Source organism: Rhincodon typus, chromosome 23 (genome assembly GCF_021869965.1).
Source record: "Rhincodon typus isolate 14 chromosome 23, sRhiTyp1.1, whole genome shotgun sequence".
Taxonomy (NCBI): domain Eukaryota; kingdom Metazoa; phylum Chordata; class Chondrichthyes; order Orectolobiformes; family Rhincodontidae; genus Rhincodon; species Rhincodon typus.
In genome coordinates, this window is record NC_063354.1 from 15,895,847 (window position 1) to 16,010,875 (window position 115,029).

Sequence of the window (115,029 nt, forward strand, 5' to 3'; positions counted from 1 at the left end):
GGCCCGAAACGTCAGCCTCTCTGCTCCTATGATGCTGCTTGGCCTGCTGTGTTCATCCAGCCCTGCACCTTGTTGTCTCGGATTCTCCAGCATCTGCAGTTCCTACTATCACTGAACTTGTTGATGTTGTTTTGACCTGCTCCGTTACTTTTGTGTCCAAAACAGGAAGTCAGTTTGAACGATTCCCCCGAGACTACTGTCACATTTAGGATAGATGGTCAAAATTCAGGCAATTACTTTAAGTTCAGTTCCAAGGCTCCCTGGGCAAGTGCTTCTGGTTAGAGATCTTCCTGAATTTGCAATCCTCTTTAAAAATGGAGTTGACAAGAAATGGCCATGAGCATAAATGAAATACTTGCTCAAGATGTTCTCTTTATGGATCCAACTAATTTCAGGGGTTTGATAGGAGCAAAAAAGCAAAGGTAAGCACAGGCAGGATAAGGCTAAAATAAGGATAATGATAAGGCTCGTATAATGATATTGGATATCAGTGAAACAGGATCTGATGGTTTATATAAAGGGTCAAGAGATTGAAGTGAGGTAGATGTTACTGCCTATTCATCACGGCACTTAAAAACCCAACTGAAGTGAATGAATAAATCTCACTGCCTTCAGACTTTAATCTGTGCATCTAATTGACTGTCAGCTCTGGAACTGCTTCAGATTGTTATATGAGATAGTTGTTTTCAGTGATGTTAGTGGAGGCCAGGATGTAAAGAGAGTGTCTCTTCTGTTTTCATAGTATCGTGGAATCTTTCATGCCCAGATGATAGGAGAGGCATTGCTTTGATTTAATGCATCATCTTGGATACGATGCTCAGAACAATGTATCAGCCTCTCAGATCTGCAGAGTGTTTAAACTGGATTATGTGCTAAAACTCTAAAGAGGAGTTTGAACTTCTACTGAGGTGATAGCAATACAACTTAGCCAAGACTGACACCCAACTGGTAGGTCTCTGCTGTCTTCTCTGATGGTGTGCCCAAAATGGATCACAAAGACTAGAGAGATAGTAAATCAGACTAGGAGGAGACAACAGACCACATTAGCAGAGGGAGTAGGTGTGCAGTCCCTCCGGGGAAATACTGACAATGGGTCAATAATAGGAAGCAACACAAAGAAAATGTCAAAAGTTACTGCATTGGGGTTTGTACACTGAAATTCATGTCAGTGGAAGGAGAATGGGTGGAAGTTAGAAGAGTCTCAGGGTCGTGGAGATGTACGGCACAGAAACTGACCCTTTGGTCCAACTTGTCCATGCCTACCATATATCTGAAATAAATCTAGTCCCATTTGCCAGCATTTGGCCCATATCCCACTGAACCCTTCCTATTCATGTACCCATCCAGATACCTTTTAAATGTTGTAATTGTACCAGCCTCCACTAATTCCTCTGGCGGCTTATTCCATACACGTACTGCCCTCTGCATGTAAATGTTGCCCCCTTGTTCCCTTCTAAATCCTTCCCCTCTCATCTTAAACCTGTGCCCTCTAGTTTTGGACTCCCCCACCCTGGGGAAAAGACCTTCTCTATTGACCCTATCCATGCCCCTCGTGATTTTATAAACCTCTATAAGGACACCGCTCAGCCTCTGACGGTCCCGGTAAAATAGGCTCAGTCTATTCAACCTCTCTCAAACTCTCCAACTCTGGCAACATTCTAGTAAATCTTTTCTGAACCTTTTCCAGTTTTACAACATCCTTCCTATAGCAGGGAGACCAGAATTGCATGCAGTATTCCAATAGTGGCCTAATCAATGTCTTGTACAGCTGCAACATGACCTCCCAAATCCTATACTCAATGCACTGACCAATAAAGGAATGCATACCAAACAGCTTCTTCACTATCCTATCTACCTGAAACTCCACTTTCAAGGAACTATGAACCTGCACTCCAAGGTATCTTTGTTCAGCAAACACTCCCCAGGACCTTACCATTAAATGTATAAGTCCTGCCCTGACTTGCCTTCCCAAAATGCAGCACCTCACATTTATCTAAATTAAATTCCATCTGCCATTTCTTGACCCATTGGCTCATCTGATCAAGATTCCGTTGTACCCTGAGGTAACCTTCTTGGTTTAAGGTGAGAGGGGAAAGATTTAAAAGGGTGCTAAGGGGCAACTTTTTCATGCAGATGGTGGTGTGAGTATGGAACAAACTGCCAGAGGAAGTGGTGGAGGCTGGTACAATTACAGCATTTAAAATGCATCTGGATGGGCATATGAACCAGAAATTACAAACTTGGGAGAAGCATGAGTGATTAGGAGACTTTAGTGGACAGCAGCTGAGAAAGGTTAGGAGCTGAAGCATTGAGACCCATCTGTGGGCCCAAATTGCAGAGTAAATTGAGAAAAAGACAAAACAAAATTGCAACTGGAGTTCTGTTCACTGACAAGTATGAAAGCATGAATTTGCAGCAAATCATCCTCATTGTGAAGACAAGCCTGGTGTAACAAACCTGTAGCTACATAACACAGAGCATAAACACAGTATTATTTGAAAGCTGCTCAAAAGAAAAAGCCGGAAACAATTTTTTACCTCTGCTCCATTTTCTGTTTGACTTCATGTGACTAGAAAACATTAACTCTCATTTATACAAGCTTATCAACAGAAATTTGAAGTCCTTTCCCTTCTAGATAAAGTACTGTCTACCAGATACAGTTTTTGAAGTGGAGCACCGTTTTATAAGAAATTTTCCATGTGTACTCGTTGCCTTTTAATGATATATACAGTTCTTTTCACATTGTATCTGTCAAGCAAACAAAATCGTCAAGACACAGAAATAACAATACAGGTACTGTATAGTTTCTTACCATTTTCATTTATATCAAAAGGTATTGTTAAAAACCGTGAAGCAATCTCTTGAATCCATTGATTCCTGTTCTTTACAGCATACAAATAAGGGATGGAATTTCCTTTGATTATGAGCGGTTGAAAGATGAAACTCTGCACAAGTTTTCCAGCTTTACTAACATTCCTAAATGATACAAAGAAAATCAGAAAATAATAATCGCCTTGCATATTTGACCTAGTGACACACTAATATTTGCTAAATCCTTGAATTAGTGTTCAATCTATATATAAAAATATTGCAATTAAAATCCCATTGATACAACAGAGGTATTTCTCAACAAAATCAGCCCTGGATCTGCATTCCAGAATCCTAGCTCAGCAAGAGTAACAAGACAGAGCAGTGACAAAAACAGAAGTTGCTGGAAAAGCTCAGCAGGTCTGACAGCATCCATGGAGAAAAAAAATCACAGTTAACGTTTTGGGTCCAGTGACCCTTCCTTCGAACAGTGGTTTTAAGATAGGACAATGGTTGTGCTATACATGTATCTGATCAGACACAATTATTTTGTGCCTTAAAAAAAAAGTTAAGTTTAAATCAAGTGTGGAACTGGAGGAACACAGCAGGCCAGGCAGTATCAGAGGAGCAGGGATGTTGATGTTTCAGGTCAGGACCCTTCTTCAGAAATGGGGGAGGGGGATGGGAGCTCAGAAATAAATAGAGAGGAGGGGTGGGAATGGGGAAGGTAGATGGGTTGGTGATAGGTGAGTGCAGGTAGGCAGTGGTGGGGATTGGTCAGTGAGGTGTGAGGGGCGGATAGGTGGGGGAGAAAATAGACAGGTTGTGTCAGGTAAAGGAGGCGGGGATGAGAGGGAGGGTTGGTCATGGGATGAGGCCGGGGTGGCGAGATTTGAAACTGGTGAATTCCACGTTTAGGTCATTGGGCTGTAGGCTCCCAGAGGCGGAAAATGACGTGCTACTCCTCCAGTTTGCGGGTGGTGTCATTGTGACACTGGAGGAGGCCCAGGATGGACATGTCACCCAGGGAGTGGGAGGGCGAGTTAAATGGTTTGCGACTGGAATTTGTTGTCGTTTGTTGCGAACAGAGTGCAGATGCTCTACAAAACGGTCTCTGAGCCTCCATTTGGTCTCACCAATGTAGAGGAGGCCACCTCGGGAGCTTCTGGGCCAGATGCAGGGATACTACCGCTGCATCACTCAGTCGTAGAGTCATAGCAATACATAGCACGGAAACAGACCCTTCGATCCAACTTATCCATGCCGACCGGATATCCTAAATAAACGTAGTCTCATTTGCCAGCATTTGGCTCATATCCCTCTAAACCATTTCTACTCATATAACCATCCAGATGCCTTTTAAATGTTGTAATTATACCAGCCTCCACCACTTCCTCTGGCAGCTCATTCCATACACGCACTGCCCTCTGTGTGAAAAAGTTCCCCTTAGATCCCCTTTTAAATCTTTCCCCTCTCACCTTAAACCTATGTCCTCTTGTTTTGGACTCTCCCATTCCTGGGAAAAGACCTTGTCTATTTACCCTATCTGTGCTCTCATGATTTTATAAACATCTGCAAGTCTACCCCTCAGCCTCTGATGCTCCAGGGAAAATAGCCCCAGTCTATTCAGCTCTCCCCTATCGATTAAACCTTCCAACCCTGGCAAAATCTGTATATCTTTTCTGAATCCTTTCAAGTTTAACAATATCCTTCCTATTGCAGGGAGGCCAGAATTGCTCACAGTATTCCGATAGTGCCTAACCAATGCCCTGTATAGCTACAACATGATGTCCCAACTCCCATACTTAATGTACTGATCAATAAAGGCAACATACCAAATGCCTTCTTCACTATCCTATCTACCTGTGACTCCACTTTCAAGGAACTATGAACCTGTACTCCAAGGTCTCTTTGTTCAACAACACTCCCCAGGACCCTACTATTAAATGTATAAGTCCTGTTCTGATTTGCCTTCCCAAACAGCACCTCACATTTATTGTAATTAAACTCTGTCTGTCACTCCTTGGCCTATTGACTCATCTGATCAAGATCCCATTGTACTCTGAGGTAACTTTCTTTGCTGTCCTCTACACCTCCAATTTTGGTGTCATCTGCAAACTTACTAACCATACCTCCTACGTTCACATCCAGATCATTTATATAAGTGATGAAAAGCAATGGACCCAGTACCAATCCTTGTGGTACACCATTGGTCCAGTCTGAAAGCCAACTTTCCATCACCACCCTCTTTCTTTTACCTTTGAGCCAAATGACCAGTTCTCCCTGTATTCAATGTGATTTAACCTTGCTAACCAGTCTATCATGGGGAACCTTGTCAAAAGCCTTACTGAAGTCCATAGAGATCATGTCCACCACTCCGCCCTCATCAATCCTCTTCGTTACTTCTTCAAAAAACTCAATCAACTTCATGAGACATGATTTTCCACGCACAAAGCCATGTTGACTATCCCTAATCAGTCTTTGCCTTTCCAAATACATGTAAATCCTGTCCCTCAGGATTCCCTCCAACAACGTGCCCATCACCGATGTCAGGCTCACCGGTCTATAATTCCCTGACTTTTCCTTACCATTTTTCTTAAATAGTAGCACCACGTTAGCCAACCTACGGACTTTCAGCTATGGCTGTTTATGATACAAATATCTCAGCAAAGGGCTAGGCAATGACTTCCCTAGCTCCCCCAGAGTTCTAGGGTACACCTGATCAGGTCCGGGGGATTTATCTACCTTTACACATTTTAAGATTCCAGCACCTCCTCCTCTGTAATATGCACATTTTTCAAGATGTCACTATTTATTTCCAAGTTCTCCATCTTCCATATCCTTCTCCACTGTAAACACTGATGCAAAATACTAATTTTGTGTCTGCCCCATCTTCTGCAGTTCCATACATAGGTGGCCTTGCTGATCTTTAAGGAGCCCTATTCTCTCCCTAGTTACCCTTTTCATTCTTAATGTACTTGCAGAATCCCTTTGGATTCTCCTTATCCCTATTTGTAAAAGCAATCTCATGTCCTCTTTTTTACCCTCCTGATTTCCCTCTTAAGTATACTCCTACTGCCCTTATACTCTTCTAGGGATTCACTTGATCTCTGCTGTCTAGACCTGACATATGCTTCCTTCTTATTCCTAACTGAAACCTCAATTTCTCCAGTCATCCAGCATTCCCAGTACCTACCAGCCTTGCCCTTCACCCTAACAGGAACATACTGTTTCTGGACTCTTGTTATCTCATTTTTAAGGCTTTCCATTTTCTAGCCACCCCTTTACCTGCAAACGTCGCCTCCAATCAAGTTTTGAAAGTTCTTGCCTAATACTGTCAAAGTTGGCCTTCCTCCAATTTAGAACTTTAACTCAACCATTCTTGAGAGCATCATAGAAATTTTACTAATCAACCACATTCAGGTATATTATTAAACATCCCTGCAGCAGCTGGGACAATGAACTGGGCCTCCTAACTCAGAGGTAGGGACAATACTGCACCACAAGACCCCTGAAGACATTTTATACCAATGAATAGTTAGCACGAGCTGTCAATTGCTCCTTTGCACAAATAATATCATTTGGCTCGAACAGCAATTGAGATAATCATAAAATGGGGTGTGAAGAAGGGCTGCTGTGGTGCAGGGGTAATGTCCCTACCTCTGGACCAGGTGGCCTGGGTTTAAATCCCACATGCGCGAGAGGTGTGTCATTACATCTCTGAACAGGTTGATCAGAAAATATCTAAAAGCGGTATAAAGGGGTCTTGTGACAGAGTGGTAGTGTGCTATAAATGTGTCACAACATGTCTAAACTAGTTCATTCAATATACTTACAAGATAAGTCAGTATCTTGCTTTTGTGACATACTGGCGATGCCCATACCTTTGATCCAGAAGGCCTGGGTTCACATCCTTTTGCTCTAGGCATTTTTCAATGACATGTCTAAACAGTTAGTTACAAGTTTCCAGAGTGGGTGTGAGTTTTATTCAAGTAAACATTGCCCCATGAAAATCCTATCCAATACTAAATAGACAAGTGAAGAGATGCTTTACTCCAAGTTTTGATCATAACATTCTGCCTAATCAATTAAATTCTAAGAATCCAACAAAGTAGAGAATGTGATTCATTGAGTATACAGTACATTTATGTTCACCTTACCGGATAGATATGACTTCAAGTATTCTCCTTCCATTTTCAAAAAGTAAAAACAACTTATCATGTATCTGATTAAATTTAATTTCATGTGGAATTATTGCATAGAAATAGACAGTGAGCATGCCTGGTGGAGGTTGATTGCAACAAGCTGCTGGTTGCCTATAATAAGGAAAAACAGAAGAATTAAATGTTTGATTAACAACTGGAAATATACTCCGTGGCTCTATTTATTGATATTTTAATCACCATGTTCAGATGAGGATGGCACAACTCTGGAACAGGTGGGACTTGAACTCAACCTTCATGGTGTAGAGGTAGGGACACTACCACAGTGGCACAAGACCCTACAATTCTGTCTATTATACAGCAATATCCAATGGGTTTCATTCTTTTCCTGATATAAATTCAGGTATAATCAAAGCTAATGAGAAAATGGAGAGTTAGCAGTACTGATTTGTGTTGAAGACTCCAGAATACTTATTAATCATATTGTTAAAGATTAGGTGATACTAATAAAGAATCAAAATACTCTCCTTGTCACCATTCTTACCTCAACCAAAAAGCATTAAGTTGAACATAAATTTCATTGTTTGGTCTTGCAGTAATAAAGTTGCTACCATGTTTGCCTACACAGGATTAGATAGTGCACTTGACAGTCACTCATTACGTGTGAAAGATATCAAGATTTTTCTGGGAGACGAGCTAGGATGTCATTTCAACACAGATTGTTACTCCTGTTTAGAAACTGACATTTCTGCCAGTTTCAGATCGTTGAAAGTTAATGACTTAATTATGTTTATTAGAAAACTAACATCTTTGAAAACCTTAAATATTATTTTTATTTCATAATTTGCTTTTTTTTTAAAAGCATCAGATTTGCTCCAATGTCTAGGCTTAAAGTTGATATTTTAACCAAAGGCAAACAATTACTCAGAAAATTGCTGAACTCTGCAATGTACACCAATTCCCCTATAGTAATGCTTTTTCTTAACTTATATTTTCTGCTTCTTGTTCATTAGAGCTTTTAGGTAATAGCTGGAATTTAAATATCCACTGGTGAATCAAATTATTTCTCCTTAACTGCAAATAACACAGTTCTGGTGTCTTTCTGTTATTAATATTTGGTCAAAGCCAGTAATGTATTTTTCTCAGTAGGCAGCTCTTACTGACACAATAATAGTCGAATAAAACATGAGCTGAAACATTTTCCTTGGATTCATTTCAAAACTTTCCACTTGACAAAATAGTAAGTGATGTATATGCAAGGGATGAGGAGAGAGACAAAACACAATAGATGTTGCAAAGATGGAGAGATGAAACATCTGAGTAGCAGACAACCAGACAGATTTGCGTAAAGGAAAGCTGGAATAAAGAAAGACAAAGACGTAGGGGGATGGCTCCGAAAGGTCAGTTTTGGGTCTGAAATAGGCATGTAGCCATTTCATAAAATAAATGTTGGAATGTTAGCGGCAATGGAGTATAAAAAAGCTGGATAGCCCTAGTGAATACGATGGAGCAAAATGGAACACTCATGTGGCCATTAGTTCTGTGCCAAATGTTATTTAAAAGAAAACTATCTTTCTAGTGGCAACTTCTTGGGATGCCACCTCTAACTTGCAACAGAACAGGTTTTTGTTAATCTGCTAGGCTCTTGGGCGGCTCAAACTCCCTGAGGAAATTGCTTGAACAGACATTAGATCCCACATTAGCACACACACAAAGGGACATAATATCTGGTTAAAACAGCTGCTGTAGAAAAAAAAACTGAGTGTAATTTCTGGCTCCTTGGGTTTCAGGACATTTGTGCTGCTCCTTGTGCCTGTTTTCACAGGATCCCTACAGTGTGGAAGCAGACCACACCAGCTCTCCAACCCCCTATCCTAGCCCTGTAACCCTGCATTTCCCATAGCCAATCCACCTATCTGCACATCTTTGGTCAGGGGAGAAGACCCACACCAGCACAGAGAGGATGTGTAAGCTCCAAACAGACAGTCACCCATGGGTGGAATTGAACCCAGGTCTCTCGTGTTGTGAGGTAGTGGTGCTAACCACTGAGCCACCGTGTTTCACAAGCAGAAAACAGGTGCAATAATGTCCAATTTCAACTGTTGAGGCCTGCAACAAACCACTTGCAAATGTCATCAGATGCCAGCTCTGCAGATCTATTCAATGCCCAAAATTCCACTAGGAGAGCAGACATGATATCTTCCACTATGTTGCACTATAGAGATGTAAACCATTGTATCACTAGTGTGTATTAACAGGGCAATGGACATCCAAACACAGGAATGCTTGACAGAAAAGAAGTCTCTGTTAGTGAACTGGATTCTAGTCAGGTGTGAGATTTCCATGAATTGAGCCAGAATAATGTGTAAGTGTCAAGGTAAAGGTCACCATAGTCTACTAGTTTAGCAGACTGCTCACTGCTTAGAGAGACTGGTGATGTTTAACTTGAGGGTCACCATGCCTCAGGCAAGGGAATGGTCGAGAAGGACAGTCTTTCATTTATCTTCAGCCAGTGCAGGAATTGGACCTACTGTGTTGGTATCACTTTGCATCACAAACCATCCAGTTGACTGAACTAACCAACCTCCATGGTTGGTGTGTATGCTCATCTGCCAGAGGGAAAACCTGTGTAGAGAACTTAGTGTGGGTTGCACACAGAGTTAACAGTACAGAATACAAATAAAGACAGGGGCTGTGAGAAGAATAATGGTCCAGTCCAAGATGGGAGGTGAGTTGGAGGAGGGAATGATCAGTTGGCACTACCTTAGGAAAATCAAGAACAAGTGCTGCAGCAATCCGAGCAGAAGATGTTTAGGTTCAAACACTGTAAAGCCATTGGGCAATCCAAGATTGGCTTTAGTCTGGGACAGCAGTGAGTAGAGGGTGGCAGAGAGGGACCGTGGAATGCAATGGAGAGAACAGCGTGTTGCAATTAACAACGAAGGCTAGGGGAAAGTGAGCAGAAAATGGACTTGTGAGACACATGCAAAACACTATACAGCTGCAAATGGAATACAGTAGGCTGAAAAACAATAGCATTTCTGGTAGGACTCTGTTCTGCTCCATTTCCATCTCTGGCAGACACAAGAGGTGTTTGTGATTTATAGATAAACGTAGCAATGAAGAAGGGCAAAAATATAAAATCTGAAAAACTGCCATGAGAGAACAGAAATACATTTTCCAACTCCTTTCCTGGAGTTGTGATCTCCTGGCAGCTTGATTTTGACAACAGCTTGTGAACAAAGAAATTGAAGCCCTTTGAAATTGCTTATTAAATCCAAAACTAGATGTTCCATCTTTTCTTCAAATCAAATCATTGTTGTCATTTATTTAGAAGCTTCTCATTTATCAATAACACGAATGCAATAATGTTACATGTCCCCCTTAAAAAAGCATTGTTAGGAAAATAAACACAGACACAGAAGTTGCTGGAAAAGCTCAGCACATCTGGCAGCATCTGTGCAGAAAAATCAGAGTTAATGTTTTGGGTCTGGTGACACTTCCTCAGAACAGGACTTTTTCTCCACAGATGCTGCCAGACCTGCTGAGCTTTTCCGGCAACTTCTGTTTTTGTTCCTGATTTACAGCATCCACAGTTTTTTTTCAGTTTTTATAGTTAGGAAAATGTTGCACTCACTTTTGATCATTAGATAGGTTTCCACCTTGGTGTGTTGAATTTGATTCTGGAACATTCTTGTTATCATTGCCTGTTTCATTTGCATCCTATGGAAACAGTTTACAAAAATCAGCTTTCCTTCAATGTTAAAGTTCAGAAATAAATTGTAACCTGAACAAGTGATGGAATCAATACAAAGTAGTGCACTGAGTATTTCATAACAAAACATTACTGTACTATTTATTTTGTAAATTCATAAAACGGATTTATTTGAAATACCCTTGATTTCAGCGTATAATATTGCTTTGTAAACTGATGCAGTGAGGTTTAATTGTTCATAATCATCTTTATAAATAAAACTGAGATAACACAGTGTGGAGGTGGAGGAACACAGCAGGCCAGGCAGCATCAGAGGAGCAGGAAAGTTGACATTTTAGGTTGGGACCCTTCTTCAGAAATTCTGAAATTTCTGGTACCAGTTGCCTGCCACTTCAACACACCACCATGTTCCCTGACCAACATTTCTGTCACAGGCTTGCTGCAATGTTCCAGTGAGCCTCAGCATAAGCTCGAAGAACAACACCTCATTTTTCACTTGAGAAGCGTGAAGCCTCTAGAATTCAACATCGAGTTCAATAACTTTACAGACTGATTCCATCCTTCCATGTTTTTTATCCAGTCCTGTTAATGACATGGGTTGCTTTCAGCACAGCCTGCCCATTCTTTCCTACTCAGCTCTCATTTTCACCTATTCAGCTTCTGTTCTGTCTTGGCCTTCTATTTATAATCTCCTCACTTACCCACCCTTTCATTATCTCTCTCTCTCTGGGCTCCACCTTCACCGATCTACTCACCACTCCCACCACTCATCCCCAACCTTAACCTCATCTTCATTAAAAGTACCACTATTTCCTTGCTGCTATCAGTTCTAATGAATGTCACTGGGCTTGAAACATTAACTCTGCTTCCTCCCTACAGATGCTGCCAGACCTGCTGAGTTTTGCCAGCAATTTCTGTTTCTGTTTCAGAATTGGCAGAGTGCAGATATTTGAGTAGTTTGGGGCTAAGGAAGAACCGAGAGGTAAACAGTGGTGTGATCATGGAGAATTTTGAAAACAAGTCTGCACTTTTTAAAGGCCTCACTTGACTGGGAGCCGATATAGATCAGCAAGCAAAGGGATAATAGGGAAATGGCACTTGGCGCAAATCACCAAAGATCCTTACATAGCACCTTCCAAACCCACAACCACTTCCATCTAGAAGGACATAGGCAGCAGATACATGGGAACACCACACCTTCAAGTTCCCCTCCAAGCCACTCACTATCCTGACTTGGAAATATATCACCGTTCCTTCACTGACTCTGGGCCAACATCCTGGAATTCCCTCCCTAATGGCATTGTGGGTCAACCTACAGCAGGTGGACTGCAGTGGTTCAGGAAGGCTGTTCCCCACCACCTTCTCAAGGCCAACTAGGGATGGGCAATAAATGCTGGTCAGCCAGCGATGCCCACATCCCACCAATGAATAAAAAAAGACTCAAGATCTAGGGGTCAGAATTTTGGAACGGCCTCAAGATTTTGTAAAGTAGAAAGTGGAAGACCTGGACGTGTGCTGTAATAGTCAAATTTATGTGGCAATGAATGCATGGATGAAAATTTCAGCAGGAGGAAACAAAGGAAAAATTCAGCATTATTACAGAAGTGGAAATAATTGGCACTCGGTTCTCATGAATGAGGATGGAGGCTCCAAATGTCAACTGTGACACCCAGCTTGCAAAGAAAGTGGTTTAATCTCAGACTATTGCTGGGGAGTGGGATGATGGTACAGCAGAGCTGGGGAATGGAGTTTAGTGTAGGGACTAAAAACAAAAGCTTTAGTCTTCCCAATACTCAATTGGAATACCAGAAATTCAGACATGCATCAACTACAACTTTCCAAACTTTACACCATCCTCCCTGATTTTCAGTAAGGACTTCTGAAGTTTGAAGCTCCTCGCCAAAACTATGAGGCCTGAAAACTAATGAGCTGATGCACTGCTGAAAGCCACATTTGGATATTCATTTGGGAATTAGCGGCAGCCATCATACACCAGGGAAAATGCCAAGTATCTGAGTGCCTATTCTGCTCCAGGCAGTCGAATGTTTTGGAAAAAGCCTTAAATAGGAGTTAAGCTTAGTATGTATTCAAATAAAGGACCAAACACATGTTTTGCCCACTTTCCTGACCTCACCAACATTGCGGACGTTGCACTGAATGTGTGATTGCACCTCATTGAACCATTTAGAACATAAGAACCGGAGCAGGAGTAGGCCATCTGGCCCCTTGAGCCCGGTCTGCTATTCAATAAGATCATGGCTGATCCTTCAGCACCTCAGTTCCACTTACCCACCCTCTCACCATAACCCATAATTCCCTTTCTGTTCAAAAAATTATCTGTCTTAGCTTTAAAAACATTCAATGAGGATGCCTCAACTGCTTCACTGGGCAAGGAATTCCACAAATTCATAACCCTTTGGGTGAAGAAGTTGCTTCTCAATTTGGTCCTAAATCTGGTCCCCCTAATTTTGAAGCTATGCCCTCTTGTTCTAGTTTCACCCGCACATGGAAACCAACTCCCTGCTTCTATCTTATCTATTCCCTTCATAATTTTATATGTTTCTGTAAGATCCCCCCTCATTCTTCTAAATTCCAATGAATATAATCCCAGTCTATTCAGCTTCTCCTCATAAGCCAACTCTCTCAACTCCGGAATCAACCTACAGAATCTCCTCTACACCCCCTCCAGTACCCAGTACATCCTTTTTCAACTCAGGAGAAGAAAACTGCATGCAGTACTCCAGGTGTGGTCTCACCAGCACCCTATACAGCTACAACATAACCTCCCTGCTTTTAAACTCGATCCCTCTAGCAATGAAGGACAAAATTCCATTTGCCTTCTTAATTACCTGTTGTACCTGCAAACCAACTTTCTGTGATTCAAAGACACCCAAGTCCCTCTGCAGAGCCACGTGCTGCAATTTTTTACTGTTCAAATAATAGTTCTTTTTACTATTATTCTTACCAAAATGGATGACTTCACATTCATCAATATTGTACTCCATCGGCCAGCCCTTTGCCCTCTCACTTAAACTATCTATATCCCTCTGCAAACTTTCAGAGTCCTCTGCACACTTTGCTCTACCATCCATCGTAGTGTCACCCGCAAATTTTGACACACTACATGTGGTCCCAACTCCAAATCATCTGTGTACATTGTAAACAATTGCGGTCCCAACACTGATTCCTGAGGCACACTACTAGTCGCTGATCGCCAACCAGAAAAGCACCCATTTATCCCCACTCTTTGCTTCCTGTTAGTTAACCAATCCTCTGTCTATGCTAATACATTGCCCATAATGCTGTGCACCTTTATCTTATGCAGCAGCCTTTTGTGTAGTACCTTGTCAAATGCCTTTTGGAAATCCAGATATACCACATCTACTGGGTCCTTGTTGTCCACCGTGCTCATAATGTCTTCATGGGATTCCAGTAAATTAGTTAAGCATGTCCTGCCTCTCATGAACCCATGCTACATCTGCCCAATGCGACAATTACTATGTAGATATCTTGCTATTTCTTCTAAGCATTTTCCCCACTACAGAAGTTAAGCTAACTGGCCTATACTTCTCCATCTTTTGTCTAATTCCATTTTTAAACAGTAATGTCACATTTGCTGCTTTCCAATCTGCAGGAACTGCCCCAGAATCCAGGAAATTTTGGAAAATTACCACGAGTGCATTTCCTATTACTCCCACCATCTCTTTTAGTACCCTAGGATGCATTCCATCAGAGCCAGGAGACTGGTCTACCTTTAGCTCCATTAGCTTGCCCAACACTACTTCTTCCATGATAATGATCATGTCTAGGTCCCCACCTACCTAAGTGTCCTTGTCATCAATTACTGGTACGTTACTTGTGTCCTCCACTGTGAAGACCAACACAAAATACCTGTTCAATGCCTTGGCTATATCCTCATTTCTCATTATTAAATCCCCTTGCTCATCCTTTAAAGGACCAATGTTTACCTTAGCCACTCTTTTTCATTTTATATATTTATAGAAAATTTTGCTATCTGTCTTTATATTCTGAGCTAGTTTACTCTCATAATCTATCTTACTTTTCTTTATAGCTTTCTTTGTGGCTTTCTGTTGACATTTAAAGTTTTCCCAATCTCCTAGTTCCCACTGGTCTTTGCCACCTTTGTATGCCTTATCTTCCAATTTGATAGCCTCCCTTATTTCCTTAGACATTCATGGCTGATTACCCCTTTTCCTACAATCTTTCCTTTGGTTGAACACTTTGAAAAATTGCTTTGAAAGTCCTCCACTGTTCCTCAACTGTCCCACCATACAGTCTTTGCTTCTAGTCAACTTTAGCCAATTCCTTCCTCATTATATTTTAGTCTCCTTTGTTTAAGCACAGGACCCTGGTATTGGATTGTATCTTCTCACTTTCCATCTGTATTCTAAATTCCACCATCCTGTGATCGCTCTTTACAAAGGGATTCCTAACTTTGAGATCATTAACTATTCCTAACTCATTACACAGGACCAGATCTAGGATAGCTTGCTCCTCGTCGGTTCCTTTACATGCTGTTCAAGAAAACTATCGCAGATACATTCAATGAACTCCTCCTCAAGACTGCCTTGACCAACCTGGTTCGACCAATCAACGTGTAGATCAAAATCCCTCACGATAATTGCCATAACATTTTTACAGGCATTAGTTATTTCTTTGTTTATCACCCGCTCCAATGTGATGTTACTATTTGGCAGCCTATAGAGTACGCCTATCAGTAACTTTTTCTTAGAATTTCTAATTTTCACCCAAATGGATTCAACCTTATTCTCCACAGAACCTATATCATCTCTCACCACTGCCCTGATGTCATCCTTAAATATCAGAGCTACACAACCTCCCTTACCTTCCTGTCTGTCCTTCCGAATAGTCTGATACCCCTAGACATTTAGTTCCCAGTTGTGACCATCCTGCAACCATGTCTCCATAATGGCTACTAAATCATACTCATTCGCAATGATCTATCTGTGCCGTTAACTCATCGACCTTGTTTCAAATGCTATGAGCATTCAGGTTAAGTGCCTTGATGCTAGTTTTTATACCTTCTTTTTGAATTCTGACAAGTCCATTAGCAATATCTCCTTAGTTTTCCTTCCTTTTAACTCCCTTCATAGTCCTCGACAGCTGTTTTCTTCCTGTGAAATGGGAACTGTGTCAACCAGTTCCTGGGGCCATCATTTTGTTTCTTTTAGTTTCTGGCACCTGCAATTTTTAACCAAAACACAAACCTGTGCCTGAAGTGGAAAAGACTGGTGTATATATTACCTTATGTTGAGTGGCTTTGTGATTTACTTGTACAGAGTCACTCCTGCCTGTGTTGTAGTTGGCTGACTGATCTTTAGCAGATTTTGGTTTGGCTGTGTCTTTATCACTCTTGCCCTGACCACTCTGGGAAACACCAGCAGCTCCGCCTTTAACATCCACTTCTGACTGAGGTTTTACTTCTCCACTTTCCTTTGGATCCTTGGAGTCCACATTACTGATCTGAGATGAAGATCCCACCTCCAGCTCCAACTCCTTCTCTGTGGCAGCAGGCATAGGCTCATCCTCCACCATGTCCATATTCTGCTGCAGTTTGCTTTTCTTTTCAGAATCTTTCTCTTCATCTTCCTTCATCATCCTTTTCTTCTTCTGTTTTTAAAAAAAATTAAAATAATTTAGTCACATGTCTGACATATTCCAAATTCAAAATAATGTTGAAAGATTGAAGAATTTTATAATTTATCCTCCTATTAAATATCAATATATGCTACTCATGAATTTGAATGGATACATTGGTGTGTGCCAAAATACTAATAAAAGTCTAATTTTCTAAATTTAAATTGGTGCAACTTAATTTCACCTATGTCAATGCTCCTTTCACGTTTTCCAATCAGTTAAGTTGCCACCATAAGCGCTTAAAGAATGATGGAATTCATGCCTTTCCAGTTGTGCATTGCACTGTGAAGATATGGCGCAGCACTGAATTTGGAAAGCCCCTGTTGCTGAACACGATATGGGTGAACACTGGTGGGTGACAGATCAGAGCTTAGTTGATGACCAGATCTTCCATTAGGAAGACATTCATTGCAGCAGCATTGACTGGAGCTGTGCATTGGCACTGACGCTGCTGAATCAGTGGGAATTTCCCAGGAAGTTGAAACATCCAATGGGAAATAACACAGAACATAGAACGATACAGCACAGGAACAGTCCCATCGGCCCGCCATGTCTGTGCTGACCATGATGCCATTCTAAACTAATCCTATCTGCCTGCACATAGTCCATATCCCTTTAATCCCTGCCTGTTCATGCTTCTTTCTAAATCCTCTTAATCATTGCTATTGAATTGGCTTCTACCACCTCCCCTGGCAGCGTGTTCCAGGCGCCCACCATCCTCTGTGTAAAAAACTCACATCTCCTTTAAACTTTTGTCCTCTCACCTTAAGCCTATTCCCCTAGTACTTGACATTTCCACCCTAGAAAAAAAGTCTCCGACTATCCATTCTATCTGTCTCTCTCATAATTTTATATCATATTTTAATCCTATATATGAGATTCTATCTCTCTGTAATACAACATGTGCCCAGCTCCCTGCTGGATGAGTAGTTTGGTACAATATTAAAGCCACTTGATTCTTAGAATATGCAAAGTTCATTGATCTCAGCTGCTGGGAAGGTAACCCTAGCCTCCGCGCCCTGCAATAAGGAGTGGGAAAAATAGTCAGCCAGAGATACCCTCAATGCTAGCTGTCCTAACAGCTCCGATTAGAAACTGAGAATGGTGCCTCACTGGCAATAACCCATATCTGAATGCATATAATTATAGAGTCGATAAGGACTGCAGATGCTAGAAGCAGAGCCTATAGGTGCGAGGCTGGAAAAGCGTAGCAGGTCAGACAGCATCAGAGGAGCGGGAAAGTCAACATTTCAAGCCGAAACCCTGTGTCAGGCACATATGCGAGGAGGTGATGGCCTCGTGGTATTATCACTAGACTGTTAATCCAGAGACTCAGACAATGTTCTGGGAACCTGGGTTTGAATCCTGCCATGGCAAATGGTGGAATTTGAATTCGATAAAATACCTGGAATTAAGAGTCTAATGATGACCTTTGTTGATTGTTGGGAAAATCCCATCTGGTTCACTAATGTCCTTCAGGGAAGGAAACCGCTATCCTGACCTGGTCTGGCCTACATGTGACTCCAGACCCACAGCAATGTGGTTGACTCTTAACCGCCCTCTGGGCAATTAGGGATGGGCAATAAGTGCTGCCTGGCCAGTGACACCCTCATCCCGTGAATGAATAAAGGAAAAAAAATGATGACTGACACCAAGCAGAAGTCAATGCCTTCAGGGGATGAAAGAAAATTGGCAAAACACGGGATGCACATTTTAAAGATTAACATGACTGTACCTTTGATTTACTTTTGATATATTCATCATCTCCCAGAGAACTCTTTGTGAAAGGAATTTGCTGTTTGATTGCATTTTGTGGATCAACTTGTTTCACATCTTCAGTAGATTCCGATTGTTTTTCTTCTGAGGTTAGCTTGGATTCAGCAACATCTTCTGTTGCTTCACTGGCACCTGGAGGACACAAACAAATAAAGTGTAGGGCACAATATTCGAAAAGACATATAAAGGTTAGACAACTTGGGTTTGAATATTATAAAGTCAACAGCTCCAATATTTAGCAAATCATGGCAATATTTTATGCAAAGAAAAGAGTATAAATACTCCAAAAGATCAATTTGCCATCTATCTCATGTCAGCTTGGCTCAGGTTACAATAATGTTAACTATAACAGCATAAGATATAGGAGCAAAATTAGGCCATTGAGTCTGCTCCATCACTCGATCATGGCTGACATATTTCTCAACCTCATTCTCCTGCCCTCTCCCTGTAACCTTGATCCCTTTACTAATCAAGAACTTATCTATCTCTGTCTTAAATACACTTAATGACCTGGCCTCCACAGCCATCTGCGGCAATGAGTTCCACAGATTAACCACCCTCTGGCCAAAGAAATTCCTCATCTCAGTTCCACAGGGTCGTCCCTTCACCCTGAGGCTGTGCCTCTGGGTCCTTGTCTTAAATTTCTCCTTCCTGGGAGATGGTGAGCAGAGGAAATAATTGAGCAAGTTGATCCTGAAGAGATACTCATCTCACTTATTAACTAAATAAAGGCAAGAAGCTTTGTGGGTATGTAGGAGCTCCAATTGCCTTCATCTGGGGCCATCAGAGACACAGACAATGACGACGGGGGGCTAAGGAGTGGCCTCTAAAAACCACAAGGCTGCACTTTCCTCCAACCTCCTGACGACCCACTCCCCAACGATCCACACCTCGTCAGAAAGGGTATAAAAAGTTCTGCTTGCCATTGTATCCTCTGAGCAACAAGCTCGACTGGAGGCCTTTAGGACCCAGAAGTTGCAGTCCTCTGATTGGTTGAGAAATTCAGCAAAATTTTTAATGAACTGATTGGCAGGCGAGGTGGTGATCTCTCCGATGCCAGGTTAGTCACTACCGAACATGCTAACCTCCACAATATTTTTTTAAATGGGAAAAAACGCACTATAGTTCTGAAAGTTGCGGTTCAGGTCCTATTTGTAGTTGCACAGTTTGTTACACTACCAAATAAGTCCTTTTTACCAACATGTAACTTTGTTAAAGTGTGGTCTTACACATAAACACATTGTGCCTCCACGAAGAAGAAAAATTTATTTTGCCCCAAACTTTCACAGTCAAGTTTTTAATGCAGTGGTAAAATAATGCATTTTCATTTTGCTTGGAATCAGTAGGTCAATCCAGTTTTATCTTTAAACTGTCAGTGTCTCACCTTCACCAGAGTAAGCAGGCTGGCTGGTATCTTGACCATGCTCACCACCTGCTTGCTCTCCACATGTTGACTCAGCTGAATCACTGGCAGGCAATTCTTTTTTTGGGTCTGCTGCAGCAGTTTGAGGTATCGAGATTTTTGACTTCTTTCTACTTCGGTTTCTGCGCCTTTTCTGTTGAAAAAAACCCATTGAGCATTTAGGAATAATCTATTCCAGAAAACTGAACAGATAAGCTAGGCATGGTGCTTCATTATGTCTGGAATGTAGGTTTTCAGACATTCGACTTATTTAAAGAATAGGCTAAGGAAATGTGGTTTACTGGTCCTTTCTCAAAGTGCTAGATACTATAAAATCAGAATATAAACAAATAAAAGGAGACCGTACAAGACAAGTCAGTGGCCAAGAACCATCATTAATGAATGAACCAATATGATTGAACAAAAATGCAGCAGCAATACTGTACCCAATACTTTTAAAAGTCCTCAGTTCAGTGTTGTTGATGCATTTGTACTGTGTTATGACTCACGGGTGTAGTGCACTAGACATTAAGTCCCACTATTCCTGGAGTCATCACAAAATGTGAAATTTGATTAAATCATCAAACTGCCAAATTTCACCTAACTATTGAACTCAGGTTAAAAGGATACATACACCACTGTTTTATCATTAGCAAGAAAATCACTATTTATTGCAGTCAGTCAGTTTTTAACCAATAGCAAAAATGAAGCAGGAATTGCTAACTTTTAACTCTACAAGTTAAACTCTACTCTTTATTAAAATTCCCATACACGTACAATAGACACACAGAAACAAGACAAAACACAAATAATACAGGTGGGGAAAGGTGTAAAAAAGCACAGTTCTGGCACTAGTCAGGATTACAGGTGACAATGAGTTATTTTCCCTCAGTTCCTTCCGATTCCTTTTGTCTCATTAGTGAGGCCACAAGGTGATGGATACACCTGTTCGTAATCTGACATTCAGTGTTTGTAGATTCACTCATTCGAAGTCTCTGAAGATATTTTGTCCACGTTTTCTTTTCAACCAACAACTTGCAGAGAGAGCAATTTACAGGGATATGATGAGTGAGAACAGCAACTTGGAGATTTTTGATTAGTTCTCCACCCAGCAGGGGGAGAGATATATTAAGAAGCTTTCTCTTTGCGAGCTAGATGGTTCTCCTGTAGTGTCCACATACAAGGCTGTAGCTACTTGCACTTGAACCAATCAGGGGGTTGTTACTGTGCTGAGCACCCCTGAACACACAGCTGATTCTGATTGGTTAGTCAATCAGAAGACTGGCTCTGAAGACCTTCTTGTGGTGCACTATCCTATCCCTGGACTGGGAGGCCCAGGTTCAAGACCGGCCTTCTCCAGGGGTGTGTAACAACATCTCTAAACAAGTTGATTAGAAAAAAGATTATCTCTAAGCAAACCTGCCCTGAACACACATACACAGAGCCAATGTGTCCAGTGTTGACCCCCACTGCTTGAACAGGGCAACATTGTGGATTCAATTCACAATGAGTTCCAGTAACCCATTTGTAAAACTTAACTAAATCTTCCACAGTTTCCTTGGTTCTAAGCAGTATTTTTCCCCGTGGGATTAGTCCATGGTCCAAAAGCAGAAGTATTCTTTACAACCGTAAGGTAAAGCATTAGTGTGAAACAGTTTTGCCATAAATTTAACTGCAACGTAAAAAGTAAAGGAGACAATTTTCACCAAATACTTTATGTGAAGAACCTTATTACTGGCCAAGGTGACATCTAGAGCTGAGATGCTGCCAAAATTGTGTTTAGTACAAGGTGGCATTTTTGTAAACTAGTTGAATCCTGTCTTAGAAATTGTCTCATTATGAAGGTGCATGATATTTTGATGTGTGGCACTTAACCTGATGCCTAATCTCCTAACACAAACAAGTTGACTAAGGGTTAACACTGATGCATCTAAATGACTGATGCATTGCCATGGACAAAGCAATGTGGAATTGACTGGGAAACTTGTGGATTCCAGTTTCTTTCGCCATGGCAACACTTTAGCCAACTGAAGTCAATTTGCCCAACAGTCAGTCCTCTTTTCTCCTGTAACATCATCCTCTGTGATTGTTTGAGACGTTGCATTCTTCTGTTTGTCCTGATAATTGTGAGATAAAATAAACTTTGGCAACATTACTCTTTTTACTGCAATACTGTAGTAACTTTCTTTAGATATACTTACAGACAAAAAAATGATATTGTTAACAATATAAATGAGTTGTTTATTCTATTTGTAAAAGATATTGGACCTGAAATTAATCTGTGGAATAATAACACAATCAAATATTTAACACATTCATATGATTTTTCTAGCAATCTTAATTTGTTAAGACAAAACAACACCTCCGTTAAAATAGCCGCAAGAGAAGGATTTCAAATCACTTGTGAGTTATATTGTACAATGTTATTTAGGCCTTTGACTCCGGAACAAAATGTCTTGTCATTCTTGTTCAATACTCACCTTCTTCTTTCCTTTACTCTGCACACCCTCAGTATTGCTGACAGCATTTTTTTGGAGAGATGAGTCTTTTTTATCTTCTGTAGTAATACATAAAAAGTCATAATCATTAAGTTCAGCTTCTGGTTTTACCCTCCGATCTATCAATCTTCCCAGCCTAGATCACAGTGGTCTGAATGCTTAACGCAATGCTCGTTACATGCATTCTGGGTGTTGAGTAAATTCTGTTCCATCAGTAGGTCTGGAACATTCATCACAATTGATGAATCCAATGGGAAATAGAATATAGGAAAAGTCTGCTCACCCTAAAATTGTTCTAGTTGGGGTTAACTTATGACCTAAAACTTATTTACTTGTAAAAGCTGGCCATGGGATAGCAGGCTCCAATTTATCAAAGGATGACTAAGTGTTATATAGAATAATGAATAACTGCTAACTGCATCTACCTGTTCTTCCAAGAACTAGAAGAATGAATCCAGGCCACACATGTATATTAGAAACAGCAGTTCTCCCTTAATCATTCCAGTATTTTGTAAGAAGTAATTAGCGGAAAGTTTACGTTATATTATCAAAACATCATGTGAGTGGCTATGCTCTTCTGTTGTAAATTTCACAATTCCTTGCATTTCTCTGAGCGGGAATGTAAAGTTCCAGAGGGAAAAACAGAAATTGCTATTAAAACTAAGCAGGCCTGCAGCACCTATGAAGAGAAAGCAGTGTTAAGATTTTGGGGCCGGGAGACCCTTCCTCAGAACATTCTGCAAAAGGGTCACCGGACCTGAAGCATTGAGTTTGCTTTCTCTCTACAGGTGCTACCAGACCTGCTGAGCTTTTCATACAATTTCTGTCTTGGTTTCTGATTTCCAGCATCAACAGTTCCTTGATCTTTATGTAAAGTTTCACCTCCTTTCATTGCTGTGACAATGTTCAATTTCTTCTGCTGATTTGCAGACACCGCTGGAGTGGAATGTGCAGATGATTTTTCCTCAGGGAAATGAGGCACATTTCCAGCTTTCTCTGGTAAAGTGGGGGCTTGATTGTTTCCATTCTTCTTCCTATTCTGTTTTTGGTTTCCCTGCATCACAGAAAATATCTAATCAGCCACTAAGTCTCAGCGTAAAATTCATACTTTAAATTTCAGTTTCAGAATAAACTTGCTTTGAACATAGGCAAAAGACAGTCTTTATTAGCTTTATGAAATGTGAAAATGTGTCTATATATGTTTTGGATTACAATCCCCAATTTAACAACTGGTGCTGATGTAGATCATTGCAGAATATGTCTCATTAGACTTCCAAAAGGTGGAAAGTTGCACGCTCCCAACTCAATGCTATAGATTTAAGATTCTTCATCATATTTATTTATAGAATAACGTAAAGAAGCAAAAAGACAAAGAAAGAAAGCATAGCACAACAATCAAATGTCAATTGAATCATAACTGATCAATTTAAAAAGTACAGATTTAAGAATACACACCTTACAGGGTCTTATAGTAATGAGACATTTTGGAGAAATAATCAGACTTGTTCTGGTACCATGTCAGGTGGAAAATGCATCCATATGGTTTAACTTTCATGCTAAAGGATGTTTGAAAATATCTAAGGGCTTTGAAGTTAGACCCAACAATAATCAATAAAGAAAGACACAATAATAGGAATCATTGCACGGAAGACAGATGAACAAATATCTGGGTTCCCAGTACTTGTAGTCCATTTTGTAGTCCAAGCTTAACATAGAACAAGCTTAACAGTTCACCTTAACTGCATGGTTACTAGGTCAATAAACCTAACAAATTCTAATTGGCAACTTGGAGCCAGGCTTCATTACGAAGCACAGGACTGAGGAAAACACCTCAATTTTGACTAAAAGCTAAATTAAAACAAATAATATAGAAGGTACTCTAAACACTAAAACTTCCAAATTGTCAATCTACCTTAAACATTGTAACACTGATTGGTTTTTCAAAAAGAGACTTGACAAAACATTGTAAATCCTGTTACATTCAGATCACCAGAAATTCTTTGTAAACATTTCTTTTTCCTCATAACTGTACTCACAAGATATGCAAATAATCACAAATCAAAAAATTAGGCTGTCAGTGATATCAAACGTACCTTAGTACTCTTTCCTGTAGATTCTTGTAGGTCCATTCTTCCTTCTGTTTCATTTTGAGGAAGTGAAGGAGAAAGTCTTTCTGTAGAAGCTGATGCATCATCAATGCTTGACATTAAGTTAGATATATTGTCATTTGCAATTTCAGACACATCAATGTCACCCAGGTGTAGAATTGTAAGCATTTTTGATGCAGGTTCTAATGAGACTGAATCTAGATGATCATTTGCTGTTGTCGATTTTGGAGGAGTTTCTTGGAATTTCTTGTTCACTTCATTGGGTAGCGATACCTGGTGGAAATTGAGATTTGTAACATTATCTCTTATAAACCATGAAGGTTGTGCTACTTGAAGTACAATATAACCACTTCAATTGTAACTTTCTATTCACGTGGAAGGGAGTAAAATCTTCCTGCAAATTGCAAAGAGGTCTCCTCACTCTGGTGTTTTATTTCCCTCCCAGGTTTCTCTGCTCCTCTCTTGTTGAGATTTGGTACTGAAGAGTTTGTCACTGTCAAGTGCCTCACTTGTTAACAAGTTATTCAACATATGGTGCCCCAAAAAAAAAATCGATATCATCCTCACTCAAATGTGTGGTTTCTAGAGACTTCAATCTTGATGAGGAATTTTGACTGATCATCTGCTCTCTAACAAGGGACATGGACGTTAACTGCACCGTTCCTATTCATGCCCACTGGCATCAGTTACATAAATAAAAATAATCATGCTCTATCTGAGCTCAGTTTGTTCACATCCTACTTCCCATTAATCAGTTTATAATCCAACTTCACTTTGTATGTCCCCATAACTGATTAACTATGACAAAGAATTCTCCCTCAAATATACTCTTCCTAAGCCACTATCATCAAACCTCTTCTCAAAACACAAGTCCAACCCTGAAGACCGTCCAATGATCGCTCAATTTCCAAACTCTTATTCCTCCACAAAATCCTTCAATGTTCTGTCACCTACTAATTCCATGGCAAACTTCCTTCAACTCCATGTTGGAATCTCATTAATTAGATTTGTTCCTCTGTTTCAACTTTTACAAAGTCAAACTAAGAGTCCTAAATAACATCCACTCTAACCGTATCATGTCACTCAATTATTTCTCTGCAGATTTTGGCACATCATCCATCCCCAATGCCTCTACCCCACAGGTCAGTTCAGCAGATTGAACAATTCATCTTTTATTCATTTGTGGGACTGTGGTGTCACTGGCGAGGCCAGCATTTATTGCCCATCCCTACTCACCCTTGAGGTGATTGTAAGCTGCCTTTTTGAACCACTGTGGTCCACGTACTGTAGGTAGACTCACAATGTCATTAGGGAGGGAGTTACAGGATTTTGACCCAGTGATAATGAAGGAATGGCAATATATTTAATGATGAATTAACTAGGTTAATCATAAACTGTTCTTGCATTCAATATGAGAAACGCTTATCTGACCACAATCCAATGGGGAATGTGCACTTTTTACAAGGATATAAAACTAGGATGATACTGTACCTTGGGACTCTTTGTAGATTCCAGAAGACAGGAACTTTCTTGAATGGAACTTTCAGAAGATGAGAGAGAAGCTGTCGCTCCATTAGCTGATGGTACGTTCTCAGAGATAACTTCAGACTCGCTTAGAGTTTCAGACATATCAATGAAATTGGAGTCTACAGTTTCAGACATGGCCAATGCAGACTCTGTTCTGGGTTGAGGAATGTGATCGGTGAGTGATGCAGATGATTCCAATCCAGAGGTTTCCTGGAATTTCTGTGTCATCTCAGGTTACACAATGTTGCCTTCCATTTCAATCTCAAAATCTAAAACTTTTACTGAAATAATATTTGAATAGATATCATAGCCTGCAATTAACATGAATGTAAAAAAAGTAATTCATTTTAAAACAATTTATGCAGAACTAATTTGAGTTTGGCAACATTTCTTTTCTTACCAGCTTATTGATTTTAATCCAAACATGGCTTGACTCTGATCAAGTTAAGTTCAACCAAAGCTAATCATTCCTTTTCAAGGAAGAGTAAATGTTATATTCCCTACCCTTGTGCCAGCATAACATTTATATTATCAATTATTTGCATTTAGAAAACACCTAATATTGCATGTAACTCTAACTTTGAACTATTGCAAAAGGGTTAGGGAATAGAATCCCTACAGTGTGGAAACAGGCCCTTCGGCCCAACAAGTCCACACCAACCCTCAGAGCATCCCACCCAGACACATTCCCCTATAACCCACCTAATCTACACATCCCTGGACACTACGGGCAATTTAGCATGGCCAATCCACCTAGCCTGCACATCTTTCGACTGAGGGAGGAAACCGGAGCACCCGGAGGAAACATCATCAATACTAGGAACTGGTTCCAGGACCACTTTACCAACTCAACATCCACCGCTGTGGTGACTCTCAGATTAAACTCACCCATCAGTCATCTCTTGCTCTAATGAAGGAGCAAGTCCCCATCGGATTGTGATGACTTGCACATAAATGGAAAATCACAGGATCTTTCTATAAAGGTGCTAAGTCAGTTTCATGATGCAAGTAAACAAATGTTCTGAATTTGAGAATTTGCAGCCTTAATTAAGTTATCCAATTACACTGTGTGATTCACTCATTGGCATTTAGTAGCTGGGAATTTCAGTAAGCAGTGGGCAGTACTGCATAGGGTCCCTCAAGGGTCAAACGAAATACCAAAACGAACGTTCCCTCACAGCTTACTGCTGGTTTACATGAGAGAGTTTAGGATGATTTCAGCATTTAAATGTGCTTGTTCAGAAATCCATTCAATATATGTTAATGATTTTCCAAATAACTGATGTTGTAATAGCTATTTACAGTTCTGTTAGGCAATATGAGAACCAATAGGAAAACTTGCACTTAATTACTAGCTACAACAACTTGTAAATGCTACCTTTAAAGTGAAAAAAGTGCCTCATGGGGATGTTACAAAGTAGGATACAACAATCAGTTACTGAAGGTTACAATGAGATGGTTACCTAAAACTTAGGCAAAGAGGTTGTTTTTAAAATGTGCCCTGAAAGAGGTTAGCATGGCTCCAGGGGAGAATTCCAAAGCTTATGGCCCAGGTAACTGAAAGGCACAGTCATCAATGGTAGAATGGTCGAAATTGGGCATGCTGAAAAGGCCAGAATTAGATGGTGCAAACACCACAATGACAGTAGGAGTATAGGAAATTGGAGTGATGGGGGGTGGGGGGGTGCAAGGATATGCAGGGATTTGAAAACAAGAATGAGAACTTTAAAATGAAGGCAATGCTTGAACAGAGAACCAATGGAATTCATTGACACAGGAGTGATGGGAGAATTGGACTTGGCGTGAGTTTTTGATTATGTCAAGTTGACAGATGTTTAAATGTGGAAGGCCACCAGAAGTAAGTCAATTAGTTAATTCTAGATCTAATAAAGCCATGGGTAAGGGTTTCAGCAGCAAATGAATTGAGGCAGGAGTTGAGTTGGGTATAAGATCATAAGATGCAGGAGCAGGCATAGGTTACTCAGCCCATTGAATCTGCTCCACCGTTCAATCAGTTCATGTTTGACCTGATAATTCTCAATTCCACTTTTCTGCCTTTCCCCCATAACACAAGATTCCTTTACTGATTAAAAATCTATCCATACCAGCCTGGAAGTAGTACAAGGAGATGGAAATGGTTGTAGAATGTGAGTTAATGATATCACACTAGTTGGAAACTCATCTTGGTCAGATATGATACCAGGGTTCCAATCATTCTGGTTCAGACTGCTGTCAAATCAGCTTCAACTTTAAGCCCACTTGCTTTCAGAGTTACCTTGAATTTGATGACATTTCCTCCCACGCCATTTCTCACAAAGACTTTAGTCCATTCTGCTAGATTCTCCATTTCTATTGTATCTGTTCTGGCAATGCCACTTAGAATCATAGAGTCATAGAGATACATAGCATGGAAACAGACTTTTTGGTCCAACTTGTCCATGCCAATCAGATATTCGAAATTAATCTAATCCCATTTGCTAGCATTTGGCCTCTATCCATCTAAACCCTTCCTATTCACATAACCATCCAGATGCCTTTCAAATGTTGTATTTGTACCAGCCTCCACCACTTTCTCCAACAGTTCATTCCATACACACACCACCCTCTGTATGAAAACAGTATCCCTTAAGTCCCTTTCAAATTTTTCTCCTCTCACCTTAAACCTATGCCCTCAAGTTTTGGACTCCCCCACCCTGGGGAAAGGACCTTGACTATTCACCCTATCCATGCCCCTCATGGTTTTATATACTTCTATAAGGTCACCCCACAGCCTCGGACGCTCCAGGGAAAATAGCCCCTGCCTTTTCAGCGTCTTCCTGTAGCTCAAACCCTCCAACCCTGGCAACATCCTTCGAAATCTTTTCTGAACCGTTTCGAATTTAACAACTTTCCTCTAGCAGGGAGACCAGAATTGAACGCTGTATACAAAAGTGGCCTAACCAATTCCCTGTACAGCTACTGCATGACTTCCCAACCCCTATACTCAAAGCACTGACCAATAAAGGCAAGTGTACTAAACGCCTTCTTCACTACCCTGTCTACCTGTGTCTCCACTTTCAATGAACTATGAACCGGCACTCCAAGGCCTCTTTGTTCAGCAACACGCTCCAGGACCTTACCACTAAGAGTATAAGTTGTGCCCTTCTTTGCCTTACCAAAACGCAACACCTCACATTTATCTAAATTAAACTCCATCTGCCACTCCTCAGCCCATCAGCCCATCTGATCGAGGTCCCATTGTACACTGAGGTAACCTTCTTCCTGTCCTCTACACCACCAGTCTTGGTGTCATCTGCAAACTTACTAACCACTTCTCCTTCGCCACACCCGTGTGTCTGAAATGTTCTCCTTTTGTGTCAGATGAGGATTTTATTCCATCGCAATTGATAGAGGCCAAAACCTTTTCATTTCCCCACTAGCATCTCCCTTCCATATTCACATAAAGATTTTTCCTCTGTCCTCAACTTTAATTCCACCAACCTCCATATTCAACAGATCATCCTTTGCCATTCTCTCACATCCAGCATGATATTACCACTAAACACAACATCCCCTCCCCTCCCCATTTCAGTATTCCAAAGAAAGCTTTTCTGTCACTCCCATCATCCCATTCCCTTCCCACAGCACATTCCCGTGCAAGTACAGGAAATGTAAAGCCTCAACTAATAACTTAGCAGTTTTCACAATCCAGGGCCCGCAACATTGCTTCCAGGTGAAGCAGTAATTCATGTGTACTTCTTTCAATTTGCTATATTGCATTTGCTGCTGATGAGGTCTCCTCCAGGAGAGATCAAACCCATTTTGGGAGACTGCTGTGTCAAATACCTCTGTCCTTTCTGCAGACATCACCCCAACCCTATCATTTACTCCCAAGGGAAAATCCAGTAAAACTGACACACTGGTTCAACTCATCTTGTATCCTTCAAAATGATGTTTTAGCATGACCAGTACTTGCATTTTTCCCTCTATAATTCTCTTCCCCACTCTACTTTGACCTCTGTTTCCAACTATCTTGCACAGTCCCAATGGTGTTCAGCATAAACTTATGGAACAGCCACTCTCCTTTCAATAAGGTATTTTGCAGCCTCCCAGAATTGATACCTTCAACAATTTCAGATTGTCACTTAGGGCTCCATTTTCTCAGACAGCAGCTGCAAGTGAATTCTCTGCTACTCTCGTTTATACTTGGATTTTGTTTGTCCTGTCACCCTCTCCTTTTGTCATGTACTGCCATCCCTTCTGCCATTCTTCATCCTGTCAAAGACTTTCCGTGGTTTTCTTCCTGTTATATCTCCAACATTTCCCAGTTCGGAAGAAAAGTCATGAGCAGAAAGGAAAAAGAATCAAAGAACTGTAGATGCTGGAAATCTAAAACTAAAACTGAAATTGCTGGAGAAACTCAGCAGGTCTCTAGGCATCTGTGGAGAGAAAGCCGAGTCAACTTTTTGGGTCCAGTGACCCATCTTCAGAACTGTTCTGAAGATGGGTTAACAGACCTGAAACATTATGAGATATATTAACTTTGTTTTCCTCTTCAGAGATACTGCCTGATCTCTTGAGTATTTTCAGTATTTTCTGTTATAATTTCAGATTTACAGCTTCAGTAACATTTTTGCTTTTTCTAAATGAAAAAAGTGGCACTGGTTGACTTTTTTTTAAATGGTTCAATGACTCCTGAATGATTAAAAATGGAAGTTTAATACTGGCACAGAAAATGAAAGTGAAAGTAAACTTTAAGAAATCCTTACTTTTCTTGCTACTGGAGTGCCAGTTCCTGTTGATCCTGAATGTTGATTTATTGGAAAATCGCAATTCTCTGCATAGGACCATTCTATGTGCATTCAAGTGAAATTAGGGTCGCTCAATATCACAAACATGCCAATTCTTACCAGAGATCTGAATGTAACTTGTGTCATTGATCTTTTTTTCCAGTTTTAATTAGATTATGCACCAAATAATATGCGCCAATCAACAGGATAGGCATGCATTTTGTTCTAAAAGACTGAACTAAGTGCAAAATGCTGCAGATGCTGAAAAATTGAAATAAACATAGCGTTAAAAAATAGGCAGCATTTTGGAGAGATAATCAGAGTTTATGTTTAGAGTCACATATGGTTCTTTTGCACTGCTCAATATCAGTTCTGAAGAAGTTATAATGAATATGAAATGTTTCTCTTTCAGAGTGCAGGTTCATAGTTCCTTTAAAGTGGAGTCCCAGGTAGACAGGAGAGTGAAGGTGTTTGGTACGCTTGCCTTTATTGATCAGTGCATTGAACATAGGAATTGGGAGGAATTGTTGTGGCTGTACAGGACATTGGGTAGGCCAGTTGTGGAATACTGTGTACAATTCTGGTCTCCCTGCTATAAGAAGGATGCTGTGAGACTTGAAAGAGTTCAGAAAAGATTGACAAGAACGTTGCCAGGGTTGGAGGGTTTGAACTATAGGGAGAAGCTGGACAGGCTGAGGCTATTTTCTCAGGTGTGGAGGTGCTGTTGTTGGACTGGGGTGGACAAAGTCAGAAGTCACACGACACCAGGTTATAGTCCAACAGGTTCATTTGAAATCACAAGCTTTCGGAACACAGCCCCTTTGACAGGTGCAGTGAGAGAGAACAGCACACAGCACAGAGTTTACAGGCAGAGAAATCAAGGGCAGAGAGATCAAAAGATCATACAACCAGTGTGAGTGGAGTGTCAGATAGTAATTCTCTACAGGTGACCAACAGTGTTAGATGGTGAGTAAAATAAATCTGTTGTACCATAACCTGGTATTATGTGACTTCTGAATTATTTTACCTGGACCCTTGGAAGCAGAGGGGTGACCTTTTAGATATTTATAAAATCAGGAGGGGCATGGATAGGGTGAAAAGCCAAGGTCTTTTCCCTGGGGTGGATGAATCCAAAACTAGAGGGCATAGGTTTAAAGTGAGAAGGGAAAGATTTAAAAGGGACCTAAGGGGCAGCTTTTTAATGCAGAGGGTGGTGTATGTATGGAATGAGCTGCTAGAAGGAGTGGTGGGGGCTGGTACAATTACAACATTTAAAAGGCATCTGGATTTTTTTTCTGAATAGGAAGGGTTTAGAGGGATATGGGCCAAATGTTGGCAAATGGGATTAGATTCATTTAGGATATTGGGTCAGCATGGATGAGTTGGACCGAAGGGTCTGTTTACGCATTGTACAGCTCTATGACTCTATTACTCTATTCTGTACTTGCAGCACTTTGTTCTTTTCTGTAACCTGTTTAAGTTTGTGTCCATACTCCTTTGTAGGAGTGTGAATTATGAGTACGAAAATCTAGTTACTGATCTTTACAATTTCCCTTCTTCCCCCAGCCTGAGCAAGAAACCTGTACTTAGCTGCATCTTTCTGACTATGGGAAGTTAGCTGGGAAAGAAACCACATAATGCTGAATTCTATATCCTTCGGTATTCAGTATTTCTGTCATGCGTACAAACATCTCACTTGGTTATCCTGACTTCCGGATAGTGCACCGAAAGTTCTGCGGATGCTGGAAATCTGAATAAAAACAGGCAGTGCTGGAGAAAGTCAGCAGGTCTGGTAACATCTGCGGAGAGAGGTTAACTTTTCGAATCGAGTATGACGCTTCCTCAGAAACTTGTTTATTTAATCTGGACATAGGCTCAAATCAGTCACCTCCTGTTACTGTTTCTATCGGTTCTCCAGCCCTCCAGTTCCTTCCAACTACGATTTCTGTTTAAGAAGCAACATTGTACTCACCAAGTGTCAATTACCTGGAATCGTTACATTTATGTAACTCACTGACCTGATTGTAGCTGGAAGCTGTAGCATCAGTTCAGACTCGGCACTCAGGGTGTTTGTACAAAGCAGCTGATCCCAGTGCCTTTTGTCTGAGTGAAGCTGATTGGAGTGTTTTATTTGACAGATGCCAGAATGGACCACAGAAAAAGCACGTTCACCTTTCATCACACAAAAAGGCAGGGCGATTACTAGGAAGCGTCACGAAATTATGATTAGCGTTGTAAACTAAAACAAACCACATAAATGTCATTTCTGGGAAACAATTTATTTGGTCAGAATATACAAAAATCTCTACTCCTCACTATTTACAGTTATCCTTGTAAATTATTCTCATCTGCATTTAGCTTGCAGCGTTAGGAGGAAACGTGGAGATTTGGAGCTGAGCCCTGCCCCGCATTAGCTGAGCTCCCAGGTTTCGATTTCCCCGATGAGAGAGGTAACTGGTGTTTCAGTATTTCAACAGAATCAAAATCGGGGCGGTACATGTGATCAATTTTGACTGCAATGCCGGTAGTTTCGAAATTGCCACAAATAAGTCGAATTATTTCTTGCAAACAAACGTACAAACCTGAAAGAGAAACTACAGAGTGCGCAAGAAAATGTTAGATATCAGTTTTACACTGTGGGAATTGAAACTACTCCCATTTACATTAATTCTTATAAGCCGTGACAATAGTTTACCTTTCTGTAATAGTACACAGGATTTATTTTACCTATCTACAATACACACGTATTAATTAACTTATCTATTCCAATAATTCTCAGGTTTTGTCTGTACATACAGTTTACTTTGATTCCACACACACACACACTAACCCCCGCCTCCAACACACACACACACACTCCACCCCCACTCTCTATCTCACACACACACACGTTGAGTTTGTATTTGCAGATATGTTTTATTTTGTTCAAAAGCACACAATTTGCAGACGGTCAATGTTGCGTTTTATAAATTCCTACTTTAGAAATAAAACCAGCCTTACTTCAAACTAAAACACAAACAGATTCTAAACAAGGCCCCACACCTAACATGCATCGTCTCACCTAAAATGTCATCTCTTCTGTACAATGATAAAACTTTTAGTTCTCTCAGGACCATGAGTCGAAAGGAATTCGGGGATTTACATATACATATTAATCAATTAAAACCTTCGAACTGATTAAAGATTTAACAGCATCTTAGGTTTGTTTAGTACATCCTCATCAGTGGTGTGAACCTTTGATCTTTTACTTATAAATTCTGTGTCTGATACTACCTCTCTCACGAACACCTGAAGAAGGAGCGACGCTCTGAAAGCTTGAGTTTTCAAATAAACCGGTTGCACTGTAACCTGGTGTTGTGTGATTTCTGACCTTGTCCATCCCAGTCCAACACCGGCACCTCCACATCTTCATTCGTTTAAGGAATGCTTGAATTGATGAGATTATTTTGGGGGGCTCATGGTATCTATGAAGCATTCCTCATAGCATCTATGAGGCATTAGAATGCAGACAGAGGATACAGAATTGTGAGTTTCTGAGAGATCTAGGTGTGCCTGGTACATGAATTGCAGAACAAAAACTTAGTATGCAGATAGAGCAAGTTGACCTTCCCTCCATCATATGGTCATAAGTGGAGATGTTTGCTGATGATTGCACAATGTGCAGCACCGTCCGGGACTCCTCAATTACAGAAGCAGTTCATGTCCGAATGCAGCAAGACTTGGACAAACATACAGGGTTTGGGCTAGTAAGTACCATGCAAGCCACACAAGAATCATAGAATCTGAATCATAGAATCCTTACAGTGCAGATAGAGGTCGTTCGGCCCATCAAGTCTGTACAGACCCTCCAAAGAGCATCCCATCCTATCCCTGTGACCCCACATTTCCCATGGCTAATCCACCCAGCCTGCACATCCCTGGCCATTATGGGCAATTTAGCATGGCCAATCCACCTAACCTGCACATCTTTGGATTGTGGGAGGAAATCAGAGCACCCAGAGGAAACTCGCGCAGAAATGGGGAGAATGTGCAAACTCCACACAAGTACCAGGCAACCTCAACAGGAGAGAATCCAACCATCGGTTTGTAACATTCAATGTCATTGGCATTGATGACATCCACCCACCACCGCCCCCCAACCCCCAGGAAACTGAACTGGACCAGCTGTATCAATACTGCACCTATAGCAGGTCCGTAGCTGGGAATTCTGTCACGAGTAACATACTTCCTGACTCCCCAAAGCCAGTCCACCATCCACAAAACAAAAGCCTGCAGTGTGATAGAATGTTCTTTAATTGCCTGGATGATTGCAGATTCAGCAACTTTCAGGAACCTTAAAGCCATCCAGGATAAAGCAGGCTCCTTGACTAGCACTACTTCTACCACCCTCAGAATTCACACCCTTTACCACTGATGCACAGCAGCAGCATGGAGTACTATCTATAAGATACACCACAGCAACTCACGAAGGCTCCTTCTAGAATCATGACTACTACCACCTAGAAGGACAATAGCATCAGATACATGGGACCTCCACCACCTGCAGGTTCCCCTCCAAGTCAGTCACCATCCTGACTTGGAACTATATCATGGTCCATTAACAGCTTTCACAGATTTCACAGCTCAGAAATGTTTAAGAGAAACAACTCAACATTCTATGCTAAATCTCTCAATACTATAAAAATAATATTAATTTCGCAGCATTTTTTCCCCAGATCTAGGGAAGAAAAGTACAGGTGTTTTCCTTTGATGTATACAAAACAGGGAAATCCTACTGGAACTGGAGAAGAGTAAATAGAACCCAACATGGAATTGAAACTCAAATCTTCATATTCAGCTGACGCAAGTTGTACAAAATAAGGCATCCGGAGAAGAGACTATATTTTAACAGTTAACTTGTTGATGATATTCTGCGAGACCTCAGTACATTGAGCATCTTTGTTTTTGTTTTTGTGAGTTTTCCAGGCAGCAAAACAAGAATACTGTACTATGTCTCATAAAATTAATTTATGTTCTGTTTACTGCAATGTGTTTAATCCAAGAATACCATTTTGTATTTACAAATATTTACTCCCTTTTCTTGAACAAAGTTGCAATTTGCAGCTGTCAGAATTTATTACATGTAAAATTAGTTTCACAAGTTCAAAAGAACATGTCCAACCATGCACATATTCTGGGATGGCCTTTTTCAGCAGTATGGCAGTGAAGAGCCTATCAGATATTATAGATTATTTTCATTAACAATAGGATATATTGAACAACACTAGTCCTTCTTTCAATTGTGTTAGTTCTTTTGAAACAGAGAATTATCAGATATTCTGCTTGAAAGAGTTCTGTTGTTGAAAGTTTCAAGTCCAGCTGTTGATACAGTGTCACTTTCGGCACTTTCGGAAGAATTATCTCGAAAAGGACCATGTTGTGGATGTTGAGAATGTGAAGATAGCTTTTTTACCAAATATCGTTTATCCTTTCCTGTCTAATAAAACAGATGGTTCATAATTATTCATATTTTGCATTTATGTGAGAAGTCTTGTTACATATAAAGAGGCCTTACCAGCAGACCATTACTACCTCCAAGCATCTTCAATAAACTATGGAGTTAAAAGAGGGAAGGAAAGGCTGCTAACACATTATTTGGTGCAGCACACAAAAGAAAATTTCCACTGTTTTGCTTCAAACAAGTGGCTTTGATCCATTTACGTTATTTTCACCCTTTGCCAAGTAATTTTCATAATTTGGAATGATAGATGTTTCAATAGTTGGGTCACTGATGCAAACTTGTTCTGAACAGTTTTCACACTGGTTTAAGAATGTATCGAATGATGGAAAATAAAGATTCTGTAATCTCCCGCACTGAGAATCTTTAATTCTGAAGAAGGGTCTAGGCCCGAAACGTCAGCCTTCCTGCTCCTCTGATGCTGCTTGGCCTGCTGTGTTCATCCAGCTCTACACCTTGTTATCTCTATATTTGATCATAATGTTGGATAAGTTCAGTCAGTGGAATTTAAGTCCAAGATATAATGAAGATAATTAACTCCTGTGCTCACTCTGTTTATATTAACTGTTTGCTGAGGGAGCTCTGCCACTTTAATCAACTGGATTATTTATTCATTCATTCCCCTACATCCACTTCACCTACTCAGGGTATCTCCTCAGTCCAGGAGCTTGCCTGGACTTTTACTTGTATCATTTCAACTTTCTTTATTTATTTAGATCTCCTCCAATTACAGACACCAGCTTTTTACGTTAATACTGTGCACAAATTCCTACTTTCATTGTAATACCATGTTCATGTTTCCCTGTCCAACAATGTATGGTGTATATTCTATGTGATGTAAAACATAATTCCTAACTCCAGTCTGATGGTTTAAAAAAACTTATCTAATTTGAAATAAAATCCTCTTTAAGATTTACTCTTGTTTAACAAATTGAAATCAATTTTTGAATAATCCATTGTCATCAAACTCGTTTTTTTTTTATTTTACAGCCACTTTCAATTATATATTTGGAAGTTATGAATCTCTTTCATTGTATTAAGTGTATAGCAATCTGATAAAGTGCAATAAATGAGTGAGGGACCCAGACAAACCCAGCTTACTTTACTGAGATTTAATATACAACCATCAATGCAAGAAAAAGCTTACCAGGATTAAATGCTTTTTCAGTTGAGTAATTGTGCCTCTGTTAATTTGAACCAAAGAAACCAAAGTTGTCAACACCATACTGTTGCAAAGAGAAAAAAGTGGAGGAAATTATATTAAAATATTTATGCAAACTATATATATTTTCCACCAAGAATATTGCAGATTCTTAAAAGGAACTTCCACAAGAACAAAAAAGAACAAAAGAAGAACAAAAAAAATGCTAAGCTTTCATGTTTTTTCATATTTGAATGTTCTAAATATATTATTTACATGATATTTATGAAGGTAATGGCTACCTGACTCTCTATGATGATTTAACAGAAAGGAAATACCAGTAACACTAATCTTACCAATTCATGGAGTTTAATTTAGATAGATGCAAGATCTTGAATGTTGGTAAGGCAAATCAGTGCAGGACTTATACAGTTAATGGTAGAGCCCCGGGGAGTGTTGCCAATCAAAAAGACCTAAGGGTGCAGGTGTATAGTTGCTCGAAAGCGGAGACACAGGTAGACAGGGTGATGAAGAAGGCATTTGGCACACTTGCCTTCGTTGAGTGTAGGAGTTGAGATGTCATATTGTGGCTGTACAGGACATTGGTGAGGCCACTTTTAGAATACCGTGTTAAATTCTGGTCTCCTGGTCTCCCTGCTGTAGGAAAGATGTTGATAGGTTCAGAAAAGATTTTCAAGGATGTTGCCATAATTGGAGGGTTTGAGCTTTGGGGAGAGGCTAAATAGGCTGGGGCTTTCTTCCCTGAAACATCGGAGGCTGAGGCGTGACTTTATCATAAAATCCCCAAAGTGTAAAAACAGGCATTCAGCCCATTGAGTCCACACAGAAGTTCTGAAGACCATCCCACCCAGACCCATCCTTTCTATTTGCCATAGCTAATGCACCTAACCTACACAGTCCTGAACACTGTGGACAATTTAGCATGGCCAATCCACCTGACTTACACAACTTTGGACTGTGGGAGGAAACCGGAGCACCAGGTGAAAAACCCACGCAGACACAGGGAGAACATACAAACTCCACACAGACAGTAACCCAATGCTGGAATCGAACCTGGGTCCCTGGTGCTGTGAGGCAGCAGTGTTAACCACTCAGCCACCATGCTGTCCCCAGTTTTAAAAATCATGAGGGGCACGGATAGGGGTAATAGCCAAGATCTTTTCCCAGGGTTGTGGAGTCTAAAACTAGATGCAAAGTTTTTAGGTGAGAGGGTAAAGATTTACAAGGGACCTAATGGCCAAGCGTTTCATGCAGAACATAAGAAATAGTAGCAGGAGTAGGCCATCTGGCCCATCGAGCCTGCTCCACCATTCAATAAGATCATGGCTGATCTTTGCACAGACTCAGCTCCACTTACCCACCCACTCACCAAAACCCTCAATTACTTCACCATTCAAAAATCTATCTGTTTTTGCCTTTAAAACATTCAACGAGGTAGCCTCAACTGCTTTACTGGGCAGGGAATTCCACAGATTCACAACCCTTTGGGTGAAAAAGTTTCTCCTCAACTCATTCCTAAATCTGCTTCCCCTTATTTTGAGGCTGTGCCCCCTAGTTCCAGTTTCACCTGCCAGTGGAAACAACCTCCCTGCTTCCACCTTATCGATTCTCTTCATAATTTGGTATGTTTCTATAAGATCCCCCCTCATTCTTCTAAATTCCAATGAGTATAGTCCCAGTCTACTCAATATCTGCTCATTAGCCAATCCTCAATTCCAGAATCAACCTAGTGAACCTCCTCTGCACCCCCTCCTGTGCCAGTACATCCTTTCTCAAGTAAGAAGACCATAATTGTACACAATACTCCAGGTGTAGCCTCACCAGCACCTTATACAACTACAGCATAACCTTCTTATATTTGAACTCCTTCCCTCTAGCAATGAAGAACAAAATGGTGCCTGTATAGAATGAGCTGCCAAGAGGAAGTGGTGGAGGTGCGTACAATTACAATAGTTAAAAGGCATCTGGATAAATACATGAGGAGGTTTAGAGGTATATGGACCAAATGCTGGCAAATGGGACTAGTTCAGTTTAGTTTATCTGGACGGCATGGATGAGTTGGATAAAAGGGTCTTTTTTCATGCTGTATAACTCTATGACTTTATGACTTGACAAAGGGTGACAGAAATGTATAGCTCTAGCTATGGAGAGTAGAGGCATTTCCTCAGTTAACAAATGCACATCTAACCTCAATTTCTTTTGATAGTTGCTGAGTAACAAGGGATATGGATACAAGACTGGTAAATTGAGCTGGGACAAAGATCAGCCATAGATCAGCCACTGAATGGTGGAGCATGCTCAATGGGCTGAATGGCAAACCTATTTTCTTGTTTAGGTTCCCAATTTTAATAAAAGTGGATTGCATGATTTCACTGCATCACCTCATTCTAAGAAAGCATTCTGTGGGAATCTGATAGGTACATATTCAATTTTACATTATACAGAAATAAAGACTTGCATTTGTTTTGAGCTATCGACAACCGCAAGACATGCTAAAACATTGTACTGCTTCTGAAGTGTTGTCATTGTTGTAATGTAAGAAACATGGCAATTAATTTGCACACAGTAAACTCCCATAGACAGCAAAATGATACTGAGCTGATCTGTTTTTTGTGACATTGGTTGAAGGATAAACTAAGTATAACTACCCTGCTCTTCTTCAAAATAGTTCCATGGATTCTTGCACACCTATGAGGGGGCAAATGGAGCTCTAGTTTAATATTTCATCTGAAATACAGAACCTGATAGTGCAGCACTACCTTAGGGCTGCCCTGCAGTTTCAGACAAGACTTTTTGTGATTAAGTTCTGGAGTAGCACTTGAAGCTAGAACTTTGTAATTCAGAGGCAAAAATGTACCACCTGAATTACAGCTGATGCATGCTCTGAACTATGTCCTTGCAAAATGCATAAGATGTCATTGCAAGGCACTGCAAAGATCTTGCAATTTTTGATTTGGAGTGAAGACCACTGTCTCTGATAGAACTTTCTTTTGCTGATCGTTATTGCAAGTATATAGGACTGAAAAGGACAATTGTAAGTTTATTCTCTCAAAAGGGATGTCATGCCAGATGAAAATTCACTGGAGTCTGTTTCAAGTTTGAACTTGTTAACCATATGTCAGATCCCTGTGATAAAGATTCTGATCATCAGGCTGTTGAGACAGGGTCTGGGAATTTCCTCATAATCAATATATCAGGTCTAGCTGTGATGAGAAATAATAGAAACTGCCCAGATCACATGCAGTAAACAAAGACAGCTTTTTATTCAGTCTGAGATTTTTTATTCAGTCTTCAGAAGAAGGGTCCAGACACGAAAAGTCAGCTTTCCTGCTCCTCTGATGCTGCCTGGCCTGCTGTGTTCATCCAGTCTACCACCTGTTATCTCATTTTATTCAGTCTTCTGCTTTTGCAGCTGAACTGGAGTTATGTCGCAACATAAGGTGGAATTTCATGCAGCTAAAATAAACTTGTTTACATTGACAAAAAAATCAATGCATGAGCTGCGAAAATTAACTCTTGAGAGTTGCAAAATAATTTGCTGCTTTGGGAAGATTACTGAGGCTGAAGTGCAATATTATTACTTTATGTTGTGACATATTTAGCTCTATCTAAATTCGTAGTTTAACACTGAAAAATAATTCATACTTCAGCCTGAAATGTGCACTTGATTTGTCATTGTGATGGTTTTCCCAGTTATTGGAGGGATTAGGAGGATGTGGTACAGGAATTCTAGCTATTTTTCCATCGCTTTTCTGAAGAAATGAATAATTCTTAGTGGATAGTTGCTGATAACCTACCCTTCAAGAGTTAACCTCTTCATTGTTTATCAAAATAAACATGGCAGTTAGTTTTCTCATTATAAGCACTTGTAAATGTAAGATTATAAGTTAAGATTTAATTAAAATTATTAAATTATGTCATATGTTTTGTACAATTGCACTGTACCATCAAAAAGCAGGAGTCTGTTATAGTTTCACAAATCTCTACTAGACTGCTCATTTTTTAATTTATGGTTTCAAAAGTCAAATTACAATCTTGTTCCTGAATCACAAATTCTCCGATTGTAATGCAATGCAATCCTTACCATAAAATGGTGATCACTAATAGGATAAAGGGTTCTGATACAATGTACTTCAAAAATCTCTGTATTTCTATTGGGAACGTTGAAACTGTTGCAGGAATAATGTCCCAAGCTGATTCATAGTATCGAAATGGTCCACAAGACATGGATGGATGGACCCTGAGGAATAATCAACAGTGACATAGAGCCTTTTCAGTGCTTTCTTATAAACCAGCTCCTAGATTTGTACAATTGCCGTCAGAAACAGCATCACAGGGGTGAACAGCAGCAACAAATTGTGGAGGTTCATCAAAAACAGCACTAAGCTCACTTAACCCTTGAATATGATTCATTGTTGAAAAGTGTCCTGACACACGGTTATGGATTGTACGTGTAGGTTGGTAACTCAGACAATGTAAAAGACAAGGACTGCTAATGGCCACATGAGAGCAGCTGCCTCAAGTGAGAGAAAAATAAGAAGGAATTGGGGTGTGGTATAGGGGTGGATGTCAGGGATAAAGTTGAGAAATGTTTATTTACTGTGAGACCTGCGTCACTCACCAAGTTGTTGAATCAACAAGGTGCAGGGCTGCAGTTCCTACTATCCCTGTTGAATCAACAAGGTGCAGGGCTGCAGTTCCTACTATCCCTGTTGAATCAACAAGGTGCAGGGCTGCAGTTCCTACTATCTCTGTTGAATCAACAAGGTGCAGGGCTGCAGTTCCTACTATCCCTGTTGAATCAACAGCCTGGATTTTGCAGGCAGCACTAATACTGAGTGCTGACTTTGAATAAAGCTGCCCACAAATGTCTACTGATTTTTTAAAAACTTTTCCCAAAAAGAGTTCAAAATTGGTTCTCAGTCAAGGAGATGTCTTGCTCAACAACACTGACCCTGGTAAACTGTGAGGTAGCCAATCTTTTTCGCAGGTCATTTTTGCATTTGGGGGTTGGAGTATAATGTGCAGTTTTGGTCATCATGTATCACGAAGGATGGAATTGCTCTGGACAGGGTACAGAGAAGATTTATTAGAATGTTGCCAGGGCTGGAGAATCATAGTCCTGAGGAGAGATTGGAGAGGTTGGGGTTGTTTTCCTTGGAGTAGAGAAGGCTGAGGGGTGACATGATTGAAGTATACAAAATTGTGAGGGATGGCAATAGTGTAGACAAGAGGAACCTGCTTCCCTTAGCAGAGAGTTCAGAACCTGGGGTCATGGATTCAAGTTAAGTGGCAGAAGGATTAGAGGTGATGTCAGGAAAAACGTTTCGACACAGAGAGCGGTGGGTGTCTGGAATTCATGCTTGAGTTGGTGGTGGAGGCAGAGACCCTAAACACTTTTAAAAAGTACCTAGATCTGCACCTTAAATGCAGTAATCTGCAGAACTACAGGTTGTGTACAGGACAATGGGATTGGAAAGGGCAGCTGGGTGTCTTTGGGTCAGCATGGACAAGATGGGTCAACTAGCCCCCTTCTGTATCATTTCTGTGGTTCTGTGGTTCTAACTCACTTCTAGGCCTCTTCTGGAATACTGTGTCCAGTTCTGGTTGCCCAGTTATGGCAAGGATATTATTAAGCTGGCAAGGGTTCAGAGAAGATTTACGAGAATGTTGCTGGGTATGAAAGGCTTGAGTTATAAGAAAAAGCTGGATAAGCTTGGGCTTTTTTCACTGGAGTGTAGGAGGTTGAGCAGCACCCTTATAGAATTTATTAAAAAATGAGTTGTATCGTCAGAGTTAATAGTAGTTTTCTTTTCCCTAAGAAGGGGGATTTCAAAACTAGACAGTACATTTTTAAGGTGAGGGGAGAAAGATTTAAAAAAGACATGAAGGGCATTTTTTTTTTACACAGAGAGTGGTTTGCATGTGGAATGAACTTCCTGAGGAAGTGGTGGATGTGGGTACAATTACAATGTTTAAAAGACATTTGGATAGATACATGAATGGGAAAGGTTCGGAAGGATATGGGCTGGAAGCAGCAGGGTGGGACTAGTTTAGTTTGGGATTATGTTTGGCATTGACTGGCTGGACCAAAGGGTCTGTTTCCATGTTGTATGACTCTACGACTCTATTGTCTGGGCCCAGGGAAGCATTTTGCTCATGTTGCATAAAACATTCTAGTCAGTCCAACTCCAGGCCTGAAAACAGCTTTGCATTACTGCACAAAGGCAAGTAACTATTCCTAGTATTAAGAGGTATTCTAAAATTAAAGCCTGTCACAATAATTGAGCCATAGAGACATTAAGGCACAGAGAGTATCCATTTAGCCCATTGAGGCAATATCCACTCTCTGTTGAGAACAGTGACATTCCCCAAGTCCCTCCTTGGCCGATTTCCCCTCCCAGAAACAGTAAAAGGGATGTGTAAACTTTTCCCACTTGCACAGTGATACTTACGTCACTATGTTGACACTGACAGGAACAATTGCTGTAACCAGTCCAAACAGCAATACCAACTGAAAGAAAATCTTAGAGCTGGATGCTCGAAACAGTCTTTTTCCAGGACGACAGTAGTTGTACAAAGAATGCTGCAGGTTAAATCAAAAAGAGAACTCATTGAACCCAAGCACTGGCTGGTGTTTCATTGGCTGACTTTCTTCCGCAACACAGAGGAAATGGGCAATAAATAAATAACAAACCTGTGCTTATGAAAAATACAACTGCATGTTGGATATCTTACATTTCAAATATCAGCTATTCACCATTATCCAGTTCTATGCAGATTTTCTGGCATTTTCCTGTTGCTGCTTGTGTTAGCTTTGCACACAGACTGGTTGCAATGTTATTTCCTGCATTACAACATTAACTGCACTTCAAAAAATATTTTAACTTGTTGCAACAACTTCTGAGAAAACCTGACATCAAGAAAGACACTGCAGAGATGCAATTTTGTTTCTCAGAGTCATTGAGCTGTACAGCATGGAAACAGACCCTTCGGTCCAACTTGTCTGTGCTGATATCCTAAATAAATCTAGTCCCATTTGCCAGCATTTGGCCCATTTCTCTCTTAAACCCTTCCTGTTCATGTACCCATCCAGATGCTTTTAAATGTTGTAATTCTACCAGTCTGAACCACTTCCTCTGGCAGCTCATTCCATACAACCACAACCCTTTGCGTTAAAAACTTGTCCCTTATGTCCCTTTTAAATCTTTCCCCTCTCACCTTAAACCTATGCCCTCTAATTTTGGATTCCCCTACACTGGGAAAAAGACTTTTCTGTTCACCCTATCCATGCTCCTCATGATTTTTCAACCTCTATGAGGTCAGCCCTCAACCTCCATCACTCCAGATAAAGTATACCCAGCCTATTCAGCTTCTCCCCAGAGCTCAAACGCTCAAACCCTAGCAAATTACTTGTAAATCTTTTCTGCACCCTTTCAAGTTTAACAGCATCTTTCCTATAGCAGACCAGAACTGAATGCAGTATTACAAAAGTGGCCTAACTTCTTATTTTGTTTCCCTATCAATGCAAAACATTAATGGAAGGGTTGGATGTTGCAATGTGCTGTATTGTCATTTCAGCTGTTTGGACTGGATTTGAATGATTCACTGAGTGGCAGGGAACATGGGGAATGTGATGGTGATGTTTCAGTGTGCCCCTCCCCCCACCTTGGAAGGTGGATGGTGGTGAGTCTTCTAAACATTGCTGATGTTTAGAGAAACACATCCATGTTTTCCTGCCTACAAGAATTGCACGTAAGAGGCTACCAGGGAGGGAGCACAGCGATATGCTCTGACTGACAATGATTTAAACATCAATTTTGTCTCCTGCAGTGGGAAGAACAACTTGACACCAAGTCCAGTTTATTCAATGGTTTAATATACACAAAAACAGTCAATGAGTCAACATTCACCTGTGCTAATATGCAGTCATTCACTTTATTCCCCCCGCAGGGATTGAATAGTCCTGTCTTTATTACTTGCTCACTCCTGCTACCTTTTCCTGAGGCTTCCACAGAAACAGTCCAAGCAGCCACCTATTCCAGGTGGGAGTCTGATTCGAATATGCTAATTGGGGTTTTGTGATAAACGTGTACAAAATTAACCTGTTCATATGCTCAGGCTCTTTACAAATGCAGCAACCAGAGATTTTTCTTTCCAATTTTCACAGTTTCCAAAGGATCAGGTTCACAGGTGGGAGATTGCATTGAGCCCCAACATAAGGTATTACCGACTGAATATCTTTAAATAAAAACATTATAGCTATAGACTTCCTTATTTTTCTCAAGTCTACCTTTTTCACGTAGAAGGTGATGAAATACTTGATGATGTTGAGAAGAGGCAGTAACGGAGAGTAAAACATTCCAATCCAGACAATAGTTTGTCCAGCAACAATATCCAAAACATTCTCTGGAACCAGAAATTGCTGCTTCTGCAACATTTTAGTTAACTCAAAGGGAGCATGCTCAACGATGAATCTAAACAATGGAAAAAAATGTTTCAGTAGCTTCTTCCCTTGCTTCATTGCAAAGAAATATTACCCATTGTTTTCGGGTCTAGGCAAATACACATAAAGAGCTCACATACAATAACATTTGATGGAATAAAACATAGAAATACATTTATTTGAACCGAACAGACAGGCATATTAAGCTGCAGATGAAATATGTTTTAAATTTAAAATATGTGTTATCCATGATGTTTTTTAAAATTCACTCAATGAATGTGGGCATCATTGGATGGGCCAGCAGATAGCCCTCCTCCCTCGGTGTCCTTGAGAAGGTGATGGTGGTGAGCTGACACCTTGAACCATTGCAGTCCAAGTGCTCATGAGGAATTGGGAGTTATGCTGCTTTTTAATAATGATGGATGTTACAATTAACATTGATGGATGTTACAGTGTACTTAGAGGGCATTCAGCCCATCAGATCTGCAGTATTATTCTTTTGCTAGCTATTCATTTAATATTCTTTTAACTATCACAACATTTCCACTTAAAATAATTCATGTTTCTACTCAACAGCTTTCAGGGGCATTCTATTCTAACCATTCCCTATAAAAAAAGGAATGTTTTCTAACCTCATTCTACTTTGTTTTTATGAGAATTTTAACTTTGTGTAGTAATGTCACTATTATACCGTCAGTAGAAGTAAGTTATGACCTTTTATTCTATCATAATTTTTCACTTAATTTAAGATATCTGTCATGCATCACTTAATTCCGCAGCCCTATTGCACATGGAAATATCTTTTTAATTGCTTACTTTCTTGGAAGTTCCACACAAAAGGTGACAGCAATGCAAGATAGAAAGTCGAATAACATTAGCTTGTACATTTCCTGTCCAATCTTTGTCTCCCAACACTGGAGGATGAAACAGAACTAATATCAGAAAACATGCAAACAGCAACTCTGATCGGTTCTCTGAAAAGTGTATCTGTTTAGTAACATAAACAGATTGGTCAGAAACAATTGCCTTCAGAATATTTTTATTTTCATCATCTTTGTCATCATTATTTATTTGCCTTCTTTCTAATGAATCACCCAAAATTACACCAAGTGCCAGTTGTTAAATTTGGTAGCACATGTACACATAGATCTTCTTTAGAAGACTGATTCATGTATTCAATCATGTTTAACATACTTAATGGGTTTTTTTTGAACAGATAACAGAAAAGCTGGGTACAAAATTGGCTGAGGATAGAAAACAGACTGCAAGAGTCAATGGATATTTTTCTGGCTGGTGGAGGTTTTGTAGTGGAGTCCCCAAGGCCCAAGGGTATTGGAATCCTTGCTTTCCTTGATATGTATTAATGCTCCAGATCTTGGTGTGCAGGGGGCAATTTCAAGTTTGCAGGTGAGACAAAACTTAGAAGAATTGTAAACTGTGAGGAGGATAGTATAGAACTCCAGAAGGACATAGACAAGTTGGTAGAATGGGTAGATAGGTGGCAAATGAGTTACAACACAGAGAAATGTGAGGTGATTTGGCATTTTGCTTCGGAAGAACATTGAAAGAGATCATAAAACAGGGGGTACAATTCTAAGGGAGGTGGAGGAGCATGTGTGCATAGATCATTGAAGGTGGCAGGACAAGTAGAGAGTGCAGCAAGTAAAGCATACAGTAACCTTGGCTTTATTAAAAGGCATAGACTCCAAGAGCAACTTAAATAAGTTGTTAGACCTCAGCAGAAGTACAATGTATAGTTCTGAGTATGATATTATTGGAAGGATGTGAACACCTTGGAATGAATAAGTAGTTTACAAGATGGTTCCAAGAATGAGAAACTTCAATGAGGATAGACTGAAGAAATTGGGACCATTCTCCTTGGAGAGGAGAAAACTAAGTGGAAATCTGATGGAGGCTTTCAAAATCATGAGCAGGAAGAATAGAGTAAATAAAGAGAAAGTGCTCCCACTTGGGAAAGGAACAAGAACAAGAAGGCACAGATTTAAAGTGATCTGCAAAAGAAGCAAGGGTGAAGTGAGGAAAAACTTTTTCACTGAACGAGTTGTTAGGGTACAGAATTCACTGCCTGGAAATGTGATGGAGACAGGTTTAATTGAGGCATTCAAAAGGACATTGAATGACTATTTGGGTAAAAGTAATGTGTAAGGGTACAGGAAGAAAGGAAATTGGCATTTGGGTAATGACGCTTATTTTAAGAGTTGGTGCAAGCAAAATGGGTTGAATGGCATCCTTTTGCAACAAAACATCTCTGTGATTCTGAAGTGACACAGAAACTTCTACATGTGACCTAGGTTGCACAATGGGAGATTTTGTCTTTCAGATAAGTCTCCCTTTACCAGTGTGCAGTAGATACTCCAAAGCATAATTTAAAGACAGCAGGGAATTTTCACCATGTCATAACCAATGGTTCTCTCTCAATGATTGCTACCAGAGGAAAAAACAGATTAACTGGGCGCCTATTTATTTCTTGTCCATGGGCCACTGGCTTCACATTCTTGCACATTCAAATTAATTCATGCATGGTAAAGCACTTTGGGGCACCTGAGGATGTGATAGGGTGATGTAAAAATCAGTGGTACTTATTGCATTCTCAGGTTAGTGCCTGTGGCAAACTTGCTGCCATAGTGATCCAGTGAGGAATGGCATATCTGAAATTTCCTTTCCTGCCTATAACAATCTCTGATGCAGACAAAATCAGACACCATCCACCACTGATGTCTCTTATAAAGGTCCATTATCGCTTCCTCACTCACCTGATAGTGTATGCTGTGACCACAGGCTTCACAATCCTTTTTACTTTCACTGTCAGAGCAGGTGATGTGCTGCCACAGGGAGAACACCAGCATGCTTAGATTGGTTAATCTTAAGATTACACTCCTGAATTGAAATGAACGGACAAAATTAAAGATATAGAAACTTTATAAATCACAGCAATTATTTATTTTTGCCCAAATACATTTTCTTTCTTCTCATCCTCTCATTGTGTTTATTGTTCTATACAGTGCGTGAGTTTTTCACGGTAGTAAGGCAGTGGGCATTAAGGAAAGCTTTTCTTGTGTTCCTGCTGAAAATTGTGGGCATTACGTTAGGAGATACATTTTGAAATATCTACCTCTGTTAATGCGACCTTAAGTGTGGCGATTAAGCCCCAGTTCTATCCTTCACAACCCAGCTTTCTGAAATAGAGCGTTGGGGTGCTACATAACAATTTTCTGTTTGTAAGTTACATCGCATCACCCATTGTCAGTTCAGGTTTTAACAATCTATGTGGTGCTATAATTTTTACAAAGGACGGTATTGTGATGCAAGCCAATGATTTACTACGTTAAAACCTGACGCTAAATTTGTATAAGATTCTATACTCAGCTGTCAGTTTATGCACTTTTAGGCTACATGTTGACCAAGTGCTGAATGAGAATACTGCATTGATATTTATGTAAGGGTGGAAAAATGCGTGGCATAGATTCTCATCTGACCATTACAATGCCAGAGAACAAACAGCAACAGAGTACTGAGGAAGTATTCCAGATATTTTCTTCTCATCACACCAAGATGCGCATGAGGAGCTATAGTGCAAGGTCCACTACTATGTCAGCCTAGAGAAGCAAACCTTGGGCTTTCCATCTCTGTGAAAAGTTAAAACTAAGACCCATCAAACTGTTTTTTAATTATTTTATCATAAGATGTTGATGTAGCATTTGCTCCCCATCCCTACCTGCCCTTGAGGTGATTGATTGACCATGTCAGAGGGCAATTAAGAATCAACCATATTGCTGAGGGTCTGAAGTCAACAGATTTCTTTCCCTAAAAGGACATTTATGAACCAGGTGGGTTTTTATGAAAGTGAGTTTCGGGTTCACCATTACTGACACTAGATTTTCCTTAATGAATTGAATTTAACTTCTGCCTGATGCTGCAGTGGGATTTTAACCTGTCATCCCAAAGCAATAGCCCTGGCCTCCAGATTAATACTCCAGTGACATTACCACTATGGCACCATCTCCCCATTTGGCAATAGTTTGAAGAATAGCATGGCAAGACTGTCATTATCCTCTCCAACACTTCTTCATTAACCAATAATACCACAATAAATTGTCACATTGATCAAGATACAGCAGTGACTTAACTTCAAAATCGATTCAAAATTGCTTAAGCATTTGGATAAGTCTGACTTACATGAAGGTGTTTATAAGATCTACCATACAGTTAAGTGATAACGATTGAGAGGTTCATGCTTGAGTTATTTCAGGCACAGTCCAGACATTAAAACATCCCTTTATACTGACAGTGGGTGATAATGTAGCTAAGTTTGTGTTTTTTTTAATTTGCAGATTGTTCTCAGCCAAATATAACAGCAATTTAGAGATGCTAACAACTTTATAACAGTAAAAGCAACTGATGTAAAATTATTTCATCTCCACTGGTGAAGAAAATTATGCCAATCTCTGGAAAAAAACCCAATATGAAGCCTAATAAAGTTAATTTTAAAGCACTGTTAACTTTCCATTTAATGAGCGACAAACTGGAAATAGACATAACATCACTAAAATATTATGCCTAATTTATCATTTAATAAGATTTACCTGATTAATATTAAATTGATTTCAGTGTTTGGTGGATATTCTTCATATCGGACAATTATCCGAAATAAGAATGGCAGGAGAATATTACTAATGGAGATGACAATGGGCGGAAGATATTCCATGAAGAATTCGATGACAAAATATATTTCCTTGTTTCCACTCCCCTAGAAAAACAAAAGAGTACAGTGGGTTATAAATGTAAAAGGTATACACTATGGCCTCATACTGAAGGGCCAGATTTCGTCCAGACATGCTAGTTTGCCTTGCTTTACCCCTGGTTCTGAATTTCTGGACCAGGTCTTTTTAGCACAGTGGGTTGTTCTCCACAAGCACTTAATTAACTCTATCCTCGATTGTTGGTCTGAAAACTGGTATTAGGCCAAATTGATGTTGTAGATAGGCCTAGATAGTCTCATGCAGGTCTATATTGCTGTTTTGCTAGCTACAGTGAAGCTGGTGGGATAGGTCGCACCCACCACCCCCCGCACACCGATGCAATTACAAAATAACCTGGGCGGTGAGCACAAGAAGCACCTAGCTCCTCCAAGGTAAATGTCATAATTTATACAACATGGCACATTTTCCACTCCCACCAAATTTACAACCATGTACCAACCTTCACAAGCCCATGAATTTCAAGACCAATAACTTCCTCTTGCTCATTGTTAGGTTGATAATATACTCATTATGCTGTGTTAGTGATTATTTGAAAATTCATCAATTTAATATTAAATTGAGCTTTTCCAACTGAACTATGTTGACTGTTATATCCATAAATTAACTTAATCCAGTGCTATCTTTGACTTTGCACTGACAGCAAACATTTGCTAAGCTAATACACTTTTTCAAGATTTAACCATAACTTACTTTTTTATTAAATACTACTCAGTAATTTTAATTGCAACAAGCATTACCTATCCTAATCAGTGTGGTTAATACAATTGAATGTGTGTTTACCGTATTACTGGGTGCGTAAATTCAATGTGCAACAATGTAATATTATTGTTGCAATAATATTATTGTACAATGTCGAGATTGGAATAGCTCCATCCTAACTGTTGGCAAAAACAATCTTTTCTAGAAGCTACTATGATGGATTTTGGAGCAAAAATTTCTAATTACCTCCCTGAAATTATGGTGAGCTGCTTTATAAACGTCAGATATCATTCATCCACTTAAATGCTAATTTTTGCCAATGTCTTAATTGTGACCTTTCTTCTGAAGAGTTAACTCTTTCACAATTTGATACAATTGAAAAATTTAGAACATGTACCTCAAAAATTGCTGATATATATTAAACAGTGTACATTCTAGATGTAATTTCTGGATTATTCCTTTTTCTGTAATATTGACATAACTTGTAATAATTTGAGCACAGACCTCTGCTTGAACCCAATCATCATATCCTGCCAATCTGAAAAAGACCCATTTATGTGCACTCTGTTTACGGCCAGCCAGCCAATATTCTCTCCACACTCGCATTTTACCCCCATGTGTATCTATTTTGTGCAATAACCTTTTATGCAGCACCATATCAAATGCATTCTGGAAATCCGAGTATAATACATCAATGGGGTTCTATTTATCCACAGCACATGTTACTTAGATCTAACAATGTCATAGAATCCCTATAGTGTGGAAGCAGGCCATTCGGCCCATCGAGTCTGCACAGACCCTCCAAAGAGCATCCCACCCTATCCCTGCATTTCCCATGCCTATTACACCAAGCCTACATATCCCTTGACACTACAGGCAATTTACCAAGGCCAATCACCTAACCTGTGCATCTTTGGATTGTGGGAGGAAACCAGAGCACCCAGAGGAAACCCACGTAAACATGGAGAGAACGTGCAAATTCCACGCAGACAGTCACCTAAGGGTGGAATCAAACGTAGATCCCTGGCACTGTGAGGCAGCAGTGCTAACCACTGAGCCACTGTGTCACTAAACATTTTGCATTGGCCGGGAATCTAACAAGGGCCTTCTGTATGGCAGGCAAAAAATCTACCACCGAGCCACCAATGCATCAACTACCAATTCTTCTTTAAAGAATTCCAATAAATTGATAAACCAGGACTTCTCTTTCAGAAAATCGTGCTGGGTCTTCTTGATTATCTTGAGCTTTTCCAAGTGATCAGTTATAACCTCCCTAAGGATCAATTAAACCATAAGGGTCCCTTATAGCCAAATAGCCCATCAAGTCTGCTCTGCCATTCATTCGTGGCTAACATGTTCTAACACTTTCTGAAACTTGCAACCACATGGAATAATTGTGGCAAACAGCATGGGTGCATTAAGTTTACCAACTATGTGACGGTGAAAGATAGAGAAAGATATGTGGATGGAATTAAATGAGGTAGGGTAAGTGAAAACACACATAGGGTACAGGGATTGTCGTAGATTAGATGGCTTGAATGGCCTGTTTCTGTGCTGTAATTTCAATGCAATTATATTGTAATCTCGTCATCCAATGTTCTGTAACTTGAACAACAGTGCGGATGTGCTGACCTTCTGCTGAAACCGCTGGGATGTTGCAGTTGCTTGATAAATGCAGTAAAAAGCTCCAGTCAACAAAATCGTGATGAACAAGTTAAGCACAAAACGTATGAAGTATAGGAATGTTCTGTCCTTGTTGCCTCGCTCAGCTTTTCTCCTCCTGCACATTTGTTCTTGTAAATCAATCTGTTTAAAATGCAAAGCTCAAACCATTAATTGGGAAAGCAGTTTTAATTCAGATCTTGAGATTCATTCAGCTCAGTTCAATGTCAATTTACATTCAGTTGCCAACTGAGTCCTAAACATTGAAGGTGTTGCATTTGAATCAGTGCTTTAATTATCATTTTGGATTGTGATTTTTGAGAAAAAAAACTAGCAATGGAGTCTTCCAGAAATTGAAAGTCAAATTCCATCAAGCCATTAATTGAAGCCATAATCCAATCAGAAGAGGCTTATCTGGGTTTCACATTTTGTTGATTAGCTACACTTGCCCTGAACAGCAACCCAGTTGTCTGAAATACTTTAAAAATGCCAACTTCATGAACCATCAACATTATGTATTTTTTGATCATGTTGTTCAGAGATGTTATGACACACCTCTGTGTGGCAGGAGGGACTTGAACCCAGACCTCCTGGCTCAGAGGCAGGGACTGTACTACTGCTCCACAAGAGTCCTAAATCTATGCACTTGAAACACAGGTCTGTCTAGATATGTGATGATGCACCTCTGCAGTGGTGAGATTTGAACATAGAGGTCCTGGCTCAGAAGACAGGAATACTACCACTGCACTACAAGAGCCTACTCAGCATCATAAGTTTGATATTTTCCTAATTAGTCTGTTCAGAGACATTATTACATCCTTGACTGGTACAGTTGGGACTTGAACTGGGTCCTCAGACTTAGAGGTAGGAATATTACCACTGCACCACAAGAACACTAGCATTTGGAATTAGTTATGTCCTAATTGAGGACAGATGGAGGTGATGGCCTAGTGGTACTACCACTGACTATTAATCCAGAGACCTGGGTTCGAACCTCGCCATGGTAGATGGTGGAACTTGAATTCAAGAAATATCTGAAATTAAGAATCTGATAATGACTGTGAATCCATTGTTGATTGTCAGGGAGGAAAAACCCATCTGGCTGACTGACAGGCTCTTTAGGGAAGGAAGCTACCATCCTTATCTGGTCTACATGTGATTCCAGACCCCCCACAATGTGGTTGACTCTTAACTGCCCTCTGGGAAATTATACGCCTCATCCACAAATGGATAAAGGAAAAAAAAATCAACCAGTTCTAAAGCTATTATTGCACACCTTTGGAGTAGGACTTGAATCTGGGCCTCTTGGTTCAGGGGTAGAGACATTACAAGAGGCCAAAAACATCAGCAATTATTGTTTTCAAGGAGATTTTGTTTATTTGAAGACTTATAAATCACTAGTACACCTGCTGCTTGCATACTGTGTCAAAATTTTGACATCACTGCAGGAGGGGCTTTAAATTGGGTGTGAAAATATTTAAGGGAATCATGTCATGATTGAGGGTCTTCAGCTGTTTAGATAATTGGGAGAAGGTTGGATTGTTCTTCTCAGGGAGGAGATGTTCAAATCATAGAAGTCCTACAGTATGGAAACAGATCACTCAGGACAACAAGTCCACACCATCCCTCCAAAGAACATTCCACCCAGACCAATCCCCCTTCCCTTTCCCTGTAACCCTTCATTTCCCATGCCTAATCCACCAATTTACACATTCGTGGTCACTACAGGCAATTTAGCACAGCCTAAGCTGCACATCTTTGGACTGTGGCAGGAAACCAGAGCACCCAGACATGGGGAGAATGTGCAAACTCCACACAGGCAGTTGCCTGTGAGTGAAATCAAACCCAGGTCCCTGGGGTTGTGAGGCCGTGCTAACCACAGAACCACCGTGGCTGCCCCAAACATTTTCAAAATCAAGAGATGACTGGACAGATTAGATGTGAGCGTAATAGTTCCCTTTGCTGGAGAGCCCTGAGAACTCGAGACAATGAAAGAACCAAAAGGTGACACGAGACAACAATTTTTATACAGCTAGTGGTTAGGATCTGGACTGTGCTGCCTCACAATGTAGTGGAGACAGATTCAGTTGTAGTTTGAAATGGAAATTGGATCAGCCTCCAAAAGAGAAATTCATATGTGATTATGGGGGAAAGGCTGTGGAGTGAGACAAACTGACTTTTCCTTGCAGTGAGCCAATGCTGGCTTAATGGGCTGAATGGCCTTCTTCTTTGCTGTAAACAGTCTTTTATTCTATTGTATGATTCTACTAAATGCTGCCTCAACTAGTTTGGAGACCCAATCGTTGAAAAGTGACGCCAGTCATTGGAATATCATGGTAAAGGTGGTATTTCAGCTGAACAGTTATGCCAAGCTTTGTAATGCTGATTCTGGATTGGACATCAGTCATTGCTTATAGTTTTAACTGCTTCTTTTTATGGCTTATGGTTCAATTCATAAAACCATACACATCAGAAAAAAAAAAGGGGTGGAAACAAAGTTCATGCATATAAAGTTGAACAAAATCTATAGTCTTGTCTTCTCGATAAATTACCTACTTAAATTTTGAAATAAAGCTACAGCCTGGTTAGAATATTTGATGCTTTCATATTGCTCAGTCCATGTTTTTTCCTATATTCTTCAGGTCAACAAATGTTAAGTATTGCTAACTGATAGCTATAAAGGTCACAAACTGTAATTCACAATCTTTTGGTTTTCATTTAGGTTGATCTAAGATTGGCTAAGGAAGTAAAATTCTGCAATATGACATTTTTCAACACATGGAACTTTTACAATTAGGTGTATTTCATTAATCTCATATTGAGAAATCAAATACAGTAGAACCTCTATAACAATACCATCAGAAACCAAATACAAAGTGAACAGTTTAGGAACAGTAAATTAAACGTGAATTAAAGGGCCGTATGAGAAGTCCTGTTACAGTGTTTCAATGTGATTTTGTTTTTGAAGGACCACTGTGGTAAAGATAAATATTTACACTATTTACAGTTATAATACCTTCAATTCATTTACAATGCCCTGTTTCTTAAGTGTGGCCGTAGTGGTTTCCTTGATACAAAAGTCCCAGAGAGTGAAGATTTTGGCACTGTGTCTGGTGCTATAATTCTTCTCATGCATGCATTCCTGTTTAAATCCATTCACTATCCTGTAGGAAAGAGAAAGACTTTTTTTTTAAGGAGCACCAATTTCCCACTACTAGATACTTTATCCCAAGACTGCTGTAGCATTTCACCCACTCTGACCTTGTCTGCTTCATTTTCCAGCGTCACTTCCTCTTCCAGTCCAATCTAGAATCAGCCTGTTCTACACCCCAATTTTTATATTTATCACTGACCATTTTAACTTCAAATTACACTTTTTTAAAGCACATTTTGCAACATCAAAGGTGCTAAAAAACTCCAAGCAGTTGTTACACATTACGACTGCCTGCACTTTGATGAGACAGAACTGAAACTGTTCAAAAGCAACTTCAATAACTTTTGTTTATAAACCCTGAGGATATGGTATTGTCTACATTGTTTTCCCAAGGTTTCAGTGAACTTCCATTGGAGCCACTGTGATGATATGGGAAACACCTACAAAAGTTCACCTCCCCTCAGCTTTAGCTTTAACACTCATTCCCACAAACTGAGGATGTTGTTTCATTAACTCCCTGTGGGGAGTTTGGTGGTGGGGAGCATTTCTTCAAGTCGGAGTGGGTGAGACCTTGCCACCTTCTCACCTCCACTGTGCAGACAGCCTTCCTGCCCCAACACAGGTTAAGGCCCCCAGTGAGCAAGTGGCGTGCCCCATCTCAGTTTGGTGCCTGTGAAGTGAAAAATTTGAATGATAGGTCCTACTGGATTTATTTTATCCATGAAAATTACTCTTCCAGAGGTTATACCATTAAACGCCAAATAATTTTCATGTATGTCTGTATGTCTCCTGAAGTTGGCCCATGGCAGATACTAGATGTACTAGCATGGGGGTGTGGGGAACATTAGAATGTGAGAGGTGAAGGATATGTTGGCAGTAAGCTGGCATAAGGGCTACAAAGGACTAATGGAATAAATGGAAGGCATGTGTTGTTATGGGGGCATGGGAAATGAGAACATGGGTGTGTTTACTGGGGCTTAAGCTGGCAGGCAGTGTGTGGGCAACATGAAAGGTGGATACAGAAGGATAAGGTGGCATGGATTAGCATGGGTGGGGCATGGGGAGAGTGTGGTGGCAATTTGAGGGGTGTGGGCTGGAGGGTTGTTTTGGTTCGATTAGGTTTTCACTAATTGTCCATATTGTGCCAGGGCACATAGGCAAGCCTTGTGCCCAACTCATACCCACAGCTGTCAGCCTCCACTCCTGTTCTAGTGAGTGCCCAGTCTGTCTTCCAGACAACTCTGCTACCTGAGAATGAATATCTAACCTCCTGGCCCAGTTTCTCCCAGGTCAGATTGCAGAACAGGGAAATATCCCATCTCCATGCTCTTGACCCAGGAGCAAACACTTGGGACTCTAGCGTTTATGTCAACCGTATTGAATTTAACATGACAAAAATGCTAAGGGCAGTGTAAGTTCTAACCTTCCAATAATCCAGCAAAAGCAAAGTAGAAAGTAGAGGAACATGCTCAGGAGGTAGGCTAGAGGGAGCTTATAGTTAACATCCTGGTATACATCAGATTTATAATACCCATAGAACATGTAAGAGACTTCCATGAATCCCTGTAAAATTTAAAAAAAAATCAAAATTAGAGAAGGAACTTCAATAACTTTTACAGTTATAATTAAAAGCAACAGCTCATGTTGATTTTCACTTTCAGCTCTGTAATCACTGCATCCTTAATAACACTTGCTAATTGTTCTGCAATTTTAGTTTGAGCATGAACTTTCTTAGTTTAGCACTAGATAGACCTCAACCCCCATCCTGTTCACACCTACCCCACTATTTCCCTTCTGGTTGATCCAATATCCTCACCATCACCAGGATCACCTCATCTCTGTCCACATACATTGTCCTCCTCTTTTCCTGTTACTCTCTCATCATTGTTGAAGCCATTATCCACATTTCAGGCTTTCATTTCTCTATTGTTCACCTTTTGATAATCATTTCAAAACTTCCACTTTGTGCAAAACTTCAGTGTCCAGATGTAATGCCTTGCAGTCTCATAGTCACTTCCTGAATTTATTGGATGAAGTTCTGGCTGATACTGGAGAGCCTATCAGGTGTCAATAATTTATTTCCTAGTGTCTCTTGCTTTAGTTCTCTGCAAAGCCTCATTGTGAACAACACAATGGCCCTTGTCCAACAAAAAACCAAAGTTGAATTTTCTTCACTTAAAGGAACATATGTTGGTGTCAATTAATTGCCAAGAACTCTCAAGAACTTGGAGTCCAGGGCTCCTTCTGCCCTCAGCCATTGATTGACACACACGTACACACACATTTGTCAAAGTCTACTTTAAAGAATGGACCAAGTAAATTTTTATAATATATTAACTGCAGATTAATAATTTCATCTTCTTCAGATAGTCTCTGCAATAAAGCCCAAGGCAGGTTGCAGAAGTCTAGATGTGATTATAAGGAAACACGACATTCCTCTCTAAATTTCTTAGATTTATTGGCCATTGTGACAGACTATAGTATTATTTTTGTCTGGAATTCCACGTGCAGCAATCTGACCTGTCCAATTATCCCCTGGTGACCTGGATCACATCAGTGTAGATTGAAACTCAGTTACAGGTGCTTTATATGCTCTCTTGACTGGGAGGATGGTGAGATGAGGGACTCAAAGGCACAGTTATTTCAGTGAGAGCAATAGAATTAAACAACTAGCATTTTTCAATGTGGTGATAAAAGGGCAGAGTCCACTTTTTGACTGGTGTAAATTAATTAAATAAAACAAAGAACATGCTGCCATCTGGTGGGTAGATGTTACAATAACATTACATTTAATCAATCTGTTCCACTCTGGGAAGGTAAAACTTGAATCCCAAGTTTCTGTCCCAGGGATGGAGACACTACCACTGAACTATAAAAGCCTTGTTAATGTTAGTGTGGGCAGCACAAATCTGTCATTACAGTGTTGATGAGAATGTAAGTAGACAGAGAATGGGACAATGTTACTGCTTTATGGTAGTAATTATGAATATAGCAATTTAGGTTAAATTGTCCAAATTCTTTAAACCATTTTAAAACATTTTTTCGCAAATTATGGTTCAGTGGCTATAGTAGCAGTGGGTTACTTTCATGCTTTTAATGAAAAAAGAAAAACTTAATTTGCCTTTTGTACTTATGATATTTACATTTAAATTTTTTCAGCAATTTCCACATTCTGCCTTTTGTCTTTTTTGATCATACACCGCAATTTTAAGTGGTAATGTGTGCGATTCTAGTTTTGAAAAAAAATCACACTTTACCAGTTGCCGACGTATATTCCCCAGAGATTATCAAGGGGCTGAGAATTCCAGCAAGGAAAACATCTAGTTATAAAGCATTGACAGCCTTAATTAATTCTGTGTACCAAATCAATCAGGACTTCCATTATTCTGTGATTCTGCATCACCAACTGTAAATACAAAACAGCTTTTCGATTAGGAATGCCAGCTCTCATTAATTAACTGAACTAATTGACTAAATTGCAGTTTACTGAGACCAGTAGGGATGTTTTAGGGACAATTTCTTCCAAGCCTCAATTATAACTTAGAGCAGAGACCAAGAGGAAATAATGGCAGTTGCTGAAGTAGATATTTGTGGGCATAACACAAACATATGGTAGTTATTAAGGTTATGTGGTTATACTACACCTCCATTTCCACGGTGTATTCAATATAAATTTTCTTCTGTTTTTATAACACAGCTCTTGTGTGAGGAGGTTTGGTTGCATTCGTTCTTTTCCTGAATTACACTGTTATTAGGTCACTGGACCAACCATACAGAGTTCATGAGTTCAAATACAATTGTAGTTTGTTGTCAAATGGGAACTGACAATCACTCAACTGGCTTTAAATAATCCCAATGTTGCCCAAAGTGTTTAATTTTGATCATATTTCTAATTTAAATAATTACATACCGTTCCAGAGAACAGATCCAAGATGTACGCATAAAAAGGAACCAAGCCCTGAAGATAAGGATTGTACTTGAAACACTCAGGTGCTGAAGAGGAAACTGGAAATATAGAATATGAGTGATTTTCCTGCTGTTTTACTGAGTAGTCTTCAGCATCTCACTTGACAGCTGAGTAATGTATTGTGAGCTGGTACAATGATAGTGCAAAGGTGTGTTGAGCACCAAATGCTAAAGTTCAATTGTAAAACAAGTGACAGATCTGAACCTGGCTGGGAGCGAAGTAATGCAAGACCCCAGGAAGGGGGTCAGGAGCCTCACACCGATGGGGTGACATGAGATGGGAGCTCATTTCGGCACAATGGACATTTTAGGGTGATGGTGTCATCATAGTGAAGTCAATGGACTAGCAAATCCATAGCTGCAAGTATACTGCTCTGTCAGCTGATGGGGTCTGAAACCATTCAATAGAAACCTGGAAAGCTAGTCTCTGTCGTGGTGACCATAAATCTGGCACTTTCTTTTGTTGCTAAAACCCAGGCAGTTCACTTGTCTTTAGGGAAGGAAATCTGCCATCCTTACCTGCTCTGGCCCTACATGTGAGTCCAGAACAGTTCTGAAGAAGGGTCATTGAACATGAAGCAGTAACACTGCTTTATCTCCACAGATGCTGCCAGACCTGCTGAGTTTTTACAGCAATTCCTGTTTTGTTGCAAAAGATAACATTTGATGCTGTCTAAATCTACCAACAACTTTATAAATGAGGCACTATCAAATTTAATAATGGCAGTGAGAGTGTAAATGGGCACTGCTCAGTTTAAAAATAGCAGTGACATTCTAAGTGGGCATGCACAGTCTGGTAATAGCAGTGACATTGTAAATAGGGCACTGCTCAGTTTAGAAACAGCTGAGATAGTCGAAATGGGACACTGCTCATTTTGAGATAGCTGCTTGTACTGAAGATCCATAGAATAGAACTTCTTATATGCATTACCTTCCACTTCCTGTGCCCTAAAGACTGAACCAAGGGTGTGGATTAAGGTCATTCTATTGTAGGAAATATCTGGCTAACACATCGATTTTCTGGTTCCATGGTCTTCAAGATGATATAAGATTCTAACTACCAAACAGGACAACTTAAGATAGTGGTAACAGGGATAGCTGTTTCACAAATTTTCCTTGTTAATTAAAATGCAACAAATAGCAGAGACATTTTTAAAAAATTAGCACCTCAGGAATTAAATTGACCTGAAACAAAGCTTAGGGCACCCAATGAAGGAGTAAGAGGGGTGTGCTTATTCCAGAAAGAAACTCTCAAATACTCTTGTAAATCCCCTCTCCCAAAACAAATACTGTCCTTTATGGACAGTTAAACAAAATATTGTAAAACTGATCCCCTGAATTTGCAATACTGCTCACCATCTGTACACCCATTCCTGCATTGGTGGTCAAATGGATGGTTAATAGTGTACATACCTCAAGCAACAATGTTGTTAACCTGTCAATTTAATGGTTAATCCCATTTTGCAGCTAAACATAGATACATAGAAAATGCACTCAAACTGGTTCTCAATAAACAACTGCACCTCCCAGTCGCGAACCATTTCAACTCCCCCTCCCATTCCTCAGACGACATGTCCATCCTGGGCCTCCTGCAGTGCCACAACGATGCCACCCGAAGGTTGCAGGAACAGCAACTCATATTCCGCTTGGGAACCCTGCAGCCCAATGGTATCAATGTGGATTTCACAAGTTTCAAAATCTCCCCTCCCCCTACCGCATCCCAAAACCAGTCCAGCTCGTCCCTGCCTCCCTAACCTGTTCTTCCTCCCACCTATCCCCTCCTCCCACCTCAAGCCGCACCTCCATCTCCTACCGACCAACCTCATCCCGCCCCCTTGACCTGTCCCGTCCTCCCTGGACTGACCTATCCCCTTCCTAACTCCCTACCTACACTCACCTTTACTGGCTCCATCCCCGCCTCTTTGACCTGTTTGTTTCCTCTCCACCTATCCTCTCCTCTATCCCTCTTCTATCCGCCTCCCACTCTCTCCCTATTTATTTCAAAACCCCCTTCCCCTCCCCCTTTTCTGATGAAGGGTCTAGGCCCGAAACGTCAGCCTCTCTGCTCCTATGATGCTGCTTGGCCTGCTGTGTTCATCCAGCCCTGCACCTTGTTCTCTGGCACTCAAACTGACTTGTGTTTATGGTCTGCTTTCATTTTGCACAAACTCTCGCCATACTCACTATTCCTCAGTTGTTCTGTGGCTGTCAGGTTGAGTTTCATTTTGCTGATATAGATGGATGGGATGAGCACAAATCCACCAACCAGAAGAAAGGCAGAAAAATTCAGGAAGATCAAAAAACGCAGAAAAGTGAAGTATGACTGGATGCCGGTGCCATAGTGACCTAATCCGCAGCACAGAACAAAACGGTGAATTAATACACCTTTCCAGCCCACACACTCTCACACTTCTAAAACTAAAATAGTTCAATCTCTGTCGTACTCAAAAATCCAATTATTATTTCATTTTATGCTCCAAAATGACAAAGCACTTTCCATTCCTTAGCACAGAAATCCTGTGTTATGTGTCACCTATATAAGTCATTCATTACCGAGCTATGCTTAACAGCGTACATTTATTAAATACTACAGTGAGGAGAAAGTCTGTACTTTTGTAAATTTGGTATAAAGCAGGGTGTCCAAACTATGTTTGGAAGGCCACAAAGGGCCTACAAATTCCACCAGTCCAGCCATAACGTATAGCTCTAATTGCCCTTACATTTCTTGCTGTCTGGTTTGCACTGTTTGAAATTGATTTACTTACGGATTTGCACAAATCAGTTGATGGATAACTCTTAAGTCTAACACTAATCTCTGTTGGTATATTAAAGGTGGCACAAATTATTATTAATATTCAATGAGAAATACATAGCCTGTGGATCCTAATTTACAAATACAGGTGTCTTGGATGCTCCAGCTGTTTGACAAAATGTGAGTATGAGGAAATCGTTCTACTCCAAACAGTGGAGACAATTGTCCTTCATGTGTTATTGATCTATTACGTTCAAGGAAATCAGAGAATGGATTCATTGCAATGTGGTAAATATCAACATTAGAGGCAACGAGCATTTTTCCTGTGTGTGTTTGTCACATGACACAAATAGTGAGACCCAAGTTCCGAAAACACTGACAGAAGTGCTCACCTGGGAGGAAAACAAAAAATATGCTAGAGAAATAGTTCAGCAGGTCAGGCATTATCTTGCTGCTGATCCCACTGTTTGCCAGACACAGAGACGACTGGAGAACTAGCTATGATGCCCACTCACTGTGGAGATGGAAAAGTGACCTGTTCTGACAAGACGTCACTAGACTGGAAACACTAACTGTTTTTCTCTCTACAGATGCTGCCAGGCCTGCTAAGTTCCTCCAGCAATTTCTGTGATTGTTAGTAAAAGTGACCTGCTGGTAGATTTAAACCTACCTCACCCTGACCCCCAGAAGTATCTTGAAGGTATGTTGTGGTAGCAGAGTTGGATTTAATTTGCTCCTTTTTTGAAATAATACTGTTCAATTCTTCTTCAGTTCACCCAGATAGGCCATTTTCACAGTGTGGTACATTTAGTGGCATAAGGGGTTTCTCTGCTACTCCAAAACCAGGTTTTCTTCGGGGGCCAGGCTTATTGGGTGTCCCTGCCCCTCCCATGGCCTCTTCTATATTTTGGCCTTGCTTTGTGTAGTTACAAAGCTCCATTCCTAACAAGTCATCCCCAATGACTGGATCTGGGTCCCAGCCTAATTGCCAATCTTTCTGGCATTTTTCTTTCCAAAGTTACATTGGGAAGATGCCAGAGGGAATACAAATTTTCATTTCATGTTAAATATTATGGGAACACAATACTGAATATTATTTTCTTCACAATCTTCAAAATTGACAATGCATTTTAGATGAAAGACATCATAACTTCTGAATAAATTTTAAGCTTTAAAGCTGCGTAATCTGTGTAGTGTTGATGTGATTTGTAAAAACTAATTGTATCTTCTAGTCATACTATTGCCCAGTACTCAACATCAGCAAAACTCTATCATCATTGCCAATTTTGGGGCCTTGCTATTCACAAATTGGTTGGTGGTTTTACTTACATCACAACAATGAATGCATTTTAAAAATATTTTCTTGGCTTGATGATGGTTTGGGATATTCTGGGATTGTGAAAGGCATTGCATAATCAAAAGGCCTTTCCTTTACTCCTTGTGCACAATTCCCTGTTGCTATCTATTATTATCTGGTCAACCTGAATGAAGTGTTCTAATTACCTCCCAATCACTATTCATTGTATGATTCACTAACTACAAATACCTGTTATTCTGTATTTGACACCAATTTTCTTTTTCATCAATTTATTCGATGAGAGACATTTGAAAAAAATCTTACTACGTATCAAATTTGGTTAGATATTTAAACAAAAGATTTTTATTTTGACTGAAATATATCTCCATCTCCTCCCAATGGAAACGCTTTCTGAAAGCAGTTTTCACCTAAGCACTCAGCACCTTGATGTTTGCTGTGCTGTGAATGTTATTCCGCACCAAAGAAATCAGTCGCACCTTCTATTTCATTCAGAGAACTCCTCCACAGTTCGAACCAGGAAATGACATCTTTCACTTCTTCCTTGAACCTTGTCAATGATTTCTGTTGGCTTTGCTTCCAGCTCCCCCAGTTGCTGAGAGATCCAGTGTCACATTTTCTCTTCTCTCTGTTAATAGGTTGAATAAAAGGATGAGATCTCTTACTTATAAGTAAGTGCTGGATAATATATAGATGAAATAGATTTTTAGATCATACTTATTATAGGGATTAATTATGGTGGATTATAATGAACCCAAACTATCCTAAAAATTAAATCAGTTGTAAGAGATATTTAAATTGTATGTATCTGAAAGACTTCCTTTGATTTGTAGACACTTGTTCGGTCAAAACCATTCCATGAGTTTTTCTTCTCTCCTATGACAATTGGAATAACAATTGCACCATTATCAATCTGGAATTTAAACACATCCTGTAGAAAATTCCAAACATGCTCTCAAATGGACATTGAGAGTTAAGACGTGACCTGAAACAGGCAGGAAAGTAAAAGGATTCTTTTACTATTCAGTCAGCTGAGTGTCGGAAACACATAGAAATGTTGCGATGATTTTACAGTTATAGAGTCATAGAGTCATACAGCACGGAAACAGACCCTTCGGTCCAACCAGTCCATGCCGAACATAATCTCAAACGAAACTAGTTCCACCTGCCTGCTCCTGGCCTATATCCCTCCAAGCCAAAGTGCTTGCTTTGTACTTCAAGCATACAGATGTTCCTGCAGGATCCATTTATGGAGTTTCCCATTTCATTTCACTCCATTTCATCAAGCAGTTATTTTCAATTGTTGTTGAATTACAATCAATAAATGAGTACAGTACATAAAGCACTCTCCTTGACAACTAATGCTAAGAATTAGATTAGGAATAAATTACAATAGCAATGTGAAGAGGCATTTAAGTAGGCATATGAACAGGCTGGGAAAAAAGGGGTAAGGACCATATGCAGGCAGATGGGATTAGTTTAGATAGGCATTGTGGTTAGCGCAGACATGATGGGCCAAAGGGCCTGCTCCTTTGCCGTACTGTTCTGAGCTGTAAATCTACCAGGTTGTTTAAAAGTTTTCGAACAAAGACTCTGAGCAACTTTCCTGCAGCAAATTTCTGTTTGTCTGAAAAGGTTTGCACAGGCTCTCCCTACAGGGATAGGGACACACCTTACTTACCTTGGTGCAAAGAATTTTGATGCAAGTTGTATATATCAAGGCTTTCAACCACCAAAAGGGTTAGCTTGTGATTTCATATGTCTCCTTCTCAGGGTCCCATTCATAATCCAAACTGTACTCTGAGACTGGAAATTTGCATGGTTACACTCAGCTAACAGGTTACCGATGATGGTAGACAGGCTGACCCTCAGTTCCATATTCAGAGGTTATCATCTTAGAGCCTATTTAGCCCCAAAGGCAGTCTGCTGACCTTCCTCTCCATTGCTCTCCAGCTCCCCTCCAAGTAAATATTTGCAGAATAGCTGCAGTTATATAAAACCCTGTTTAGACCCTACTTGCAGCACTGTCAGCAGATCTGGGCACAACACCTTAGGAATAATATATTGGCCTCGGAGGGGGTACAACACGGGTTCACAAGAATGATTCCTGTTAATGATAAGTTATGAGGGGAGATTATACAAATTAGACATATTTTCTCCAGAATTTAGAAAATTAAGGGATGACCTAATCAAAACCTTTGAAATGTTAACAGGAAAAGACAGGGTGGATAAAGATAAATTATTTCCACTGCTTGGGGATTCTAGAACGAGGGAGCATGGTCTGAAAGTTAGGGTCAGACCATTCAGGACAGATATTAGGAAGCAGTTCTACACACAAAGGGTGGTAGATGTTTGGAACTCTCTTCCACAAATGGCAGTGGATAGAGGATCAGTTGTTAATTTTAAACATAGAAACATAGAAGATAGGAGCAGGAGGAGGCCATTTGGTGTTTTGAGCCTGCTCTGCCATTCTTCATGATCATGGCTGATCATCCAACTCAATAGCCCAATTCTGCTTTCTCCCCATAACCTGTGATCCCATTCGCCCCAAGTGCTAAATCTAATCGCCTCTTGAATACATTCCTACTTCCTGTGGCAATGAATTCCACAGGCTCACTACTCTTTGGGTGAAGAAATTCCTCCTCATCTCCGCGCTAAATCATCTACCCCAAATCCTCATTCTGTGACCTCTGGTTCTGGACACACCCACCATCGGGAACATCCTCCCTACATCTACCCTGTCCAGTCCTGTTAGAATTTGATAAGTCTCTATGAGATTTCCCCCTCATTCATCTGAACTCTACCAAAAATAATCCCAACCTAGCCAATCTTTCGTCGTACGTCAGACCCACAATTCCCGGAATCAGCCTGGTAAACCTTCTCTGGACTCCCTCAAGAGTAAGAGCATCCTTTCTCAGAAAAGGAGACCAAAACTGCACACAATATTCCAAGTGTGGCCTCGCCAAGGCCCTATACAAGTGCAACAACACATCTCTGCTCCTGTACTCAAAACGTTTTGCAATGAAGGCCAACATATCATTTGCCTTCTTTACCATCTACAGCACCTGCATGCTTACCGTCAGCACAAAGACTCTCCTCTCCCAATTTACAGCCAATTTGAAATATGTAGAGTTTTGTTGAACAAAAGTTTTAAAGGATATGGGCCAAAGGCAGGTATACAGATCAGTCATGATCTCATTGAATGATGGAATTGACCTGAGCCGCTGAATGGTTTACTCCTGTTCTTACGTTCCTAGTCACCAGTTATTGATCAGATCATGGGAAAATATAGGATTTAGTTCTGGCTCAGTACACAAAGTACCAGGAGCCATCTCATGAGCATCACAACCCACTGTGAAGTGCATGAGTGCAAATCAATCCTTTACGCATAGCATTGGCATATACTTCCTGGGCCAGTAATACAAATGCAGTGGCTACAAGAAACTATTAGACTGCTGTCACAAGGTACCCATCTACTGTCTCCCCAAAATTTGCCACTACAAGGCACAACTCAGGAATGTAAGGGACTACGCTTTGTTACACTATTCCTCAAATTGTGCAGTCAAGCAGATCAGCATCATAGAGCACAAATCAACAGATTTGATTGGCAACTCTTTCACCAACTGAAACACGCACTGCCTCCAGAACCAGTGCAGGGCGCACTGCACATAACAGCAAAAAATGCAAAAAACTAAAAGATCTACGGATGCTAGAAATCAGAAACAAAAACAGAAATTGCTGGAGAGACTCAGAAGGTCTGGCAGCATCCATGGAGGGAAATCAGAGTTAACGTTTCGGGTCCAGTGACCCTTCTTCAGAACTAAAAAATGCTTCAACAACTCATCAAAAGCCTCATTCAATAGTGTCTTTCAATCCTGTAACATCTAGCACTGAGAAGGACAAGGCAGATAATGTACAGGAACATCACCACAAGCGCATTTCATACCAAACCACAAACTATCCTGACTTGGAATTGTATTACCATTTCTTTGCAATTGGCGATTCTTAAACATAGAATTTCCTCTTAGGCAGCCCCTTGGATATACCTGCACCACAATTAATGTAGTGGTTAAAGTAAAAGCTTTTCCACCACCTTCTTAAGAACAATTAAGAAAGGGCAATGAATTCTGGCCCAGCCAATGACACCCACATCCTAATGATATGGTAGTTCCAGGGCCTTGAGAGACAAAGCTTCCATGACAACCTGAGAAACCTTGAACATATGAGTGTGTGATCTCCTCTAGTCAATATCTTCCAGCAGCTATAATCCCAAACTGGGGAAACAGGAACAGTCCTACTCCTGTTCCTAATTTGTACATTCATATCAAGGGGAGAGTGATCAGACAGAAGAGAAACAAGGAACGCACTGGACATAGGTAATAATAGAGATCAATATGGCAGGCAACACATTAGGAACAATACCATTCAAGTTTTCAGGGATCTTTTCATTGCAGCATGTAGATTGGGATCTCTTGAATAACCTTGGACCTTTTAAAGCTTTTTTTCATCTATTCCTTACTGTAGGTGAATGTTGTGGAAATAGCATCCAAAGCAAGTTCTATATAAAATGGAAGGACACTACAGCTGGTTATATTTACCAATTTTACAAACATAAATACAAGGCATTACTGCAAAGGTGCAGAACTGACCTCACTTTTCTTTTCTCTGTCAAATTAATAGGAAGTTCTCTCAGAGGTCGTCGACTTTCAAATAGCTGCATCTCTTCATACACGGACTGCAAATTTGACATCTCATTTCCTGAGCACCAAACTGAAGAATGCTCTTTATTTTTGGAAGTAATGCATTTTCTTTTTTTTCCCTCTGTCTTGTAACTTGGCGTTTCCTGGGACATGTTGGTTTCGTGGTCAGGTTGCAGAGAAGCACATGATAATGAGTTCTGATCTGTTCGGAAAGAGCAAAAACCGATTTCTCCGATCAGTAAATGTCCAGATAGGTTTTTTTGGTCATTTTAACCAGTCTATTCAATAATTATTGGTATCCCCGAAATCATAAATGTTGCAATTTAATGGTTTATTGGAAGTGGCCCATAAAGTCGCACCCATGTCAAAAACTGTCAGCCTCTGGTATATGTTCTATTCAACAACATTTTGCATTTACATACTTCATTTATAAACAAGCCAGGGCACCTCACAGCAGCATTGCCAGACAAAATTTGACACTGAGCAACAATAGGACAAGTGGCCCAAAGCTTGTCCAAAAACTCAGACTGAAGCAGCAATTTAAAGGAGGAGAGAGAAGCAACGTGCTACAGAGATTCAGGAGGGATTTCAAAGTTCAGAGTTCAGGCACACCCATTCATAACAGGGCAAAGGTATTTAGGAAGCACTTGAAAAAGCTACTGGGGTACGGATACAGTGGATCCAACAGGGTTTGAAGCACAAGGATGAAAGGTTATCAGGTCAGGAGACACTTGTAGGTGAGCAAGCATGAGAATCAAAATTGGATAGAACTTAGTGCATATTAGTTTGGATATGGGCTGCAAAGATTTGGATGAGCTCAGGTTCCTGGAAAGAGGAACTGGAGAGTGTACAGCTGAGACAAGCTATCTTTCCACAAAGTCAAAATTAGTTATATCATTTTGAATAGAGGGCTCCAACCAGCTTTCCAATAATTCTGTGCTAAACCATTATAGATAGTATTAAAATGTAAATTCCATATCATAACATGTCCAGATATCCATAATAAACAGAGAAGCTTGTTTATACGAGGTAATTTTAAGGATTTTAGTTCAATTCATTCTTACCATGTAAGAGGAGCAACTGAAATGTAAGCCAATAAATTTAAGTAACTATAACCATTTCAAGGTTCAAGTAGTGATAAAAAAAATTAAATAGTCTGTCAAACCCTGGTTCATGGACAAACCTGGAAACAACTTGTGGGCAGGTAGTTTTTATCTCCAGAATCTCGTTTGGGATTTTTAAAAATTCATTCACGGGATGAGGGTATCACTGGCCAGGCAGCATTTATTGCCCATCCCTAATTGCCCAGAGGGCAGTTAAGAGTCAACCACATTGCTGTGGGTCTGAAGTCACACGTAGGCCAGACCAGGTAAGGATGGCAGTTTTCCCTCCCTAAAGGACAATAGTGAACCAGATGGGATTTTCCCAACAATTGACAATGGATTAATAGTCCTCATTAGACTCTTAATTCCAGATTTTTTTTTAGTTCAAATTCCACCATCTGCCGTGGCAGGAGACATACCCAAATATCCTGAGTATTATCTGGGTCTTCAGCGATAATACCACTAGGCCATCACCTCCCCTGTTACAATAATGCTTTGTCATTTGTTTAAAGATGTCTGTCATCTATACACTATGCAATTGATTCTCCACTAGACCACAGTTGAAAAACAAATTTGCACTTGCCCTGTGATGTTGTGTACATTTAAGACATGATGTAATTAAACTTCATTGCACTGCCCACAACACCAAACTATTTGAGCCAGCAAGTGCACTCAAAGCCCCTGCCACCTGAAGAAAAATCCAAACTTAACCTTAGTTCCTCGGTTCACCACTGTAATTCCTTGACAGATAATTGGCAGTTAATTTAAGCCTGTAATTAAACCTCACAGCTGATGTCTAAAAATTCCTTTGCAGTTGTGGTGTCCTCGAAGCCACAATATAATTCTAGTGTAGTACTTCACCAACAATAACTTATTATCCCACTCAAAATTATATACCTCTGTGAAAACCAAGATGGTAATTAGACTGTACCAGAACATAGCACATCTGTTAGATTAATGCTATAATCTATTTCTGCAATTTAGCAAATGCAACCCAGCCTTACGGTGCAGTTTGACTTCAGATCAGAAATTCATTATTCCACATTAATTCATGATAATGAGGCATTTAAATCACATAATTGATTTTATTAAGCATGTGAAATTAACTCACTAAATCCTCTAAAGAAATCTTAAGGAGCTGTGCTGTTTGTCCAGAATTGGCTTTGGGTTGACTCCTTAGGGAGCCTCCTGCAATACATGAAAACAAATTACTTGGTCATTATAACACTGGAGATTGTAAGGCCTTATTGTGGACAATCCACATGTCTTGTACCACAAAAGTCCAAAATTGTTTGTAACTATTTTGCGACACCCTGATGTTGTCGAAAGTATTATAGAAATGCAATTTTGTTCTGTGACATTTGAATGCCAGAAAAAACAAATGTAGTTAGGAACTTAATTTTGGTTTGTGTTAGCATATAAATTGCCTTTATTGCTATCTCTCTTCAACAACGTCTTTATTTTTTGGGATCTAACAGGTTAGAAAATGAATAATTAACAACTGTACTTATACAAGTACAAATCTGTGGAAAGATATATCCATTAATCAAGTTCCTAAAGTAGGTTAATGCTATGAAACTTGTAATCTATTATTTAAATGATCAGTCCAGGAGTTTCACCATGATTCAGTCAGGGGATCTGTCTGACTGCAATCTGGAGAGCAGGCAATGAGCATTCTTGTAGGGTCAGCTGCAGTGAGAGGTATTGCATATCAGTCAGGGTCATGATCTGGTCAGGCTGCTGTTGAAGTTGGTCAGAGTCTTGGATGAATACAATCCCAGGTGCCAGTCTGTCAATCTTCAAGAATAATTCAAGGTGGTCCTCATTGTCAATCAGGGGGTGATGAGCATTTTTTGAGGTAGAAACATGGACTGTAATGGGGGAAACGCAAAGTGTTTGGTGGGGAATATGCAGAGCAGCATCAAAGGGTATGGTAGACTACAGGAAGGTGGGGGTTATTGGCAGTGACCACCACAGTGATCTCCACCGGGGGGGGCGTGGAGGAGCAGGGTGGGCATCATTATTAAAGTGTAATGTCAGGATTTGGGGCCTGGAAGGACAGTTGGAGGTGACATTCAGCATGATGGGCCTCCAGACTGCGGTGGGGGTAGTGAGGAATGAGTGGAAATGGACTGTTAGGTAATGTGAGGTAAAATGCTCGGGGGGAGGTGATGGCCTAATGGTATTATCACTGGACTGTTAATCCAAAGACCCAGGTAAAGTTCTGGGACCCAGTTTCAAATCTCACCATAGCAAATAGTGGAATTTGAATTCAATAAAAAAATATGGAATTATGAGTCTAATGATGACCATGAAACCATTGCCAGTTGTCAGAAAAGTCCATCTGGCTCACTAATGTCCTTTAAAGAAGGAAATCTGCCATCCTTATTGACATGTGACTCCAGGCCCACAACAATGTTAGTTGACTCTTAACTGCCCTCTACGCATTTAGGGATGAGCAATAAATGCTGGCCTAGCCAGTGACACCCTCAAATAATTGACTGGGACAATGCCCAGGGTGGGCAAAGTCAGTGTCATTTTGATGGTTGAAAGTGTGGGACCCATGTCTGCAGAACACTAGGACTTTGACTAGGACAAGGGAAAATGCATGAAGTATGCGTTTGCAATATCCAGCTATATTTCATTTGCAAACATTTCTTCATACATATGCAGTGCATGTTAAGGAAATATGCTAAGACATCAAATGTTGGACAAAGATGGATTGCACCACTCTATTTGTGCTAGTTAAACTAATACTGTCATCTCAGTGGTGCAGGAGTTGGGAACAATAGCTTAAAAGAAGGTGAATGGTGGCCAAGAGTGCCCCAACATTTGTGGAACTTACAAAAGTGCTGAGGGAGGAAGGGACATCCCTGCATCATGTGTCATGTAGGTTTGGTGATAGTCTCTAATGAATGCAATCGAGTGTGGAAAAGTGGATATGGGCCTGGGATGGGAAGAGGATCAGACATTCCTTCGGATGTAATGTGTTGGTCAGTCAGCTGTCACTTCTCTTTCACCAGGTTGGTGCATGTTCTGTGACCAAGGCTATGGTGGAGCAGACGATAGGGCTGCTGCAGGTCAAATTGCAGCTTGGAATGGCCTTGGGGAGGTGGGGGGGGGGGGTGGGTGCTTCCCACTCTAACTCAGACAGAGTATGCCACTCTATCCTGGCAGCTGTGCTCTGCACAATTAGAGTGGGCAATGAGGCCATGTGATAGGTGCTGAAGAGCCAGGCGAATAGGAGCAATCGTCCAAAGAGAAGGATGAGGACACTGAGCTGGAGGAAGCTCTCCTTGTGGATGAAAGAGCTCAATTGCATCGTGCACTATAAACCAGATGGGACCTGATTGACACCCGGTTCCAGTACATGGTGTAAAAGACCATCATGCACTGTCGAGATCAAAATGCCAACATTTGATTTGCATCGTCGCTGCAAGCTGCAGCCTGCATTCATTTCCTTTATCTTCCCTTTTGCCGGATATCTATAAAATCTCATGTTTAGTCTCATCCAAATGCTTACCTCCATGTCATGGTTGCCTCATGGACAATGACAAGATGTGGATGACCACTGGGACTTTGGGAAAGAGTAGCAAAGACTCAGAGAGGTTCTTTAGATGGGATGTTTGTTAGGACAAGTAAAAAGTTTGGCGTGGAGACTAAATAGCACCTAGGCCTACGTGTGTGCAAGAGTGTCAGTCATGATAGTTATGTGCCATGGTCAGTGGGCTTTATGGCTACTGTGCTATTATGCTGCTAGTGAGGGGCAACATCAGATTGCCAATGCTTATCTATTGCCCAGCAGTAATCAATAGATGGCACAGGCACCTGCGATGCTGGTCATTCGGCAGATATCTGTTGAGTAATGAGTTGATCTGGGAATGGTGCATGGTAAAATGGGGATGAAATTCAACATGAGGGATGCCATAGGAGTGAGGTACGTAGTTAATGTTTGGTAAGATACGGTGAGAGATCTCATTTCTCTTCATGGTGATAATCCCTCCAAGAAACTCGATGCAACCTGTACTTAGTCAAAACTGCATAAAATTCAGCACAATGTGGAAGTGGAGGCAGGAAAACAGTGAAAACAGAATCACACTTATGTATGACAGACAACAGGTCAGATAATGAAAGGGGCTTAGCATAGAATTAGCAAATACCCAGGAAGCAGTCACTCATTGTATCCATGGGGAAACAATCTGCAGCTATAGGAAAAACTGCAGTTACAGATAAAAGGGCAGAAAATAATAACATTCCTAGAATGATAGAGGAAAAATGCGGCCAAGTGATAACTTCTTTCTCCAAAACCCGATCAGTCAAGTCTGTTGAAAATAATTTCCTTCATTGAGCTGCTGGTGAGTGTATTTCACGTAAATAAATATCTGCAGCATTTAATGAAATAAAACAAAGTTGCGCAGCCTGATTAAAAAAGTTAAATCTATGGATATTGTGTTTATATTTTGAAATTTTGAAAAAAAATGAACGTACACAAAGACACCGTCAATTATAGTGCAGGACAAATGAGAAACAATCATACATTTGAACATACCCTGTCGAGGCCCAAAAATACCACCCTTCTAAGTCGCACTTTTATGTAGATCACAGTTCAATGCTATAAGTGTCAGTCTCACCTGAATCTACATCTGCTGAATACACAGTCTCTTGCTCCATATTTTGCAACTGCTCCCATTAGATATTGGGGATACCAGACAGAATCCTCATTTCAATCGCAACTTTACATTTCAGCCTTTGCTCGAAATAAAAGAGGCCAGTTTTATCCATGTCAGAGCCCAACTCAATCAGGTGACAGGAAACTGAAATACCACACAACTTCCTTAAATGAAGAGGCAACTGTTGCATGAAACTCATAAAACTGCACAGAAAGCTGCAAACAACAAGCTGAAAGGAAACCACAGAACTTAAAGGTTACTATTTAAACTACCAACCTCATTTGACTCAAAGTTTTGCCACATTATAATGACGACTTTAAAACATTTCAACATATTTGACATTTTTACACTGTGGGAAAATACAACATAGGACACAAAGCATATTTATGCATGATAGTGCATTGCTACCAGAGAAAAATGTTTCAAAGCATAATCTTATAGAGTTACAATCAATCAAAGGAAAGAGTTGTCAATCCAAAGAATTAGATACTTAGAAAGTATGCTAACAAAGTGACCAAAAGCAGTTGATTTCAAGAAGCGTCTTTAGAAGGATTCACAGACATCAGTACCTCAAGTCGCAGTGTGGAGGTGGCAGACATGTTCATTCTATGCTTGTAAGAACACTGTCTTCTATTTTGGTACAGGCTCCCCCATTGGCATCTGAGGTGTTTTCTTGAGAGATGGATATTTAGCCTCTTCACGTATGCAAACTGGGGCCTAGTACCTGGTTGAGGTCTCTCAATAAAATTAGTCTGCAATTGACTACAGTATCTTGCCTTTAATTTCTTCAGGCATTGGACTGGCAAACTGTGGCACTTATAAACAAAAGTCCATTGACAGACTAAGTACATGCTTTAATAGAAAAGCAAAGTATCTTAGTGGACAAAGATTCAGGGTCTCAGAATGTGCTGATTCAGATGCAAACCAATTCATTGGCTACAAGTTCTGTGATTTGTCTTTGCTACAAATTTAGACACTTCATTTGTATGAGAAGACACAGTTGGTGATAAAATATTTACTTCCAATTTGTACTGTAAAATAAAAATTATTTTGCTGCTGTTGTTCATTGGGAAAAGATTTGAAACTTTAAATGATGGACATTTTATTCAGTGATTTATAACAAATTCAGAAATTTCAAAACTCCTTGTGGTAAACAATTTTAGTTTCTTGCTAGGAAACAGCCATCCTTCATTGTTGGCTGACCCTCAATTTTAAGATGTTGTCTACTCTGGGTCCTGAATTACTGCCAGTTATCTTCATGAGTCTGAATAGCCTGATTCTGACCAATGTATTTTGGGGATATATAGTACAATGTCCTAAGAAGTGGTGAGATCTGGATTGTAGGATTTCCTTCATTTTTATCCCTTCTCTGCTCCTGTTCTGTCTTATCATTAAGACGTGATGGCTTAAAGCGTGATGAACGATTGTACCAAGTTCCTTCCAGTCACTATATCAATCAGACTGTGCTTCAAGGAGAGATTCAGAGTATCTTTGAGATCTGTTCTTTGTCCTGCTGGCCATCCAACACTGGCCATTTGATGGTTAAGAAAGCGTGACCTGACAGGAAGACTGTTTCTAGCCAAACAGACACAGTGTCCAGTTTTGCTTGAATGCTTGTGAACATCTTGAGGAAGACACTAGTGTTTGTACGAGGGTGTTCTCATTGAATTCGAAGGATGCAGCAGAAGCATTGCTGATTGAATTTCTCCAGCACTCCAATACGTCACTGATACATAGTCCATGTCCCACTTCAATACTGGAATGTAGTGAAGTCAACCATTCTGTACACTTGGCCCTTTGTTTACTTGCAAGCATTTGCTATCAAACATTTAATGTTATAGTTTTTAGAAGGCTGAGCTGATGCAGTTAACCTGGCATAGGATCTTTTGAGAGAGGTAGCTGTCAGAGCATGGAAAATTCTCAACTTACTCTGGAGTCCTCTCTTAACATATCTGGAAGATGAAATATTTGGATGACTAGGTTTGGAGTGATAAATAAATTTTATTTGGCCAACATTCAAGGGCAGGCCACATTTTGTGTTTGCAAATGAACAAGAGTGGCTCACAAATCTGGTGCAGAGTTTACAACAATATTGCAGCCATCTGTAAATTGAGGATCGCATACTCTTCTTTAACTGAGCTTTCCATCTACAGATACAAGAGGTCAGTTGATCTTTGATGAGATGAACTGTCAGTTAGACTGTAAACAGTATGGGGACTATCACACTTTTTGCTAGAATGCTTTTCAGATTTTGAAGGTGTCTGTTTCAAATCTCACACTCAAGCAATTGCAGGATAGTAATGAAGTTTCTTGAACATTCAAATCTTTGGACCATGATCCCAGCTCTACATGATTTTGAGCCAAATGCTTTGTCAGGTCAATAAATTAAACAAAGAGGTCCTTGTGTTTCTTGGTATGTCAACAGAATTCTGCTGTTTTATCTCCAATTATGCCTGCTTTTGTTGCTCGAATAGAAAGTTCCGCATTAAATCTTAATGGTTTGCTACTTCATGACTGGACTGTCTGTATTTATACTGGTTATCAGAGGGCTCAATCTCTGTATTATAAAAGTTATTTGAAATATTAGTTCTTGGAGATGTTTAGCTATTGTGGGTGTGAACGCTTGCACAGTCTCAAGTTCTTGGTGTGATATCTTCTTTGAACATACATTGTGCACATGAATAGCAGGATGATATGTTTCACTGACCAACATCCATAAGCTGCAGTAGGCAGCAAAAGACTTGCAGAGATTTAAAAGCGCTCTATTGTAAATAAAATTTAGCACAAACATCAATGTCCACCTATTCCCTTTGTAGCCTCTACCTGTCCAGATGCAAAATCCCCACTGGGCAATAAGACTTATTTTATTTTCTGTCTTTTTACTTTGAAAATTGACCACCAAATTACGCAAATAGCTAAACAATTAAACAGACTAAAAGTGTTGCCCACCAGGAGGAATGCAGCAACGAGAAGAATGAAGGAACATAAGGAAGACGGAAAGGGCTAAATTCAAATGGAGTTAGGGGAAGAAATAAGGCAGTCTTGCCCCCTTGGTCCCGCTCATCGCTAATGGCTGCAAGGGAATAACGCAGCCCTTCAATACAAAGTCCAATAAGCATCACTTGCTTCCAATAAAATCTGGGGCAGTTCTCATTGATCCTTAAGAGGAACTGCATTTCTAACACTGACATCATTATTGTACATTTTACAATAAACTCGAAAGAAATAATTTGCATTTATACGCACTATCATGTCCTCAATCATTCCAAAGGCTTCAGAATTTCACAGCCAATGAGGTACTTTCACAGTGTATAGTCACTTTTGTAAGAAAGTGCAGCAACTAACTGGCACAAAGCATTAAGATAAAGGACCAGATAATCCAGTATTTATTTGGTTTAGGACAAATGTTGGTTCTGCACCTTTCACTGCATGATGGCATGGAATCTTTGAAATCCGCTCAACACCAAACAGAAGGTTTCGTGCCTCGAATAAAAAGCTGAACCACTGGCCACACAGAACCGCCTCAGTAAACATCATTTAAGCATCAGAGTGAATTATGTGCTTAAATCTTGAAACCACAATTGTCTGTTTCAGAAAGTGCGTTCTGCAGCTGAGTCAAAACCTGATATGCACAATCAGCATCAACTGCAAAATGATTTGAGCATATGAACTATATCCCAAGTCCCAAATGAAAGGAGGTCAGAAACAGCAAATGTCACACAGAATGAGGATTCTTGAGAGGCTTACTGACTGAAATTTGGCATCATAGGTATGTAGCAGTGTATGGGACTGATAATCCAATGAGCTGGAATAAATATCCAAACACATAAATTCAAATTCTATTACTGCAGCTGAGGAATTTAAATTCAATTCATAAAATAAATCTGGAAGGAAGAAGCTCTATAATGGTGGCCCAGTTTGATTAGTAATCTACAAATCCTTCCGATATGCCAATGGTAAGCAGTAAAAGTAGGAGAGGTTCCTGATCAGCTAGAACTGGGTGGTAGCTGCAGCATAACAGCCTCCTCCTGTTAAAACATTTCCTGTACAGATTCTTGCAAAAAGCAAGTATCAAGCTCATTCTAAGGCCTAGCACACATGCACGCACAATGGTGACTGTGAAACTCAAGTTTTTGTCAAAGCCCATCCAGTTCAATCATGTTCTTTAGAGAAAAGAAATTGGTCCCCCTTTCGTTGATCTGGCTTATTTGTATTTCTAGACCTCCAGCAATGTGATTGACACTTAACTGTCCTCTGAAATGGCATAGAAAGCCATTCAAATGTATTCAAGAAACAACTCACCACTATGTTTTCAAGGAAATAAGGGATAGGGAGTAAGTGCTGGATGTTTCAGTGGTACCTGTGACATAACAAGATTCATATTGATGGTATTGATGATGTGACTCTAGCATCAATAAGACAGAAAGCACCAGTTTGGAAGAATCATGTAAAGAGAAAGGTCTTAGACACTACACTAGAGAATCTAATACAGCCAAGAATAAATAAAGGAGTATAGCAGTATCTAAGGCATTGGGGAACCTTACTTAATGATAAGGAACAAGCAGCCTCAAAGACAGTTTATGGGTAGATACTCATAGCTTGAGACACTGCAGACCTGCATTTCAATGTGCAGATAACAGCATGGGCTTAAAGCACAAGATAACGCAGATTACATCCTGTCATTGAGTTTTTAAAACAGTGAAGGCACGATTTGAGCATATTGCCATCATCATCATCAAATCCCATATGTACTACTAGAAAAAAATATCTGAATGATTTATCTAGTGAAGCTGGATAGAAATTTTGATATCTGTTGAAAACTATGAACAAGGCATGAGACGTTCAAGCAGCTTCAGCTCAGAGTTTGAGTGAGAGGCTGATCTACAGATACTGTGACTCAACAGGAAAGGGAAACGTTACTTGGATTCTTTGTACCAGGAAGCAGTCTCACTTCTTAGGGTTGGATCATCTGGTTTGGTTAGTGTTTGGAGACAGGAGAGTGTGACTGAGTGAGGAAGGTAAAGCGACCCAGAGGACAGAAGCACAGGAACCTCAACCTGTGTAATTGTCCAGCAGGTTTAAGGTACTTTCAGCTTGTCTGAATGGGAGTGAGAACTGCAGAGGAGAATGAACTAACTGACCTTGGCACTGCGGTACAGGAAGCCACTCAAGAGACGGTTGGGGTGGAGGAAATGTAAGAAGGAATATAGTGGGAGTAGTGGACAGTATAGTGAGGGGGATTGACAATGTTCTCTGCAGCAAATAATGTGATCTAGATGGCTAAGTTGCCTACTTGATGCTAGTTTCAGGTGCCATGTTCAAGGCTGAAGAACAACTTGCAATGGGAGGGGAAGGATTCAGAGAGTGTGACCAATTGTAGATGACAATGACATAATCAGGAAATTGAGTTCTGCGTAGTTCATATAATGAGTTAGGTGCCAAATTAAGAAACAGACCTTGAATTTGAACCATACTGGGACTAGCATTCTTGCCAACCACATAACTAGGCAAGCAGAGATGAGTTAAAACTGAATACTGGAAGCACAGGTTCAAATTTGGGAAGACGTATCAAATTAAAAAGTAGAGTCAAAACCAAAGAAGAGGGTATTAAAACAAAAAATGATACATAGACCATGATGGGAATGGATGGATCTAACAGTCAAACAATAAATAAAACAAAGAGAATAAAAAGATATTATTAAATGCATGTAGCATTCAAAACAAATAGATGAAGAGAGATTACAAATAGAAATGAATAAGTACAATCTGGTAGCTATAAGAGAGATATAATTGGAGGATGACTAGGATTGAGACATTTAGGAATAACAGGAAAATAGGAAAAGTTGGAGGGGTGGCTCTGTTAATTAATTATGGTTTTAGTGCAAAACAGAGAAATGAGTTAAGTTCAGGAAACTAAAATACGGATAAAATAAAACAAAGAATTGAGGATGCTGGAGATCTGAAACCAGCACAGAAATTGCTGGTGAACTCAGCATCTGTGGAGAGAAAGCAGAGTTAACATTCCAAGTCCAGTGAATCTTCATCAGAACTGAACTCCATTCTGTTGAAGAGTCACTGAACCCAAAACGTTAACTCTGATTTCTTCCCACAGATGTTGCCAAAACTGCTGAGTTTTGCCAGCAATTTCTGTGTTTGAACAAAGATGTGGAAATAATTTAGGTAGAAATGAGAGATGATAAAGTAAGGTGTAATGTATTGGAGTGGAGTACATGCTCCCTAATAATAACCACCCAGTCATGGGAGATTTAATCTATATATTGACTGGAAAAGTCAGATGGACAAGGATGAGGAATTCACAGATTTATTTCAGATGGTTTCTTAGAACAGCACTTTCTGGAGCTGACCAGAGAACAGGCTATATTAGAAATGATATTGTGCAACAAGATAACATTAATCAACGATCTCATAATGAAGGCGCCCCTAGGTAGCAGTGACCATAATATGATTGAATTTTATATTCAGTTTGAGGGAGAGGGTTGTGGGTCAGAGATAAAATTTATAAAATTTAAATAAGGGTAATTTTGAGGGATAAAATCAGATCCATCAAAAGTGAATGGACTAAATAGCTTAAAGAAAAAGTCAATGGAGATGCAGTAGCAGATACTTAGGGGGATATTTCCGAATACTCAGAATAGATACATTCCAATGAAAAAGATAAAATCCAAGGGACAGACCCATCATCTGAGGTTAATTGAACATCTTAGAGATAAAATCAAACTCAAAGAGAAATTATATAATTGTGCAAAGACAGGTGGTAGGTCAGAAGATTTGACAGATTTTTTTTAAAATGAACAAAACTATTAACAAAGAGGGAAGAATCAGAGTATAACAGAAAGCAATCCAGAAAGATTGAGCTGAATCTTATAGAGTCCTAAACAAGAAGGGCTATGGCGAGAAACCTGGTGGAATTGCGTGAGAAATCCTGCAAGCCTTTCTCAATTAAAAGAGAAATTGCTGGCGAAACCCAGCAGGTCTGGTAACATCTGTGGGAAGAAAGCAGAGTTAACACTTCAAGTCCAATGACTTTTCATCAGATCTGATAGCAGCCAGAAAAAGGTGGCATTTATGCTAAAGACGATGTCAAGGTTGGGGGATGGGGAGCAGGGGGGCAGGAGAAGTAAACGGATAGATTTACATGGGGAGCAATTTGTTGCATTTTTCAAATAAGTTCCAGACAAGATGAGATTCTTGCTAGGTAGCAGCAATTTGCCTGTTATGGGGCATTATAACTTGTTAACGTTTTTATTAACAGTGAGCCTTGCATCATTAATATGCAGCTTTCTATCCTTTAACCAACACCAAGCAAATTGGAAATTGACAATTCTCAACATGAAAGGGAGAGCAAGTGAACAAAGTGAGCATTGCTCCTTTGAAAGTGAAATTGGAGACTTAATAATGGAAAATGAATAAAACTACAATCACCAGAGAAGTGGTGCGGAGGAAAATGTTGGAGCTTTGGCCTGACAAAGTGCTTGGATCCTAATGCACTGAATCCCAGGGTCTTAAAACAAGTGGCAAGTGAGATAGTTGGTGTGTTGATTCCATTTACCAAACATTCCTTGATTCAGGGACAATCCCACTAGATTGGAAGATAGAAAATGTAAACTCCTTCATCCAAGAAGGAAGGAGACAAAAAGCAGGAAACTGCGGATCAGTTAGCTCAACACCTGTCATAGTGAAAGCGTTAGACACTATTGTTAAATAAGTCATAGCAGGGCAGTTGGATAAGCTCAAGGTAATTAGGCAAAGTTAACATGCTTTTGTGAAAGGGAAACCATGTTTAAGCAGTCTATTGGAGTTGTTTGAGGAGGTAACATGTGGCTTATGGTTAAAGGGGAACCAGCGGATGTACTATACTTAGATTTTGCAGAAGACATTGACAAGGTGCCACATCAAAGGTCATCGCAGAAAACAGAAGCAGGTGGTGTTGGGGATAGTATATTGCCTTGGATAGCAAACCAACAGAAAGCAGAGAGTTGGTGTAATTAGGTCTTTATCAGGTTGACAAATTGTAATGAGTGGTGTGTCACACAGATCAGAGCTGGGATCTCAACCATTTACGATTTGTTTAAATTACATAGATGAAGGGACGGAAGGTAAGGTTGCCACATTTGCTGATGACATAAATATAGTTAGGAAAATAAATTGTAAAGAGGGCACAAGGAGGTTACAAAAGATACTGATAGGTTACGAGATTGGTGATGATGTGGTAAATGGAGTATATTTTGGAAAAATATGAAATTGTTCATTTTGGCAGAACAAATTAAGAGAACATATTATCTAAATAGTGAGAGATTGTGGGGCTCTGTGATTCAGAGGTCTCTGGTTGTCCTTGTGGATGAAATGCAAAAGGTTTATATTTAGTTACAGCAAAAAAAAAAGGAAGGTTAACAGAATGTTATACTTTACAGCAAGGGAAATTGAATACAAAAATATGGAGGTTATGCTTCAGTTATCCTGGGGATTACTGAGACTGCATTTGAAGTGCTGTGCAGGATATTGGTCACCTTATTTAATGAAGGATGGAAGTTTGATGAAGGCAGTTTAGAGGAGGTTTACCAGATGAATACCTGGAATGGGTGTCTTATGAGAAAAGGTTGGAGGGGAAAGGTTTGTATCACCTGGAGTTTAGAAGATCAGAGGTAACTTGATTGAAATATATAAAATCCTGAATGGTCTTGACAGGGTTGATGTGGAGATGATGTTTCCTTTTTGGGGAGAATCTAGAACTAAGGGGTCATTATTTAAAAATCAGGGACTACCTAATTTAGGAAAAAGATTCAGTGATTTTTTTTCCACTCTCAGACAGTTGTGAGTCTTTAGAACTTCCTTCCTTAAAGGCTGGTAGAAAAAATAGGCAGAAATGTAGATTTGAGATTACAATCAAATTAGCCATGACCTTATTGAACAGCACAGCAGGTTCAAAGGGCCAAATAGCCTACTCCTGTTCCTGATTTGTATGTAGCATGAAGGCTCAGGTTGCATGGTAAGTCTTTGTAGGATATTGATCATTAATTTGAAGATTGTCACTGAGTTTTCAGAATTCAGAATAACAAAATTGTGAACAATGTCATTGTTATTATTTACATTTGTTCCTCAACCACTCAAGAGGAAATTAAGAGACAAGTTATTGTGTTATGTATCACAGCTTGTATGCAATATACCTTTATGGAACATGTTCATGATGTAAACACCAAATGATACGGGACATGATGTAAAAAGATTTTGTTTCCATCTTACTAAGACCTCTTGCAACAAGACATGCTTTGACAATTGTGATTAAAATAAAATACAATCCCTACAACGTGGAAACAGGCCATTCAGCCCAACAAGTCCACATTGACCCTCCAAAGAGCATCCCACTCAGAATCACCTCCTACCCGATGCCTGTAACCCTGCATTTACCATGTCTAATCACCTAACCTAAACTCCCTTGGACACTATGAGCAATTTAGCATGGTCAATCCACCTAACCTGCACATCTTTGAACTGTGGGAGGAAACCAGACCACCTGGAGGAAATCCGCACAGACCCAGGGAGATTGTGCAAACTCCACACAGACAGTCATCCAAGGCTGGAATTGAACCCAGGTCCCTGGCGCTGTGAGGCAACTGTGCTAACTACTGAGTCATCATGCCACCCCACTCTGTGCTACAGATTACATCCAAATTGCCTACCTTTGGCTCAGACACGTAGTGCCTATGATTATAATGTCAGAAATTATATGACACCAGATTATAGTCCAACACGTTTATTTGAAAACACAAGATTTCGGAGTCTTACTCCTTCTTCAGATGTTAGTCAGTAAGACTCCGAAAGCTTGTGTTTTCAAATAAACCTGTTGGACCATAATCTGGCGTCGTGTGATTTCTGACCTTGTCCACCCCAGTCCAACACCAGCACCTCCACATTATGTTTATAATGTATACATATACCAGGAGCTGTAATAAAAGTCCACTGAACCCTTCAGTCCTACATTACCTAAATCTCATTCTTACGTTACAGGATCTAACACAAATTTCACCTCTTCAGGTATGAAGGCCTATCACTGCACCTACAGCAGATCATCAGGGCAGAACAGGGTTAACAGCAATGGCTGTTTATAAAGAAATGACTCCCAGATCCCTGATGCCAGATGTCACAAATCACTGAACATTCCCAAAGAAACTGGGCACAAGTCAAATGGAATATTTAGAATAAAATATGACAATTTGCTACAAAATGAGTGCTATTTCTAACAAGAGATATTAATATAGTTATATAATAAACTAGACTCCAACACTATTGAGTTCAATAATTATAGGGCCTAAACTATCCCATGTCCTAGCCTCCTACCCAACACACCAGGACTTGTTATCACATAACCTGCCACTACACAATATCTTTTGTTAGTCACTAACAGTCCCCATTAACAACTATTCACCCTCCTCACCAGATCGTTATCAACTCCATTGTCTATCTAACTGCTCTTCTCTCTCTTCAGGCTTTGTCCTATTGTTTATTCCCTACCACATACGCCTCCCTATTTTCTGCATATAAACTGACATTTTCCCAGCTACCATCAGTTCTGAGGAAGGGTCACTGGACCCGAAACATTAACTCTGATTTTTTTCTCCACAAATGCTGCCAGACCTGCTGAGCTTTTCCAGCAACTTCTGTTTTTGTTTTAGACTCCATCACTGCTTGCTTTTTACACAGTACTCTTAATATAATAAAATGTCCCATGTGAGGTCTAATCAGGCAGCAAAGATTTGCACCAAGACAAAGAAGGTTGTATTCATCTGGATAATGTAGGTTTTCGGAAATGTCTTAAAAGAGAAAGATATTAAAGTAGAGAGGTTTATGGAATGAATTCTAGAACGTATAACCTAGACTGCTGATGGCATAGTCTTCAATAGAGTGATGACGTTAATCCAGTTATCTGAGCATTGTAAGGTTAAGGGAAGTCACAGATACAAGGAGTACAAGGGTGAGAAAGATTTGGACATAAATTTTAAACTTAAGGCATTGGTGGGCCAAATGTTATGCAGGCCAATGAGCTCAACAGTAATACGGGAATGGAAATTGGATTGAGTTAGGGTGCAGACAATAGATATTTCGACCAAATGAGGGTGGAGAATGGGAGGCCAGTCAGAAGAGCACTCAAACAGTTGAGTGAGGAGGTAACAACAGCGTGAATGAGGGTTTCAACAGCAGATGAGTTGATGAAGTGGCAGAGATCTGTAATATTACGAAGTTGGAAGTTAATGATGTTGGCGATGGACAGGGCACATGATCAGGAGCTCAGGGCCAAGTGGAACATTAATGTTAAAGAGTTTGGGACAATAGGCAGAATGATTGGTGCCGAGGAAATAGAGTTTGTGGCAGCACCCCAGGACAATGGCTTTGATTCCACCAATACTGAATTTTTTTATTGCTTCAATGGATTGAGTGTTACTGGCAAGATTATTCTCGTTGAATGGCTTGCTAGACCATTGCAGAGGGCAGATAGGGGTGTAGTGATTGTAATGAGGTCAGCCAGGTGGACCTCATAGAATATGAGTTCCCTGATTGGGGCTGTTAATCTGGTCCAATCAGGAAGCCCTGGTTGAAAGATAAGAGCAGGAGGGTCAGACATCCTGTTAATCATGACAGCTGGCTCAGATGGAGTTGGATCAGTCTCAAGGACTCTCCATGTGTAAGTAAAGGATGACTTGGTGACGGGATGCCTCTGTGGAGTTATGTCAGCTGGTATCACATTAGACCAGGCCAAGAGAGGATGGCAGATTTCCTTGCCTAAAAGACATCTGTGAAGTAGAGAGGAATTATAACAATCATTTATAACCCAGTGGTATCACTGCTGAAACTTGATTGAATTCTGGATTTTGTATGAATTAAATCTGATGACATTTTGGAATTTGAATTCAGGTCTTTCAGGGTGTTAGATTGAGTCCCAGTATTACTAATCAGTGATATTCACACTGCTTCAGATTTCCAGGAGAAAATTTATGTTTATTTGGTATTGAATGTCTAACAAATGCCCTGGCAACACAGAGACAGTGCAATGAAAAAGAAATGTGGTTGAGGTACAACTGGATTTTTTTTTGAAACCTGATCTATTTTGGTCAATGTTGAAAATGTACTGCACATGAAAGCCATTTGGAATGTAAAATGAAAAAAAAAAATTCTCCAACTTTGTTGCTTTATGAAGGCCTGGGCACATACTCAAGTATGATTCTTGTTAAATCTAAATTGTTCTGCTTCCAGCCTTTATCAATTATAATAACCTGTCTGTGCTGTATGCACCTACATTAATAAGCCAGATATGATTTCTCACTGTAATTAAGCCACTCTCACAAATTGAATTAATCTCCTCACTCATTTAAGCTAAAACCAATGAGAAGTGATTCATTTTTAACATGGAATGTGAATTCAGGCTAAATCTAGTGAAACCAAAGGGACTATTTAAAATAAAATCATGCAATTTGCTTGCATAACTATAACTATTACAAACAAGAATTAATGCAGTCTGTTTTATTTTTCTTTCCCACAGGCTGCTAGATCCTTGGAGTATACATAAAAGCTGTTTTCAATTATTAAATCGTCAATCCATTAGGTTGACTCCAGTGCAATCATTGCCTCCTTTAAACTGGGTGAGAATTCAAACCAAAACAAGTCTGTACCTTCCACTCCAGCACAATTTGTTTTGTGTGCTGCTCAGAGAGCTAGATCAGGATGGGTCTGCTGAGTCTCCAGATGCTGACAGGTGAATTGGTTACAGAGACCAGCTCTGCAAAGTTCCAAAGCTACTGATGGCTTTTTAAAAAATATTGTGTTCAGCCCTTGACTGCTTCCTCCAACAATGGATTATTCGCTTTTAAAGTGGTCAGTATTCTACTTAATTTGAAGACACAACGTACATGAATATTGACAGAAATTATAGTATAACAATTATTGAATGATTTATCAGTTTCCCTGCACCTAACATTTGCAAGAAAAATTCACAATACGACTACATATATGTGACATTCACATTAAGTGAAACCTTTATAATAGAATACATTTTATAGTGCAGATCAATTTATAATGATGTTAATGATGAAATTCATTTCATTTGACTTCTACAATTTAAAATGGTAAAGTACGCAATATAATTTTCCTAATGCATTATTCATCTGAAACAAGTTAAATAGTAACCTTGGTATCCTGTTACAATCCCTGTACAGACTGATAACTTTTAAAACAAAATCTGAATTTCCAGCTAATACTGCAAAAGATGATACGACGTTATGCAATGTTTCAAAGCCTTTACTGTAAGAAGCAGTCTAAAAGCACTATTGACTGGTCCACAAATTCCAGTGACCAGTTAGTTGTTTTTGTGAGGAACCCTGAAGTTGCATGTTGGGACCATGCAGAAATCCTATTGAAGTTGACTCCACAAGAATTGTCCAGGAAATTGAAACTGGCTTGGAGCTTCCTGGATGTCTGGAACCATCTGAAAATGTCTGCAACTTGAAATAAGAATTGAAGATTTTGGAGGCTTCTCACTCACTGAAGCTTACTAGGCACCCAGTAAAACTTAAGAGGATTAAAATCTACTCTAAATCCTGGGTAACTTTTAAACTGAAACCCTGTCTCGTAACTACCCCTCCCAACAATAATTCCTGCCAATCCCCAGAACTGACACACTCCACCCGATCAAACCGACAACCCCCACTGACCCAATGCTCTTGTATGGGTCATTCTACACAATGTGATAGGACACCCACTCTAACCCATTGGACGCAAGGCCTAAACACTGAAGCCAACATCCCTGATCAGACAAACCCTATCCCTGGCCCAACACCTCCCAGCCTCAAGCTGATCCCTCGACTTACCCTAAGCACTCATCCAACTTACCTGATGCCCTCGAACTAACCTGCCATGTTGTCAGGTTCACCCATCTGCCACCCTACTCTAACTCACCAGGCATGATAACCCTCTCATCCATCAGTCACCTTACCCCAACTATTACCTTGCACAATTACCTTTCTTCAGCAGCTATGAAAGTAGCTGTAGGGCATTTGAACCACTGAGTGTGGTACTCATTGCTGAATTCCAGGGATGGTTTCGAAGTTGCTCCATTTGCAAGTGGCTGTGGGCTTTTCTGGATTTGTCTCCACTGGTTCACAACAGAAGGCATCTATCAGTAACTTTGAGAGCAGAACTGATCAAAATGTAAATGCGTAAATTTTTTGTCAGGTCAGGGTTGGAAATAGGGTTCCATTTTTCCAAAAACTGGCTAAGTGTTAATTTTGGGTAGTTTTGTGGAAGGTTTCTGTCTGTGAACTCTAGTGAATTATCTCACAAAATTCCCCTCTACATATCTCATTATGGTAGCACCACATCCCTATGGCGCTGCACTGATGATACCTTGGGCTCACCACTGGCAGATGTACCAGCCACTGCTCAGACTTTTTGTGATTTCTGCCACCAGCAACATATTTAAATCTCAGTTGAGCACCAGGCCAAACGATGAGAATAACCAATAGCCTTTAACAATACATGTATTGGGAGAGAAATGATAAAGGAAAAATTCTGAGGGGACATAGATAACATTTCATTGCAACTAGAAGACAGGACAAGCTGCCTGCTTTTGTGACTTTGCTAAGAAGCAAGGGAAGACAGCGTATGGTGATATTGTAGGTTCTGAATGAAGCGACAATGCACAACAAGGCAAGGTAAGGTAGAGATGCTGTGAGCATCCAAATAGATGCAGGCTAAGTGCATGCTTAGGGAGCAAGCTGAGATAAGCCCTGAAATGCATTCTGCTCCAATGCATCAGATGGTTACCTATCCATGCACACAACATAGCCTGGCAGCAGTTATTGAAATGTAAGGCATTTCTGTGCTCCAAATGAATTGGAGAACTGTATTCCAAGTTACTCTGAAACGTGCTCTGATGATGTGATGAGGCTGGTGTGTGTCCGATACCAAACTCCACGAACAGGGAATACAGGCAGTCACTACCCATGGAGCAACACTGTGATATTGGTGACTGCTGACCAAGATTGAGGCCTGAGGAAGAAGCTGCAAGCTTGAACCACCAGAACCCATTCTGACTTTCACATTGGGATTTGTCGCTATCCAGCTCCTCTCTGCCATATGGCAGAATAGGAAATTGCATACGAAAGAGGTGAGATTGGGTACTAATGAGATGTAAGTATACAAAAATAGGGCTGAAACTGCTCACTGGTGAGATTCTCATCTAGGCATTCCAAACTTAAGTGGAAAATCAGACTTTTTCTCAACGTTGAGAATTTTTCTGCTCTCACCATATTTTCCCAACTAACTCGCCATTGCCCATGTCTTTTAGGGGCAATATCTGGGCCTATATAAGTAGGCAACTTATAAACTACAGAAACAAACCCTCCTGTTTTAAGTGATAAACAACCAAACATTCCATTCTCCAGGTTCCAGTCCAAAGTGATGCTTAGCTCCTTAGGAAAACAACAAATGCAGTAGATCATAGCAGGTCAGACAGCAAGCTCTCTCTCTCTGGATGCTGTCTGACCCACTGTGATCTCCAGCATTTGTTATTTTCAGGACAGATTCCAGCAGCTGCAGTAATTTGCTCCTATGTAGCTCCTGAGGATTGACTTCCATTCTTTTTCTTTCCCAGCCTGGTGACTTTAACACCAGAACTGCCCTTCACAGTGAAAGAATTCTCTGGAGATTCTTGCTCCAGTGAATCTTACAACCTTGTTTCAAATTCTTACAAAAAGGTCTTTCCAATTTGAGCAGAAACTCTCACCATGTTCCTGTAAGGTGAACGATGGAGGCTTTCAGCCTTAGTTGCTCTCTTTCTCTAACAGATCACGTCCCAGTAACTCTGCGTATTTCATGGATATCTTAGATATTCATCTCCTTTCAAAGCCCACCATCATGGCAACAAGAATCACATGAACCTTGTATCCAGAAAGAAGTGCTCTTTAGCTATTCTTTCGACACAAATTCTATGCTATCTTTGAATTATATGAACAGGTTAAAGGATTGTTTAGAGCCTGACATTTTCAACACATTTGTGCAACTTTGGAGTCTAACCACTGTAAATACTGCTCTACTGCCAGTGTTCGCAATTAATTATGTAGAAGATTCTCAAATATTTCAAAGTGTTCCTATAAGTTCTGGAAGGTTTTCCTGCAGTTTGGGAAATTTTTTTGGCCATTGTTTTATAGTAACTTTATATTTTTTAAAAAATTAAAAATTAGCTTTGAAAGGATAGACATTTCAAACATAACAGTGTGGAGCGGGAGGAACACGGCAGGCCAGGCAGCATCAGAGGAGCAGGAAAGTTGACATTTTGGGTTGGGACCCTTCTTCAGAAATGGTGGAGGGGATAGGGAGCTCTGAAATTAATAGAGAGATGAGGGGTGGGCTGGGGAAAGTAGGTGGGATGCTATCACAGCTATCCCTTCTTAAACAACTGCAGTCCATTTGGTATAGGTACAGCTACAAAGCTGTTTGGGAGAGAGTTCCAGGATTTCATTCAATGATACTGAAGGAATTGCAATATATTTCCAAGTCAGGATGGTGAGTCACTTGTAGGGGATCTTGCAGGGATGTTGTTCCTATGTTCTTCCAGCTGGTAATGTTCATGGGTTTGGAAGGTGGCATCTAAGAAGTCTTGGTGAATTTCTGCAATGCATCTTCGTAAACTTCTACTACTGAGCATCAACTTAGATTTATTGCATGTTCTCTGCAGGTGATCAAGAGGCAGACGGTGTGAGTAAAGTGTCAACAGCTGAATAACAACTGAAGGGATGCCCTAGAAGCTGAGTAAATGGGGAAGAGAGATAATTACAAAAAATTGAAAATAAGATGGTGCTGGGAACAAACTAAATGGCTGGAATAACATGAGAGGTATGAGGGTCGCACGCTGAGGGTCTATCCAAAGTAATAAGTAATCCAAAACTGTACAAACTAATTAAGATAAAGAGATCATAACAGTTTATAAAGGTGATTGCCTTAATTAGTTTGTATATTTTTAAATTACTTATTACTTTAGTTAGACCCTCGGCATGCGACTCTCATATCTATTATTTTATTCCACTCATTTGGTTTGTCTCCAGCACCACCTTATTTTTAATTTTTTTGTAATTATCTCTCTGCCTCATTTAATCAGATTATAGGTCATTGTTATTCAGCTGTTGACATTTTACTTACACTATCTGACACTCTTGATCACCTGCAGAGACCTATCATTCAGCCTGTCGACACTCCACCATTTGTATGATCTTTTGATCTCTCTGCCCATTCATCTCTCTGCCTGTAAACTATGTGCTGTGTGCTTCTCTCTCCCTTCACCTGATGAAGGGGCAATGCTCTGAAAGCTTGTGATTTCAAATAAACCTGTTGGAATATAACCTGGTGTTATCTGATCTCTGACCGTATTAAATGTCAAAGGGATGATGGTTAGATTCTGTTTTGAGATCGTCATTACTTGGTGTTTTTTTGCACCTGTTGAATGTTTCTTGCTGTTTGTAACGCTGGGATAATGTCCAGGTCTTGCTGCATTTGGACATGGACTATTTCAGTATCTCAGCTGTCCACGCCAAAATGCAGCAAGACTTAAATTGCTATGTATTGTGCATTGCAAAAGTAACTATATTTAATATGGACTTAAGTGGCTGTAAAGTGCTTTGAGATGTCAGGTAGAAGTGAGCATGCTCTATAAATGCAACTCTTTTCTTTTCCATATCCATTGTTTTCCAGCAAGAGTATCATGGACCATGAAAATTAGAGTCTCGCAGACATGATAAAGACAGTTTTGATCATTTTAACAGAGAAGCAAACACATTGGGTTCATTCCACAATGCCAAAACCACAGAAATGACAAATATTAAAGTCTGAAACTCTATTCTCTTCCTATATATGGCAATGTTAATCCAAATGTTGACTTGGAATAGAAGCAAGAAGAAAATTAAGTTGGTGGTGGTGGTGGTGGTGGGGCAAGGTTTGTGCAGATCAAAGAGTCTTTTTTAACCACTATTCAGGGTCTGTTTTTAATAACTATGAGAAAACAGCTACATTGAGTTACTCAAGATTAAATAAGCTGCTAATGAAGTTTAGAAACCAACTCTCAATTTGTATTTGGAAAAAAAAGCATTTGTTTAACTGATAATTTGTCTTTGTTTCTTTCCCTAAAGGACTTTAGTGAATCAAATGGACTTTTCCCCAACAATCATCAATCAGTTCATAGTTATCATTAGATTTTAAGTTGGATTCAAATCCGGGTCCCCAGAATGTTCCCTGGGTCTCTGGATTATCAGTGCAGTGATAACACCACTAGGCCATCACATCCCCTTTCCTCACATGCTTTGGAGAAAAAGTCAACAATGATCTTGAACTTAGTTTCTGAGGAAGCAGCAGACATTACATATGCACACTGAAGCTTAATGAGTGAAGTTGGAGAGATTGTGGTTTCGATTTGAAGGCAATGCAGCTAATACTTTCCTGTCTAGTTCTGTAAATTCTCACCAGGCCTCTGAGTAATTTGTGGAAATGAGCCCCAGTACAATAGCCAGGAAGAAGGACAATTGTATTGGTATGATACTTCAGCATCCTAGCTTTCTTCACAGAGATAGAAGCAGCGGTGGTGAGGATCACAGCTTGTACTGAGAGCATGGTGACAAATTTCTGTGGGCAGCCAAATTGGAAGAGGATACCCCAAAATCTGTGGAGGTTGACAGGCTTTAGTCCAAAACTGGCACTCTCGTTATACAATTTTTCGATCTGAAATAGTCTGTGGACAGACAATTGCAAAGTGTGCACTGGTGATGGCGGGGTGGAGGAATGTTTGAGGGAACTTGTTAGCAAACAAGTGAACTACATCTCCCAGAAGGCTGAGGGGGAGCTATTGCAGAGTTCCACTGGTGGTGATACAAGCTGCTGCATTACAACAAAGTAGCAACAAGAAGTTACAACCGAGGTGGAGCTGAGAAGCCGAGCGCACGGAGAAATACAGTCCGTTCGGTAAGCAACTTTGTTTTTGGATGTAGTGTTCTCGAGTTGGTTCCTGCTATTCAACAATGTTTAAAAAAAAGTGAATTTAGGACGGGAAGGGTTCATTTTGACCCCGCTCCGGAACTTCGAAGCTGTCTCTTGTTATCAGGACGTGTGCTTCGTTTGTTTCTATGCAATCCGGTTACCTGGGTCCTTACGTCCAGGAAGGTCCGAGGGGGAAACATGGTCGCTTTGAAAATCCAATTAAGAGGGTGGGGGGTAGGTTCCAATTTCCCCACTATGATATACAATCCTGTATCATTACATTGTTACAGTCATCTTCCTGGAGCAGGCAACATTGAGATGGAATCGCCTGCAAATAACCCCCTAATGTTTGGAGACTCGACAACCTTAACTGAGCAGTTAAACCCTGTTTAGTCTCGATTGGTGTGTTTTGTGCTTGTACAGACGGGGAAACGAGTTCAAACAAGGGACTGATAGCTGGTTAGTAACAATGTTAGTTTTTACTTGCGGTAAGAAACTAGAAATGTTTGGATTATAAACACAGAGTATTGATACACAGAAGTCGACCATTCGGCCTGTCACTGTGGTGATACAATTTAAGCTGTCGCCCAATAGTAGTTAAAGCAAACAATGAACATGTTTCCTTAAGTGAATTTATTCTCAACTAGAAGTGGGTGGATCTTGGTTAGGCTGTGCCCTTCAGCTTTACACAGATATCGTGACGGTGTCGTTATTATAAAGAAAAACAGCACTTGTAAAAAATGGGGTGTCTACACTCTGAAATAAGTAATATTCCTATTGTTTCGCGCCTTATTTATAAACACTGCGTGGAAAACACTCTATGCAATTTCACACACTTCCTTGAGCGTTAGAAAACCAGGTGTTTTGGTGGAAAGTTTGCTCTGTCATATATTGAAGATTCCTTAACTGCTGTATCTCAACCAGAAGGATCGTAAAAAAAAAATTGGATTACTCTCAACCAGCCGCACTCTTTCCCGGCTGAAAGAGCTGCCCCATTCAGCTTGTCTTTTTGCTTAACTTACTTGTTCTGACCCTTGAATACAGTTGAGTGAAAATCCAGGATTGGACACTTTCTATAAAACAAAAGCTTGGATGTTCGCTTTCATTGAGATTTTTCCCCATAATTCAGGTAGAAGCCTCTAGTGCTTGACCTATTGAGATATTTATTTACTATTTTGCCAAAGGATTAAATAGATATGATATTTGGCCACGAAAATTAAATACGTGTTATGATTGGTTACAATTGCTACCAGGGCCGAGAGACGTGGTTCACGTGGCTTCTTGATTATTAAAGCAAGTCCGGCATTTGTCACGTTTATCATAATGGGTAGCATTTTTAAAAAAAGCACACAAATGTGCTTTCAATTCATTCGTGGAGCGATTTCGCTCTGGAAGAATCGTACTTTGTCAAATCGCTCAGCTGACCAGTCTTAAATATCATTTAAAACCGCGAGTTGGCCAGTGAAGTTGAATGAACAGAACCAGCTAAAAGCAATAGGATTTGTTTTCTGTACAGTTTCACATTGCATGAATGTCTTCAGAGCATGTATTGTTATATCACAAAAAGAAAAAGTTCATCGTGAGACCCATTATTGAATACACTAAGACACACTTCTTTAAAATTTTAAACAATTTTTGTAATTAGATGTAACTGATCTTTTAATTTCTAATGGTGTTGGTTGACTGTTTTAATATTATTTAAAGTCATGCTGCTGATCCCTGGTAGATCTTCAAGCGCGTGAGTTTGGCATGGGTCTGGATGAGTTAATATCCAGTATATCAGGCCAAATGTTCACTATCCCACCATAAATATTTGGATGCCTGATGGAGTTTTTCCATGACCCTGTGATAACACTTCAACTGAAAAATAGCCTGCACGCTCTGTCTGTGTTATAGAATGGAACTTACTGCCCTACACAGTTGAAGTGGATTATTGGTCAAAGTCCTGATGGGAGATTGTGTCAGGTCTCAGCTGCATGCAGCTTAATCAAAAATGACACTTTAGCCAAAGCTTGTATCTGGTTGCTGGGCAGTGGGGGTTGGAAATGATGGAGGGGAGAAGAGGGAAAAGTGCAAGATTGTCAGTTCTAGAAAATGGATTTGATAATGGGGTCTCGGCAAAACCTACCTGAACAGAGTTTTTGGCAACTCTGATCATTTATAACTGATGATGTTCATATAAAATCAATACATTCCTTTATCACTTTATCAACACCTAAGCACCTTGGTTTACGTACAATCTGAATGACAGGTTCTTTTTTCACTTAATAAAAAACTGGCATCGAATCATAGAAATCCCTACAGTATGGTCTGACTCTGGCAGTCAATGTATAACTTGTGATGTTATATTGACAATGCTAAGAGGAAGGTACACACTGTTTGCAGTATTGCAAACAACACAGTAAGTGCATCATTGCATTTACATATGCAATAGGTTTTTAAATTTGTGAAGGCAGTTGCAGGGTATCTGAAATTTTGAGTATCCGTAACCAAGTATTTTTTCTCCAGCAAATTTCTCCATTTTGTTTTCACTCCAGAAGGTGCAGAGTTTGCATGATTTATGATAGTAATACTAGCCTGGTTATAATTTGCCCAGTTCTCTTCCGCGCACATGAGCCTTTCCTGAGTGTCAATAGAGATGCTTGACCATTTCCACCGCAGAGATCTACCTTAAAGCTCACGTACAAGCATTGTTTTTAGCAAATTGTAATGATAACTGGTGCTAAATGACAGCAGTGAATACACCTGAGATAGTAGGCACTGCAGATGCTGGAGAATCTGAGACAACAAGGTGCAGAGCTGGATGAACACAGCAGGCCAAGCAGCATCATAGGAGCAGGAAGGCTGACGTTTCGGGCCTAGACCCTTCATCAGAAAATGCACCTCACAGATTCTTAAGAAATTTAAGATATCCAACGGTTGCAAAAAATGCTATACAAATGCAAGTCTTTTTTTTTCCACTCCAGCTTGGTTTATTTTTCTGAGAATATGAGGGAAATGGTTGAGATTCTTCACTGCACCAACTGAGATTATCTTACTCAGTGTAGCCTGAGACTGAATTGAGAATCCTTTTCATCTATATCGTCCAGTTGTCAACAAACTCCAAATTTATGCATGACCCACCCATCATGAACTTTTTTTTGAAAAAGAAACTGCAAAACTTAAAATGACATGTTGGAACTACATTGCAAATTTGTAAGCAGTATTTTCTGTGTGGATCCTGTCATCCATTACAGAAATTGAGTTGAAGGTTTTAATAATGCTTTGATTTGTGGCTACTGTTCTGGTTTTGCAATATGGATTGATTTACAACAACAATAAACCATACATTATTAAGTTTAAAAACTACCAACTTCTAATGATCCCTGATATCCAGCAAATTTGTAAAACTGGTTAGTATTCAGACAGCCAAAATGAGGTTGTAAATGTGTTACTAGTTATGAACTTATTACTGTTCTCATCCCAAAGCTAGATTGTTGCTTATTACCAGTGGCAGTGACACCTTAGTTTGTGATGGATACGAACTTCAGTTACTTATAATTTAAGTAGTATTAACAACCAGTTGATAATTTGGATGTTAAACTTTGCATCACATAAGTTAAAATAGTTCAGTTTATGGATTGTATGCTATTGCTACCAAACTGTCCTGCTTTCAACCTTTGAAACAACCTTTTAGCTTTGATGCTCAGTTGCTTTCTGAAATTATAAAAGCAAGAAACAGCACCCACTGTTCAACTAGGCTGTGAATTAATGTGTCTGAATGTGGCCTCATTTCTCGGGTCTTGGTTATTCAGAAATAGATGCGTAGCCCTGTGGTGGTAGAGCAAAACCTAAATGACTGAATCAGCTCAATTGTTCATAGTTCAATGGAGCTCTGTTCACAATCACTTGTTGTAACGTAAAAACCATAATTGCAATCTCTCTGAAAAGAAATGCTTATGTCATTTTTTCAGCTAATTTGTAGACATTCAAGCTAGCAGTTGTTGCTTCTACAAAATAATAAATTGAAGTGTTTCAGTTTGACACTTGACAAACAATTCCCTCGTGCAGCAGGCTGTTACATGTTTTCCTTTGATCCCACTTTTGGACCCATTGTGAAGAGGTTCATGACGAAAGCCTGATTTTTCTGGAACATAGGAGTGGGAATTTGGCCCCTTGAGCCCACCCCACCATTCTAGATTGTGACTGATTGATTGATTATTTACCTCAATTCTATTTTTTCTGTGCTATCCCAATATTCCGTGTGATCCTTAGTATCTACAATCAGTTATTTGCTGTCTTAAACTTACTCAAGTACTGAGCTTCCACAGCCACAACTACTGAGATGCGTTACTACTGGATGAAGGAATTCATTCTCTTCTCAGTCCTAACTAGTTTTTCCCTTAATTTGAGACTCTGTTCCCTGGTTCAAGACACCTCCCCCACCCCCTCCATAAAGCCTGGGGAAACATCTTTCTTCCATTGACCCAGTCTTGCCCTTTTTAAGAACTTTGTATGTTTCAGTGAAATCACCTCTCATTCTTCTAAACTTGAGAAACTCCCTCGTCTTAATTTTTCCTCATGGGGAAGCCGCACCATTCCAGGAATTAGTCTGGTGAACTTCCACAGCACAAAGTCCAGATGCAGTCTCATCAATGTTCTATACAACTGCAACAAGACATTTTTGTTGCAAGAGGATTGAATTACAGGAGTGAATGTCAACAAGCCATTTGCCTTCCTAATTGTTTGCTATGCCTACCTGTGCTGCATAAATGAGTACATCCAGGTCCTTTTCGACATCAACATTTCGCATTTTCTCACTGTTTTAGAAAATACTCTGCACCTCTGTTTCTGTCACCAAAGTGAATAACTTCACACTTAGTCACGTTATACTCCACCTGCAATGTTCTTTTCCACTCTCGCCCTCTGTCTGAATCTCCTTGAAGCTTCTTTGCACCATCAATGCAACAAAGGTTGCGACCTAGTGTCCTCTGCAACTTCAGAAATATTATCTTTGATTCTTATATTGAAATAATTGATTTAAATTGTGAATGGCTGGGGTGCAAGCACTGATCTTTGATATCCTCTAAGTCACCGGTTGCTGGTCAGAGAACAACCCATTTATTCCTATTCTATTTCCTTTCCATTAACTCTTCAGTCCATGCCAGTATATTTTAGAGAGCCAAATTTGTTATCCTTACCTGGTCTGGCCTCCAATGTGTTTGACATTTAACTGTCCTCTGAAATGGCCTAGAAAGCTATTCCGTTGTATCAAAACCACTCCAAAGTCTAAAGAAAGGAATGAAGCTGGATCGGCCACAAGTGTTCAGTTTTGGTTACCTTGCTATAGGAAGGATGTTATTAATCTGGAAAGAGTGCATAAGAAATTTACGAGGATGTTGCCAGGACTCGAGGGACTGAGTTATAGGGAGAGGTTGGACAAGCTAGGACTTTTTTTTCTTTAGAGCGTAGTAGACTGAGGAGGGGATCTACAGAAGTGTATAAGATCATGAGAGGCATGGATAGGGTGATTGCACTCAGTCTTTTTCCCAGGGCTGGGAAATCGAGGACAGAAGGTATCAGTTTAAGGTAAGAGGGGAAAAAAATACATGGGAACCTGAGGGGCAACTTTTTTTACGCAGAGGGTGGTACATGTTTGGAATGAGCTGCCAGTGGAAGTGGTTGAGGTGGGTACATTAACAATACTTAAAAGGCATTTGGACGAATACATGGATGGGAAAGGTGTAGAAGGATATGGGCCAAGTGCAGGGAAATGGAGTTAGCGTGGATGGATATTTTGGTTGATGTGGACCCATTTGGGCCAAAGGGCCTGTCTCCGTGCTGTAGGATTCTAAGTATTGATCGAGGCACTGCAAATGACAATGGCATATTGAGCCCTGTCAACACTACAGTGTTGTCCTCGCTATTATCTGGGGATTTACGCCAAAATTGGGAGCACTGTCTCAAAGACTAGTTGAGCAACAGCCACACACATTCATGCTCTCAGAATCATACCTCGTAGATGATGTCCCAGACACCATTAACTGCCATCTCTGGGTATCTTCTGTCCCACCACAGGACATACTCAGTAAAGATGATGACACAGCAGTATACAGGCAGGAGGGGGTTCCCCTGAGAGTCCTTAATGTTGACTTCAGACACAATGACGTCTGGTCAGACTTGGGCAGGGAAACCTCCTGCTGGTTTCCATGTCGTGCACTTCCCCAGTTGATGAATCAGTACTCCTCCATGTTTACCACTAGGAAGAAGTACTGAGCTTAATTGAAAGTAAGCTCATCATTCCATACTTTTTGGTTGATGGAACAACAGTTTTGTTGATTTCATTCCATTTTGTTTTAGTCTTTGTTTCTCGTTTTGTGGACATGAAGTGCATGTCAGCTGTACAATATTGGTTTAACAATCAACCTTTCAAGTGTTTTTCCTAAACAATTGGTCTGAAAAAAAGTCAATCAACCACATTTTATTGCTTTTGAGGTTATAGCTGGCGACTGCTGTGTCAAAATTGAACCGCTTCTGCCCTACTTCCCACGCCAGGAGAGAAACCAGTGTTATTGGCTGCCAAGAGTCACATTGTTGGAAAATGTCACGTTGATGCCCCCATCACTTAACTGAGGTTTTGACCTGACACTCGCAAAGCCCCTCCTCCCTAGGAAGGCTGAGGGCAATGGTTGAGGACAGCAGGTCTGATGTTAATTTATTCCATCCTGGTTTTTAATGATTTGGAATGTTTGATGTGATTGGAGAGGTTATACTTTTGGTTTCTAAATTTTTCGGCTTTGATCCTGAAAAATTTAGCCAAGTGTTTCCATGAGATTAACTTTACAGCCCATTCAGTTCAGGTGTCTAACAGCTCTGCTGTAAGTCAATCTCAAACAAATTCCTCGCTCTTGTGTTGATACTATGCCTTTAAGAGATGTGTTCTGTCCTGTTTCTCTTGCAGAGGGGTGTTGTCACAGTGGTGCTGAAATGTTGCCTTCAGACAGGCAATTGATAAACAGCTTTGGGTTCTCTCTGGGTGTTTCTTTTTGAAGACAAAGGAATCATGAGTGGGTGGGGTCAGGTTCATAAAGACACAAAAAGGATTTTGGCTTTGCTTTCAGTTAGTTGGTGGGTTTGCTGGCTGCTGGAGCTAACAGCTTGAGTTCTCTACTGATCGAGTGAAGAAACCTCTCATGAGGATAATACCTGTTTTGCTGAATTGCATTTTTGCCAGAAGGTGTGTTTATGGGATGCTGCCTACATTAGATGATTAGTGGTTAACTAATACATTTACTTTGTTAAGTTAGAGCAAAGTTATGGCAATTCTTCTTTTTATTGTATTTTCACTGTGTTGTAAAAGTAAAGCGTGTTTTGATTAAAACCAAAAGAACTGCAGATGCTGGAAAACAGGAAAAACCAGACCCGATGCATTAACTCTGTTTTCTCCTTTACAGATTCTGCCAGACCTGCTGAGCTTTTCTAGCAACTTTGTTTTTGTTCGTGTTTTGATTAAGCTTGGTAGTGGATCAATCAAATCATATCTGGAACACTGTGCCTTATGCTTGCCTTAACTTTTAAATTATCCTGTGAACAGCTTCTTGTTCATGTGAATATACAGACCTATCAAGGAGCATAAGAAAGAGACTAGGCAATAGGTCACCTCTACCTCCAGTCAATCATAATGTCATATATGCTCATCAGGGAAGTCTGAAGATCCACAGCGATCTTCAGTGACTAAGTATATCCTTGTCTCAATCCTAAACAGCCAACCCTTATCATGAGACTCTTCCCTATAGTTCTAGACCTTCGGGCCTGAAGAAAAATCCTCTGAATCTTATCTCTTTCAATGTAATGATTTCTCATTCTTCTAAACTGCAGAACATTGGCCCATTCTACTCAATATTTCCTGGTAGGGCAACACTCTTGTCCCAAAAAATCACCCTCACGCGTAAAATCCACAAAATGTAAAATGGATCAAAAGTTGTGCGCTTTAGTTAGGAGAGGCGATGGCTTAATGGTATTATTGCTGAACTATTAATCCAGAGACCCAGACAACATTCCGGGAACCCTAGGTTCGAATCCCACCACGGCAAATGGTGGAGTTTGAATTCCGTATATAAAAATAAAATCTGGACTTAAGAATCTAATAATGACCTTGAATCCATTGTCGATTGTCGGAAAAAACCCACCTGGCTGACTAATGTCCTTTAGGGAAGGAAACTGCCGTCCTTACATGGTCTGGCCTACATTTGACTCCAGACCCACAGCAATGTGGTTGACTCTGAACTGCCCTCTGGGCAATTAGGGATGGGCAATAAATGCCACCTGGCCAGCGGTGCCCTCATCTCGTGAATGAACCAAAAAAAATTTCACAATGGCTCTACTTGATCAAGAAATCAAATGTGGTGTGCAAGGTTTTCTGCCATTGGTAACATCACACTTGACATTGTGTAGAATTATTGTTACAACAAAAAAACTTCTGTTTAACACGGTACATCGAGACCCCATTTACAGCCTCTGCAAGATCCTGTTTGGAACACATGAAATCGAATAGTGGCTGGTTACAGCTTCAGCCGACAGTGTACAGCTCAGAATGCTGGTCATGGTGTTATGAATTGGAATTTTGCCATTATGCTGCAGCACTGAAACGCTTTATTATGCAAAGGTTGTGAGCCCTATGCTGGGCAATCAGCCAAGGTGAAAACTGCAACATTGAGCCAAAGGGGAGACTATTTTAAATTCTCTTAGCCTTTAGCTGTTTGCAAATGTCCATACGATGTGGATATTAATCAATCCAGAGTTATGGAAAGTTCTTACAAGGTGAATGCAGCTGTAGCAATATTTCCATTGATCTTATTGTGCAGCAAGATGTGAGGCTAAGTATGCTCACTTCAGCAAAAAGAATTTTCACCTACCATAGCAAGAATCTACAAATGACATGTATGCCATGGTGTTTTGAGAAATATTTCCTAAAAATAAGCCTGTATTTGTCTGAGATAAAAATCCTCTGTAGTAAAAAGCAATTATTTGCTGGTCATTTTAAAAACAAAACTCTACTTTTATTTTGTGCCTGCACAATATGGCTTATTTCTGAGTCAACAAATAACTTTCTTCACCTAATTTTTATCGTGCACTTATATTTTGTGTACACTATGCTTAAATTGTTCAAAAACAATGGAAAATGGCTTTGAATTCATATGTTTTTATTGCACTAAAGTGTTTATTAATTGCTGCAGTTATACTTGTTAAATTAATTCCTGAAATGTGGGAATTGCTGGCTGGGGGCCAGCTTTTATGGCTCAACCCCAATTGCTGGTTGATCTGAGTGGCTTGCCAAAGCCACTTAAGAGGGCTGTTGAGAGTTAGACACATTGCTGTGGCTTTGGAGTCACATGTCGGTCAGACTAGATAAGGATGACAGCTTTCTTTCCCTCCACACGTTCCCCCACCCCACCCCAACCCCCAACACCCTCCCTGACACACCCCTCCCAGTGCATTGAAATATGATGCAACTTTGAGAGCAATGACTTTGAGAACAGCAAAAGCAGAACATAGCGTTGTACTGCCTTGTTCAGGTTGTAGTCTGCTCAGGGCAAGTGAATGTGGTAGCTGAACTTTGGTTGAAACATGCTGAGAGAATGGTAAGATGCATCCCTGTAGATGTCCATTGCAAATGGCAAAAAAAAGGTTTTAAAAATGCTGACATACTGTAGTTGCTGTGAAGTCTCTGTTAAAAAGTTATTTACAGAATAATTAACCACAGCTAGTACTGAATTTATGTAAATTATAATGCTATACTTTTTTCAACTATACAATCTCAACATTGTGCTGAGTCAGTGCGATATCTTTACTAAAGCTGCTTTGTGTAATTCTTTGGTAAATCCCACAGATGCAGTTCTTGGTGATTTAGAGAAGGTGGTAGAAGATACCTAGAGAACAATGCTAAATCCTTTTGTACGGTTGATTCATTACAAATCAACTAACAAAGACAGCAAAGCTGCAACTTTAGGTCAAGTTATCTTTGCAAATGATAACTTTTTTTTATTAGTATTGCCTTCTCAGGAAAGAATCCAAATGCCATGTTGTAAAAACAGTTGATTTTTTTCCAGGGATGTTACTTTACTTTTTTCTAGATTGTGATGGTTTTTCACTTGACTTGGCTGGCATTCATGACGTGAACTAAAACACACTGTTTCAGAGGGAGCCACTCTGTGGGTTTTCAAGTGTTCTGTTCTTTGAAATGAAGGGTTTCTTTCTGTCAATCTTGCAGTTAGTTACTATGACTAGTAAATGACTTTGCAGACATTTCTTTTTAAATTTGGTTTCAAACAGGAATTATCTTGCTCAGGGTTTGGTCTGATGAGGTCCCTGGATTCTTTACACACCGATCAAGTCAAGAAGTATGCACAAAATGAAAGGTGACCAGGACAATGAAAGTTGATGCAAGTCTTGCCTGTGAGTCAGAAGGTTGTCAGTTGAAGACTGCTGTGGGAATTGGTCAGAAGTCACCAGGTTATATCCAGCAGGTTTATTTGAAATCACGAGCTTTCAGAGCACTGCTTCTTTGTCAGGTGACCTCCACTTTGTGGGAATCGGAGTGTGTGTCTTGACTATCGCTTCAATGTGGTATCTACAAGAGCAGCAGTACATTCAGCACTGTTTGATGTTCATGTGTCATCTGACCTGCACAAGTCCAGGTTGACTGGTCAATCAACTCATTACTCCTTACAGGGAACTGTACTTAAATCACATTTGATCACATTTTCAAGAATAGGTCATTGGTTACGTAGCTGGACTGCACTGCAGCAACTTATCATGGCTCCTTTGCAAGCATCTCCCAAACTTGCAACCTCTAACACTGAGAAGAACCAGAGCAATGACTGATGGCGGGGGACTTAGCAATATTTTCAAGTCACACATCTTCCTGGCTTGATGCTGTATCCCTGTTCCTTCTTCATTGCTGAATCTAAATCTTGGAACTTGTTTTTATTCATTCACGGGATGAGGGCGTCACTGACCAGGCAGCATTTATTGCCCATCCTTAATTGCCCAGAAGGCAGTTCAGAGTCAACCACATTGCTGCGGGTGTGGAGTCACATGTAAGGATGGCAGTTTCCTTCCCTAAAGGACATTAGTGAACCAGATGGGTTTTTTTTCTGACAATGGACGATGGATTCATGGTCGTCATTACATTCTTAATTCCAGATCATTTTTTTTTTATATTGAAGGCAGATTCCAATCTGGGTCCACAGAATGTTATCTGGTCTCTGGATTAACAGTTCAGCAGTAATACCAGTAGGCCATCGCTTCTCCTAACTCCCCACCTAACAGTGCTCTGTAGCATCATTAGGACCAATAGGGTTCAACGAAGTTTGTTCACCACTGCCTTCTTCGGGATAGTTTAGAATGTGCAGCAAATGTTGGCCTTGACTGTGCTACCGACATTGCTTGAATAAATTTTAGAAAATTCTGTCTCAATTATTAGCAATCAGGGAAATTACAAAGTAAATGTAATCGATGCACTATTTTCTAACATCAGGAAGTAAAAATAAATTTGAACAATTGTTTACTCACTAACTTTTATTCATTGGTTCTGTCCTTGTAATTTTGGGAGTTCAAGACATGTCTGAAGCACAGTTAATGTATTTCTTTAGCCTATATTCCACCCTTAATTAGAAATCTGTCTCAAGCTGCAAGCATATCCAGGAAATGAGCTTCTGCTGTCGTAGGAAATTTGGAGTTGTGCAGCAGTTGTAAGAGAAAAAAGGGGAGTCGAAGCGCAATGTTGTGGCAGCTAATCGATGTTACACTTCGTGTAGGAGTAGTTGTTACTGAGCAAGGTAACCGCTCCCTAATTTTCTTATCCATCTTCCGTGCAGGTAGTGCATAACATCAGGATACTAACATCCCTCTTTTCTATGTGAGCCTGTGATGTTTTTTCCTTCATTTATGGCACGTGGGTGGCACAGACTGAGCCAGTTTTTAAAGGGATGGAGTTAAAGGATTTTGACCCAACGACACTAAAGGATTGCTGATGTAGTTCCAAGTCAGGATGTGATTTGGAGGGGAGCTTGCATATTGTGGTGTTCCCATGCATCTGCTACCCTGGTCCTCTCTCAATGGTAGTGGTTGTGGAGTTGGAAGATACTGTCTAAGCATCTTTGACAAATTTCTGCAATGCATTTTGTAGACGGTGCACATTGCTGCTACATTACTGTTGAAGGGAGTGAATGTTTATTGACATGGTGCCAATCGGTGTGGGCTGTTTTGTCCTAAATGACATCAAGTTCTTGACTGAGTGCCATTCCAGCAGCATTCAGGCAAGTGGAAGGAATTACATCACATACCTGACTTGTGTGGACTTGCTTTGGGGAGTCAGGAGACGACTAACTTGCTGCGTCATTTCTAACCTGTGGCCTGCTTTTGCAGCCACAATATTTGCGTGGCTGAAGAAAACAAAAAAGTATAGGAAAAACTCAGCAGGTCTGGCAGCATCTGCGGAGGGAGGAACAGTTCACATTTCAAGTCCAATATGAGTCTTCTTCAGAATTGAAAGGGATCAGAAAATTTGTAGTTTCAGTGCTGGAGACAGAAGTGGGGGAGAAGTGGGTGGAGGAGTGTATGAGGGTTTTCAGAACCAAAGACAAAGGGGTTGCTAATTACAGTGAAGGAGGGATGTAAAATGTTGAGACTCCTAGGCAACATCTCTTAAAATCTCTGGTTGTACACCACTATGCCACCACTTCCGGATCTGTCTTACTTACAGTGTGCAGGGAAGGTGGTGATATAGTCTGGAACACTTGCGTGTAAGGTATGACAATTGATGCTTGACGTTTTTTGTAAAGTAGTTCTCCCAATTTTGGTACAAGGCCCCTTCAACGACAGCCCCCACCTCCCAAAAATAAAGGATGTTCTTCAGACTCTGAGAAGGCCCTTTAGAATCTCAGAACCCCTACAGTGCAGAAAGAGGCCACTCGGCCCATCGAGTCTTCATTTACCCTCTGAAGACCTTCCTGCCCACACCCCTACCCCATCCCTGTGAGCAGTAAGTGCACTCCCTACAGTTGCGGTGGCAATAAATTGATCCAGAAGGAAATCTTTGAGGCATTTCACTCAGATGGGTTTGATTTTTGTTTATGTTGTGGCGTAAAACATGTGATAGATATTCGGCAGCATCGGGAGGAGAAATGAAACCAGCTGCTAATTTTGACAATCTAAACTCTGCATGATGGTCAGCAGTTGAGCTTTTAGTTTCATATCCATTGTAGCTAATTCTGATCTGTCTTGATAACACCCATATTTTCATACTCTGGATAAGCATCTGGAGAGGAAATGTTGGCTTAGTGTTTCCCGTTATTCTAGGGAAAATTGAAACTGATTGCTGTCCTACTGCTGTTTTATTATCTGTGGTCTAGCAATTTGGCAGTGGCCAGGAACAAACATTGAATCATTACATTGGCATATTTTGTTGAAAGAGATGGGGATGGGTAATTATTTCCTCAGCCATAAAGTTAATAAAACTGGTCTTGAGACATCATGGTTTTTTTTTAGATAAAATGTAAATTCATTTATGGTTTGAACTTACGTTGCCTGATTTATTGATTCAGAATCCGGATTGATAATCACTAAACTCTCCTCTCCTGTTATTTCTACATTAAATACTCCATTTGATTCCTTATTTTGTAATTTTTCCAAAAATATTTTAGTCATAATTTTAAAAATTGAATTTTAAATTGGATATTGCAGAAGGTAATTTTGTTGGTGTCTAGAATAGCAGATGTATTAGTCCATGTGACTATAAAGTAGTGAGTAAGCACAGTGACATGCGATAAGCTGTTTTAAAAAATCGCTGTGGAATGTGGGAGTCTTTAGACGTGGCCAGGGTAAGTTGCTCATTCCTAATCTGTGTGGCGTGCTAGACCACATCAGTGGGGTTAAGAGTCGACTGTATTTTGTAGGTATGGTGTCCCATGTAGGCCAGATTGTGTAAGAATGGTGGATTTCCTTCCCTAAAGGACTTGACTGTTTTGATGACAATGGATGATGTTTGGCAGGAATACCATTACAAGAAGTATATTTCGTATTCCCGATTGAATAAATAGATTTAAATTCCACTAGCTTTCATGGTGGGATTTGAACTCATGTCTCTAGCGATTGGTTAGGGCCGTGGATTACTAGTCCAGTGACATTGATGGTGACATCCCGTGTGCCAGGGAGGAAGGCTCTAGTTTTACTGCAAAAAGTTTTAGAACAGTAATTGTACAATGCACAGTACAATTAATAAGACCCTCTTAATGTGAATCAGTCTCGCTATCAAGAACTTTGCATGATTTTTTTGTCTGGTTTTTAAATATGTGGGCTTTCTCAATGGAAAGCTTTTAATTAAAGATATAAACTATTAGATATATACGAGCAGAATTTGACTTATTGCATCTGCTCTGCCATTCAGTCATGGCTGATATGTATCTCAACTTCATTTTCCTACCTTCTACCTGTAACCTTTGATCCCCTTACTAACCAAGAGCCTATCTGTCCCTGTCTTAAGTACACTCAGCCTTCCATGGCAATGAGTTCCATTGATTCACCACCCTCTGGCTGAAGAAATTCCTCCTCATCTCAGTTCTAAAGGGTTATCCCTTCAATCTGAGGCAATGCCCTCAGGTTCCAGCCTTTCCTACTCGTGGGAACATCATCTTCGTGTCCACTCTATCCAGGCCTCTCAGTACTCTAAGTTTCAAAGACATTCCCCTGTCATCCTTCTAAACTCCATTGTGTAGAGACTCAGAGCCCTCAACCACTCCATATATGACAAGCCCTTCGTCCTCAAGCTCATTCTTGTTAATCTCTTCTGGACCTCCTCCAACGCGGCACATCCTTCCTTTGATACAGTGCACAAAACCACTCATAGTATTCCTATTGCTTTCTGACTAGCACCTTATACAGTTTCAGCCTTGCTAAGCATCTCTGCTCTTTGTATTCTAGCCCTCTTTAAACAAATGCTAATATTGCATTTGCCTTCCTAAATGCCAAATGAAGCTGCATATTAAGGGACTCCTGATCTAGGACTCCTTAGTCCCTTTACACTGCAGATTTCTAAATCCTTTGCCCATTTAGAAAAATAGTCCGTGCTTCTATTTTCTGATCCAAGTGCATAACCTCATACTTTCCCACACTGCATTTCATCTGCCACTTCTTTGTGCACTCTCCTAGCCTATCCAAGTCCTTCTGCAGCCTTCCCACCTCCTCAACACTACCTGTCCCTCTACCTTCTTTGTGTCATCTGTGAATTTAGCAACAATGTCCCCAGTTCCTTCATCCAGATCATTAATGTATAATATGGTCCTGCCACTGATCCCTGCGAAACTTCACTAGTCACCTGCTGCCATCCCAAAATAGGTCCCTGCTCTCTGCCTTCTGCCATTTAGCCAATCCTTTATTCATGCCAGTACCTTGCAGGAACACCATGGGCTCTTATCTTATGTAGCAGCCTCCTGTGGGGCACTTCTGGAAATGCAAATAGATCATGTCCACTAGCTCTCCTTTGTCTAACTTGCTTGTTACCTTCTCAAAGAATTGTAACAGATTTGTCAGGCCTGCTGCCTCCCACCCCTCCCCCCTCCACCTCCCCTCCGCCTTGCCAGAACTGTGCTGACTCAAACCTATTTTACCATACACTTCCAAGTCCTCTGAAATCTCATCCTTAATAATGGACTCTTAAAGTCTTACCACTGACCAAGGTCAGGCTAACCAGCTTATTGTCTCCTGTCTTCTGCCTCCCTCCCTTCTTAAACAGGGTGTTACATCAGTTCAGAAAGAAGAACTGCTATCCAAATTGACCTGTCTTCTTGCAGAGGGGCTGCTGAAAGATCACATCAGAGGATACACCTTCTACTTCAAAGGAAACACTTATTGCAGCCCACGTGTCCATAGGGTTGGTTTTGCCATCTTGAATAGGTCTTGGATGCTCTTGCAGAACTCCCCAATTGTATAAATGAAAGGCTTGTAACATTCATCTGCAGCTCAGCTAAATCCAGTATACTCCTAACGTCAGTGCTTATGCCTGACCCATAACTCTGAGAAATATATTAAGGAAGAGCTCTATTGTGACCTTGATAAAGTGCTCACTGAGAACCCAAAATAAATATTTCTGGAGAGTTTAATGCCAATGTTCAATCTGACTCAGATCTCTGCAGATGAATTATTATTTGAGAAAAAGCAGGATGGGAAAAGCCGATGCAAATGGCATCCTCCTGCTGTGACAGTGTGCTCAGCCTGGCCTCATTGTAAAACCCTCCTCTTCCATTAGATAGGCAAAGTAAAGTCTGTATCTTTTCTTTTATTTTTGTATAGTTTTGTTTACGATCTGAAATGGGTAAGGGACAATTTTAAAAACTGGATGTGAAAGGAATTACTGCACTTCTTTAGAAAGCAAGTCACAATAACTCATTATAGGTAGTGTTTACACTGCTTCTGTTTGACCTGTCGGGGTCGGGTGGGGGCGGGGGGAGATGTGGTGCAAGTTGCAGATGGGTTGGCACTAGATGTGAGGACACAATGAGATTTGGCAGGCAACATGTAGCTGATCAATTTATAAATTTGTGATCAGCTTTGAATGACAAAGGCCACTTACCTGCTTGCCAGCAGTTATATGATTGGCTCCTGGGTAGCAGATCAGCTTGTGGGTATGAATGATATTGCCAGAAGCATTTGGACCTCCAGAAGAGGAAGTAATGTCTTTCTCTCTGCAGTCAAAGAAACCTAAAGCCTGAAGAAAGCCCCTTTGTTTTCCTCCACCAGTTGCTGTAAGGTGTGACTTTTAAACAATAACTTTGCAAATAATGTACCAGTTACTTGTGTCTTCTGAAAAATAGCAAAGAAAGAACCTGAAGAAAGAAATTGGTGAACAGCAAGCCATGGCAAATGAAATGATAATCTCGGCAAACTCTCTGGACCATCGAACCACCTTCCTGTATTTTTTTCCCTCCACCCTTAACACCAACGTTTTCTGAGCATGTCTGCTTGTCTGTACGTGTGTATGGGGAGTTTTAGAAGGGGGCTAGAGTTTTAACTAGTGGAGTTAAGTGTCCATAGTTATAGTTGATTACATGGCTAGAATCTATTTATTTATAATAATTCTTGTTAAGTAGAGAAATCTGATCCATGCTCACTGTTTGCCTGGGTCTTAACAGAAGTAAATTGGGGGATTTTTGCAAACTTTGATAAAATCTTTTGTGATGACTTTGTGAATAGCTGGGCTTAATTTCCAGCAGGTTATAGCAATATAAAACCACATAGCGCCATTCTAGAAGGAAGTCTAGAAGGAAGCACTTCCTGGATTATATCATTGCTGATATCAACGATCTAAGTGATATCTGTTTCACTAGCTCCATGTGGGTGACTGGTGCATGTTGGACAGATTATCAACTTGCAATGTCTTTGTGCTAGGTGAAAGTGTAAGAGCCAAAGATTCAAGAGCAAGAAAAAAATTATTAACATTGCCTTTATTGGTCAGTGCATTGAGTACAGAAGTTGGGATGTCGTGTTGCAGCAGTACAGGACATTGGTGAGGCCACTTTTAGAATACTGCATTCAAATGTGGCCTCCATGCTATAGAAAGGATGTTGTTAAACTGGCAAAGGGTCATAAAAGGTTTACAAGGATGTTGCCAGGATTGGAGAGTTTGAGTTATAGGGAGAAGCTGAATAGGCTGGTGCTTTACTTCCTGGAACATTGGAGGCTGAGGGGTGACCATATAGAGGGCTTGGATAGGGTGAATAGCTAAAGTATTTTTCCCAGGTAGGGGAGCCTAAAATGACAGGGCATAGTTTTAAGATGAAAAAGGAAAGATTTAAAAGAGATCTGAGGGGTAACTTTTTCACGCAGAGGGTGTATGGAACGAGCTGCCAGAGGAAGTGGTGGAGGCTGATACAATTACAACATTTTAAAAAGCATCTGGGTGGGTATATGAATAGGACAGGTTTAGAGTGATATGGGCCAAATGCTGGTAAGTGGGGCTAGATTTATTCAGAAAATCTCGTCGTTGTGGACCAAAGGTGTTTCTGTACTGTATAATCCTATGACTATTTCAGCCCTAAAGCAGTCCAAGTGAAGAGAGAAATTCCAAGTATAGCTATGACCGATCTGGAAAATTCACAATCCAACTCAGTTCCAGAACAGGAAGATCAAATAAAGGCAGCTGTACTAGACTCCCCTTGATCAGGCTGCTGGGTTCAAGCATTGTTGTCAGCTAACTATGCAAATTTTGATAAAATCTTTTGTGACTGGTTTAATGAAAATACTGAACTAGGACACTTCCTGGAACAAAAACAAGCAGCCTTTATGGCCTTACAGAACAACGTAAGGTCACAAGTCAAGAAAGCAACATTCCAAAAGCTGAACCCAAAACAAATCTGGAACGTGAAGGTCACACGGTGGGAAGGAAAAGCACAAGAGGGCAGCACGATAGCTCAGTAGTTAGCACTGTTTGCTCACAGCACCAGGGACCTGGGTTTGATTCCAGTTTCGGGCAACTGTCTGTGTAGAGTTTGCATGTGCTCCCCGTGTCTGCGTGGGTTTCCTCTGGGTGCTCCCATTTTCCTCCCACGGTTCCAGAGATTTACAGGTTAGGTGGATTGACCACGCTAAATTGCCCATAGTGTTCAGGGAAGTGCAGGTTAGAATGATTAGCCATGGGAAATGTGGCGTTATGGGGATGGGGATGCGAGCTCTTTGGCAGGTCAGTGCTGGCTAGATGGGCCAAATGTCCTCTTTTCATGCTGTGGGGACTCTACGATTCTGCGATCCAACAGTATGTTGACCCTCCTAAGCAAACCAGGGGCTATGCAAAGACCAAGACCAACAGACAAAAGATGAAAAAATTTCATGCTGGCTTCGGAAAAGTAGCAATTGTAACTACCCGCACAAAGACAAAGAAATCATGCAGAATTATTGAGGAATTTTTTCTATGGCCATAGCATAGAATATTATGACATAGATTCTTCCAAACTCCCTACTTCCTGTGGCTGAGGAAATCCCCCAGATGAGAGGTATTTAATGGACATAATAGGGCTCTCATCCGCCAGTTGGAGATAGCCTATGCCTCCCCCTTAACTGTATTCACTTTGTTTGCTTCAACATTCCTTGTATTGTGCCTTCGGGGTGCGACAACACTATTTCCAAATTACTCAGAAGTGTGGCTGACTGATAATGAGTGTGCCTCACAGCTTTCAGACAGTGACAGAGGTGAAGCAGACATGTTGCTACAATATTGGGTAACAGCAGGAAGGCGCTTTCTGTGTGTGTCACTTGTTAAAGTGGGTGTGTAGATGCAAGTTCTCTGAATAATTCTTGACTTCAAGAAATTTGTGTTTTTGTGTTTAGCTTTAAAGTGTTTACACTTCGGTAATTGATTTTAAAAGCCTAGCCACTAAAACTGGGCTAACAAGGGGGAAGAGAGACATAGATGAAATGTGAAACAGAACTGATCAAAAAACGTGATAGTTGTTACATTTGCACATCAGTGCCTCAAGGTACTTTTAGTATCTAATCAGGTCAGTTTGCAAGCAAATCCAACGTAAGTAAACATAGAGTGAGCTAATCAATTTTTTTATTTCTAAATTTTGGCTGACTTTGCCCAGGCAGTGAGAGATGAAGAGATTTCTTCTTCACCCTTGAGACCAAGAAAAGGCTGGACGTTGATGAAAATAAACAGTTTTCCTCACACCAGCTAATGGTTTAACAAAGCAATCAGCTCCATGTGTTTTTCTCGAGCTTCTTAGGTCATTTCTTGACCTCCCACAGCAGTTGTATCCACCTCGGATTAATTTGTGGTGAGCTATAACTATTTTTCTGCCAACGCGATCCACCCACACAGGCTCTGTGCCGGTTCCTATTTCTTGGTTATCTGTGTGGTTTTCTTCCTTTTAGCCTGGTTTCACTGTTTCCATAGTTCATTATATTTATGCCTGTCATTTTTATATGCCTAGGGATTGTTTGTCATTTGTCTGCTATTGTCTGCGATGTCTTGCCTAGTTGATCTAAGTCTAGCAATTAATTTGTCAAAGAGCTCAATTAATCACTTCTCAAACACAATTATGGCTGGGTGAAAAATGCTGGCCATGCCAGGCATGCTTGTATCTCATGAAAGAAATTAAAACCTAGTCATAAAGGGAGCTTTTCCAACCTTAATGACATATGACACAGACAAAGCATGCACTTATATCGGTTGCCATAGCTGAATATTCCTGCAACAGGTCAGCCTGTTGCTAGAAGCTGTAGCTTAAGGGTCACCTCTCCACGTCAAGCATGTGGATTCAGGAGATTCTTGTGTCCTGATTACCTTCCATAACAGCCTACTCTATCACCATGTTATGACTATGTCTTCCATCACCATCAAATCCTGGAGCGGGACTTGAACCTGGAGCTCTTGGCTCCAAGACTGAGACATTAACCACTGCACCACAAGGCCTCTGCCTGATGCTGATCCTCTAGGCTCTGAATAAGTTGGCTCTGGGCAGACTCCCAAATCAGAACATGCTTGGAGCTACACAGGAGATATGAGCATGATTGGCACTGAGTTAGCATCCTTACTGACCGATTTGGAAAATGTAAATCGTCTGGTGAAGTACTTCTGGATGTCATTCAGGCATATTGTCAAGTGTTGCTGTGAGAGGCGCGTTATGCTTTCTCAGTTCTTTGCTGTATTTTAATTATCTGGTACAGTAACATAGCATTCAAAAGGAGAAAACTCTCTAACTTCACACCGAAAAGACCTCGTCTTTTGATGAAATAAAGTTTTAGTAATGATTTCTCATTTATACCATATCTGAATGAATTATTTGGTATGCTGTGCAACAGCAGTAGCCTCTAGTCTTACTCCATTGAAACGCAAATCCTATTTAAGACACTGCTTATTAATTGCTACAACTGGTTCATAGTTTCAATGCAGTTTTTTCCCTGTGTTTGCTTAATACCAAAGGAAACTATAAACTTAGGACAGTTGCAGTGACAATCATATTGTGTCAGTGTCTTTCTGTTGTGATGTTGTGGTCACAGTGTCCCTTTAAGATAAGAACAAAAACAGACAAAAGCTGTAACTTCAAACTTGATATTTTGGCAAGTCTCAACAAAACTAAATAGGAAACACATTTTTCTTCTCAATTCTCTCAGGTTGTTCCTTTTCTCAGGACCTTGGTTCCTTAATAGCTGCTAGCCCCTTTTTAACATCGGGAAGTTTTTTTTTCACTCAAGCGCTTTTTGTGCTTGTTCAGGTAATTAACTAGAAGCACGGTTACAGATTTCCTTGTTTTTCTTCATTCAGGTTTAATTTACGTGTGAGTAGACAGTTGTACAATGTCACATGCAATTATGTAACAGGGCTTGTAATCCAGAGGCAGCTAAAAATTTGAGAGACAAGAGTTGAAATTCAACAATGGCCACCAGGGACTTAAAAGTCAATTAGCTAAGAAGTTGGCGTCAGCAATCTAATCATGTAACTGATTGTTTTAAAGACCCCTGAATGACATTTATGGACAAAATGGAAAGGAAACTACTGTTCTTACCCAATCTCTTCTCTGTTTGACTCCAAATCCATGGTAATGTGGTTCACGCTTAATTGCCTTATGCAATGGTCTTGCAAACTATTTAGTTCTGTTGTAGTAGATGTCTCAG

General features: G+C 40.2%; 2 protein-coding genes across 4 annotated transcripts in view; both read right to left on the reverse strand.

Moving 5' to 3' along the window:
• Positions 1-32,538, reverse strand: part of LOC109919330 (E3 ubiquitin-protein ligase rnf213-alpha-like) — a 167,523-nt gene extending 134,985 nt beyond the window's left edge. Inside the window, exons 1-11 of one of the 2 annotated variants that reach the window (XM_048610749.1) lie at positions 32,464-32,538; positions 25,641-25,957; positions 24,135-24,422; positions 22,924-23,095; positions 22,024-22,100; positions 19,526-19,697; positions 18,101-18,273; positions 15,973-16,338; positions 10,609-10,694; positions 6,969-7,124; positions 2,813-2,976 (exon numbers count right to left, since the gene is read on the reverse strand). In XM_048610749.1, coding sequence (XP_048466706.1) covers positions 2,813-2,976; positions 6,969-7,124; positions 10,609-10,694; positions 15,973-16,338; positions 18,101-18,273; positions 19,526-19,697; positions 22,024-22,100; positions 22,924-23,095; positions 24,135-24,422; positions 25,641-25,904 — 1,918 coding nt within the window. In that variant the 5' untranslated portion in view covers positions 25,905-25,957; positions 32,464-32,538. Of the gene's footprint in view, positions 1-2,812; positions 2,977-6,968; positions 7,125-10,608; positions 10,695-15,972; positions 16,339-18,100; positions 18,274-19,525; positions 19,698-22,023; positions 22,101-22,923; positions 23,096-24,134; positions 24,423-25,640; positions 25,958-32,417; positions 32,441-32,463 lie in introns of those variants that run through there. The other variant, XM_048610750.1, reaches the window with a different exon arrangement.
• A 2,997-nt stretch (positions 32,539-35,535) lies between these two features.
• LOC109939080 (transmembrane channel-like protein 7) lies at positions 35,536-74,486 on the reverse strand. 2 transcript variants are annotated; one of them, XM_048611017.1, is made up of 17 exons: positions 74,314-74,471; positions 70,794-70,870; positions 68,529-68,781; positions 64,359-64,507; positions 61,997-62,158; positions 59,757-59,851; positions 57,270-57,409; positions 55,709-55,856; positions 52,663-52,836; positions 50,155-50,318; positions 48,325-48,448; positions 46,367-46,464; positions 45,398-45,581; positions 43,560-43,690; positions 41,189-41,344; positions 37,090-37,168; positions 35,536-35,921 (listed from the first exon to the last, which is right to left on the reverse strand). In XM_048611017.1, the coding sequence occupies exons 3-17, from the start codon at positions 68,729-68,731 to the stop codon at positions 35,730-35,732; spliced, it is 2,199 nt and encodes a 732-aa protein (XP_048466974.1). In that variant the 5' UTR covers positions 68,732-68,781; positions 70,794-70,870; positions 74,314-74,471; the 3' UTR covers positions 35,536-35,729. The 2 variants fall into 2 exon arrangements, with proteins under 2 accessions (XP_048466974.1, XP_020392954.2); XM_020537365.2 differs by lacking the exon at positions 70,794-70,870 and having other exon boundaries at positions 74,314-74,486.
• Positions 74,487-115,029: the final 40,543 nt, after the last annotated feature.

Excerpts from the sequence above, each read along its gene's own strand:
- LOC109939080 (XM_020537365.2), bottom strand. The coding sequence starts at position 74,353 with ATGGAGCAAGAGACTGTGTATTCAGCAGATGTAGATTCAG. Across the intron at positions 55,857-57,269 it reads TTTTGCTGGATTATTGGAAG|GATAGTGAATGGATTTAAAC; the intron begins GTTAGAACTTAC and ends TCTTTCCTACAG. Across the intron at positions 37,169-41,188 it reads TTAGTGATCACCATTTTATG|TATGGTGTTGACAACTTTGG; the intron begins GTAAGGATTGCA and ends TCTTTGCAACAG.